Raw genomic sequence first — 144,179 nt, 5'->3', positions numbered from 1 at the left:
TGTTGTCGGGAGCAAGGTTTTTCACTAAGCCCATCTTCGTTCCGCTCACTGGCAACTCGAAATGGGAAAATATGACAGTGAGAAGACAGCCTTCTCTGTAGGTTATCTTGGACATTGAAAATTCCGCAGAATGTCCTTTGTTCTTTGCATTGCTGGGGCTAGCTTTCAGAGATTAGCTGAGCTCTGTATGTCTGACCTAAACTTAAACGATTGTCTTGTGTTTTAGATGACATCTTGATGTTTTCTAGAACATTCGACGAATTTTCTGACAAGTTATGTGCGGTGTTTAGACCCCTAGTGGAGCATGGTTTTAAGCCTAAATAATCCAAATGTGAGCTACCTGGGACAAAGGTAGAGTACCTAGGTCATATCAGTTCTGCCGATGGCAAGTATCGTCTTAGACTGGCTTGTCCCCTCCAATGTGAAGGAGTTGAAGTCCTTTTGGGTTGTTTGCGGGCTTTGTGTCGGATTATTCAAAAAGCGTCCAGCCTTTAAATGAGCGGCTGGAAGGCCATTACACGAATAAGAAGTATCGCAAGTCGAAAAAGAAGGCCAAGTCTCCTGCATCATGGAAGTGGGAACAGAACCAGCTGTCAACTATTGACTTGGTTGGGCTCTGATTCAAAGACAAAAAATAAACAAAAGTGCCAACACCCTCATTCTGTGAGAATTCAGCTTTAAATTTAAGTGGCATTAACTCTTTTGTGGCACTTTAAATAGTTGATGTGAAAATCTTATTCCTGTTATTTCTGTTGTGTTGTATTTTATGTATTCTATTTTAGGCACTGACATGTACCCAAAAACGTCGTTAAATAACCTTAGAAATAAACTTTCTTCACCGTTTTCTTTGTATTTTAGTAATGATTAAGAGTAAAGATGACAACTGTGAATATAATAAATACTTTGCACAGAGATGACTTTTATTTGGACTAAAACATATATTACTCCATCTAGACAATAGCTAGGCCGATAGTACACACATTGGACTCTAAACCTGCTTCAAACCTGCTACAAACTTGGACATACATTGTACTGTTTCAAATTCGCACGTTGTTCTCTATTCAGCAACAAAAGTTGGACAATCACTAAGCTCTGTAAAGATACAAAGTTGGACAAATATTGGACTCTATACAGCTACAAAATTGGACATACATTGGAATCCATACGACTACCAAATTGACTGGCATTGGTTTTTTGACAGCTAAGAATTTGGACAAACATTGGACTCTATGCTGTTCCAAATTCGACAGACAATGGAATCTATATTGGGCCACATTGGACAGAAATTCGATTCTATACAGCTTCCAATTTGGACAAACATTGGACAATATACTGTTTCAAAATCGACAGACATTAGACTCTATACAGCTACAAATTTTGATAAACTTTTGACTCCATACAGCTTCCAATTTGGACAAACATTGAACTATATACTGTTTGAAATTCAACAGACATTGGACTCTGTACAGCTACAAAATTGGACATACATTGAACTCCATACGGCTACCGAATTAACTGACATTGGACTCTATACAACTAGCTACAAAGTGGGACAAACATTATACAGCTACAAATTTTGAAATACATTGGACTCTATACTGTTACAAATTGGACAAACATTAGACTCCATATACAGCTTCTAATTGGGACATAATAATTATTATATTCAGTTGAAAACCAGACACTATCAACTGCCAATAAGACCGACATTTGGCTACATACAGCTACGAATAAGACGCTTTATCAAAGGCCTATAGGGCGGACATTGGAATCTACTGTCATGAACTATACGCTTTACAGACTACCCATTGTAATTTTTACGGCTATTTATTGAAAACTATCAACGACCAACAGGACATACATTGGAATGTATAGGGTATACATTTGACTATATATGGTTATTTATTGAACAATGTCAATGACCAATATGACATACATTCGAGAATATAGTCTCTATCTATAGACGACCAATATATCATAAAATTGACTCTAAACATTTATAAACTGGAGTATTTACAAACGAGAAATCTTATCTATAGTTATGTACTGGATTCTGTTTGATAAACTCGAATACATACAAACGACCCATATAAAATTAAAACATTTGACTCTTTACAATAATGACTTGCACTCTGAAATAAAAGGCTAAACATCCTGATGAACACTTTAAATACATACATTTGACTATTTACAGACATTGCAAGAACATACATTGGTCAATTCAAACACTTTACACAAACATGTCTTAGACTCTGTACCAACAATATAGACCTCCCTTGGACTGCATTAAATAGTTCATTGAAGAACCGTGAAAGACATGCCTTGGTCTCTTTAAAAACAGATACCACTACCATTTGGGACACGCCTTTGGCTCTTAACATGCGGTACACGTGTAAGGCAGACGTAAAATAATTACCACAGACCTCACATAATACATTATTATTTTTAGTCTTCAATGGATTATCCGTCAATGTAAAGTGCTACATAAACTGTTACCTTAATATTAAACTTTAACTCCGCTCTCGACACATACATATATTCCAATTACATACATACAATGATATATACTTTTTTATTGATGTATAACAGTTATAACACAAAATATGTACAGCGTGCATATGCTGATTGTCAAAAAAGCTTAAATATTAAATCTCAATAGGACTAATTGAATTAATGACACAACAAATTTGCTATGTATTATATGCTATATAAATAAAACATTCGTAAACACAGTCTTTAAAGTGAGAATAATGCATGAACAAATATATCTCTTTGAGCCCTTTCATCAAATGTTTGTTTGATGTTTCAATTATAGCCTTCTTCGAATCTCTAAATGTACATGTTCTCAGCTGAATCGTTTAAATTTGAGAGGATAAAGGAATACAGCCAGACGCATATTCTTCCATAGTTTCCTTCAGTATATAATAATATTATACAAAATAACATTCACATAGAATATAATGTACTGTTTCATTCACAATGGCAATGATTCCGTGCACAAAGTACATTTGTAAGTCAGCTGTTGTTATACTCTACAAAGTCCTGAAAGTAAAAAAAAACAGATTTATTTAATGATTTTTATAAATATAATAATAACATAATGAATTTGGTTTGATATAAGCAAATCAAGGACCATACCTCTGACGTGACTGGGTGCGACATGACTGGTTAAGAAGCATGGCCTAGATAATATGCCCATGATATACATGTTGTCTAAGTTTGCACCGCCTGTAGCAAATGTATCCAAAATATGTCCAATATTAAGCCGGTATATAAAACTTAAAATGGGGGGGGGGGAGAGAGAGAGGGCACATCCAAATTTGTTTTTCACAAAGGTTGCACCGCTGCCAATTGGTGTAAACGCTAATTACATACTTCAACAGTAAACAAAGCCTGTTTTGTTTAAATAGGTAGCACAGTCTTTAAGACAATCTCATATGATAATATACAATTGACATACTATGCTTAATTAATATGCTCAGTATAATTTCAAATATACCAAAAAATATATCACCTTTTGGAACGTTTGTGCTACTGACATTCAATTACTTTGAATTTGAGAGAGCATGATTAGAAAACTCTGTCCAGTTGTTTGCAGTTCATGTCAGGATAATTACTCATTTTGGGTGCATTATCTGTAAGTGCACGTCATTTATGCCATGTGCGCGATTAATTGTATAAACAATTATAAAATACATTACCTTTAAACATAATTGTTATCTTTATTTACATGCAACATTGTTCTATGTCCAAAATGGAGTAGACAACTGGCCGCAGGAAACAGCTCCAAGTTTAAACTTTCTGGCAGTATAGATTCCAATGGTCAGTGTGTGAGGTTGTATAGAACTGAACGTCGACGCCATTCACCGCAATCGGAGTACTTCGGTCATTTTTCATCGTTGTTGGTCAGATATCACGAAAGGTAATTTTCGAATATATTCAATAGTCAATTGACCAATTTGCATGCAAGATAACACTGATTTCTAGTGTTTCACGACCCCCGACACCATGAATGAGGAGAAAGCTCCACTTTTGTACTAAACACCAAACAACGAAATTAAAACGTTTCTCCTGAGAAAAATATAATTGTTTGAACGTTCCACTGTGTATTCGGAAAAATGACAATATCCGGCGTACGAGGACAAACAATGCGGTAAAAATATAAACATTAAAAATAGATCAGGTATACCAGCATGTTAAGCATGTTTTTAAAACACAAACCATTCAGCTTCCAAGCCTATAAAAATGGGAGGTAGCTGTAGTATCTAGCAAGGGATATAATTCATGGCACTATAGATTTGAGGTAAAACTGTTGTCTGCATCATTATGGATGTATGTATGTTGTCTGGAACCTAAAATATGTAGTTGATTAAAAAGTTAAACTGTTTTCGAATTGTACTTCAACGCACCATAACCCAACGCAACAACTGGCGACGAGGAGCAGAACCAATGTTTAAATACGGCCAAACCTATGTTTAAATACAGAACAGGAAAATGGCGACGGTTGATGTTCTAGGAGTGGACAAATTTGATCCAAATGTAAACCCCACCCACTTAGGTCAAGCTTGGGTTAGATGGGAGCGTGCTTTCGATTTATTTGCAACGGGGAAAGGGATAACTGATGCAAAGCAGAAAAGAGCCTTATTGTTGCATAGTGCAGGACTAGCTGTTCATGACATTTATTTTACTCTAACCGATGTAGATGGGGACGATGAGTATGATAAATGTGTGAAAACTTTGCGGAAACATTTTACCCCAAAGAAAAACATTGCGTATGAACGTTATGAATTTAGGAACACTAGTCAGGAAAGTACAGAAACGGTTGATCAGTATATAACTAGACTAAGGAGCAAAGCTGTACATTGTAGTCTTAACAATGCTGACGAAGCAATTCGGGATCAGGTAATTGAGAAATGCAATTCGCACAGGCTTAGGGCAAAATTACTTGAAAAGGGGGATGAATTAACACTCGATCAAGTAAGGTTATTGGCAAGTACCATGGAACTCAGTGATATCCGGAGTAAAAATATTGAAAATATTGACAGTTCAGTCAATAGGGTCTATGCCGAGACAAGTAAACACAAGGGTTCAAAAGCTAATGGAGTAGCGCCATTTGCGAGCAAACGTCTAAACGGTCCATCATGTTATAGATGCGGATCTATTGGACACTTTGGTAAAGATCCAGCCTGTCCAGCAAAGTCGCGATAAAGTCACAAATGTCACAACATAGGTCATTTTCAGAAATGTTGTAAGTCTAAGGCAAAACACAAGTTTAAGAAGGAAGGGTATGTGAGAAATGTTGAAGACGATGATTCAGAGAGACAGTATGCATTTACGATTCCAGATAGTAAGCTCACAAGATACAAGATCAAGATCGGACAGATCCCAATTAACATTATCGTTGACAGTGGGAGTTCTGCCAATATTATTGACGAACACGCATGGGAACATTTAAAAGAACAGAAAATCTTGAGTCACTCTAACAAAAGAACTAAGAAGAAATTGTATGCATATGGGAGCAACACACCCTTAAATTTGTTGGGAGAATTTGAAGCTGATGTGTCGCTAAACGACAATTCTAGCAATTTAACCAATGTGACTTTCTATGTTATAAAGGGGAAAGCTCCAGCTCTGCTCAGTAGGGAAACTGCCGAGAAGCTAGGCATTCTGAAAATAGGGACAGTGTATAATGTTGAAGACATAAGGACTGAGTATGGTGACTGTTTTCAGGGTATCGGCAAGCTCAAGGACTTTGAGTTGAAGCTTCACATTAATGAAGATGTAGAGCCTGTTGCTCAGAAAGCTTATTCTGTGCATATATCACTAAGAGAGAAGGTGGCTGAAAAGCTTGAAGAACTTGAAGAAGAAGATATTATAGAAAAGGCCGAGGGTCCGACGCCGTGGGTGAGTCCGGTGGTGGTGGTGCCAAAGCCATCAGGGGACATACGAATTTGCGTTGACATGAGACAAGCATGAGACAAATATGGCATTCTTCCAAATTCCATTGGCCGAAGAATCACGTTTCATAACTACTTTTGTCACGCATAAGGGCCTATACCGCTACAAGAGGTTAAGTTTTGGAGTAAACGCAGCACCGGAAATGTTCCAGCACATAATAACTCAGGTGTTACAGTCATGTGACGGAGTTGCAAACATTGCAGATGACATTATAGTACATGGTCAAAGTCAGAAAGATCACGATGCAAATCTCAAAACCTGTATGGAAACACTGAAAGCTAAAGGTCTCACGGTGAACCTTGAAAAGTCACAGTTCAACATGAATAAGATTACTTTCATGGGACATGTTGTGTCTGATAAAGGCATAGGGCCTACAGAAGAGCGTGTTAAAGACCTTATCAATGCATCAGAACCTAAGAACGCTTCAGAAGTCAGAAGTTTCCTTGGATTGGTGAACTTTAGTGCGCGATATATACCTGATCTTGCTACAGTAACTGAACCATTGAGAAAACTCTCAAAGAAGAATGCACAGTTTCAGTGGAAAAGTGAAGAGAAGAAGTCATTTAATGAGATTAAGAGAAGAATGGCAAACACAGAAACATTGGCATACTTTAAGCCAGGATGTAAGACTAAATTAGTGACAGATGCTGGTAATGTTGGTCTCGGAGCAGTGTTAGTACAAGAACAACACGGAAAAGAGAGAGTTATCAGTTACGCTAGCCGTACACTTAGTGACAGTGATAAGCGATACTCGACGACAGAGAAAGAAGCTCTAGCTATTGTATGGGCGTGCGAACGATATCATGTATACTTGTATGGTGTTGATTTTGAACTTGTTACGGACCACAAACCGCTTGAAGTCATTTACTCTGCAAAGTCCAAACTATCTGCAAGAATCCAGAGATGGATGTTAAGATTGCTGCCATATAGTTTCGTTGTCAGATATGCACCAGGCAAAGTAAACATTGCAGACTTCTTATCTAGGATTAAAGTTGACAAGGATCGACTTGTACACAAGAGCGAAGACGAGAGTGAAACAGAGGGATTTATTCGGTTTGTTGCAACCAATGCAAATCCAAGTGCGTTGTCTACACGGGAAGTCGAGAGAATTTCAGCTACAGATCAAGAGCTGTGTGACTTGTATGAGTCAATTCATACTGATCAGTGGCAAAACTCGATATATATGCCGGTGAGATTCGAACTTAGCACTCTAGGAAAGTTAGTGTTGAGGGGAACGCGTATAGTGGTACCAAAGAAACTGAGAACTAAGTGCATAGAATTGGCACATGAGGGACACTTAGGAATTGTAGGGACTAAACAAAATCTTAGGACTAAAGTGTAGTGGCCTAAGATGGATCAAGACGTTGAACGTTTCGTCAAAACGTGCCACGGATGCCAACTAGTCTGTGGATCAAGTAATCCAGAGCCAATGACGCCAACTCCATTGCCAGCTGGGCCTTGGCAGGATGTTGCGATAGATCTGATGGGTCCATTACCTTCAGGAGAATTCATACTTGTGTGTGTGGACTATTATAGTCGATACTATGAAATAGACATTATCAAGACTATTACGTCTGAGAAGATAATTGACTGTTTAGAGAAAATGTTTATCATTCATGGACTGCCAGTGACCATAACTAGTGACAATGGTAGACAATTTGTGTCAGATGAGTTTGAGAAGTATTTGTTCGAGAACAATATTGAGCATAGACGAACAACGCCACTTCATCCTAGTGCCAACGGTGAAGTAGAACGGCAAAACCGAACTCTGCTGAAACGTATCAAGATTGCGAATGCCGAAGGGAAGAATTGGAAGATTGAAATCCGAAAGTTTCTCCTAGCTTACCGCACAACACCACACAGTATGACAGGTGTACCACCATCGGAATTGATGTTCAACCGAAAGATCCGAACTAAGTTACCTGAAATTCAGTTTTCGTTGAATGATGGGGAAGTACGAGATAGAGACATGTTCAGGAAGGAGAAAAGTAGGGTATATACAGATACTAAGAGAAGTGCTGAACAGAGAAATATTCAACAAGGACAGAAAATGTTGTTGAGACAAGACAAAACGAACAAATTGAGCACTAATTATGAACCAGAACCGTATAGAGTTGTGGAGAAGTACGGAAATCAAGTAACACTTGAATCGCCATCTGGAGTAACGCGAGTCAGAAACTCCACACATGTGAAGGAATTCCGCGAACCAGAAGTTGAGACGTCAGAGGTAACCAATGATGATCCACCTGCGTTAAGTCTACCACATGGAGACGCTGATGCTTTCACGGATGTTCCATCTACGCTGTCGGATACTTTACCAACTAGACCACAGCGGGATCGACGTGTACCGGTTAAATTCAAAGACTATGACATGGGCTGATAAAGTTAATTGGTTATTGTGCAAGACATAGAGACTGTTCATTGTTATAATTGTTTAAATTGCCTTAAGTAAGGGCCATTGAAAAATTTGTTTGAAATTCTTGTGCTATTCATAATTGTTTTATGAGATTATGTATGATTTTGTCTCATTCTGAATATTATAGTTACATTTAATTGTTTAAAGATGTTTAAGATAAATTTTGCAGACATTTGCTATAAGAGTTTATTATTGCATTAGTGAGATCGTTAATGATTGTTAAAGAATTATAATCATCGTCAATTGTTAACGTAAACATTTGATTTTAAGGATTACTAGAACTTCATGAGTTGTAATACAAGTTTGTATTAGTCTAAAGAAGGGAGGAGTTGTAGTATCTAGCAAGGGATATAATTCATGGCACTATAGATTTGAGGTAAAACTGTTGTCTGCATCATTATGGATGAATGTATGTTGTCTGGAACCTAAAATATGTAGTTGATTAAAAAGTTAAACTGTTTTCGAATTGTACTTCAACGCACCATAACCCAACGCAACAGTAGCCAATGGTCTAAGGTGGTATAAACATGCTTTGATTCAAATTAAAAAGCATGCAAGAATGAATAAGCACTTCCTTCCGAATTGGTGTGATTTGCTCTTTTTCGAGGAAAAATGGCCAAGATATTCTGATTGCTTTCGTCGGCTACATTCAATTCGCATTCGTAACACCTTACCCATATTGCCATTAAAAACAACGTATAGTTCACAGACCACTAAATATATTTATTATGCATTATAAAGTCAATTGACTAATTAGAAAGCAAGATAACACTGATTTCTAGAGCTCCACGACCCCAACACCTTCTCAAATGGGAAGAAAGTTCCACTTGTGTACTAAACATTAATCAATGTTAAAAATGTTATGTTTTTCCTTAGAAAAACAAATTGGTTGAACTTAGAATAACAATATCCGGTGTACGAGGGCTAACAATGCGTGACCAATGTAAACAATAAAACGTAGATCAATTAGATCCAGCATGTTCAGCCTGTTTATGAAATCACCAACCATTCAGCTTCAAAACCTATATAGAACGTATCCAATGGTCTGAGATGGTAAAACCATGTTTTTATCATGTAACAATGAGTCGACACTTCCGAATAAGTGTAAATTGCCCTTAAAGATAACCTTTTAGTTTTCGTTTTAATAAAACGTCATAATTTACATGTGAAAATCATTTCCAAGAAAAGCAATGTTTGATTTGAAGTTTAATGCAAAAACTAAAGATTTAAGAGATCTTTGAAATAGCCAACCCACAGTCAAAATCGTGTTTTAGTGAAAAAAGAAGATATTTTTACATATCTGCACTCGAGATGACTTTTAGTTGTCCGTCTTAACCGAAATGAGCTTTCTTATGATTGAACTTGAAATAAGTCATCAAAACACACTATTTTACATTGAATCATACAGGATGTACTTTTGTCCACGATGACCCTTCCATAATGTTGGTATATTTAAAACTTTCATAATCCACCTTTTTTATATTATATGAATAACGGATTTATTTCTCAATATTAGCAAAGTCATATTAAATTCTGAGTATTAAGTCATTCCATACATTGTATGTTTTCTTTAAATTTTGTCAATTGAATCTTTTTGATACTCATTTGTTCCAATCATGTTAGAATCTGAAACATTATGCTATTATATGTTCCTTTTGCAGTTGATAAAAGTTGTATAAAACATATGTCTCTACATTTTTATGTACATGCATGTTTAAATAGCTGTTGATGTTTGTTTTCACAAAATTCATTATTTATTTTCACTCTTTTGTACTCAAATTAAACTTCTCATTCGTAAGACTGGGTTACCATGAAGGGTTATCTTTCTAACAACATAATTTCCTGTTATCATTAATTGTAATCATTTGTTAAATTGACATAATTTTGACTATTTCATGATGAAAAAGAAAAGAAAAAGAAGTTTACAAGTATTATTTTATGGTCATACTGGAATGGTGTTGGTGCATATGCATGGGACCTGGACGATATGTTAGTCCCTTATTCCTATTTCAAATAAGGAATATGGAACTAACTTATTGTCCATGAATTGGACTTGCATTGAAACTATAGTCATCAGCTATTGTACGTGGAGATGTATTCAATATTTGGCCAAGTACAAGTTTTTTCTTCAAAAATAAGGCTTACAATCTGAGTCAAATTTGGAGTTATATGAATACTTATGTGAAAAACTACAGAAACAATTTCGGTAGCTAAAAGTTTAAACATAAACCCGGTTTAATGGCACTGGTTAAACGCCAAAGACATAGAACACAAAACAAAAAATCACAAACAAGAAACATGGAAGAACAGCACAAAACTCCACAAACAGCACAGTGCATACATACTATATATAGTCAAAGCGATTAAAGCGTTGAATGGCTTTCGGCCTACAGGGTTTTGTGAGTATAGTCATGCAATTGTAAAACATAGTTATTAACATAAACATCTGAAGATAGTACATGCTCGCTCATAATTTCCTTCGCGAAAACTTTTAAAGTTTAATGTTGATTCTCAATGAAATCACGAAGTATAAGTCACTTGAAATTTGAAATGCGCCAAATAGTTACTTATAAGGTATGGAGTAATTCTCAATATCATATAAAACCTTATCTGGAGCTTTGGTTTCATAAACAATGCACTGCCACGTATAAATCATTAAGGATTTTTAGTAAAATCTACTCTACACTTCAAACTGGACTTATGCGTACTTAATTTACTACCATGGTATGCCAGCTAAACCAAATGCATCCCAACAAAATGCATTGGACATATTAATTAGGTTTATGTTTAAGGCCTTTTTTCTACAAAGCCAAATAACTCTGGATCGAATCACCCACATACAATATTTATTCCCTGTATATTTGATGTACATGTATCTTAATAATGCCCTCAACATATGTCACTCGTGGACAAAATGAACAGATTTAAACCAGTTGTGTTTTAAATATGAATATGCATTATGCTACATGCTCAAGTAATTGGACTGAAATTATTGAGACAAACTGAGAAATATTCACATACTTTCCGTTTCATTTATTACATGACTATGACAAAAATTGTACCACGTCGATAGCCTGTCAACGCTTTACGCGATTTGATTTGAATGGTAAAAGTGTATACTATTCATTTAGTAATGGTTAAAAGGTTGTTAGCATGTACTTACACAAGAAAATGGTTTTATGCGACACACATTATACAAACACAATAAAAAACTAACAATCTAAATAAAAAATGTCAAGTTATAGCCGATATAGGCAATTTAAAACATATATAAATATACTTATGAATGAACTACAATCACCAAAAAAAAACTGATTGTAGGATAAAATGAAGTATCATAATTTCATTTAAAACATTATGAATTGATATTTTACGCCAAATTAGCATTTAATTGCATCACAAAAGGATCGATATTTTTCCAGGTTTTAACGACTTCTCAGAGTTTATTTCAGGGGAATAAACCTGTCCGAATGCGATGACCCACATTATATTCTTAACTACAATTTACATGTAGATATGATCGGTCCTCGGCCGAAGCAAAATCTAAACACAGATATATAATACATGCATTTATTTCATACAGTGCGCATTCATTTTGAAACTAATTGTGGATTCTATTTTTTATATTGCGTTCTGAAACCCGCCGATATTAAAATAATTACTTTTTGTACATTTTCAATTGCGTTATATTACGCAAAACGCAACTAATTCGAACTATATTAACCGCATAACATAGATTGAAAACTCATTACAGCGCTATTTATAGCAAGCTTATTAATATACAGAACGCAGTCTGTAGCTATTAGATCAGATTGCTTACTAGGTATATTCGATGTTAATGTTAATGTAAATTAGGTCGGTGACCACCGCAGATCTAACTGCGCTGGGCTTGATACGCCCGTGTGCGCATTAATTCGCCAAAATTTAAAAGTGTTATGTCGATCTGCCGATGTGATTTCCGAGATATAAAAGTCGCAGGCCTTGCGGCCTATAGCCTAAAAAACTAGGTATGCTTATCAAGGATTGTTAGGTACGGTCAGTAAAATGTAAATTTACTGGGGGTTTAAACCAGTGTAAGTCCACATACCTCACTTTTATCCCAACAATCCTAAATAAAAAAAACAACTTAACAGGTAAATTTTATGAAAGTATGCATTAACTTAAGTAAACTTAATAATAAAACAAATAATAATAATAAACTATAAAAACTCTGCAAAGTTTTCATAAAATCAAAGGACTGACAGCTTGGTGTAAGGATGGCGTATCTTATATCTAACCCTTTATTTTGTTTCAGGAATTCATCTTCAAAAACTTGAAGTCAAGCACTCTTCAAAGTATTGCCTTTATATCCACGAGTTAAATAAAATCAAAGTAATTCATTGAGTTTATCTGTCCAACTACCTGCTGAAAACATTTTAATTTTGCGAATTTTCCTTGAAACATCACCATAAAAATCTGGATGAGCAATACTATAAGCAATCAGCGATTTAAGACTACTATTGTACTTTGATATAAGATTATAATGAACATTAACAAATTTTAAGAAAGTTTTCCTTAATTTTTAATATCTGAAACCCTGTTTTAGAAGTTTTTCCGTCATAAGTTCACTGCGAGAGCTGAAGTTTTTGACATCTGTACATATTCTAGCGAATCTAATCAACTGTACAATAAAAACATGATATGATGGTGAATTAGGAGCATCCCCATATAAAGAATGGTAATTATTTTAAAATCAAAATCAGATATTTTTAACCATAGACAGGCTTCAGTGATTTCACACAGTTTGCATCTGGATGAGACTGGTCTAGTAGTTATTATGTACCGATCTTTACAAAATTTACATGGATGAAATTGTTTTTCTGAATAAGTCAAGTTGTGAATAAAAACTAGAATGTCCAATTTCCGAAAAAATATTCAATATTTTATGAGCAGTCACACTTCTGTTATAATTTTTGAAGTGTTTTAAATTGTCCACTATCTCGGTGAACATTAGTTACTGTGTGCGAAACCATGCTCTTGTTGACAGCAAAGGAAGAAGTCGTTGTTAGGGAAGTCATTTGTTGATATCGTCTGTACATTGCAGGAAGGAAGTGTATGCCCTCTGAAAAATAGAGTTGACTTTTAGTTGGACTTTATCATTGAATATATAAATGGCTTCTCTTACCCTTTTTGACATTTATTAACATAAAGTTTAATAAAAAAAATAATATCATTTAATATCGTTTATATTGTTTATATATCACAAACATGCCACAAAACCCAAAATATTATCTAAATTTCGCGCGCAAAACGTCATTACGAATTTGCATGTCGACTAACTTTATTCATGCCTCATCTATGTTGCTTTATTAACTAATGATTTCAATTTTTTAACTTAGAAGATATTGGTTTAAATACATTTTTAAACAAATACAATCATACCTACACTGTTATTTTCATTAAAGATTTTAATTGAAAGCCAAATTATATTTTTACTAAAAAGTGAGATAATAAGACAATTAGTATTAGGGGAGGGCCGTAATCTAATGTTGTAAAAAACTTGTGGCCCAACCCTTTTGCTTTTGACAAAGTAAAATGTCATGCTTTTCATGTTACTTAAATTTATTTTTTGTCTGTTTTCTTTTGCATGCATTGTCAAAAAGTGTACAATTATGAAGCAATAAAATACGATTAAATTAAATTTTTCACTAAACAACATTTTCACTCGAGAATGCTTTCAAACAAAAGCTTAATTTTCTTCATGTGGAATTTCAATTTAAAATGTTCTTTTTCTTTTCAGTATCTCTTTAGCTACTTGCCAGACTTAAACCTCAAAAAGCGTCCGGCAAATGCTCAAGTAGTGTTTGCAACGCGCTATGCCCCCCACCCCACACTACCTCATTATCATTTAGTTTAAACATATTTATTTTACAACGATTGTGAAACAAGTTATTACAACATTATATTAATCACTCTCGTTGGCACGATTTTAGGCGAGAGTGTGGTCTTGTGTTGTGGGGGAAACCGGAGAACCCGGAGGAAACCCACTTGTCCGGCTTGGTGACCACAAACCAAACTCATTATCATTTAGTGAGTCAGTGGTCGAGTAAGTGATTTCCTTGGTATATCCTTTCAATATCTTATTAATAAAGCATCCTGAGAACCTCGAGGTTTAATCAATACATTAGCTGGACTTTTCCATAGTAATATATGCACTTTAAAATTTTCTCTAAATATATAACGCAGAGCGATAGTAGGCCTTTAAAAAAGATAGAAGTGGCTTGTAAAAATTCAATGAAATTTGATTAATTATGCAATGTGCATTATCATAGCTATTTTAGTTTCAGAAACATTCTTCAAGGGGTTTAGTAGATACGGAGCAGACAAGAAATCTATGGCTTGAACATTTGACCTTGAACTCTGAACTTGACCTTGAGCCGGTGCACCTGGAGTTCTGCATATTGTTTTGATATACATTTGACTCGAATTTCATGAAAGTCCTTCACCGGGTTTAAGAGATACAGCGCGGACGGCAGACGTTAATACAATAAGTATCCCCCTGAATAGCATAATTATCGCTATTTTTATGATATTCGGCCACAATTTTCTGGTAAAGGAATGTTCTGTTCTGTTATGTCCATAATTATTTCGATTGAACTCGTAGTGAACTTTGTATGATTTCAAAAAATCAAGTAAAAGCATGTTATTTGGCCATATAATATGGTCTATAAAATTGCTAGGCTTAAGATATTTTGTGAAATTAGGACGAATACTTTTGTGCATGTACAGTTACATTATTCAATTCCAATTCTGGGGTAAATAAGTATAAGTGTATGTAGAACCAAACTTACAGATAAAGGTAGTGCTAGTATACTTCAGAATTGATTCCCCCCCAGATTGTCCTGAAAGTGTAAATAGAAAATATGTATATTTTCGTTGGCAAAGGGTACAACTCACCTGAGAGCAAATGGTAACTTGTCATTGACAGGTAAATGATGAAATTACGACAGCTTTTGAGCTCTGGTCGGGTTGAGGTTTCCATATAAGCATCATGAAAATGCCGATTACACAAAAAACAAACATATGATGCAATCCATTATGGCCGCAATTTGAATGTACTGAAATGTTTCGCATATGATGATACATATAAAAGGTTTGCTGACGTCAATATGATTTTCTTAAATTATGGCAACACAATAACAACTATTATGCATGAAGGTAAAACACATTCAATTTAAGAACGAAACATACACTTAATTAAAAAAGGAAATAAGGTAACTTTTTTTATTTTTCATAATTACCTAGTATTACAATATCAATGATATCACAAATGTCATGATTATTTGGGCTTCTGGAAGGTTTCTAAAATAAGTTGCACAGTAGCAAAATATACAAATGAAGTGCTAATATACCTTTGTCTTGAATCCCTGAAAGTGAAAAGCCTGAAAGTGTAAAATGAGAAATATAATGTTTGTTTATTTCGTTGGCAAAGAGCAAATGGTAACTTGTCATTGACAGTTAAATGATGAAATTACGACAGTTTTTGAGCTATGGTCTGGTTGAAGTGTTTATATAAGCATCATGATAATGCCGATTACACTAAAATCAAGGCTATGCTAATTCCTTAAAAAAATGAAAAAGAAAAGTACTGAAATTTCAATTAAATTCTAAATATGTTTTGAATAAATAAAAATAGTGTGTAACAATGCAATCACTATCATAGGCGTACCTGTAATCGTATTCATCCGTATTCTCAAGAAATGCCTGCCCTGAAAAAGCGTGGGTTAGTCATTTAATGAGAAAAGTGTGACTTTAATATAGTCATCCTGAAACACAATTAAGTTAAAGCCTTAAAACTGAAATACATGTATGGGTTTTTGAAACAACAAGAGCGATGCGGAGCAAACGCCAAAATTTATCTGATATTTTTCCTAATCATATAAAGGGAATAACTATAATACTAATAATTTAGAGTCAGAGTTAAAGGTTTTGTTGCTTAAAAGTGTTTATAGGAATTGACAAGGCTAAAGTTTTTGAAATACAATGAAGCCTCTGAAAAAGATAAAAAGCCAAAAAGGGAGATGTAAGGTTAAGAAAGCTCTCACCAGAGGCTCTTAACATGAACTTAATGTTTCAGTTTGTCAAAGTTGTTTTTGGATCTTTTTCACTACTAGCGGTTACTGCATTTAAGAAGAAATACAAAGTTGAATCACCATTATTATTATTTTAGAAAAAAATTAATTTCCTCATTTTGTATTAATTTTAACAGATTCTTCACAGTTCTAAAAATTTTAATAAGTAAAACTGCGTCATTTTCTACAAACCAAATTTCACATCCATTCAAACTATACCGAACACCTACCTTCGTATAATAACCTCACCCCCCATATTGTTTCTCGTGCGGTTAAGCCAAACCCTCCGTTTTCAACTACAGTAGTACTTTTTTTCACAAATATCTTAATAAAACTCTAAATTTCTTAATTTTCCCTGGTAATCTTGGATCATTTACAATACCACAAACTTACAACTATACATACTTATGTAAGAAACTTCACGGCTAAACGTGTCCAGATTCTGCATCAGCCGGTTTGTTACGGATTCGGGTTTATCCAGTATGTCTCGAAGGCTTGATGTCTGATAATGAATAAAGTACATTTGTTCAAACAAGTAAATGTTTGCTTGAAGGTGAACTCAGTCACAAGCCGATACAGTCATTTATAACTCTTAAGTCATAATGCTTATCATAGTATAATGCATTTGATGGGATTAAAGCTTTTTAAATATTTTGGTGGTAACATTTCAGGTAAAACTAGATAAAATGAGAACAAAAAAGTCTGTGTAAAAATTAGAAGAACCCATTGCATTTCAAAAACGGATCAGACAATAAAAACATTAACGTTTGAATTGTTATAAATATTTCATAACTCTTTTACTGGCCAAGTGTGAAGTTCTTTCAGCGATTTTTCATCCCTTTGTGTCTGATTGACGATAACTGATTTCCTCATTACTTATTCTTTTTTCGAATAGGGAACTAATTCAATTTTTAGTCAACCTTTTTGTCGACCACTTCTGAATACTTCTGCACTTTAAGCATTAAAATTCTCTTGAATAGACAACGCATTTCTGTAATCGTTTCATAAATACCACATTTGCATTGGTATTTCGGCAAAATGTGTTCAAAGTGGTGAGTTTAAGCTTAGAACTTTTCATGATTTATGTGTCAAAGTGTTTACGATTTCTGTTCATTTTTTTCTGAATTTGGTTTTTAAAGCACTAATAGAACTAAAATGATCTTGGATAGACAATTTTTTCTGCATGGTTTTTAAGAAGACCACTTCTGCATAGCTATTTAAATGTATTGGTTTTGTATAAGTTTGAATAAGGAATAAGGAACTAGTGCCTTATACCTTGTTTGATTATAATGCGTTAAAAAGTATTCTAGGCACTGAATCCCGTTGAAATTGGTAATGCATTTATGCAAAGTTTTTATATAGGCCAATGTTGCATGGATATTTCGTCTAGAAAGGAATGAAATAAAACAGATTTTTGTCAATATTTCCGATCCTTATTCGGATTTTGGTGCGTTTTATAAGCACCTTAGGCACTACAAACCCCTTAAATCCTAAAATAAAGAATGCATTTCTGCAAGCTTTCCATGAAGACTTCTTTGTACTAGCAAAACAAATGATCGTTTATGTTCCTTATTAGAGTTCGAACAAGGAATAAGGACTGAGAAACCAGTTACTTATTCCTTATTTGACTTATAGCTCGTTAAAAGTATTTGAAGCACTCCTGTCCGCGAGAATACACACATGCATTTACTTTTTGTTTAGACCAATGCTGCGTTGTTATTTCGTCAAAAACTGAAGAAATAATACACCTTGAAATCGATATATTTAAAATTCTATTCCTAATTAGGATAAAACACTTTAAGCACTTAAACCCACTCGAATGAACAATGCATTCTTTTACACTGTCGAGACCACTTTTGCATAGATTCTGTTTCTTATTCGACTTTGAATAAGGCGTAAGGAACCAGTTTCTTATTCCTTATTCGAAGTTATGTGTATCATAAATCACTTATGCCCAAATACCGTATAAAAGACAACGCTAGACCATATGTAGACCAATGTTGCATAGACAATCGATGAATACATGAAGAAATGATCATTTTAAATCTCAAATATTTTGCTCTTATTTCGGTTTGAATAAGGAATAAGGCACCAGTTCCGTATTCGAGTTTAAATATAAAACCAGGATTCCATTTTCCTTTTCTGTCACTAAGTGCATATCATAAATGGGCACAAGAAATGGAAAATTTGGATGTATTTTGTAGCTACTTTTTTGTCAATAACTGGTGCCAAAAATGAAGGACATACGCAAATTGCGAAGAAGTTGAATAAGGAACAAGGAACTGGTTTCATATTCCTTATTCGATTTTTTTGCATTGTTTCTTTCCACCTAATTGTTAAATTCTTATTTTATGATAAAACACATTACAAAGATATCAGTTTATGCATATCTACAATAGAAATAAACTTGAATGAAGGAACAACTTCACATTCACTCTTGACATTCTTACCTGTAAAGAGTGAAGCTGTTTAAAGAATGTTTCCACTAGTTGTGCCTATGCTTTGTAATGTCACAATGTCTCAGTCTGTCTGGTATCTGTTCACATTTTTACCTGTGAAGAGTGCAGCTCTTTCTGCAGTGTTTCCACAAGCTCTGCCTTGGCCTCGCAATGTCTCAGTCTGTCTTGTATCTGTTCATGTTTTACCTGTGAAGAGTGCAGCTCTTTCTGCAGTGTTTCCTCAAGCTCTGCCTTGGCCTCGCAATGTCTCAGTATGCCTTGTATCTGTTCACATTTTACCTGTGAGGAGTGCAGCTCTTACTTCAGTGTTTCCACTAGTTGTGCCGGGGCTTTGTAATGTCTCAGTATGTCTTGTATCTGTTCACATTCTAACTTTTGAGGAGTGCAGCTCCTTCTGCAGTGTTTCCACTAGTTGTGCCTGGGCCTCGTAATGTCTCAGTCTGTCTTGTATCTGTTCACATTCTTACCTTTGCAGAGAGCAGCTCTTTCTGCAGTGTTTCCACCATTTGTGCCTGGGCCTCGCAATGTCTCAGTATGTCTTGCATCTGTTAACATTCTTACCTGTGAGGAGTGTACCTCTTTCTGCAGTGTTTCTACTAGTTGTACCGGGGCCTCGTAGTGTCTCAGTATGTATGCATCTGTTCACATTTTTACCTGTGATGAGTGTACCTTTTTCTGCAGTGTTTCCACTAGTTAGTTTAAACATATTTATTCAGTTCAATATACACAAGAAATATATATTGTATAGAATGTGTCTAAATGTAGTGGGAGACAAGCATTTCGAATTCATTTATAAGTTCCTTTCCATGTTGGGGTTTACCAGTTCTAGATTGTAATGAAGTTCGGTAATATAGCTGATAAGGATATGGACTAGAATGTGTCGCAAAATTACTGAATACTTAGTAGCAAAAACGTGATGATGAATAAAAATAAGAATTGTATTTGAGTGTGCATTGTAAATGAGCTGATTTAGTATGCTTAACTTTGAAGAATGCATAGTGGTGTTTCGGATAGATTACGGCGATAGAGCTCAAACTACATCCAAGACGAAGGTTTGTGTGATATATCTGCATACTTCTAGTCCCGCACTTATAAAGATGTGCTGACCATAGTATTGTTCTGCTTTGAAGTTTTGTTTTGAATGGTGGAAGTGTTGGCGCTGAGCGGACACTGAAAGGAAGTGCGTTCCATCACCTGATGGTTAGGGGCAAGAAGGAGGAACCGTACGATTGTGTTAGAGTGTGTATTATTGGAACGTCTTTGGCAGAGCGAAGGAAGTCGACTTCGCTGGTGTGAGCAGGAATGCGATTTGATAAATATGATGGGCAAAGGTAGATTTTCATTTTGTAAAAACTAGTCTATTAGTTGTAACTGGGCTTCATAATGTCTCTGCCTGTCTTGTATGTGTTCGTTTTTCCCCTGTGAAGAGTAAAGCTTTCTCTGTGTGAAGTATCCATGAGTTGTGCCTCGTTATGTCTCAGTCTGTCTTGTAACGTAATAAGCTAAAGTTTTGCCAAATCACTTTAACATGTATTTTTATGACATAAAACCTATTTAATCGTGACATAAAGATAAAGAATAAACATTATTGAGAACTTCCATGGCTTTATTTAAAAACATTACCATCTCCTCGAGTTTATTCTCCATCTTAGTCAATCGTTGATCCGTCTCACTCTGTGTCGTCTCCAAGAGTCCAATTTCAACGTCACTCTTTTCCTCTCTCTGTTCTGGCAACCTAGAATATAATGCAATCATTTAATTACTTAAAGGCCAAAGTTATATATATTTTTAGGCGTTTTATAACAAAATATTTTCATTCACACACATGGAAAGAGATATTTCAGTTATTTTTATGCTTAAATATTGTCAAATATACGTTGAATTATATCCGTTCGCTAGTCCCGCCCGTTTCACTGATGCCGTTACTAGTACTAAGCAGTCTGATAGGCCGATATACGGCTACTATATACAATCATGTTTTTCAGGGGTGAACGCGAAATTCGAATAGCAATTTCGCGGGGAAAGTTTATCTGGTCGTTGTTGCGAAGTTGATTTAAAGATTCGTAAAAGGTCGGCTTTTCGTTTACTGCAACACTCAATCATGTCATTTAATTTTTGATGCGTTGTTGTTTAATAATAAATGAGCATGGACGTAACTTTTAAAATCTAATTCTCACTATACACCACGATATTAGCATAACGCCCATCGCGTTCATTTCTATACGCGGCGTTGCGAAGAGTTATTTAACGGTAATTAAGTTAGTGTCAACTTTCTGAAGGCTATACCTTTTTCCCTGTCCTATGAATATAAATCTAGTCAGTTTTATTGAACGCTTTCGACCCGTAATCTACAAATCACTTTGATCGTACTCAAAACGTAGTTTGATCTCTTAAAATTATGCTTAAAAATTTGCTTCTGTTAAATTTTCAGACGCTATTTTTACCTTATTCGCGCTAGTCTAAATTTCGAATGCCCTCGTTAAAATTGTTTGCATGAGAATGAATACAATATTAAATAAAATAGCAATGTTTACCTTTTAATAAAATAAATAAATTCATTTTGTTTGAGTTATTTTGACTCTTCCAAAACGTACAATAATCGCTGTTCTTCGAACAAAGACGCGTGAAAATCGAACGGAGCTACTGGTAGAAACTCGTCCTAAAGCGTGAAAGCCCCTTCACAGGTATATTTTAGTATCAATTTACAATTAGTATCAGCGACCTAATTATCAAGTTTTGGGGATGAGATTGTTTACCCTCGCAATCGGGTGAAGCCATTCTGCGAGCACGATTCAATTTAGAATATATTTTGTACCAACGGTACCTCCTAAAATGCCTGTATAGTTTAGTAAGCCGCATAACGACGATTTTCCGCGTTCATGTCTTCAGAAGTCGTACGCGGTAGCAGATGAACGCGGTGATAACGCGCACCACCGTAGCTATTGTAGAATATGTCCCTGCGATTTACTGCGATGACGCAATCTCCGCGGCGCCCACGCTTTTTTTTTTGCAAAAATCACGTTGGTGGTAGTGTAGGTAACGAAAGTTAAACTTAAGTATTCACTAGTTTAAGATTGAATGGAATATGGTGTTTCATGGCCCATTTATTAACAAAAAATATGCTATATCTATCCTCAAACTTCAAAACTAGATTATTTAATATTATTTACTGCTGCCGTATTATTGTCTCAAAGAATTGCAAGGTCAAAACAGGAATTTTCTTCCATCTTAGTGTAACAGTACGAATGCATATTTTTACAAATTACTCAGATGACTTTGATTTAGATCAGAATTAACATACTAGCAGATGATTGCAAAATTGCAAAAATAAAAGTTTTTTTTTCCATTTGTGGTGGATATATCCTACACTTTTTACAGGGGCTGTGTGCAATTAATTGCATATAATCATGTTTATGAATCAGTCTTTAAAAGATTGATATTAGCTTTGCAAGCAAGAATTTGAATACTGTGCAATGGTCTATAGGTCAATGCAAACGTCTGATTATTTAATACATTCAATCAATGTTATTCAACAAACTTTATAATTTAGATAATTACTTTAACCTATAAATTAATAAAAATAACAATAATTACAATAAAAAATGATTTATTTGAAGAATTAAATTCATAAAATTCAAAACGTATAAAATATATTCCCTTGTTCTAAATATGAACAAAAAATCATCAATGACCTAGATTTGCTCTACTATAAACTGTCAGATCTTAACAATATATACAATGTTCACTTTGCTTGAATCTTTTTATTTTACAATTCAACCATAAATATCTAGTGTAAAAGTTTTTCAGATACTGGTATAAACATCATGGCTTCATCTTCTATAGCTGGAGAAAACTCCCACAATATTTCAGACAATGGAAAGTCGGCCATTATTTGTTGTTGCTATTGGTCAATCGAGACGCCTTGTTGTACTTTTGTAGATATTTACCCTGCAAAGCTTCCTGTGAATTTTAAATAAATTTGACTCAACAGTTTCAGAGGAGATATGCCATTTTGATGTTGCTGTTGTTGTAGGTCAATTAAGACGTGTAGTTTTAATTTTGCAGAAGGCCACCATAGAAAGCTTTCTGTGAAATGTCATCACATTTGACCTGATTGTTTCAGAGAAGATGCCTATCAAGCAATTGTTCACGGACGTAAGGCAGACGAAGACCGATCCTAATAGCTCACTTTGTGCTCAAGTGAGCTAACAAGAGAGTGAATAGACGTGAATATCGTTATTGATTTTGGCTGATTATTGATGGCAATTGGTAGTTATAAATTGTTGAACGAATTTTGTTTTTTACTTCTTTCAAATATTGTGTAAGGTTTTAATAAGCATAATTTAAATGAACATTTAGTTCTTATGGAAACAATTGTTCAGTTCTAATAAAAAGGACATATTTATGGTGTGTAATAACCAGCATGTTTTGATATCATAGATTTTAACCGGACCGCCGCATGGAAATGAGATTACATATTTCAATATCTTGTTTCGTTATTTGATTTAACGTTTTAGATGTCAGTAGACTTTAATATTATGATAGATATACATGCATGTATATTTTTGCTGTCAATAATGACAGAAATTTATGTATATTTATTCCTCTTTCACGTTTGTTGCATCGACTGAATGCGTGTTAGGCCATATCACATAACATTGCAACATAATTATAACATAATACAAACAGAGGAATTTGTAAAGAAAAAAGTGATAAAAGTGTTTTTTTTCTTCTATCACCAAGGGATATATGATAAACGTAGAACTTGATGGGGAATTTGCCATACCACTTTCAAAACTTGTCTAGACCCACTTATAAAGGGATATTTTCACAAAAGCTCATGTTGGCTTTGTTGAAGAAAACTTAAAGCCAAATTAAGCTTTCAAAAACCTATCCCGTTAATACGTACCTAATAGTAATGCTGATGTACACATGTAAGTACACATTGTTATGGCGTATAACATATGTAAACAAAATCTAATCCTCAAAAAAGAACACGGCTTGTCAGTGCTTTGGCTTTTTGACCCCTGTGTGTATGTTGTGTTGTGCCCCATAATTATACTTATAGATAGTATTAAATACATAACATAAAATACTACAATAGCTACTGCTATGCGAAACAACATGCTTGTAAAACATGTGTACCAAACATTATGCGTTAAACCTTTATTGAGTTAATGTCCGGACACCATTTTTTTTTAAATTCTAAGTTGTAAAGGAGCCATTACTCATCAAAACTGTATGGTTTTTAACTTACGAAATTGACCCTTTTTATGGTGTTAAACATCTGAACCTAAAAACATTTAAATCTGTCAATCCTTTCATAAGTTCGGACCTCGTATTCTTGGCAAATTTTCAGTTAAAAAGAGGCTATCTTTGTTCGGTTGGTGTATAATAATGATTTGATGGTAATTATTGTAGGTAAAATACATGGATGCACCTTACAAAACAGACTGCATAATAATGTAAAATTATCATAACTCTGGTGTTACAATAGAGAAAAGTGTTGGATAAATTGTTCACATGTTATTTTTTTATATTGTTTATAAATGATATAATTATTATATGAAAACTATGTTTCAACTCACTCTTTACTAAAGACATTGAACTGCTATATATGTATTTGATTCTATTTGCTGATGATATTGTGCGTTTTACTACTGATGCAACCAGTCTCCAAGCTCAGATCAACTATATTTATCATTACTCTATCTAATAGGGTTTGAAAATTAATGTTAACAAAACAAAAGTTTGTATATTTGAAAAGAGGAAGCAAATTAGAAATATTGAGTTCTTTATAAATAATGAGATAATTGAAGCTGTTGATAATTTTACATACTTGGCTTTTAACTTTATGTATTCAGGCACTATGTCTAGTGCTGTTAAGATGTTACATGATCAAGGCCTTAGGGCATATAATAGTCTCCTGATGTTGTTCGATCGAGCCAAATTAGATGTTAAGACCAAGTTATCGTTGTTCAATACTATGATTGTGCCTATTCTTGTATACGGGTCAGAAGTCTGGGGAGTTTATAATTCTAAAGAAGTTGATAAACTGCAAATTCAATTTTAAAGCATTGACTTTGTGTCAAAAAACAAACTCCTAAATATGCTGTTTACGGTGAATATGGAGAAATACCATTATCTATCGTTTGCAAGGAAAGGGCAAACAAATTCTGGTTAAAGATTATAAGAAACGGTAACTCTCCAATGAATTATATGTATCTCGGTCAGTGTAATAATATTAATCGCCCTTGCTGGGCGACTAAGATGAAATCTATTATAAACCATTTAGGATTAAATTTTCTTACTGATACTTTTGATGTAAATGCCGAATACTTTTCAAAAGCTTGACTCCATGACCAGTTTATCAAAGATTGGCGCGGATCGATAAATTGCATGACTTAATTAAATATACGAAGTATCGTATATTGTTCATTGAAAACAAATTTTGAAAACGAAGATTATCTTGATAAATTAAAAATGATAATTTATGCATTTTTCTTCCATGAGGTTGTCTGCTCACAAGTTATAAATCGAAGTCGGTAGATATACCGGTATTGCAAGAGAAAGTAGACTTTGGAAATGCTGTAACGCTAATGTTATGGAAAAAATGAATACCATTTTTTATTATGCTGTAATAAATTTAGACTCTTACGCTTAAAATACATAGGTAAAATAGCATGGCCAAATTTAGATATGTATAAACGACTAATGTTAAGCAAACGAACAACTAAGATAGCAATCTACATTACAGTAGCCATGAATTTAAGAAATACTTTCCTTAAAAATAGGAATGCTCCTTATGTAAAGCTTTGTTTATTTTTTATATATAGTTGGCTTATGTTTTTGCCATATTTATGTTGTTAATGGCCAAAAAGGTATTTTACGCCGATCTGCCAATAAACTTGAAACTTTGTTCACAGGTTATCAATTAGCTTGTAGTAATTATACGATATTATTTGACCAAACCAATGAACTAAATTACATTGGCTACTGACAAATTAAACTTTACTTGAATGCTCACAGACATCAACGCTGCCAAAAGTTAAGCACAAGACCTCGCCAAAAAGGTTACAACTATTAGCTCTTGAACTAGATGTTGCAACAGTTAACATTCGTTGCACAAATATTTTTATTGCTTTGGGTAAAAAACATTTACATAATTTGAGCACTATGTATATTTTTATCTATATTTTACATAATATCGATATAAATGATATCTCATTTAACATACAAGTTAGTTACTTACTTGCAGAACAAGGAATTATACCAATTCAAACATCTCGACCCAGTCAATTTCAGATCAATACTGAAAAAGAACAACAAAGACTTTTAAAAATTATAAATAAGAGCGTATGGAGCGAACACCAACGTTCGTCTATTTGATTTTTTCTGTCGTGTCAATGGGCATAACTCAATAGTTATTAAAAAGCATTGCATAACATGAGCGTACTGTATCGCACATCATGTCACCTTTGTAAGTTTTTTAGTATCTCGAACGTTTTTTAATTAGTTATGGCCAGTGTTAAAGTTTTTGTAATGACAACGCCACCGCCGACGGCACTAAGACCATCACAATACCACGAACTTTTTCTTTAAAAAATGGACAAGCTTGTAAAGATAAAATATAAAAATAGCTTTCACACATTTACTTCAGACCATTTTACTTTTTTCTTCGAGGTAATTTGACAACTTCAACTTCAGACACGAGAAATAGCAAGAATTTTTTATTGTTTTTTTCATTTTGTCTTAATAATTCCAAACCAACTAAAAGTATTGAAAGTTGATTTAAATTATCGCAAAACATAATACAAGTAGGATTTAAATGGAAACATCGTTTGTCAGTCTTTAAAAACAGGAATTTCAATATATTTGAACCACGGTGGGTTTAAGATGTTGTGTATCGATTAAACTGTTGTGATTCTTCATACATACATGTACGCAACTTACAGTTTTAGAACGTCTTTGCCCACAGTAGCTACTAGCATGGCAATTACGGCAATGATTGAGCTAAAGCCAACGTAGCGACCATCAGAAAAATGTTCGGAAGCGGTCAGGTGGACTGGCGTTGTGGTTTGGTACGCAGGTATTGTGGAATAGTGTGCTGATGATGTTGTTCTTGGGTATGAAGGTGTTGTGGTCTGGTACTCAGTCGTTGTCACAGTATCTGCAGGCTCTGTAATTACATGCTTGGAGATGGACACTACCGGTAATGAAGACATCTCACTTCCTGCAATGAACAGTACAATAAACATATTGAAATATTGCTTTTTCGAAATGATGTAAGCCATTTTTAGTTATTCAAGTTGATAAAATTTTGCTGTTTTCTCTGCTTTGTTCATTCATTGCAATACATGCGAACTTGATTTGAGTCAAGAAGTATATCATATAGAGAAATATTTTGTTTTCTTATTGTTTGGATCTACCATAATCCTTTTTGATTTTTTTTCGGTAAAATCTTTGGTAATGGTGATTTGTTGTTTAGAGAATATTTAAATGTCTTTTTTCTGGGTTTTGAAATTGGAACCGGACACTTATATTCTGTATGACTTAAGCTTCATTAAATTAGCTTAAAACCTGACTTTTCTACAATCGTAACAATAGTTTCTCGTGAAATACCTGGTCCCCTTCCATTCATGTTAAAATACTCACTCTTCGTTGGAATCGATGGTCTGAGATCATCCGTTACCATGGACGGTGTACTCTTGTTGTCTACAAATGGAATAAATTAGATCAATTAAAATAATCATCTCCAAATATTTTGACACTATTTCATGAAGTAAATAAATTGAATACACATTTCAACACATGCATCTTCAATGTTTGATGATGATCGGATAAAAGTTTCTCACGTTTCAATGCGTACAATGCCACCTGTTGCATTTGAATCTTTAAAACGTCCCATTTTATAACACGGGAGTATCAATATGTGTAATCTGTGAATTGTTTGTAAGTCAACATTGTCTCTTTAGAATTATATATATCATTTACTTCAAATTGAAGAAATGTAGTCCTACATCGGTCAACAAGTCCAAGAATAAGTTGAAAATTTTGAACAAGTTAAACTATAACTAATTTATTCCTAATCATTACCACTGTGGTAAAGAAATCATATATAACAAATGTAGGCTTGTGAAGAAAAGTAGAGGACATGTAACTCTTGCACTTGCAGAGTGATTAATGTCTTCAAAATATATTATTACTATTTTGTTATGGAAAGCAAGTAACCTCAGTTTAAAGGTAACAAGTCATAAGAAACTTTTTTTAAATTAGGTGATATTTCTTTACATGTATGAGCCAGATCTTTGCATTCCGATGATTTAAGCTGGTCATAGTATAGCTTTGGAATGCACTGTTGTCCAAACACCTCCCTTTGTACATCCTCAATACACATGTCCTCCGAGCAACGGCTAGAAAATATAAGGGCCTTAATTCATGAAGCTATTTCATATATAAGAACTGTTCAATTTAGAGTAACTTGTGATACATATTTCGAATGCATATTTATTTTTCGCTATACAGTTGTTTGCAGTATTTTAAGATATCCGACACACAAATAAAATGGTTCGACGAAAGATCCAATAATTAATGTTAAACTTTGATCTCTAGTGACCACATAATGTTGGCATCATTTGTAAGATACGTTATACAGATATAACAGTTGTTACATCTACTCTCTATTTCAACTGAAAACGGACAATAATAATACCTATTTTGTATTCTTTGAATGGCAAAATAAATAAAAATGTTTGATTATGTTTGGCATTGTTTAACAGTATCTTTTCTACGCAGAAAACCCTGTTAAATGATATTACAATAATATGGGGTCACCAGGTATCCAAATGCACATATTTGTGGGTGACATTCTTATGTTTATGACTATGTTTCCTCATATGCATTGTGTTATACATGTTGTGGAAAGCACCATTCGTATTGACACAGTGTACGTAACAATACTTTTTTTTCTAAATAAAACAAAGGTAGATTTCGAAAGAACTCTTACAGTACATTACAAATATAACAATTAATATGAAAACTTACAGACATTGTTCACATGTCCCTATAATTTCGTTTGGAGGGCATAATCGGGCAGGTCCTTTCGTGTCATGGTCAAACCGAGTTAAATTCGTAGAACTCGCTGTAAAACAAAACGTCAAAAATAATGTATAACATATGTGATCAAGAAATGATAAATTACAATCGAAGCTCCCCTATATCTAATGACAGATAGTGTATTCATAGCTGTCATTGGCATAGACACACAATACTTCCGGTCAGTTGTACATCATGTGCAGACAGGCAACAAGGGCAGCTATAAGTCTCCCAATTTTGTAGGAGCATTTAAAGTTTCTAATTTCGTGAAATAAACAGACTACTCTGAATTAAATAAGAAAGAAGTTATAAACGTCTACGATTGCTATTTTTAATATTCGTGGACTGGGTTGGTATTTCTAAAATTGTATAACCTAGAAAACAACTTACAGTTTTCACACAGTCTAATGCATTCTTCTAATTGCTGAGCGACGTCCGAGGCGCAGCACATCGATTTGAACAAATCCCTTTTGCCGTCCCTCCTACAGTCAAATCCAACACACTCTCTGTGAACAAAAAATACAAAAACTTATCTCATTTTATCACATGCTATACCTTATTTCCGGTTAAATATAGCCACCACATATTTTTCTGTACAAAACATGTTTAATATCACATTGCTCTATTTGTATTGGTCAGAAAATATATCACTCCGCATGTCTGTTAAAAAAATGCAAAAATAATTGCTAAATTTGCAAAAGTCAAGCAAGTCATACGTTCATTTCTTATTTTATATTTATGATGAAGATCTTGTTGAATAAAGTAGTATACGTTCCATCTAAATCTGAAGAGAAAATCGTGGTATTTCGTCTTGATTTCGTTAAAAAATGTCGAAGCGATGAAGAACCAATGACAGATAGATGAATAAAGTTATATCGGCCCGATATATGCCCGACAAGATATCGGTCCGACTTTGAGCCGATGTGCAAAGTCGATATTGGATCCATATAATTTACGAAGTCTTTTTGATATATAGAATACGTCGGTCCAATATATATCTGATATAAGATTACTAGCTGGGTAATAAATAAAGCTATCAGATGCATTTGTGTTTTATATTATTTTAGGTTCTAAATATTTGAAATGCATGTTGCGCGAGAAATGGCATTGCTTTGTGGTATTCGGCTCATCACTAGAGAAGATAAAACAGGTAGGTTGTTTTTGCTAATTTTCACTGGAAAACACGTGATTTTTTTAAATTAATACTTAAAGATGTATAACAAACATGAATTTGATAAATCTTAAACAACTATTAAATGATGCATTTATGGAAATATTAATTACTGATAACAACATCGTTACCGTGTATTTTATAGCTGAAAACGCATAAATATTAAATGACTGGTGGGTCCTAAAATATTTACAGTGATTAACTATTGTCTCAAAAGGTAGAAATATCGTGTTCTCTGCACCTTTCATTAATATTAAACACGGTATTATTCATAAGAACCATAGGTTTTGATATTTAATAATCATTTTCGGTAAATTAAAACAACTGTATTAGTTGTGGTACTGCTTATTTGGGAGTAAGAGTGCATCATATACAATTCATGATTGTATTCAACCCCGTCAAGGAAATAAGTAAGTAAGCTCGCCAAAGGTTCTCTTATTTCCTGAACTCGTAGAATGAAATAGGTAAAGAATTTCTTCCAACCTTCATTCCTTAAAAGTATTATCATCGGCACACCATTTTCATGATGATTTATGACGGATACTTTACTGATGTTTCCATAGCAGCCACTGGTTTTGTCAGTACTTGTTTGGAATACATTCACATACATTTAAAACGGCCAGATTGTTTTTAATCACAACATTGAATCATCTGTTTCTTTATTTATGTTCCATAAAGATTCCATGTTAGGATAAGAAGTAAAATTATAAGAAGTTGGAATATTCATACGGTAATAATGCGTGCCATTTCAATAGTGTACTTTCTTACTTGCGTCATGAGGTTGATGTTAAATTCATTTCTAAAAAGCAATAGACGGAAAATTTGTCTGATGATGAATTTTTCAACATTACTTCAGTTGAAATCAGTAATTAAAATTCAAAGGCCCAACATGCACGGTGTGGCTCATATATGACAGACATTCAGAATAACAGACATACAGACAAAAGACAGACAGGAGACCCATGGGGACTGTGATCTACTGACATAGGTTATATAGGTAATATATGGGTAATAAGCAACATGCTTATAGTTCACTTGGAACATTTTGGGTTTGGGTTTGTTGAAAACCTTGCATGTTCAGCATATGAGGAGAAAAAGGTAATAAGCTGATTAGTTGTATGAACTATTTTGATTGGGTCAGTGACAATAGTTTATATCAAAAGCATTGATCAGATTTAAAAAAAAATATCATTTATATATCTATGTAACACTGGTTAAACTCGAGTAGGGCCAATTTTGAACTCATGGGCATAATTTGAACAATCTTGGTAGAAAACTATTAGACAATGCTACACCCAATATCTTAGCTTGATATTTGTTCTCAAAACTGTACAAATATTCTTGCTGTAGCTTCAAAAATAAGAAAGTAGGTCAAATTGTCATCCAAGCACAATATTGATTTTCTTTTTAAAACCTGGTCCAAATGTTATTGCTGTAGCTTCAAAAGTAAGAAAGTAGGTCAAAAAGTCAAAGTCAATGTCATCCAAGCACAACATTGATATTCCCTTTCAAAGGAGTACACATGATCAAATTTGCTTTACTGTAGCTTCAACAACAAGAAAGAAGGTAAAAAATCGTATTCAATTTAATCCAAGGACAACATTGATAGTTGTATTAAAAACTGTACATATGGTCCAAATTTCATTGCTGTAACGCATAAATAAAAATGTAGGTCTAAGCTTTAACCCCAAGAGCATACATTGAACATACTTGGTAATATAGATATGTTCCAAATGTTATTGCTGTACTTTCAAAAATAAGAAAGAATGCCAAAAGGGGGCCAGCTTTAACCCCATGGGCACGATTTGAACAGATGGATTTTCAAAGATGTTTCATATATGTACATAAAAACCTGTGAGGCCTGGGACAGGGCCACCTTTGACCACAGAGGCTTAATTTGAAAAATCTTAGTAGATGAAATATATATAATGTTACATACAAAATATCAAGGATATTGGCCTTGTGGTTTCAAACAAGAAGGTTCTCAAAGCCTTTACTATAAGTTTATAGCAAACTTGTGACACTTTGGCCCCCACTTCTGACCAAAGGACATAATCTGAACAATCTCCGTAAGGGACAACGACGATGTCATACACTTTTCTGGCCTTTGGCCAGTGGAGCTTAAAATCAGTGAACCATATGTTTCACAATGAGCAAGAATTATATAACAATAATACACTACTCTCTTTACAAAGTAGTTGTCTCCCTTAGAATTTGCAAGGCAGCAATTTGAGCAAAGGGAAAGAACTACTAATAAAAAGTCTATAGAAATACACAACTGTCTATGCAAATTTGTCCTCCTTGGGATCTTATTCTGTATTTCAAGGGCCAAAATTTAGCCATGAATATGCGAATTTGGCTGGTTTAGGAAAGGTTACGAGCTCTCATGGATATCTAACTATTGTTTTATTAATCAGTTTTATTGATATAAAATCAAAACTGAAGACTGTTTAGCGCTCACAAGCAAATCTTTACACACGAACGGATGCATATGTTATCGCATAAGTTCTTCTGGCCTTCTTAAAATCAGAAAAACAGACAGATTTCTAGACCGAAAAACAAAAACAATCAGACAGACAGATATTCCGAATAAAAAACATACAAATATCCAGAAAAAGAGTAAGAGGGACAATCAAAATAACAGTAAGACAGACATCAAGAAAAATATAGAGATATCCAGAATAATAGAGAGATATCCAGAATAATAGAGATACATCTAGAATAACAGATATAAACAAATTCAGTCCTACAGACAGATATAAATAATAACAGTCACAGACATCCAGAATACACACAGACATCCAGAATAACAGACGACAGCAAACATCCAGTATGCATACAGACAGACATCCAGAATAAAAGTAACATGAATCCAGAATGCATACAGGCAGGCGTCAAGAATAATAGACAGACATACATTAAGGATAAAAGACATACATAAAATAGACAAACATACATCAAGAATAACAGACAGACATACAGAAAACAGTCAGGCATCCAGACATTCACAGGCAGAGAGAATAACAGACAGACAGATATCTCTAGATAACCAGACGGACTGAAAAAAAGACAGAAATCATCAATTACATACCAAAATCTAGATTTACAGACATCTTCAATAACAGACCATATACATTCAGAAAATGGAAAAACATCCACCACAAAAACAGACAGACGAACATGCTGAATAACAGACGGACAAGCATCCAGGAAAGAGAAAGACAACCAGGAGAAAACAGAGGGATAGACATCCGTCATAATAGTCGTACAGACTTCCAAAATAACAAACATACAGATATCTAGAATAACAGACAGACAAACATCAAGAATGACACACAGCAGACAAACAGAATGACAGACTGGCATACACCAAGAATAAAAGTCTGATAGAAAGCCAGAATACTAAACAGACATTTAGAATAACAGACAGACATCAAGAATGAAAGACATGTTGATATCCAGAATAACAGACAGACATACATCTAGAATAACAAACATACACCAGACAAACAGACATCCAACCATCAAGAATAAAATACAGACAGACAGACATACAGAAAACAGACAAACATCAAGATATATAGACATATAGAATAAACGACCGACAGCGATCAAGAATACATATGTCACCGTGTGACTTTCTCTTTCAAATTCTGTTAGAAAATATATTGTTCTTTTTGTTAGGTTACATCTTATTTTTCTATAATACATGTGTACTTACTTTCATAATTTCATACAAATACTTTTGTCAGTCTGGCATTCTAATTGCAATTGAGAGTTTTGACATTTCTGATAAAATTTTGACTGCTTCCTCTTCTTTAATTATTATCAGTTAATTATCTCAGACCATTATCATAAACCTTACTTTTTGGGACTTTGACACTTCTCAATTATCTCAGACTTAATCTAATTGTAAATTTTATTTTTGACAATAATTATTTTTGAGTGACACTCTCTAAAATCTTCGATCATTATCTTTTTATCACTTAATTCTGATTGGTAACTTCTACTCTTTAAGTTAGTATATAAGTATGTACATTTTTCATTTAGGGAGACGGAAAGATATACTTAAGAAATACATATAGAGTGAGAGATAGAAAGAAAACTTAACTAGGAACTTTGTACTTCTTCTTTTACTAAGGAAATATCTTTGAACTTCTTTTTTGTGACTATATAATTAATTTACTTACTTTCATAACTTAATATATCACATGGACTATTGAATGTTTCTTGTTAAATAAGTCTTTGGATTTATCTTTGTTAACTATTCAACTTAGATGTGGAATTAATAAAGAACCAACTTTTAAACATCTTAATTGGACTTGAGTTGTAAATCAAAGTGAACCATTAAACGTGATCTGAACTTAAACGGTAACTCGCAGTTGTGCCAACTAATTCCCCAAATAAATGGCCACATGCATTTCTTCTAATTCAATATATCTTAACACTGCTGCATAAAAACATCTCAGACTTGAACAATTGAAATGAGAAATCAAATAAATGACACCCTTCAATAAGTTTAAACGGCATTTTTTTTCTCCAAAGCATCAAGCACAAGTATCAGAAAAAAATTCTAGCGCGCCTGCTCCGAACAAAGTTAATGTTAATTCTCCAAAGCCAAAGTTGAATGATGAATTAATATTGTATGATACTTCTGTGGATTTCTGTTATTATCCAACGATTAGGCTTGAATCCCCGACATGTTGACAACTTCACGACAAGTTCACGACTCTTAGCACTTACAAGCAGAAATTATGAAGAGAAAGTGAAAAAATCATTTTACAAGTATAATTATCTATTTTAAAATTAAAAGCCTATAAAGAAAAACTGAAAGACATCCAGAATAAAAAACAGAATAATACTCAGACAGACATCAAGAAAATAGACATAGAGCTCGACACACAGCCAACCAGAACAACAATCAGACAGACATGAAGACATTCACAGTAATAGACATTCAGAAATAAAGAAAGCAAGACAAACAATCAGAATAACAAACATCAAGAAAAACAGACAGACGTACATGTACATCCAGTGAAACAGTCAGAAATCCAGAATAAAAGGCAGACATATAGTGACAGACAAATAGACGAACACACAGACGGATATCCAGAAAAACAGTAAGAAATCAAGGACAAAAAGGCCAATAAGATGTTGATGTTGATTACCTGGAAAACCTTGCAAACTTATTTAAGCTATACTGATCTTTATTTTGACCGAAAGAGCCAACATACAACTGTACGCTATATCTCGATGTTTTTGTTATGTTGTTATTAAGTATTTGACATCAGCTCAGTCATCCATGAACCCATAGACAGACACCAATCTATAAAGTATAGATATTTATTAAACATACGTGCAGTTTGCGTAAGCACAGTATCTTGGTCCATCATCATCTTTGCAGGGGAACTGGGAATGTCCCGTGACACGCACAACACTCAGCAAACATAGCAGCACTAGATAAATGTGCATGGTTCTCTGAAATGTAGTGTGCAACTGTGTTAAATGAGAACAAAATGAAACTGATGGATGTTTTACGTACTAAAGTTCGATATAAAAGCTAAACGTTGACCTACAATTTACAAAATAACACAATGCTAAAAACAAACTTTAGTTTTAGCCATTTTTATGCAAACAACTATGACATATCATATGGGTTAAAAAAAACTACATTCTAGTTACTAATAAAATACATCTGCACAATAAATATTCGTAGGGCATTAATTTTCGTCGATTCATTGGGTTGGCTTATTCACGAATTCAAAATCCCAACGAAAATTTAACCTTTCATTCTGAAATCATACTGTCTGTCTTTGTAAACGGGTATATACATATGTTCAAACATGGTCGTGGTATACAACTTGTAAGTACCTAAAGCATTGTTTATTTCACTATTAATATGTTTTATATTAAATGTTATTCAACCTCAAAGATAATAAATTAATTTCAATTATAAAAACTTGCATTCAGCTTTTTGTATGACATTGGCGGTTCATTAAATTATTTATTGATTATCAAACTCCGGTTGGTTCCTATTTTCCCAACCGCTTATTTTCACACTTACAAATGAACACCAATCATATCTTCCCACCTGTAACTTACTTGTATTTTCTATACTGTTCAACTAAAAATGAACAAAAACTTGTACTTGCTGTTTATTTTTTCACTGTTTTTTATTACGGATATCTTGTTTCACTCTATTTTAAATTTATACTTATTGTAGAATATAACTTAAAGTCTGTCCTTTTTTGCAATGCATATCTATAAAAACAAAAACAAAAAATTTATTAATAGATAAATAATAATTTTGACAAAAAAATAAATTCAGAACTGATTGCAAACCATTCTAAAAACATCACTGATGAGTCCTTATTAATGCAATTAACATTCCTGATAATCAACAGTTTTTAACTAAGAACTGATATGCTGACAGACACAATATCTCTGGAATGGGATGATTTCCACTCAAGAGGTTGTGGCCAAAACGCCAACATTCTACGAAGCCAAATCGAGTCTATACAGACAGCGGTCGAATACAAGACCAGTTCTGCCAAAGACTAGAGCGGATGTCAACTTTGAATGAAAATAGACAGAGACGCTAGCCGGGGACCTATTCCTCATCGCAAACGACGGTAATGTTGAGTGAAGTTTGAAATCCACCACCGCTTAACCTGACCCAACTGTCTACAGCCATGAACGACGGGTATATGTGCCCCTTAGATTCTGGATTACTTCCAAAAAACAACGACAATGTACACCAGATTCTTCACCCTTATCCAGAAATTCGCCTGTGAAGACAGCATTTCCCTGTCCCAAGCAACGATCATGATGGGCTATGGAATAGCAGCGTGGCGTGTTGTCAGTGGTGTGTTTGATGGTGTACAAATCCATGAATGTTTCTTTCATTTCACAGAGTGTATGTGGAGGAAAGTGAAGTCCTTTGGTCTTGTTCCTGACTTCAAAGACAACGAAGGAGTTAAGAAGTACGTCAATTCAGAAGCGTCTACAAATTGTGACATGCCTTATTTCTCTTAGTGGTTCCATGACTGTGAATCAAATCATGGGTAAACTATCATAAACCATTGGCTACTTTCCATATTTATAGGTTTTGAAGCTCAATGATTTGTGATTTTAAAACAAAGGCTGAACATGCTGGATCTTCTAGATCGTTTTTGTTTACATTTTGTTTGTACACCTACACAGGATTAGGGCCCCTAACGCATACACAGTGGTTACGTTGAACTATTTTGCATACGTTGCATTTTCTTATAAGAAACGTAACCTTTTTTTCTAACGTTGCTTAATGTTAAGTACAGATGATGGACTTTTCCCCCATATAGGATCTTAGTGGTCGTGAAGTGAAAAAAAAATAAGTGTTATTTCGCTTGCAAATTGGTCAAATGTCTATAGAATATATATAGGGAATATATTAAGTAGTCTGTGACCAAAATGGGTCAACGCCGGGTTATCCCAAACTACCGAATATATGATGTTTTACCAACTTTGCCTCCCAACAACAAGTCTGTGATATTTAAAAACTTTTTCAGCATTTGAATATTATTACGTATCGTGGATTTTGAAACTTGCCGGTAAACGCTTTGGAAGGGCGTGGGGATCACCATGGACTAGAGAATTTTTTGCATGATTTAATGTTAAATTGTGTGTTTTGAAGACATATTTTTTATTTTCATGTGTAACTAAAATCATTTTATAGCTTAATTAATTAGTTAAGACAGTCAAGTGAAAGTGATTTCGAGTACAAATATGTAAGAAAAACTTTTTTCTTACGAAAATATGACTTGAACTTTGGGGTGGCTATTCAAAGAGCATTAAAATCCTCAGTTTTCGCAATAGAACATCAAATCAAATTTGCTTTACACGAAAATGGTTTACGTATGTAAATAATGTTTTCTAAAAACAAAACAAAACAAAAAATTAAACGGCAAATTACATCAATTCGGAAGCGTCAACTCATTGTTTCAATAAAAAACATAATCTTTTTTCTTATGTTGCTAAATATTTAGTACACATAAGGAATTTTCCCCCAAATATGTTGTTGGGGGCCGTTAAGCATTAGAAATCAATTCTATTTCGCTTGCAAGTTGGTCAATTGTCAATAGAATATATAGGAAAATTATTTAGTAGTCTGTGACATTGAGTGTTTCATAAACGGTAAAACTAATTTCACTTTTCTTTATCGATTTCTTTAAAGTCTAGTTTGCCTATCCATTGATCATATTTGCATTCGTGATTGTGACGTCAGTGGTACACGGGCTCGTCTTTCATAATCGTCATTAAGTGCCATGATAATCAAACCAATTTCTATTATTCTAATAATATTATATTGTAACATAAAGCAACATCGAACGTCTATTATTTAAGACTACAGTCATCACCTGCTCATATCCACAATCAAGACACATATTGGTATGTTTAAATCTTTACAAGAAATATGGTTGTGCAACAAACCAATCGGGATGTATAAACATGGATTTGAACGAGGGAGTTACATTTTTGTGTAATAATTACTAAATTGGGATAAACATTATCATATACTGTAGACACCAAAACAAACTCACAATAATTGAATGCTACTTAGTTTAACATATTTTTCTGTATTTATAGTTAATATCAGCTCTGTTCAGTGTATTAGCAATATGGCGGCCTCATTACTTCCTCTGCCTGGGTCAAGATTTATTTTTTGGAATCTTGTTTTGGCGTACTTCCAAAAAATAAAACACGGCCATTAACGCTCCTAACAAGAAATTTTCAGTATAGAAAGGATACGGAATAACTTGTAAATACTAACTTAAACCAATTGAAATTTTCAATACTAAAATGACATTATTTTCTATTTATAGCATATTACAAACAAGTTAAATATTCGTTTGTGCATTAATACCGTCATTGCCAACTTTGAAGCTTATCAGGGTCTCTATCGATTTCTCCTCTCAGTGCAATAGTAGCGTTAAGATACGCTAGTTTAGCACTTATTTATCAACTGGACGCAGTGTTAGATTAAGGCAGATAAGAAATACAGAATTTATGATGGTCATAAAGTTGACCCGTTCTTTTATTATAAGTTCTTTTATTATTTAAGTTGCGATAGAAAATTTCAGTTTTGGAGGATTTTAGATTTAGCCATTATTAGGTGGGGTTGTTCTATAGGGGAAACGTTAGTTGATTAAGTACTGAAATATCAAATCATCTCTGATAAACTTACTTCTTTTACATATTTTATTCCGTGTCTTTTTGTTTAAGTCTATAATTGATCGTTTATCAAGACATTTAATTGGGGCCATTTCCTCACCTTTTTTTACAGTTTGGTAATTTTTCTAACAGTGTAACACAAAATTGGGTGTCAAATATCGGAAAGGAACAGCTAAAATGAAATTTTAACTGCAGTTGCTATCATTTAGTACCAGTCTTTAACGATACAAGTTAAAATGTCATTAATGTTGTATTGACAATAAGACAGGCATACCACCCTCTTATACCATAACAACACGTTGATTTATTGGCATTTCGACACGTTATGAAAACCAAGTGCACTCGTTACTAACAAAATGCTGACAAAAATCCATGTTACACATTTTTTGCCTAATCAAAATAATTATATTTATCCTTAATTTATAAACATGTTTGGTTGAGTGCAAATGGTGGACCAAAATATGTATTTCCGAAATTGCCAATGAAACTTGAAACATTAATATTTTTTACGTTTTAACTGTGTGTAATAGTGATTGCGGTTAAAAATGGGAATCTTTTTTTTTTGCTAAATATATTACTTTCTATTTTTAAACAAAAATATGACATTTCTTTACTACATATAGATGAATAATCGAGTGTCATATATTATTTAAATAATATGATAATAATAAAAGAAAAAAAAATCCGAAATAGTTATGAAATAATTTTATTGCTATAAATGACAACTTCGTTGCACATGTCATACCCAGTGTCATAACCTTGCCGATGGATTATTTCTATCCTGCTGTGAATACGCCGCGGGGTGGGCCATAAAACCATTACCGTCGTTTGAATACACAATTTTTGGGCATCGATTTTCTACAAATTTTACAAAAATGTTCAAAAAGGACCAAAAGATATTTAAAAATCCATTATTTCGAAAAGTGCATTTGAAAGAGAAAAAAAATCTGCATCCTAATCCGTTGGAAGCTAAGCAATCGGATGTCTATAATAACTTTAGCTAAAGAACTTCAGCGAACACGTTATATATTACCTTTTTGGATGTGTTCGCTGAAGAGAACGCCATATCCAAACCCTACCAGAATTCGTGACATTTTTATGTCACGCTGTCATTTCACTTGTATGCATTGTACAGACAAAATAACTGTATCCTCAGGTAAATGAAGTAAAATGTAGTTCATAAACACATTTTCATAACCAAAAAACGCTTTAAAGATAGTTGATTTAGCCTTTAAATAAATCCTATTACAAGCATTCCTTAACTAGGTCATAGTTGTGTTCAAATTTAATCACGTGACACCAAGATTTTCAGAAAATACCCATGTGAGCTACATTTGACCTCACAAAGGTAGTGTTTATTTTGCTGTTATTTTTTTTCTATTTCGAATAATTAGTAAATGACCAATAACAAATTTGGAATAAATAAATTGTTTTTACTATCAAAAGGTATTTTCAGCCTTACTGAAATTGTTTTCAACTAAATGAACTGTAACTGTCGGTGTAAAATTTTAGTAATATTTTCCTACTAAGTTGTTTGTGTAGTTCTTAGTCAACAATTGTTAAGTTTTAGTTAGTTCCTTTCCGTTTTGATTATTGCGACGCTAGTATTTGTACATGGTTTAGTCCGCGATTTAGTCAGAACCTGCTACTTTTGTTGCGCATGCGCACTTTGTATTTTCACTTTCTAGTCGAACGAAGAACAAACGAACGTCAATAAAACTTCAACGAATAACTAATTTTTCAAGTTAACGATACATATTTAGCAGCTTGGTCGGAGCAGCAAGGTAATTAAACATTTTGTAACGTACTTGTCACAGTTTAAGTGAAAACGATTTGATATCTAGAACGTAAACATGCATTTTCTGTGAGCATGCTCTGCGAACGGCTCCGTGAAATGGCATGGTCTGAGACCGCATGAGGCTATAAATAGCACTCGGTATTAATCAAAGATTGATACCTTTAGATGGATCTATAGTTTGCATTGATAGCATAATTTATGCATTGAGGGTATATTTTATTTGCATTATTAAATGATTCCGGCAATGCCAGAGTCATTTTTGGTATTCCTCAAATTGCGTCTAGAAAGAGTTGTCGTTCGTAATTTACAGTGCGGGTCAGACATAAGTTGTCTCTCTTTGCCCATTAACAACACGTGTTTGCAAATCTAGTCATTCAATTGATATGCTGTTTGGTTTAATTGCTATATATGTTTAATATTCTAGGGTCCAGGGTATGATAAATACTCTGTACTTTGTAAAACCATGTAATAGAAATATGCTAGATCTATACTTTGTGAATTATGGTTTTTCTGTTGACAAATTCACCCTCTGCTACAATCAAGATTGTGTGATTGTGTGAACAGTTAAATATTACTTGGCTGTAGTGTTCTAGAGTTTGTTTGTTATACACAGCACACAATGTAGATCTGGACATGCTTCTATTACAGTTAATTTGTTTAAGGTCATATACAGCCATATACAGTCATATGCAGTCATATATATAGTCATACTTGAAATAATAGTCATGTGTAATACTAGTCTCAGTCGTGAAAGGTTTGTTATTGTCATAACTTTAATGATTATGAGTCATTTTATTATAATTTCAGTTTTTACGGTTTACGGTACACATCTACGGTTTATGGAGATGAAACGAAACGAACAAATAAACTATAGAAAATCGAAACCCGTTGTTGAACACTAATTTGACCAAGCCAGCTACATGATCAATGTGAATCCGATGCTATAAATAGAACCCATCGACGTCATCATGGTCATGTGATTGCATTGCATCATCACACTCTGATTCTGGTTGACTTTACTATGGGGGTTACGCCATAACTTTAATGTGTTGTAAACATCAAAAAAATAAATATCAACATTAAAGTTATGGAAGCCAGAACTATAATAACTTTAAATAGCAAAACAATTTTTAACTCCTTCTTATTTCAATGTAACTTTTAATGACCAACAAGACCCTTAAAAAGGACCAAAATGTAAAAATCATACAATTAATACAAAACCATCATTTTAAAGGGCAAGAATTATCCTAACATATATGTAGGAAGTAAGTTGATCTGTTGAAAGACTAAGTCGTGAGAACTGTTTAACCATATTTTCCCTATATAACTCTATACGCACTTTCGCTTCAGCAGATTTCTCCAAAGTTGGCAATAATAATGTATACAGTAAACAATGTTAATTGCCACCTTGTCCCGTTTAAATGCAGCTTCTTGTCCTTTATGAAACGAAGATTTAAACCCTACCTTGACACTTTTGCCAATATCCTTTTAATTTTCCATCATAAACGCACTTATTCTTCTTGATTTGATTAAAACGTAATACACCCGTGTCTGGGTATTCCCAGTCAAACCAATCACCCATAACTGGAAATAAATTATCTGCCGGGGCCCGGGACCGCCGCATCCGGCACCCAAATTTTAATATTGGATTTTTCTTTGGGTTGGTAAAAAGTTTTCAAAATAGTATTTGCCAGAAAGCAAATATTTTTAACACAAAACTGATTTCACTGTATATATTAATTTCATTTGTTAAGATTTATACGTTTTATTCAAAATAACAAATATTTATAAAATTATGTAAATTACGGTAACTTGTAGAGAAACGATCAAGGAACTCTGATATTGAGCGTATAAATTTACTTCCAACAAAGTGGAAAATATGTCTGGTTACATCAATTTAATGAATTTACTTGTATTCTTAATACTAATATTGTGTTTATGTACGGCTTTAAAATTTGACAATTGCCGGAACCTTTCGGTATCTGCCGGGGCCCGGGACCGCCGCATCCGGCACCCAAATTTTAATATTGGATTTTTCTTTGGGTTGGTAAAAAGTTTTCAAAATAGTATTTGCCAGAAAGCAAATATTTTTAACACAAAACTGATTTCACTGTATATATTAATTTCATTTGTTACGATTTATACGTTTTATTCAAAATAACAAATATTTATAAAATTATGTAAATTACGGTAACTTGTAGAGAAACGATCAAGGAACTCTGATATTGAGCGTATAAATTTACTTCCAACAAAGTGGAAAATATGTCTGGTTACATCAATTTAATGAATTTACTTGTATTCTTAATACTAATATTGTGTTTATGTACGGCTTTAAAATTTGACAATTGCCGGAACCTTTCGGTCTGGATTTATTACCTCATAGATGCTGGGATCGCTTAAGGATTTATGCAATATGGTGAAAATATATTTGAAATACCTTTGGCAGAAAACAGAGTATCACCCTGGATTTTACACGTGTTCCACAGCTGCAGTGATCTCCCAGAGCAGTGTAAGAAATTTGAACAACAAGTTAATATTTTTCCGGTCCATTAAAAGACAAATATGAAAAAACTCAAAAAAGTTATATTCTCTTATGGATAGGATCAATCGGACGTTATGTTTATAGCACATGTATATTGTCAGGCTGACTGTTCAACACATTCAACCAAAGCTCAGCCCTGCTTTTGCTAGAATTAAATTAAACAACGACACACAGGGAAAACATTCAATGCTACAGCAATTCGTGACATGATTTTGGCCAAAGACTGTAGTTTTACAGACGCCAAGGAATTGATTCAGGATTGAATCAATCCCCTTTGGAACTACAACTCCAAATATTATATATAAAATAATGAGGAACAATTGAAGTCAATTTCAGCTACTGCACGAGTCGAACATAAGGGATCCCAGCGAATGGGATCCTGGGAGCAAACCCGCATGGATATCGATCTAAGTGAAAAAGGCCTTATTTTGAACATATCCGTTGTAACATTTTATTTTAACACCAACAATATTTAAAACCAACCCAACTGCTTTTGGGTAAATTTTACCCAAATTGTAGCACGCACATTACTTGTGACCATGCGGTACAAAGTTCAGTCGCTTAGCATGTCAAAGCAGCATCTCTTGAGATTGATTGGGTTATATCTTATTACTTATTTTTTGGTTGGACATTAAGTGCAAGCAAGTAACTTATTTCGTTAAATTACAAAACATATAATGGATCTGTTGATATATTGAAATCACTCCTGCGTAAAAAATAGTTTGTTTTCTTATGTTTTAAAGTAACATGGTTACGTCTTTGGTATCAAAAGAGTTTGACCAACTCTATTATCTTATAAACCCAACATGACTCTCAAGACCAACTCCAAAATGATATTGTATTGAAAGAGTTCGTGAATAATCTGGATTTGGCGGAAAGATCAGACCCTAGAAAAGGTTTCTCGGGGGACGTTCCAACGCCAGTCAGCTCTACTATAAAGCGGAGGGCAGTGAAAAGATCAAGTACGTGGACTTGGCTATAGCTTGTACCCTTGAGTCAACAAATACTGCCAGTATCCCGTGGACAACTCCACCATCATCACCAAAGACTTGACCGTTATTTCGGCTTCGCCAAAGTCAAAATATTACCATCCAGAGAACTGTATTAACACGTGTTGCCTTTGTGATCCAAAGACACTAACTCAAATTTTCACTGTGTAAGACATGTGTGAACGAGGGAAATCAAAGCCCTTGTACGTTTTCAGACAAAGACATGATGATGACGGGAACCTAGTGTACCCCTGAACTACAACCCGTGGTACTACTTAGATACAAAATCGTCCAAATCTACGCAGTGTTCCATTGGTAGAAAACGACACAATACGACCACGGTACTCACCAAGGGGGTCTTTTCACCAAATCCATAAATACATTTCTAAATTTGATTTTGATTTCTAAAACCAAAATGGATCAAAACAGAAACTGCCCTCAACATATATGTACAGCAATACTTCGCAAGACGCGGATCTCTTTGGACTGGCCGAAGATTGAAAAGAACTCGGGATTAACAGCTCTGACCAAGGAATGCCTCAACAGTTTTCGGGGTAAATTTGGTCAACGACTCAACATGACACAGAACATTTTTTTTTCACGAAGGAGAGGCAAACGAGTTCTTTCAGCTTTCATCCGATCCGATGAAACTCCCTCAAAATTTCCGAATTTTCACCGACAACATATTTCAGATGAAATGGTTTAAAATCAAAGTGCTGAAAGCACTGATGGACTAGGGCTTCATTCAGTGGAATGTTGACAACCATGTTCTAAGCATTGAAAAAAATCGGCTCACATCACAAGGGGACACTGTTTAATGGACTAGCTTAAACTTTAGACTAAATCGCTTGCAAGCTGCAAAGGAAATTTGAAAAATCTAGTTAAGTGTGTGTAGAGTGAGGGGGGGGGGGGGCTAAAGCGTTGAATCAGATAAAGTCATAGTTCTTTTGGATTTCTCAAAGTCGTTTAATCAGACTTGTACAAATTAATTTACGTGGTTGGCACACATACTTCTTTAATTTGATCAATTCCTTTTATATCAAAGGACTGTTATTTGCAGTTTCAGAGAAGATTTTCAATGATGTAATTATATACTATATAGAAAACCTGTCACCTCTTTTTCAGGGGAGCTTTAAACCACAGGGACATACTTTGAACAATCTTTATAAAAGAAATCTACATTGTACACCTATGTCAGACTGCATACACAATGCTATTAGGAAGTAGTTTTTATTTAAAAAGTGAAGAATTATTTTCTCCCTCTTAATTTGTGCTTGGTATTCAATTCATATAATATGTTACCATGTTAACTTGGTGCTGTTGATAAATATTAGGCACTGCCTTCTGTTTAATGCTATTCATATTACTGCTGCAGACTTTTGTACATAGCAAAGCAAGTTGAGAAGACTAAGATGAGATGCATATCGTTTTTAAAGTATGAAATATTGAAATGTCTTTTAAATACCTTGACCATCAAATTTCATAACATGGTGACAGCAGTTCATCACACTGCTAGTGAGAATGGAATACCAAACATAATTTTATTCTTTATTTTATACCCATCATCAATCCACATGCAATACATATCACAAAATACTTTAACCCATATTTCGCTCCAGTGCAATACGGCCATATACCACTCTTGTGACGTCACGTCATAACAAGTATGTTGCGCAATATTAAATTGACGTCATTAAACCAATGAGAGCATCCTTAAAATGAAATTTATTATGCAAAGATGTGGCTTCTAAGTCATCTAATCAGTAATGTATATAATAAAAGGGTTATTAGTACTGCGTTTTGGTCCGGATATGGCGGAATGTCATATTTGATTCTGGTAGTTTTTTTTGTAGATTTTGATTTTACTCGGCTTGTGCCTTGTGGTGTCCGAATCTGCAAAAATCTACTTGAGTCGAATACCACCTCCTGGATCAAAACGCATTACTTATAACCCTATTATGAACAAAACCTGTTACCCCGTGGACAGAGCATCTTTAACCCATAGGGCCATTGTAACTTTGAAAAATCATTGTAAAAGACAACTACATACATGTACAAGATGCTTAAGGAAGTACATTTAGTTTGGAAAAAAATAGAATTATTTTCTCCGTCTTAATTTGTATGCATTAGATAACTCAATAAATGCAGCAGCTGGCCATTCTTATATTGTCCTCTGTCACTGTCCTGATAGGGACATTAGGTTAAGCCCCATCCACACTGTATTTTCCGGGAAGACCTGGCACTGCGGGGCCACCTGAAAGGTAAAAACATGGCCCATTTCGGCGGCTATCCCCGGTATACCCCCGGATATGGGAGCCGTGGTTACAATTGACTGGTGCATAATGATACATAGTGATCCAATCTCATGCAAAGATGATTTCTGGTCTGACATCGCGAGGTAAGATATTCTTAAGCATAAAAAAGCATTGACAGCATTTGAGAAAGACTGTTGTGAGATTAAATCTTCATTACTTTACTATTCCACAACATTGGGTGATAAGGGATCTTTATTGAATATTTTGATTTTGTTCCCTATTAAAACGCCACAAGTCAACTGATTAATTAATACAAATTCAATTCTATCTCCACAATATTCGGCACTGCATTGTTAAATAAAACTCAAAAGTTACACTTGTAAATTTTTTAACCAAATTCCTTTCCCTCAAATATTTCACAAATTTATATTGATCTATCAACAACAATGCATCACCATACTGTATCTCTGACTGATTTTTGATTTTCATTTATGGCTAGAAAACAAAAAGTGAGCACAAAGCGTCTTCATAAAAAGAACTTGTAAAGTATGCAGCAGTCAATTGTAACCCCCCCCCCCCCCCCCCCCCCCAGGATTTCCATCCAGCCAATCCTCGGTAAAATCCCTGTCCTGCGAGAACGAACTGGTGGTAAAATCCCGTGAATAACCCCACACCCAGGGATCTAAGGTAAGAGCAATTTCCTGATATATTTTGAGGGAAGACAAAACCACCGCAATCACCCGACATTGCGAGGACACTAGTTCTGGCTTCCATAACTGTAATGTTGATATTTATTTTTTTGATGTTGTTTACAACACGTCCAAAAAGGTAATATTTAATGTGTTCGCTGAAGTTCTACGAGGACACCTTAAAGGTAAAAACACAGCCCTTTTCCCTGGTATATCCCAGAGGGGGCCGTGGTAACAATTGACTGGCGCATTATATAAGAGAGGAAATCAAAATTGAGCATGCAAGATTGTTTTATCAATGGCGATGGTTTATCACAATGTCATGTACTTACACTGAGAGTAGCTCCAAGATTTTTCTATGCACATAGGTAAACAATCATCTTATTCATAGATGCTGTGCACATATTCATACATTTGGCTTCATTTAGAATGAAACTTCATAAATAAGTATGCGCATATTTGATATTTTTTTATCTCCATTTCGCAAAATTGAAATCACATGATTTTTTCAAACGAACTTGTATTGCTTGAAAATTACCGTGTCAAATTAAAAATGCTACCCACGGTAAGATGAAAATAAATCCGTTTGATGGTGGTAATCATTCAATATGGCTTGATAAATTTCCTCAATAAAACGCTATGAAATTCACATCATCAGCATCCGGAAGTAGTGATAACATTCATGTCTGAATCATTCGGCCGCTCTGATCAGAGTAAATTTTGAGGTCAATAAGTAGACTGGTACCCTGATTTACTTTTCCTAAAAAATATAAAGTTATATAGGTACGCGGCATATGGTTTTTAGTTAACATTAATAGTATTTGAAAAATAAATACCAAAAATAATGTTGTATTTAAAAAAAGTGCTAAGTGCAATGCGATGATTAGTTAAAAAAAACTTTATAGCGAAAAGAAAATATCACGGAAACATGCAAATTATGTCGAAAAAAAGATCAGGGACCGACTTCGGAATACCAACATTGTATACAAAGGATAACAATACTTTTTTTAAACCAACTTTCCTGGTTGTTTTCTACTTAGACCGCACGCTTTATTCGCTTTTAATACGTATGAATTCACAAGACATTTCGAATGCGCGACGGGCACCGCGGTTAGCTGATACTGGTTTCTTTTCGGATAAAAGAGAAAGAGGGTACCAGTCTATCAATACAGAGCATTGACGGAAAAATTTCGAAGCGTACTTTTCCAATATGTTTATATTCTTATTGCATATAATCTGACCGTACTGGTATGCAAGAACATTTATGTAGTTAACCCGATTAACTCACTCGCTACGTATGCATTTCTTGTGCTTCATTAAAAGAACATACAGTTAGCTTGAATTATTAGGAAAACTATTTTTATTGGATGTTTTCATTGTAATCAGTTCTGGTACTACTTTGATTATTCAAATTCGCTAACGGCAATCCAATCAAAATACAGCGTATGAATACATTACGTCAGTGAACCCTCAGATGCGGCTTGAGAATGCAGATAGCGCGTTTACGGCAATGAACTAGGCCACAAGTGCCCTAGTCCAAAAACGGAATGCCAACTAGAATCAACAAAACCAATATCCACCTTGTGATGTTTACAACATGCTGGGCCAGACTCAATCTCTAAAGTCGGTTACAACAATAAGTCAGGCGCGCGTTATACTTCGACACTGATAGCGTCAACATGAAGAGTAAACAGGCGAGCGAATGAAGATAAACATATATCCTATCATATGGTGTACACAAATCGTCGAAGGTATGACAATTTTGATATTGTACCTTATGGTAACAGAAAGTAATAAACCATGTTTTGACCTTTGATTCACATTAGTAATAGTTATATTCAATTTAAATAAGTTATGTACGTGAAAGGTTTTTTATATGACTTTGTCATGTATTGTACTGATACTGAATAAGCGTTGGTTAACCTGTTTGCAAATATCATATTTGACATTGTTGTATTGTTGCATGTGTTGTTGTAAATTAAAGAACAATTATAATCTGGTTTATTAGGTTATTCAATGACCATAAACTATTATAAGGGTCAGTTACCAAGTACTTAAGTATCACAACACAATTAAACATTGTCGAGTATACATCTTAACTTGAATTACTTGACGTCCCTTCGAGATGCGAGGGGGCGAAGCCAGATGTTTCAAACTATAACCTCTGTTATGCTATATGTGAGATAGCAAAACGTATTGTGGTCAGTAAATTCATTCCTTTGAGGCGAGATGTACACATCTTTTGATAGAAATAGATTGGTTCTAAGGAGTTTTGCCTCAGCTAGAGACTAGAATGAAACAAGTACTGAAGAGACATGATACGTTGATGCCTATCCTATTACTGAATGTGTACGTCAAACAGACAATCGTTGATGACGATTTCCACTTAACCCAGAACAATGGAAAGTTTATAAGAGAGAGCACATAGTCATGTATGATTTATCATGAGTCAGTGTCCAGATTGTCACCGTCATTTCTCTAGGAAAGTCAACATGTTACGTCATAGAGAAAACATACATGAAAAAATTATTGAAGCGTATCAGCTGCCGGCGCCGTCCAATCACACCACATTATAGCCGTCGCCGCCGCAGCCGCCGCCCAATAATACCACATTGTCGCCTCCGCCACCAAGTAACAGCAATATACAACCTCACTCACTGACCAATGAAACACCTTTACTTTTGTTCCAATCGTGTTCTAGTATGACTGTAGCGGAGCCAACCGGATGTGGTAAAGGCTTGTTGGTGTATCGATTAATACCGTATTTCGATACAATGTATGGGAGAGAACCATTCAGAAAGAGTATGTAGTTTTACTGGATGTGGCAGACTCTCTGCGATGAGGTTTTGAACTTCATCAATGACTTTCGACACAAGATGAGTTGGAATAGTTTAGGAGCGGCAAAAATTGTTTTATAATAATAGACGACCACATATATCAGGTGGTAGAGATTTAAGAAATACAGATGTTATTTACACGAGGGTGTCACCATCGACGCCTAAGTATCATCTAACTGTCTCAGAATCTGTTTAAAAGGGAAAACCAGCAAGATCAATTGCTTTATATAGTTGGTACGCTTCAAAAAAACATTCAGAGCATTCACAGATCATGACGCTGGGGCGTCAATTGTTTCCCGGTAATGCCAATGCGTTAGTGAACGTTTATTAAGACGCTTCAAATAACAGCTATGGTCATATAGTTTTGGATTTATCGCCAAAGGTTGAGGACATGTACAGAAAGAGAACAAACGTGTAACCACACGAGAACCCCATTTTACACGGGGTTATAAGGGGAAGAGGTCATTAAAGATGAGTTTTCTCGTCAAAAGATATAGTAGCGACTTAATGAATACCATATCAATATTAATATGAAAAACTACAGAAACAAGCACAGTAGTCAAAACATAAACTCCGTTTAATGCCACAAGATCAACGCTAAAGACATAGAACACAAACAACAATCACAAACCAGGTATATGAAACAAGAGCATAAAACTCCACAAACAACCCATCACATATATACTATAAAAAAAACTAGGGGTGTTTATCAAACAAGGGGTGTTTATCAAAACGACACAGAAAAGAATTGCTGGATGTCATTAGCAACAACCAGCTGAGACCGTTGACCCTAATAGTGGTGAAATTGCTCCAAAGTATACTCCCTATAACACCATCTTATAAAGCGTAGCTCAAGAAACACAGAAACATTATTCAACATATTGGCAATATGAAGATCAGTAGTAAGAAAATGAAAGAATATAAAATACATGAAAAAACTGTAGAAAAAATCTCAGTAGCCGAAAGTTTAAAACATGAACCCCATTTAATGACACAGGGTAATAATCACAAACCAGAAACATGGAACAACAACTCAAAACTCCATTAACAACACAGTACATATATACAAGTTGTGTGTGTTTAACAATTGCACACCTTTTGGAGTCACACAATTTAACGAGGGACTGAAAAAACTACATTTACTATCCACTTTGATTGTTCATCGAGTATCTATAGCAAGACCTCCGGGTTTACCAATAGAAAGAAAAGACAACAAAGAAAAATAGATAAGTGTATGAACTGGAAAGACTATCTAGCACAGCATCTACTTCAATCCCAACCATCCTGCCAGTTTTGCGGGACCAGGCAAGCTTTATGAAGTCGTGAAATCGGAAGCAAAATTTAAATTAGGGCGATAAATAATCAGGAAATGGATATAAGAACAGGAAGCGTATTCCCTCACAAGAGGGGCGAGAAGTTGTCAAAACTCGAAACTAAAACGGGTGTGGAAGTGATTAGGGCGTTAGAGGATACATTAAAAGGGGCGTAGGCAGAAAATACAGTTGTCCAAGAATTTCAAGGACTTAATATACACAATATTGTTAAACAAAATGAAAACAAACCCACCTACGCGAAACGGGTCATCAAAATCATTTAACACAAACTGTTAAGGCGCATGTTGAAAACGGTAACCGAAGAATACATTGATTACTATGAATATTAATAAAAATAGAAGTAGTAATAAAAATAATAATACTAGTAATAATAATTAACAGAATTAAATGTAGATGTTTGTCGAATAAAACCTGGAATATTACTCCATGCATCATTTGATAAGTACGAAAATGATTTCTTACCATAATCAACTACATCGTATCTTTGATTTTTTTTGCATTAGGTGCTCTGAATTGTATTCATCCGTCTGCAGATAGAGTTGGGATCTCTAATCACAGAAGTACTTGGGGTTTACCTATAATTTTATTATGTTTTGTTTTATTGTTAAGCTCCCTCAAGTTAATACATACTTTGATAAGATTTACCTTTTGCGTTTTATCTTTATTTAGTATTGTTGGGATAAGAGTGAGGTTTGTGCACTTAAACTTAAACATACCTAGTTTTTTATATATATTGTATATATGCACTGTGCTGCTTGTGGAGTTTTGTGCTGTTCTTCTATGTTTCTTGTTTTTGATTTTATGTTCTATGTCTTTGGCGTTTACCCAGTGCCATTAAACTGGATTTATGTTTAAACTGTTTGCTACTGAGCTTGTTTCTGTAGCTTTTCGCATAAATATTGACTGACATGAATGATTGATGAATGTAATTTATGCTTGTCTTGAAAACTTCTTAATAGATTTGTAATTGGTTTTCAAACGCCTTGGAAACTGAAAGAAGAATTGATATAGGTCTATAATTTTTAAGATCATGTCTAAGCCTTTGTGTATTGGAATATTACAATTATCTTTTAGTTGATCTGGAAATACTCCACTCGAAATACTGTTGTTAATAATAAATAGAAGTTACAGGTCTAATTATAACATCTCCAGAGTATATGAGAATCTTTGGTCCTATTTTGTCAAGCCCAGATGCCCTTGTATCATCTGATGATTTGCTGATAACTTTGCGAACTTCAAGGGTAGAAATGAAGTCCAAACAGTACGTTTTTTCCACGTCGGAGGCGTGTTTGATCGAAAATATTCCCTAAAGTGTACGGGAGAACTTTTTAAACGGCTACTATCGAGGCTTCGGATTGTGGGACAATATATGTGATCTTTTATATACCCGCGTGACAAGCGGTAAAAATCGATGAAAAGGTCGAATTTCATATTGAAAAAGAACTAAATCAACGAACACGTCAGAACCAAAAGGAGGTACTAGTCCGTTGGATTCATTGGCAGATGAAATACAATTGGTGGATTTCAGAAAAAAATGTAAAATACTTAAGACTATAAGGAGGGACTGATGTACATATCAAAGCATTTACCATGAACACCGAAGCTCTTATTCTGGGATGTTTAGAGGATGGGGGGAAATGGTTAAACATACCTTAAATGTAATGAAAGGGATGGGTGTTGCTTTCAGTCTGTATCGTACAAGGTATTGCTATGATCAGTGACACATATCAGGAATTAACTTGAATTACATCAATGTATCACTTTGAAACAATTAACACCACTAGATGAACCCATTTCTTAAGCACGTACCGACTGGATAACGTTAAAATCGTATAAGGGACAGACAGTCATGAACATTATGGAAAACGCTTTCTGTTCCTATTCCTGGTCCAGTAGAGACTCTCAAGAACAACATCCTGACAATATTTCTACAGACTTAAGATAGAAATACCGAAGGTTTTTACGTTAGATGGACAGTGCGAATGCGCCTTAGTATAAATAGAACCTAATTTAGATGCGGACACACTGTACGTGTGTGGCGACCTATGGAAAGAATGGTATGTAGAAAACACGAAAAACAAAAGCGGCAAAGTCTGACCTCAAAGAAGAAAAATATTATAAGTGCAAGCCTGTGACAAGAAAGATCATGACTTGAACTAAGCGTGCTACAAAATTGAAAAGAAAGACTATTAAACGTACTTATCCTTGAAAGATCAACCCTTATAATGGAAGACAAAACAATTTGGTTGTATTTCAAGAACATGAATCCAAGGTTGGTTCTCATAAAACGAAATTGCTTTCCTTAAGACCTATACATCTTCTGACCAAAGGTGCTGCTATTGAATTCAACGTACTGTGTACATCATCGTCCTTTATCGATCTGGCTAATACGTTACTCCACATCCAATTCAACATAGTGAAGGCCGATGGGACAAGTTGAGAAAAAGAAGAAAGAGAAGGTATTGACAAATATAATTTTACACCAGAAGGGGGAGGTCACTCTATGTTCAGGTCAGACCCAGTATGTCCCTATTTGTGTCTACTAAGGCGACAAGCAAAAGACGGGGTCTGTATATGCTCAGCTCAGGCCACGTGTGTCCCTATAAATGTCTATTCTAAGGCGACAAACAGTAGACGGGGTCAATGAATGTTCAGCTCAGGACCATGCCCCTTTTAGTGCCTACAAGGGTGACAGCCTGTAGACGGAGGTCACTATATGTTCAGGACAAATATATTCCTGTAAGTGTCTACCAGTGCGACAACCAGTAGACAATGGTTCAGTTCTATGTACAGTAAAGGCCTAGTATGTCCCCTAGTGTATTGATAAGGCGACAGCCAGTAGGCGGAGGTCACTAGTATAAGTTTAGCTCAGTTCAAGTATGTCCCTATGGTGTGCCTACTTGGGCAATAGCCACTCGAGGGGGGGGGGGGGGTCATTTAATGTGCATCACAGGCCCAGTTCGTCCCTTTAAGTGTCTACGAAGTGGCCAAGCAGTAAACAGAGGTCTCTATGTATTCAGCTCAGACCCAGTATGCCCCTATTAGTGTTAATCAGGAGGAGAATCAGAAGACTTAGTTCACTGAAATTCAGCGATGTGAATGACATGGTGACAGAAGGGCTGAACTCATTTTGGGCTTTTATAGGATCTCAATTTGGGTTTAGAGGGGCAACACCCTTTCTCCGAAGCAAAACAGGATTTTATTCGCCTTTTGGGGGGGTTGTCCTAGCTTCAATTACAAACAAACTGTGGAGGGTTATCATTTACAACAAATGACGAAACAACCAAATTTATTTGCAGAGCAACAGCTCAATATATCATATAAAACTTTGCATACAATCACATATTAATCACAGCATGGATGCCATGATTGTTATCAATATCCATCTTTTCTTCCATTGATTGATGTTGATTTTATTTTCATGTATATGTTCTTTTTGCTAGTTTTGTATGTTCAACAGAGGAACATTGTTCAACATGGGCTATTTTATCGCGCGATCCGTTTGTGAATTAGCGAGCACAAACCACTCTCTTTGCATTTTCGTGCGGATGTTACACGTAACAACCTTTTTTCGACCGCATAAGGATATTTTCATTTGCAAAATATCAAAGAGAGAAATAAAAATCATTTATTTACATAAAAAATCCTTACTTATCGTCTGTTTTTACAATTTAAATCCAAAATTATTATATGATACAAAACTATAATTCGGATATGAATTTAAAACTTGAAAAAGTACTCTTTGGCATATGTTCGGCCATATTTTACAGAGATTCTGTACTTGAAAAATGAACACCAATATACTCAAAACCCTTTGCAAGATCTAGTTTTTACATAATATTAATTCTCATGCCTTGATAATTGTCAACCATTCTTAAAGACCATAACTTTCGTTTTGTCTTTATTGACAACAAGCTTGCACTCATTGCGAGTGTCCTGTAGAATATTTAACTGCCCTTGCAGGACTACAACAGTGTCAGATATACATGCAATATCGTTGCAAACATAATCAAAAACATTTTCAGTAATATCAGAGAAAAGTTGTATACCTCTAACATTGTTGTTTAAAAAGATACTTCATAAGTCATTTACAATCTAGGCACACAATTGTAACGTCCGCTGTAAGGCGGCGGATGTGCGTTCAAGTATAACATTCCGTTACAGATGGAAGTACGTTCATAGTACGTATGTTTACTTGGTTGGTAATATGCAAATTAGCAAAGCCCGGGTTCTGAGTGGATAGAGAATTCAGTCTATATGAAGACCAGTGGAACCCTTCTGGGTCGACCATGCTTTTCTCTGATGGGATCTGCTAGCCTTGTTAGGCTCGCACGTTACAAATGGTAGCAGCGATGGGATAATGACAACTGCCGGACCGGAGTTCCCTTACCCATGTGTTTCCCAGTCCAAGACTCGGGTCGAGTCTTCTCGGTAGGGAAAGTAATGTAACGGGCCGATGTGCGATATAATAATGAAACGGTCCGCTGTAGGCGGCGGATGTGCGTTCAACGTATAACATTCCGTTATAGACGGAAGTACGTTCATAGTACGTTTGTTTAAATGGTTGGTTATATGCAAAGTAGCAAAGCCCGGGTTCTGTGTGGATTGAGAATTTACTGTTTATAAAGACCAGCGGACCCCTTCAGGGGCGAGTATGCTTTTCCCTGAAGGGATCTGTTGGTGTTTGTTGACGTCGCACGTTACAGTATATTCCTTGTTATTGTTTTGAGATACAATTGTACCAATATGAAGATGCATACATCTGTATATATCTTTACATATTGAATATTTCCAGTTAATCCCACTTAAATTTGTTTCTACTGTCTAAATCAACAATGAAGATTTCCGCGGTGTTAAATGATCGATTCAATTTGCCATTCTGCTACAAAAGTTTATTCACTTTTTGTTTACGTTCTTCGTATTCTTTCTGCAAGACGCCATTGTTCAGTTAATTAATGATATAATTCAAAACTTTACGAACTACTTCTACTGATGTACCGGCATACATACATCCGAAGTTGTTTTCGATAAAAATGGCCGAGAAATTCCGAATGGCCATTGTTGTGGCTTTGCATTCGGAACTCCTCGGCCATTTTTATCTAAAACAAGCTCGGATGTATGCCGGGACATCAGTTGAAGTAGTTCGTATTTTTTTAAATTATATCATTAATTAAAAGTAGCAGTTTAGCTTATATTTGTTGATCTAAGTTAAAACTGATTGCTAATAAAGTATTTTATTTTATCGCAAACTTATTAAGATTACCAAGAGTTAAGTCATAAACTTTAACTTTAAAATTAAATAACTACGCGATCTACTTGCAGAGGACACACCAATTTCTGAGTATGTAAATCGTCCATATACATGCGATGTTGTTGTCGATAAAAATGGCCGAGGAGCTCCGAATGGTGGCTTCGCAGTGTAACAGTGATTTGATTGAACTAGATGGAATGATTCCACCAATGAGAAGATATGAATGAATGACGATTAGTCTAGTTGTATATCTCGGTTCTAAAAAGAACCCGTGCACTAACCGGTAAATATACGGGATCTCAGGGACTCGGAAGTCAACCCATCGCCCCAATTCTTCGGATTTACGCGATTAAAAGAAATGGTCACTGAAGCCAACGGATCCGCGTAAATTCGCGAATCCGCGGACAGCTCACATCCCTGCAGTAAGTCTATATGTACAGCTCAGATCAAGTATGTCCCTATTGTGTGCATATAAGTGCGACAGCCAGTAGACAGAGGACACCATATGTTCAGCTCAGGCAAGGCCCCTGTTTTGTTTGCCTACTAGGGCGACAGCCAGTAGACGGAGGTCACTATATGTTCAGCTCAAGCCATGTCCCTATTTCTGTCTACTTAGGCGAAACCCAGTCGACTGGTGTCGTGATATGTTCAGCTCAGGCCCTGTATGTCCCTATAATGGTGTCTACTAAGGACAAACCAGTAGACTGGGGCAACTATGTATTCAGCTCAGACCCAGTATGTCTCTATTACTGTTTACTAAAGCGACTACCAGTAGACGAACGGTCACTGTATGTTCAGCTCAGGCTCAGTATGTCACTGTTTGTTCAGCTAAGCCCCAGCATGTCCCTATAAGTGTCTACTTAGACGAAATCCAGTATACGGGGGTCACTATATGTTCACCTCAGACCAAGTATGTCCTTTGAATGTCCAGCTTAAGCCCAGTATGTCCCTCTTACTTTCCACTTGGGCGACAACCAATAGAGGAGTGGTCACTGTTTGTTCAGCTCTGGCCCTATATGTCACTACAACTCTCTACTAAAGCCACAGCCAGTAGATGGCTGGTCACTGTAGGTTCAGCTCTGGCCCTGTATGACCTTATTAGTGTCTACTAAGGCCACAACCAGTAGACAAGGGTCACTGTATGTCTGAGCTCAGGCCCTGACGACGTCATTATTACTATCTACTAAAGCTGCAACCAGTAGACTGCGGTCAGTGTATGTTCAGGTCTTGCCCTGTATGACCCCTTTTAGTGTTTACTGAGGCCACAACTAGTAGATGGGTGGTCACTGTATGTTCAGCTCAGGCCCAGTTTGTTCCATTTACTGTCTTCTCATGCTACAACCAGCAGACAGGGATAATTATGTTCAACCCCGGTCCAGTATGTCCCTATTACTGTCCTCTTAAGGCCACAACCAGTATACGGGTTGTCACTGCATGTTTAGTTCAGGTTTAGTATGTCCATATTTCTGTCTTCTAAGTTGACAACCAGTAAATGGTGGTCAGTATTTGTTCAGCTCTGGCCCAGTATGTCCCTATTACTGTCTACTAGGACGACAGCAAGTAGACAGGGGTCACTGTATGTTAAGCTCATGCCAAGCATGTCCCTATTAGTGTTAACCTATGCGGCAGCCATTAGACGAGGGTCAGTGTATGTTAAAGTCAGGCCGAGTATGTCCCTATTGTGTGCCTACTAGGGCGACAACCAGTAGATGCGGGTCGCATTGTGTTTAGATCAGGCCCCAATTTCTCGAAACTTATTAAGCTTAACAGGCTTAAGTCCCTTATTTCAATTAGGCAAAAAACATACTGAAAATGGATTTTGATAAATAAATAATGGTTTATTCTGATAATAATTCAGATTATTTCCTCATAATTTTCAAAATTTCTTGTAGAAGTAAATTTAACACATTTTATAGAACAACAAAAATAGTGAGATTAACTTAATCCTGTTATAAGGGACTTAAGAAGTTTCGAGAAATTGGGGCCCGACCTTTTATGTCTTTCTTGAGAACCTACTAGGGCAACAACCAGTAGACGGGGTAACTGTATGTTCAGCTCTAGCACTGTATGTCCCTATTACTGTCTTCTAAGGGTACAACCAGTAGAGGGGAGGTCACTGTATGTTCAGTTCAGGCCCAGTGTGTCTCTATTGCTGTCTATGAAGGCCTCAACCAGTAGACGTGGGTCACTGTATGTTCAGCTCAGGGCAAGCATGTCCCTTTGGTGTGCCTACTAAGGTAGAAACCAGTATAGTGGGACTCACAACAACAACCTATTTGAACTTCTACACATTAGACCAGCTGCAAACTGTATGAAATCACTGAAGTCCGTCTAAGGATAAGAATTTCTGATAACATAACAGGATTTTCCACTCAGATTGTAAGCCTCCATTTTTCAATTTCTTTAAAGGTTTTTTTTGAATTATTTGAACAATAATTATTGGCAAATCAATTGGGCCAAATATTGAATAGAGCTCCTGACCAAATTACTTTCTTTGGCAAATATAAGTTCCAATGGACGTCCAGTTTATATGTTTTAACACCGTTGCAGCATGGCCATAAAATAAGACTTGTAAACTTCTTTTTTCTTGTATTTTTCATCATGAAGTAGTCAGAATTATATTGATATTACAAATGTTTACAACTACTAAACGAGAACAGTAATATATGTTATTACAATGAAACCCACCATAAATACCCAATTGCTTCTTAGAAAGGAGAAGTTTGTGTACAAAATAGTTAAAATAAATAATGATTTTAGTTACAATTTTGTTTTCAAAAACAACATGCTATTGTAACTGAAACAGTTATAGTTAAACCATTTTTACCATTTATTCCAACAATGATTTTTGTACTTAAGTACCTAGCATTTACAAACAAAATTCGTAAAATGGACATGTAGTAAATACACATGTACATGAACATACATTGTGTCAGTAATTTTATTACTTCCTACATTTACTGCAGAAAGAAATATAATAACTTAATGGTTTAGATATTAACATGATCTGAACTTATGTCTATCAATTTAACAAATAGATTCATAAGATTAATGAAAAATGCATTTTATGGAATGAGTGGTGACTCATGATTTGCCCAATATATTAAAAACTAGATGTATAATTAATCTATTAAACCTTATAACTGACTAATAGTTTTCAGGTCCAGTAAAACTATAAACTGCTACTCAAACATGATACATCAAATCCCAGGGCATATACATTTTATGTGGTTTCATTGACAATCTAAAATATATATTGTTTTCTTTTCATTTACAAAAATTATTCGTTTTTATAGCATACTACAGTAAAGCTAATTTGGCTTTTATCAACTAATGACTTTCTTTAAGAATGAAAGACCATTTACACCCTCAAAGCTATCACCCTTTAATTTTAAGACATGTTTGTGAAAACACTCAACAATAGCATGATTTTTAATGAAAATCAAGCTAAGCTTTAATATCCACCATGTAAAGTTATACGTTTTTTGTAGGAAATAAATATTTATTCATGATTAAATATACAATTTTTTAACGATCATACATACTATAGGTTACAATATCTGCAACCGACCTTTACAATATTTACAAGGATGAAATTGTTTTTCTAAAAATGTCATATTGTCCACAAAACTAGAATGTCCAATTTCTGATAAAAGATTCAATATTTTATGAGCAGTCATATCTTCCTTTACTTCATTTTTGGAATGTTTTAAATTGTCCACTCTCTCACTGAAATTGTGAGCATGATTATTAACGTCATTCACTGTGTGTGAAACCATGCTCTCCTGGGAAACATTCATATTTTCAGTGGGTGTGGCATCAGTGTGTGACCGTTCATTTGTCTCTTCGTGAGACATCGGTACATCATCTTTCCCTCCAACAATTGTCTCCACTTCACTTTCTGTGTCGGATTCTGAGCTTGTGTAGTCAGGCCAGTCTGGCAATGAAGGAAAACATTTTATTTATTTTTCTCAAACTTTCAGCCGTGTGCTCAGCTGATTCTCAACTGATCTGGGTTCAAATATGTAACGGTTAGCACATCTAAGAGTTATCAGGAGTTAAGTTCACAGACCATATTAATATAACTTTTATATAGTGTTCCTGTTCCTGTATATAATTTGACCAATGATTCTTCAAACCTCAAGAGGTTTGAAGGGCATATGTGTCCCCATCTTACCCAAAAGACAATTATGAATGTACTGATTTCTACCAAGGGAAATTCCAGAGTGTGATTCATATACTATCAGAGTAACTTGACATTTTTGTCTTAAAAGATCAGAAGACATTATTTGATTACCTGATGTTTCATCTCATTGAGTAAACACAGAATTTAAACCTCCTCTTTACAAAGAACATTTTACAGAATTACATCAAAATTGAAAATCCTCTTTTTATGAGGCAATATTTTGCGTTATTTAAGAAACAGGCCACAATTTCTCACACAATCTTAAATCCTGGATTATAACAGGATCAAGCTAAGCTCACTATTTTTTTGTGTTTGCTATAACACAAAACAGTTTGTGAACGTTATATGGTTATATGGTTTATTAAATCTAATTGAAGCAAGTAATATGTCTATATAAAGTTCAGTACTTAAGCCTCTTACACTTAAGATATTCTGGGAAATTGGACCAAAACTTGTGTGCATGTACAGTAACTTTATTTACAAAAGTTTCTGGGCAAATACAATTTGTGTTTGGAAAACTAACAGACAAAAGTAGTCCTGAAATACCTGTATGCTGATGCCTTTTTACTGGTGGGTGAATGTTTGGTGAGACAGGACGCTCAGACTCCTGCTGGTAACTGTGTAACATGTGTTTCTCTCCCATTAACTGCATGACCAGGGTCTGTAATTCTCCAAGCTTGTCCTGAAAGTGCAAAATTAGAAATATAAAGGTATTCCACCTTTTGTTTGTTTATCTTCATTAGTAATGGGGCATAACTCTGTTGTGCCGATTGTTCAGAACTCTGTTTAAGTTAACAATGAGATCTTTGTTAACTTTAAAACATGAAATATTTTATTATGTGTTCATCTATCTAAATAAAATCAGTAAAGCTGAAAAAGTTGTCTCCTATCCTGTTAGAAATACTGCAGATCACAAGAGTATCCATGGATTCCAAAGCATATGGATTTGAAAGTAAGCAACAATGATGACGTTATCAACATTGTTAACTTCTGAACAATCGGGCCAATGTTAATGTTTAATGTCAATGTAAATTTTAACAGTTTATGAGCTATGGTAGTGATAAAGCTTTAACACAAGGATAACAACAATGCAGCTGTTGCCGATAACAACATAATCAAGACTATGACAGTACCTTCACTGATTTTCTGTGAAAAAGAAACAAACTGAAAGAAAATTAATATTTTATTTAAACATTATTTGTCTCCTAAGGTTATATAGATACAGTCGAAACTCGATGGCTCGATATTCAAGGGACTGGCCAAAATACTTCCAGCCTCAAGAATATCGAGCCAAGCAGGATTGCATTCAGAATGTTATTTTTTTATTTGTTACAAAAAGTATTGTTTACGTCATTTGTTATTGGCTACGCCATCTCCGCAAGAGAATCGAACAGAATTTATTGGACATAATTACAATCGTGAAGTTCGTAGCATGACTTATTCGATACTTATAAAATATATTATGATTTTTTTTAATTATTATAAAAATACATTTATGCGAAAACAACAAACAAGCAATTTTAAACAGTGGGTAACACAACTATAGCTCATACGGTATATCAAAATGCATAGAAATGTATAGATGGATAACAATAAGAGACAGAACTTAAAGTGATGGCATGTTAAATTAACCTGTTTAACCATTTAAATTTGATAATAATTATAATACCAGTCAAGCAATTTTAATTGATTAGCGCCTTGTGCTAAATGAAGCCAAGCAAACAAATTAAGGTGTGAGATTCTTAACTGAACCCGCGAAAATGACATCGACCCAAGCATACAAAACAAAGTGTGAAATTCTAACTTGGGACCGCGAAAATGACTTCGAGCGTGGAGAAATATCGACCCTCAAGATATCGAGCCATCCGATCGAATTTTATATGAACAAAGAGTAAAAAAAAATCGGTCCTTTTAATCTGGTTTGAGCCAACGAGGATATCGAGCCAACGAGTTTCGACTGTGTTGTGAAATGCAAGCATCATACAATTAACATACCTGAAGCTCTTCTCTATCAAGAGCCAGTTGTTTGATGTAATCATTCTTCTGTAACTCTCGTTGCTGCAGTAATGCCCTCTGGTGGTGATACAAGGATATATACTCCCCTGAAAAAGCATTTGTAAGTCGTTAAAATAAAAAAGCAATGAGTCTTCAACAATAGTCATCATGAAACATAATATGGTTACAGCCATAAATATATAATACATGAAGGTATATCTTTGCAATAACAAGAGCGCTGCAGAGCAAACCAATGCTTTCCTGATTATTTTTTTCATTCAAACAAGGGGAATAACTCAATAGTTATCTATAGCCAGAGTTATGGAACTTGTTATACATGTGTGTATAATCTCTTGTATCATGTGAACTAGGATTCATTTAAATTTCTAGGATGGTTTTTGAGCAATGTCCAAAGTTAAACCTTTTTACTACCATGACTCTCATCCATGGGACAGATTACGTAAACTCTAGTCACAGGCTCTTTACATGAACTAAATTTAACTAAAACCACAGTGTCTGCCCACAGCTTTAAACTTGCTGATATTGCCCATTGAAACCACCTCATTTACAACACATTTATTTTCTGTTCAGTGTGGTGGATTTAGATTATGTAGTTAGGGCTATTCCATTTTAACATATAACCCCCGGGGGGGAAGGCACTTTTTAATTTTGCCACCCCCCTACTGAAGCAAATTAACCCTTGTTGGGTCCAAATTAGGGAAAAAAGATACCCACCTGTATACTAATTAAATAATTGCCTTCCCCCCGTGGGTTATATGTTTTACTGGAAAAGCCCTTAACAATTTTGTACATTTTATGTATGAAATTGTTAACAACATAATTAAATCCACCACAAGTCTATAAGCATACAATGATGTACCTATAGTTTCTGTCTCCCCCTGCAGTTGTAGCACCATATGTTCCAACTCATCTGCCTTGTCTGACAGATCCGCTTTATCTCGCATAACTCGGTTGTACTTGTCCTGAATATACATGTGAGTTATTTTTCACGTTGACAATGTATTTTTCAAAGAAAATATAAGGCCCCACTACAGGGGCAGGATTATCACAATAAAATATACAAGATAAATAGAAATATACATTACTAATAGTTTGACAGGCTACCATATCCACATCCAAAATATCTCTTGTTTGTTATTCCTTGCCAACACCTGTCCCATACATAAACACTCCATATTGTAATATATGACAAGCATGTTTAATATACACCTGTACAAACTTAAACCCCAATAAAAGTTACATCTCATCCGTCATGTCTAATAATAAATTATCAATCTCTCATTTGTACTGCTGTTAGAAATATCAACCCTATGGCAAATGCCAATAACCTGTGAAACTTTTTTGTGAAAAATGCTTTCAAAGCATCATAAATAGTATGAAGTAACATTCATTTTTTCCTTTTTTATAATTCTTGTGGAGATCTGGTTGATGATCATTGATAAAAGAAAAACTATTAAGCTCACCTGTATCATTTCCATGGCATGTTTCAGTTTGTCAAAGTCATTTCTTGACACTCTGTCACTGTCAGGGTTTGACGCATCTAAAAATAGATTTAAAGAAACAAAAGGTTTTATTTCATTTTTACTTTACAATGTTGTATAGACCTGGCTTTTTTCAGTTTTTTAAACATTTTCTGCAACCAGTATGTATTACTCCCTTAACTTTTAACTTCACAAATTTATGTACTATTTTGAACAATTTTAAGTCGTAAACAGTCACAGACCATGATGTTTGGCTAAACTCTAAATTATCTGGTATATTTTCCTCTCACCTATTACCCAAAACCCTTAGACTCTTCATTGAATTTGCATCACTTTCTAAACCCCAAACTTCAGAGCCATACATACTTTTTTGTAAAACATTCTCAAAGTAGGAAACTAACTCAGATCACACTGTTTGGCAGATATCTCCATTAACTAGTATATTTTATTCCTAGTATTTTTACAATCAACATTTTTTGGGTAAATTTCACCATTAGCTTTGCATCTTTACAATACCCCAAATTTCACACCCATACATACTATTCTGTACAACTTCCTCCTCGAGGTCAGAAACTTTCACCCCCAGATGGTCTGTGAGGTCGCGCTGTTTGGCTAAACTCTCCATCAGCCGGTTTCTCTCAGATTCTAGCTGCTGGATCGTGGATTGCAGGGAAGATATCTGTAAATGAAGATTTGCACATTACTTATTTTTGCTTGACTATGAAGACAACAGATACATTGATTCATCACTCTTTCAAACCTGTTTCTAGAAATAAACTTATAATGGTGTCTGGTTTGAAGGTCAGAGAATATTTCCTTTGTAGGGCTTGAAACCCAACACCTTTACCATTCGACCACTCTCAACCATAATAAAAATAATTGACCATGTATCTTTAAGGAAATAGATGCATAAAAGAAACATCTACAATGAGGAAAGTATACATACTAATTTGTTGATGTGCTGAATGAAATACTGTATATTTTTTAAATAATTTCTAAATATGCCAGAGTTATCGGCCTTGCTATATATGATCTTATTGTCTCTGGCAACAAGTGTACTAAGTTTCATTTCAATATCAGAAACATTTTTAAAATATGTTCAAGTTTTTGCATGATGCAGCCAACACAGACTGTTTATTAATGTTACAGGGTGAGTTTAATGTGCTGCCTGACCGGGGCAGGGTGAGTGCTCTACCAACCGAGCAACCAGACTCAACCAAACCATCTCACATGCTGAATGGGTATCAGTTCCAAGACATACTTCCCCGCAAACTGAAAATATGTCCTCAAATTGACGAACACCAGTACTAAGAGATACACATAATGAACTCTGAACAGTGCTGCCACCGTTCCTCGTTGGGCGCCAAATGTCACAGGGTGAGAAAAATGTGCAGCCGTACCAGGACTCAAACTTGGCACCCATCGCATACAGGGCATGTGCCACTGAGAGAGCAATTAGACACCTTACAAACCTTCTCACAATCTGTATAGGTATCAGTACCGTGACATTAAAAAAACAAATACAAGCTTAAGACTTGATCACTGAGCTCTTTCTAAAGCTCCAAACCCATGTTAAACTTACCACTGAATCTCTCTGTGCATTTTCCACGTCCATGTCCGGGTTGAGGACCTTTGTTTCTGTGGCTCGAATCAGCATCGTTCTAAGTTCACTGTTTTGAGTGGTCAGGGCATCAACAATGTCCTACAAAAAATATTTTTACAATACTAAAATTCGATAAAATCTGATGCGTCACCTGTCAGGAGCATCCGAAGTTTATACAGTAAAGGTCATTATGATGTTGACCTTTGACCTACTTACCCAAAATAGATAAGGGTCATGTTCTGAGCATGACTTATGTGCATACCAAGTTGATGACTCTACAACCAGTTATACAAAAGTGATTGATTTGAAGCAAAAATTTGATTCATTTGGTGCCAGCAACACTGAAACCAGTGAAGGTTGGGTATAAAAGATTGGCCGGACTGGACCTAATCCGGACCAACTGAAATCTCCAAACTGTTACAGAAATCGTTCGGAAGTTTACCTAATTTCCGGACCAAATTAAAATACACATTGCTATGTTTCATAGATATTTTATTTATTAATTAATATATTTTATTATGTCAAGTTACAATAATAATAATAATAATAATAAAATTATAAATAATTATAATAAAAACAAAAATTAACAGCTTTATTTCATAGTATTTTTAAATACATACATAAGTTAATTAAATCTTAGAAAATGATTCCGTGTGAACAATATACTCACATACATACATACAAACGCACATACAGCAGTACATACAGACACACAGATATACATACAGACGCACAGACAGCAGCACAGACAGACATGCATACAGACAGACATATATACAGACAGACATACATACGGACGCACAGACAGACATACATACAGACGCATGTACAGCTGCACATACAGATGCTCGTACAGGCACACAGACAGACATAATAAAATATAATTTTAATAAATAAAATATCTATAAAACATAGCAATGCGTATTTTAATTTTGACCGGTCCGGCCAGTCTTTTATACCAACACAAAATTAGGAAAATTCAGTAACAGTTCGAAGATTTCTGTTGGTCCGGATTTGGTGCGGTCATCCCCAGTGAAACCATCCTATATGGCTATTATGCTTCACAAGAGAAATAAATAGTTTATCAACGTGTACATTTTTTTTTCCTATTTACTTTTAAAAATCTGAATGTCTGAAGCATAAAACACCATGGCCAGGATTGTTTAAGATTGGCTGCAATTTTGACTTCCTTTCAATCGGTGTGATGCAGAATATATCTTTATATCAGTTAGTGGTAAGAACATATCACAGGTAAAAGGGTATCACACAATGGTAAGTGAAAGTCTCACATTGTCGTTAGAAATTGTGTGACAAGTAGAGTATAATCCTATGGTAGTTTCCTACAGATCACTAAAGACTTAATGGCAAATGCAATGCAAAAGAAGCTTTTTATATGTGGTAATTTTAACACTGCTACATATGCACAACAACCATGATCATGTTACAACATTTAATCACATTCTAACCTGTGAGGAGTGCAGCTCTTTCTGCAGAGTTTCCACTAGTTGTGCCTGGGCCTCGTAATGTCTTAGCCTGTCTTGTATCTGTTCATGTAGCAGCTTAACCTTGTTAGCCTCAACAGAATTCTCAATGGCTTTTACCAGCTCTGTGTCTTTGTTTGAAAGCTGCAATGAAGAGATAATGGTTAAGGTAAGTGTTCGTTATATATCACTCCCATATTTCTACAATGTCTTCGTATATCCTGTATCTTTTTATGAATCAGCATTATCATGTCAGCCTCTTCTCAATCCTAAATTGTTTTTTTTTACTTTCAAGACTCTATGAAAAGCTGAAAACAAGAAATATATGCACATAATGCATAAAGCATAAAGCACTGAAATTATGTGATAAAGGTAAAAATAACAGGTTTAGCTTAATTGAAACCAACACTTTGAACAGATTTGAATCAGACTCTGAAAAGACTGTCTCCTCTGGAAATCTGTGGCCATATTCACTTATGTCTGAGGGTCCCAAAACTTAATACTTAAATTTTCAAAATAAATATATTACAAATAATTTGACAAATGATGTGTGCCTGATAGTAGGGCAAATTATGTGTAACACAAATACATATTTTTTTTCCATTTTTGTTCGTACAATAACAATTTTACAACAATATTAACATTTAGCTTTTAATCTGAGTCTTAAATTCAGACTCAGGATGTTGGTTAACACGGTCCCAGGACTGGTATCAATTTGGAAAAGTCTAAAGATGAAGCCAATGATGTACAAGAGAACAGTAGATGCAAACACTCATCTATTTTTTTCTCTATCTATTACTGAGCATAACAGGACAAATACTTTAGCTTGAGAAACAGTATATGTATATTGCAAATGTTAACGTGTGTATAAGGTTTCATATTGATATTGAATTCAGTTTGTTAAAATTCAAAGTTTACACATGACATAACAACACCAAGGTTAGAACAATACTGCAACTGTTTTCTTAAAATAAAACGGAAGAGTTAAAACCATAACACATCTAGGTCACCTACCTCTTGTTGGAGAGAAGTGAGCGTGTCTTCCTGTGTATTCAGCCTGACCTGCAGGTCACGCAGAGTATGTTGCTCCGACTGTAACTGGTTTAATAGCTCCATGTTGTCGTTACTCTGGAAATACATTCGATAATGTGTCATTGTGGAAACATATACTCATATTATATTGGAAAAATGTCAGCATATCCCCGCATATGACCTGGCTGTGATTGAAGACATTTTGTTCCAACTGTAACTGGTTCAGTGTTAACTAACGTTTTTTCTTTGTTTTGTAGGAATCAATGTTAAATTTGTTATATATCATAAATCAACTTCTGTAGGACACTCTGACTGTAACTGGTTTAACAACTCCATGGTATAGTTTTGTGTTGCTTTGAAAACAAACACTAACTTTGAATCCTACTTAGAAAATAAATGGGTTTTTTTAAGTTTAAGTTTGGATTATAACTCAAAACATTAATGTGTAATCAGTCAGAAGTTTGGTAAACTTTAAGACTCTAAGCTAGGCTGGGATTCAGTCCGTTGTCTATTTTAAACTATATTTTCAAATGTTACTGTAAAGCTATAGAGGCTGCTCACTCTGGGATAAGATTTTCTCTAGTAAATGTAATTACACCCTGATCATTGCATCTTAAAACCAGGTCAATAATATAAAAAAAATTTACTACGTGGCTTCTCCATGTAGTTTTTTACACAGTATCAAAATAACAAAAATAATATTCATTACCAATTTTACGTAGCCTTTCTGCAGTCTTATGTGATATTATATTCTCCACAAGTCTTATCTTTTATCATACTTAATAGCAGTCAGAGGTTGGGCAACCCTCACACCTACAAGCCAATTTAATATGGAAAAAGAACATATAGCATTGAAGTCTTTCTTGATGTCTGACAGTTATTTAAAACCATTACCATTTTCACAAAGCCATTCTGTAACTCTGCCAGCTGTTGCTTAAGGTCCTTATTCTGTGTCAGCGCTCGACTGAGTGCGGTCTTATCACTCTGAATATTCTCCAAAAGTTCCGCTTTGTCACCTGCGACTTCGCCCATTTCTTCAAGTCTAGCTTCCAACTCATCAATCTTGGCTTCTCTTTCTTCAAGATACCTGAATAATGATTTAATAAGCTTACGTTTAATGTTTAATGAAAATGAATTTAGTAAATGAAGTTGATAAGAAAAGATAATTTTTTCAGTTAAACACAAAATTCACTATCATTCAGTGTTAGAACAAAGTTTTGATCATTCTACAGTCAAACCTGGTTGAACGGTCACCTGCTTTAAAGGGTCACCTGCCTTATCGGGCCACTCAAAATTCCCCCCCCCCCCCTACGTTTTTACTATATAAAATACTTGCATTAAGTGGCCAACTGTCTAACGTGGCCGCAGCCACTAATATTTGTCCCCGTGAAGCCATAAAAACACTAATTAGCGGCCATTAATCCCTTGTCACTGACACTTCCGCAAGTAGTGTTTGCCAATACCCCAAATACACTTCTGCACTATGCTTTCTTGTGTTTCATGGGCAATTTGGCGACGAAAATCTCCTCATCATGAATAATTAATGAGACCTTTGATTCATTCCGCAAGGAACCAATGTGGAAATATGAACAGTCATTGTAAAAATATTCTTGTAATAGCTGAAATTAAACTCAACCTGCAAGCTCACTACAAATTTTCAAAGAGCTACATGAACCTTTGGAGACATGGAGACAATTGACAATACAGTATAATTGGAGAGTATTTAATACCAACATTGATTTCATTGGAATTTTTTTGTCTTCCCTGCCTCATGCATATTCATTAAAAAGGGATTTCGTCCCACGGAATATCATTGAGTGTAATGGCAAAAAGTACTGTGGTAGCCAATGATGACAAGTCATGGACTCATGATAAGAGCAAGGCAACAAAACTCCTTCCATGTTAACATAAGAGATATGATGAGCTTGCGAGGAAGCTTCCATTATTTATACACATATTTATGTTTATAAACTGACCCTGCAACTGGTGAATACATTAAGGAGGTATTGTAGATAGTGTATCTGAAAAAAATTCAACATGCAGAAACATTAAAAACGTGACCCCAGACTTAACAGTAACTGCATTAATTTTAAATGTGCTATACACAATATACAGATTTCCCATCCCAAACTTATCAAATACCTTGTTTTACACACCTGTTTACCGTAAGCTTTTATTCAATAAATACAATTTCAACATACCTGCTTAGCTGTGCATTATCTCTGATTTGAGCTTCATGTCTTGCACTTAAATCAGCCTGCTCACTGTGTAATGTATCAAGTTCCTTCAGCAAATCTGCGTGGGCTGCGTCATCCACACCAGAGCTGGCATTGCTTATATCCTCTGTAAAACAATGCATGTAAGTACACTACTCAGTTTCATCATCTTATTTTAGAAGGTTATATTCATATACCATTTTCCAAAAACTGCTCATCATATATATTTATACTGTCTGGTATAAAAATCTTTTCGTAAATGATAAAATCTACATAAGCAAGCATTGTATTTTGTTATTAAGGTATAAATATCAGACGGCACAGAAGATATCAAAAAGCCACAGAGGGCATCAGGAGTGCACAGAAGATGTCAGGAGGCCAGAGAGGGTATCAGAAGGCCTGAGGCCAGAGAAAATTTGGAAGCCACAGAGGATAATAGGAGGCCACAGACTATATCAGGAGGCCACAGAGGATCTCAGGAGGCCACAGAGTGTATCAGGAGGCCACAGAGTATATCAGGAGGCCACAGAGTGTATCAGGAAGCCACAGACTACATCAGGAGGCCATAGAGTGTATCAGGAGAACACAGAGTATATCAGGACGCCACAGAGTATAACAGGACACCACAGAGTATATCAGAAGGCCACAGAGTGCATCAGGAATCCACTGAGTATATCAGGAGGTCAGAGAGTACATCAGGAGGCAACATGGGATATTAGAAAGCCAAAGAGGATATCAGGAGGCCAAAGAGAATATCATGGGGTCACAGGTGGTATTATGAGGCCACAGTTGATATCAGGGGCCACAGAGGTTTAAGTCTATTCAGTTCTAGCTTTTTAATAAAAACATAAAGTATGATCAAATATCATTCAGCTTTGTTTCATTTCATCTTTAATCATTTACCTCTGGTTAACCAAACAATCACCGGCATTCTTACCCAGTTTTCTCTGTAATTCAATAACTGCTCCTTCCATATCATGATTCTGGTTGACCAGCTTCTCTCTTTCCTCTGTCAGAGATGTCACCTGAATCACACAAGAATACAGTGCCTGTGTTTTCTTCATTCATAGTTCAAGGGCCAATACTTATAATACACAGTGGTTGAATTTTGCTTTTTCATCCAAGAGTCTCATTTCCATGACGGCATACATGTGCATATTTAAGCTAGTTTGCTTGAACTTACAACACATACTCTTCCGAGTAGTCATTGTACCGTAAATGAAAGGTTATTAGACACACTTTTTCCCCTCAGATTTCGATGTAAAAAAATGCCTGTGTCTTACAACCAGTAACAAGCTCTTGACAAAAAAAAGTGAAAAAACTAGTTTGTTTAGATTTATGTAGAAAGGGATGTCACTCGCGTCATCTCGATCAAGTTTATACAGGTTAAAACGGCAGTAGAAGATCGAAATACAGTGTATCGTAAAATGTCTATTATTTTAAATTTACATTATTATATTAGAAGTTTCAAACACAACAAAAGAAATACTTGACAGTCTTATGCATTTCATACTATGAAGGCAGAAAGGTGCCCATACTGGTCTGCTAAAGGACAGAAAGGTGCTACCAAAAAAGGACAGGGTGCAGCACCCTTCCATAAATCTAAAACCCTAGTAGATAATATACAGTTTCAAACTGCCCTACAAACCTGTCCAGTAAGTTGTGAAATCTGGTTGCTGTACTGCTCCATGTACTGTTTGTACTGATCAGATTGTTGGTCTTTTTCTACTGTAAGTTGGCGCACAGCTTCGGAGTACTGTAATATGACCCATAATTGTAAATTCGCATAAATCTGGTACAACTGTCATTTATATACATTTGACCTAACAAACATATATTGTAAATTGAGGGGATGGAATAAGTTTCATCCACTTTTTAATATGGCATACAATTTGATTTAAAATTGTCAAACAATCTGATTTAAAATTACGACTTACAATATACTTTGACACATATTTTAACAGCTTATTCGCCCAAATAATCATAAAATTGTTGTTAATTAAGAATTGGTCACATTTTTTCCTGTGTTAATGCTGAATGAACGCAGTAGGGCATGCAAGCAAATTGCGCGTCATAACTCCTTGTATGTTATACAATATGAACGTCAAGTTTTATCTACATGTATACAAAGGACTAGGCAAACGTAAATATATAAATTTAGAACTTGCTCTTTAGCACTGGGAGGTGTCACATTTCAAACTACTCTACTTGTTTTACTGACAGATCTATTAAAAGCTGATATATGATACCTGATTCACTTGAGAAGTGAGGTTATCCCTCTCCTGTTGTAATTGATGCAGAAGATTCATGGTTTCCGTGCCTGACTGATTTTCATTGGACAGTTGATGGTTGTATAGTTCTGCCAACTCCAGTTTCTGGGTCACCTCGGACAGTCTCTGTTGTAAACTGTTATATTCTGAGGTCTGGAACAGAACAATAGAAGAAAATATAAGGTCCATACACTCTGTGCCTATTTTTTTTTTACATTTGGTGGTTGTAAATCTTCACTAACTCCAGTTAATCATTTCTAATGCTTTTTGTTCTAAATTCATGCATTCTGGAAGGATTAGATTTACAAGATTAGTCTAAGTGCACATGTACTTACTAACATCATATTCCTTATCATCACGACAGTGAATGTTTACTATCATGCATGGTCGTTTGTATATGGCAGTCACCATTGTAAAATGTTAATTTTAAAGCATGCAGTTATAAAGACTCAACAATACTCTGTGAGAACTAGTGTATACATTTTATTTTATGTACTATGTGTAGTTTTACATTACCACAGACATCTGTTGTTAACTGATTATCTTCTGTTTCACTTCAATTATTCAACAAATTAACAAAATTCTGATACAGGGGGACAATTCCTTATGAAATGGAACATTTTTTCAGACTTAAATTAACCTTAAAAGTTGTCTTTCTTGAAGTTTTTGAAGAAGCTATATGTTTTTGCATGCAAAGTGACTTCATTTCATGAGTAGTAGTTAACACCACATTATGCTCACAATGTTACACTTCAATTAATATGACTGTTCACAACAGAATCACTGATTTAGATTCGTGACACATAATATAACACCATACATGTATTATGTACACTGTTCAAAAGCTTCTTTGCATGACAGTTTCTTTAATAATTTTGTTTGATTTTAAATTTCTCATTAAGAAATATTCAAATGCTAGGCAACAACATACATGCCATATTTCTCAGTGTGTGTATACCACGTGATAAATTACGTCATATATGCTACGTCGGAAGGCAATATTTTGCTTAAAATAAAGACTTAAATCAAAGATAACTTTTCTTTTACTACACCATTTTAAATGAAACAACGGGCAGTCTATGCCGCTTAAAGAGCCCCACCTTTGTTTTACAACCGAAGTTTGATAAGGTAATTAGTTTCATCAAACACTTCACCCTGTTTTCAAAACAATATTTTGACAGTACTCCGTCAGACGGCCGTATTGTGAAAAGATTTGTCGATGTGTTATAAGAAACTTAACTCTCAATCAAATTTGGTAAAAGACCGAAGGCGGGGCTCTGTAAGCGGCATAGACTGCGCTATGTTTCATTTAAAATGGTAAAGAAAATGAAAAGTAATCATTGTTTAAAGTCTTCAATCGAAGCAAAAAATTGCCTTCCGACGTAGCATTAATGACGCAATGTATCACGTGGTATACACACACTGTTTCTGGAAGGCTTCAATGTGGGTTTTGCTCAGGAAAACAGGGTGTTTAGACCTTGACCAGGGGATTTCGACCTTGACCAGGGGATTTTGACCAAGACCAGGGGATTTTGACCTTGAATAGGGGATTTTGACCCTGACCAGGGGATTTTGACCCTTAACATAAAAGCATTGTTCAGAGTATATATGTTGAAAGAAAATTTACTGAACAAAGGAATACAGTCTACTGTTTTCAAATCACACAAAAATAAGTGGACAAAACGTCATTTTTTAAATTCCATGGGTTGTTTATTCCCCACCATGGTATGGAGAGCAATTCCCGGGGATTTATTCAAAACAGGAAGGGAAATGGCAGGTGTGCAACAAATGCTTACCTTTGACTTAAACTTTCCCCGTGTTTCTGATATTGTCTGTTTGGCTTCCTCATGAGACTTGCTGGAAAAAATGAAAATCTTTAATCACTGGCAAAACTTCAACTTGAATACAATAGTTGCCAAAGTGTCCATCAAATAGGTTTGTATAGTGATCAAAATTCCAATACATTCGACATGAATATAAAAATGTAATGAAACATTTTTGCGTTAGTTGAACATTTAATTTTCCTATGATTTATATATTTATATATGAGTTTGAGTTTAGCTGGTTCATTTTCACAAAATGTAAAACTGGTTGAATAATGCTATGAATAAAAGATTAAAACTGCATAAGAATAATACATTCCTCTTTGTAATTCATGCATTCATGTTAACATGGAATGTAGTCTTACAACTTTGTAAATTGTGATTGTTGTGAAATATAGCCGAGGGGAAACAACGAACATGTAACATATTCTTTATGGCCAAAGGCAAATTCAATGATTCTATAATATATTCTGACTTATTAAACAAAAAAACAAAATAATACAAATGAATACTTTTGGTACACACTTACTTTAATTTGAATAATTCCAGTTTCAATCTATCTATTTCTTTGGCACTCTCTTTACTTGTCTGAAACATAAGAAAGTGGTGAAATGATAACCTACAGTTGTAATCTGGGAAGTTTGTGTTAGTTTTATCCTACTACTACAAGTATGTATAGTCGTTGTATTTAAACTAGAACAAATTATAACATTACAAGTTTATCTGACATACACAGATCTTCAGATAAGGTTTTGGGTCACAGGATTTTTTACCCCAAGATGTTATTTTCCCAAATAGTAATTATTCAAATGTAGAGGCCATTTTCCAATTAAAAACAGTATTAAAAGAAAGGAAGTCTTGTTTAGGTAACATTAAGGTTTCAAAAACAGATGCTGGACTGGTTGTTATAAATAGGACAATCTCCGATGCAGTGACCTCCCTTTAAAAATTGAAACAGGATTTGTTGTTGAAAAGTCAGTTAATGCTGCCATGAATCAGCTTTGCCCCACTCTTCAAAATGTAAACATTTAACATTATACTCACTTATACACAAGCCAATTGTTAACATAGCTGTTTTGACTAAATCCAGTATGCTTGATAATTGTTTATGCATTCCAATGGAATGCCACACCTTATATGGAGCTAACATCATTGAAATAGCTAGCAGCAGATGTTGGCTAGATCATTCAATTAAAATTCAGGAGGTCAGATCAATAACAACCATTTGTTTTTTCACCATGGCTCGAATAAGATTGAATATGAAATGACAGTACTTGAAAGTATATGTACCACTTTAGGCTACAACTTTCAGGGGAAAAAATCTTTCTAAATATAACAGAAGAATTCAAACTTAGAATTATATCAATCCTGTAAGTCAGTACATGTAATTTCAATGTTTTTATATGATTGCTTTAACATTCAAAGTATGTCTTTAATCAAAGGAAAAATTGCTTTAAGTCAATTTTATTTGCAACAAGAGCACTGCCGAACCATCATCAGAGCTTGTTGGGTGATTTTCTGTCAACAAGGGGGATTACTCAATAATTAATGAGGAGTTACAGGTCTTGCATTGCACATGTGTATTGTAACTGGCAACCTGTTTAGAAAGTTTCATTTGAATATCTTAAACAGTTTTCTAGCATTTCCATGCTTAAAGTATTGGAATGCATCAAGGCTAACACAAACATTTTACTGTTCTCTTTATAAGACAGACAAGCTTAACTGATGGTTCTTTCCATGTATTGGGCTAAAAATCCTGGGTCACGTTTCTTCAAAAGATCTTGAAGTTATACCTACAAGATCTTAAACATGTAGAGATGAAACAGATGGAAACATTTTGATTTTGTTTTACAATGGTTCTCGCTTGAATAGCAGTCATTTTACACAAATCTACAGCAAATGACCCCATCTATGACACCTGAGATAATTTCATTACATGACTAAGATCTAAATTAAAATAGAATCCTGTGATGAATCACATAGTAATATGGTTTGTAATGAAGTGTGTACCATTTCCAGTTTTTGACTAGAGGAACTGGTGTTAGCTAAAGTCCTTTCAAGATCGGCAACTCGCTGTTTTGATGTCTTCAATCTTCCGGTTAAATCCTCAAGATCACCTGAGAAGTAAATGCATAAAAGGTCAGAACATTCATTGCTCTTCTTTAACATAATACTTGTACAGGGTGCAGTTACATTACAATTTATTTTGTTACTTGATTCTAGAGGCATTCAAGGCTTAAACTAAACATGAAGTCAGTTTAAATTAAATAGTATCTGAACCTATTATTGCCATACATGGATTCAGATCACCTTGACTTAAGTTATACCATGAAATGTGAAACCAAACTGCAGTAATCATCAATATTGATAGCATGCAATTCTTTTATGACTCCATATATAGTGTTACCAACTATTTCTGTAAGTACCTTGTCTCTGTTCTCCAATCTTTTGGGCCTGTGCCAGTTGAGACTGTAGCTCTGTCTTTTCTGCTACCAGTATTCCGATTGTCTGAATATGCACCTGCAGTAAACATAGACAAACAATATTTGGACAACTGTACCAGTAATCCTTGAAATGTCATTGTCGGCACCCATGACATACTTTATGTTTAGCATCAATGTATATGTTAACACTTCACAAGTACCAGAAGATATTTGACTTTATCATATCAAAAATATTTGTTTTAAAAAATAGTATGTACCGTTAATTAAGTAGACACAATTATGAGGCTTCTGAGGTGCTCAAATCTAAATAACAACAATACTTTTGTTTGTGTATATGATTTAGCACTACCAACTGTGCTATTTGGAATTACATAAATCAGTTTTAAGAATACCGGTAGCTGTTAAATTCTAAAATTTTCATGACCTTTTTACCTAGACTGAAAAAAGACGTGTATTTTTTCAACAAAATTATTCATATGACTCTATTTTTTTTATCTTTTTCATGCTGTCTTTTAAATTTTTAGTGGAAAAACACTGTTAGTTTTCTTTTAATTCAACTGAGAAAAACACATTATTTAACTATGTTGAAAATGTTCACTGAGATGCTTTATGAACAGAACAGAAAGTTTATAGAACAGTCTTTATGAGTATGACACCTGGTGATTTTTTTTCCTAGAAACAAAATTTCTCTTTGGATTCCTGATGAAAATGCCCCAAGAATCTAATCAAAGAACTCTACAAACTGTTTCAATGTCTGTTACCTGAAGCTGTTCTTTAACTGGGCCAACCTCCAGCTGATACCTCTGTTGATGTTCAGTTCTCTCTCTTTCCAGCTGTGTTTGCAGCATCATCGCATGTTGTCTCTACAATTAAACATCCAATCAATAATTTATAGATTCACCATTATATAACAGAATAACGGTACACAAGCAGGTTCCACTGCTGATTTTTTTTTCTTTACGTTTAAGCACAAACTTTATTCATTTTACAACAATTTTGAAGGAAATTATATTAATGACAAGTCACTCTCATTGGTGCGAAAGTATTTTTGTGTTTTGGGGTGAAACCAGAGTACCTTCAGAAAACCCGCATGTTCAGCTTAGTCATCATAAACCTAACACACATATGCCCAATCTAGAAATCAAACCCTTCACATCGGCATCATCAGTCATCGAAATTAGACTTTTGGATGAACAAGCCTGAATTATTATACCTTTGCATGGCATCAAATTTTTTAACAAGCTATATAAAATTTAGAATTTGAGCAAGCCTGTAAGACATTTTACCAGTGCAGGGCTTGCAGGCTTGTGTAAATTTCGACCACTGCATCATGGTAAGAAGCTATATCACTAACCAGACAACCATTTCTAAGTGTTCAGATAAGTAAAATCCTCGGTAAAAAAATTCTGGGCTTGCTCAAATTCTGAAAAGTAAACGCATATCACTTGAACCGGACTTGGGGGCTTTAACTTAATTTTGACATTAAACCATGTCTTACAATCTGTTGGTTCTGGGACACAAGCTGTTCATTCGTCTGTACGTGCTGAGCAAGCAGGGAGGCTAATTCTCGATTCCTCGTCTCCAGCTCTATAATCTCTGCATGGCCTCCCTCAACTTGAAACCCTACTGGCGACTACAAAGGGAAATTCACATTTTAATGTTCAAGGTTTAAAACAACACTCCTATAACAAACATCATGAATGAGTGACAGGTTATATCATAATGAAAACATGTTTTAAAATTCCTAAAACATAATCTATAAATGTATATTTATACCTAATATAAATAAATAAAATATCAAATAATTTTTATATGTATGCTTTGGATGGCTACTGATCCAATATTACTTTGGTATCATTTGAAAGGATTTCATGTTCTGATTAAGACAGAATAACGCTTTTTCGGCTTTTTAAATTGAACAATAGGTCATATCACATCTAATTGCAGTTGTTATACAGAGCAAAAATGCATGCTTATAATTAATGAAATTTAGGTCACTAGTTTAACATATTAATTAGTAATCGCAAGCTATATCCCTTCAAATTATACAGAAATAAGATAGGGTCATCGGGCATCAACATCATGGTTGAATGAAAACCTAGCTTATTTGTGGGTTGAATTATTTCTGATTCTTTTCCTATGCAAAGTTATCAAAGGCCTCTAACACATCCATATTCAGTATACTTGAATATATTTCAATCAATTCTGACTTTACCTTATGGATGAAAATATAAGCTAAACTGCCTGTCAACAAAAAAGTTATAGATGCATTAAATCATAGTGAATAGTACATTGCACCTTGCTTATAATCATTCATATTTCAACTTAATTAATGAGGCCATATATTCTTATACTAGTATAAAAATAATGTGACAAGCACAATGATGCAACATAATCCATACCTCTGCTAATATGCCATTAATCTGTCTTGATAACTGGTGTAGGCTCTCGGTGGACGATGAAGGCCGGTCTCGAACATGGTCAAAAACTGGACTCTGGGGCGGAAAACTTTGGCTCTGTAAGCAAAATAATACATGTATAATGCCAATATGATAAATTAGTATTATGTTATGATCATGAGCCTTGCATATATATGTAACTGAACCTGTCCTTTGGTGAAATAGTCTATGAACATTCAATGGTGTAAAAGAATTGGACCATTATCACAGGTCTTGCCCTTGTAAAAAGTTTTTGTTTAATTTAAATAATCATTTATTCATCAACAGTAAAAGTACTTAAGCTCCTCAATAGGAATTGAAGCACTTTTTCTGAACCAAACTAGAAATCTAGGGACCCTGAGAAAACCCGATAAAAAAGGGCGCCTTGCAGACAGATTTCAAATGATCCTTCCACCTTTAAGCTACAAACCTGAACATTTGGTGAAGTGCCATCCATGTTACTCGGAGCATCTGCCACTGTCTCACCATGGTTTTGCATATCTTGATCAATACTTGTCATTTCTTGTAAAGGCACACTGTGATTTTCTCCAGATGTATTTTGTTCAGATATATCACCTGCCCCATCATTTACTAAAGAACTAGCTAAAGATGCGTTTTCAATTTTCTCAGTTTGTGTAAGGTCATTGTTGATTTTGTCTTTTTTGTTTTCTTCCTTGCCCTTGGCTGCTCCTGTGTTGTTACTTTTGCCTTTGGTACCTTTGCTGGATTTTTGGAAACTTTTAAGCTGCAAAAGTCAAACATTATAAAACTCATTAAAAAAACATGTCTTGAAATACCTTAAACAAAATATGCGATTTAGCTCTGTGTACAATGTAATAAATGCATTTTACATAAATTAGGTTTATTTCATCAGCTTAATTAAATGCGAATCACTAGCATGTCAAACTGCCAAATGAAGATGTCAGAGATTTTATCCCAAACTTATGCACATTTGAGAAGTTCTGAACAAATGTAACATATCTTCTTTTAGAAATCAAATTGTTTTTTCTAAATATTTTTTTTTTCAATAATCGAAATCACTACCGATAATTGCCAATGTTGACCTTTTTGTTTGCCTTTCCTTTAAAATCAATCAGAACTGAACACTAAAAACATTTTAAAACCTTTAAATTAAATGTTAATTTTTTTTACATTTTTTAGCTTTGACCAAATGTATAAAATTATGATTAATAAGTATGCTATCTTAATTTGACATTTAGCATCTAGCTGCCAAGTTATATTTTGTTTTCGCTATTTTCAAAACACAATATTTGCAAATGTAAAGAGGGATATGTAATTATAAATATCTTTAATTTAGGTCAACATAACTGTGAGGCCTCAAAGATGCGCACACTTACTATACTTTGTTTTGAACTTGTAGCAAGTGTTGCTAAGGCAAGCCTTTGTATTGATCTAGATCATTAAATTATCGATCATCTTAAACAAATGCACTTTTAAACTGATGTTCGTCAAGCAGTAGCTTTTTACACACACCGTATTTCCCCTATAAGGTGATCCACTTATGAGACGACCCCCTAACTTTCCCAAATCCAGCACTTAAATTTCTCCAAGTGTGTGATAATGTTCAAGCTAAACAGTAAATTATCAACTAAAATTGTTCATGGGCTTCAAGAAAATCACCGATTTTTCTTGTCAACTGTGAGCTCACTAATGTGGAGTTAGGTTAGTAAGGTAATGCGTTTAAGGATTTATTTTACGTGTCTTATTTTTGTACACCAAAAGGTTCATTCATATTTGTAGTAAAATCAAATGTTACTGATTCTAACTCTATTCTGTCAGAATTGTCATAGCTTCGCTTATATGATGGGCCCCCTACTTTCAGGTTAAAATCGGAACCAAATTTCGCCGTCTTATAGTCTGGGAAATTTGGTAGACAAGTAACATTTTTGCACAATAAATAGTGTTTTAAAAATGGGTCTATATAACCACTTTTTTACAATTCAGAGGACCTATATAAAGGGGTGTTATTTAACAATTTAAGTCATAGCCAAGAAAACATGTGAAAATCACTAATCACAATTGATAACGTTTAAGATATAGTGGTGTGTAACCCAATAATACTTAAACTCAAATCAAAATTCAATTACCAATAACTAGTAAGAAGTGATATAATTATGATTTTTATAATTATGAAGTAAGAAATTGTCCTTTATTATAAAACAATTTACCACATATCGGATATGTCAACTTCCAACATGTCATGTTTATACCGGCAATAGTTTACTGTCTCGAGGGATAACAAATCTTCTTTTTTTCTCAAATTTACCTTTTTCCTAGCGGCAGCGATCTTTTCTCGCTTGGCGCTGTCCGCCATAATGTTTAAATGTCATTTGTTTAGTTGTCAAAACCCAGAAAAATTCATGACACGACAGCCGGAAGTTTACATGTGTGACAAAAAACGCTACCACATAGAGAAATGGTTAAAGTATACTATGTTATACTGATATCTCTAAGGTCGCGGTTATGGTACAGGAGATATGTCGATATGACATTGAGTAGGCTGAGATAGTATGAGGTACATGTAGTTTGAGATGGTATGAGATTCCAGTAGTGTTGGAGTTGTGAGTGTAGGTTGAGGTGGTAAAGATTCCAGTAGTGTTGGAGTTGTGACGGTAGGTTGAGATGGTATGGGATTCCGGTAGTGCTGGTGTTGTGAGGATAGGTTGAGATGGTATGGGATTCCGGTAGTGCTGGAGTTGTGAGGGTAGATTGAGATGGTATGGGATTCCGGTAGTGCTGGTGTTGTGATGGTAGGTTGAGGTGGTATGGGATTCCGGTAGTGCTGGTGTTGTGAGGATAGGTTGAGATGGTATGGGATTCCGGTAGTGCTGGAGTTGTGAGGGTAGGTTGAGGTGGTATGAGATTCCAGTAGTGTTGGAGTTGTGACGGTAGGTTGAGATGGTATGGGATTCCGGTTTGGTGTTGTGAGGGTAGGTTGAGATGGTATGGGATTCCGGTAGTGCTGGTGTTGTGAGGATAGGTTGAGATGGTATGGGATTCCGGTAGTGTTGGAGTTGTGAGGGTAGGTTGAGATGGTATGGGATTCCGGTAGTGCTGGAGTTGTGAGGGTAGGTTGAGATGGTATGGGATTCCGGTAGTGCTGGAGTTGTGAGGGTAGGTTGAGATGGTATGGGATTCCGGTAGTGCTGGTGTTGTGAGGGTAGGTTGAGATGGTATGGGATTCCGGTAGTGCTGGTGTTGTGAGGGTAGGTTGAGATGGTATGGGATTCCGGTAGTGCTGGAGTTGTGAGGGTAGGTTGAAATGGTATGGGATTCCAGTAGTGCTGGTGTTGTGAGGGTAGGTTGAGATGGTATGGGATTCCGGTAGTGCTGGTGTTGTGAGGGTAGGTTGAGGTGGTATGAGATTCCGGCAGTGCTGGTGTTGTGAGGGTAGGTTGAGATGGTATGGGATTCCGGTAGTGCTGGTGTTGTGAGGGTAGGTTGAGGTGGTATGGGATTCCGGTAGTGCTGGTGTTGTGAGGGTAGGTTGAGGTGGTATGAGATTCCGGCAGTGCTGGTGTTGTGAGGGTAGGTTGAGGTGGTATGGGATTCCGGTAGTAGCGTTGGAGTTGTGAGGGTAGGTTGAGATGGTATGGGATTCCGGTAGTGCTGGTGTTGTGAGGGTAGGTTGAGATGGTATGGGATTCCGGTAGTGCTGGTGTTGTGAGGGTAGGTTGAGATGGTATGGGATTCCGGTAGTGCTGGTGTTGTGAGGGTAGGTTGAGATGGTATGGGATTCCGGTAGTGCTGGAGTTGTGAGGGTAGGTTGAGATGGTATGGGATTCCGGTAGTGCTGGAGTTGTGAGGGTAGGTTGAGATGGTATGGGATTCCGGTAGTGTTGGAGTTGTGAGGATAGGTTGAGGTGGTATGAGATTCCGGTAGTGCTGGTGTTGTGAGGGTAGGTTGAGATGGTATGGGATTCCGGTAGTGCTGGAGTTGTGAGGATAGGTTGAGGTGGTATGGGATTCCGGTAGTGTTGGAGTTGTGAGGGTAGGTTGAGGTGGTATGAGATTCCAGTAGTGTTGGTGTTGTGAGGGTAGGTTGAGGTGGTATGAGATTCCGGTAGTGCTGGTGTTGTGAGGGTAGGTTGAGATGGTATGGGATTCCAGTAGCGTTGGACTTGTGAGGGTAGGTTGAGATGGTATGGGATTCCAGTAGTGCTGGTGTTGTGAGGGTAGGTTGAGATGGTATGGGATTCCAGTAGCGTTGGACTTGTGAGGGTAGGTTGAGATGGTATGGGATTCCGGTAGTGTTGGAGTTGTGAGGGTAGGTTGAGGTGGTAAAGATTCCAGTAGTGTTGGAGTTGTGAGGGTAGGTTGAGGTGGTATGGGATTCCGGTAGTGCTGGAGTTGTGAGGGTAGGTTGAGATGGTATGGGATTCCGGTAGTGTTGGTGTTGTGAGGGTAGGTTGAGATGGTATGGGATTCCGGTAGTGCTGGAGTTGTGAGGGTAGGTTGAGATGGTATGGGATTACGGTAGTGTTGGAGTTGTGAGGGTAGGTTGAGATGGTATGGGATTACGGTAGTGTTGGAGTTGTGAGGGTAGGTTGAGATGGTATGGGATTCCGGTAGTGCTGGAGTTGTGAGGGTAGGTTGAGATGGTATGGGATTACGGTAGTGTTGGAGTTGTGAGGGTAGGTTGAGATGGTATGGGATTCCGGTAGTGCTGGAGTTGTGAGGATAGGTTGAGATGATATGGGATTCCGGTAGTGCTGGAGTTGTGAGGGTAGGTTGAGATGGTATGGGATTCCGGTAGTGTTGGAGCTGTGAGGGTAGGTTGAGATGGTATGGGATTCCAGTAGTGCTGGTGTTGTGAGGGTAGGTTGAGATGGTATGGGATTCCAGTAGCGTTGGACTTGTGAGGGTAGGTTGAGATGGTATGGGATTCCGGTAGTGTTGGAGTTGTGAGGGTAGGTTGAGGTGGTAAAGATTCCAGTAGTGTTGGAGTTGTGAGGGTAGGTTGAGGTGGTATGGGATTCCGGTAGTGCTGGAGTTGTGAGGGTAGGTTGAGATGGTATGGGATTCCGGTAGTGTTGGTGTTGTGAGGGTAGGTTGAGATGGTATGGGATTCCGGTAGTGCTGGAGTTGTGAGGGTAGGTTGAGATGGTATGGGATTACGGTAGTGTTGGAGTTGTGAGGGTAGGTTGAGATGGTATGGGATTACGGTAGTGTTGGAGTTGTAAGGGTAGGTTGAGATGGTATGGGATTCCGGTAGTGCTGGAGTTGTGAGGGTAGGTTGAGATGGTATGGGATTACGGTAGTGTTGGAGTTGTGAGGGTAGGTTGAGATGGTATGGGATTCCGGTAGTGCTGGAGTTGTGAGGATAGGTTGAGATGGTATGGGATTCCGGTAGTGCTGGAGTTGTGAGGGTAGGTTGAGATGGTATGGGATTCCGGTAGTGTTGGTGTTGTGAGAGTAGGTTGAGATGATATGGGATTCCGGTAGTGTTGGTGTTGTGAGAGTAGGTTGAGATGATATGGGATTCCGGTAGTGTTGGTGTTGTGAGAGTAGGTTGAGATGGTATGGGATTCCGGTAGTGTTGGTGTTGTGAGAGTAGGTTGAGATGATATGGGATTCCGGTAGTGTTGGTGTTGTGAGGATAGGTTGAGGTGGTATGGGATTCCAGTAGCGTTGGAGTTGTGAGGGTAGGTTGAGATGGTATGGGATTCCAGTAGCGTTGGAGTTGTGAGGGTAGGTTGAGATGGTATGGGATTCCGGTAGTGCTGGAGTTGTGAGGGTAGGTTGAGATGGTATGGGATTCCGGTAGTGCTGGTGTTGTGAGGATAGGTTGAGGTGGTATGAGATTCCGGTAGTGTTGGAGTTGTGAGGGTAGGTTGAGATGGTATGGGATTCCGGTAGTGCTGGTGTTGTGAGGGTAGGTTGAGATGGTATGGGATTCCAGTAGTGTTGGTGTTGTGAGGGTAGGTTGAGGTGGTATGAGATTCAGGTAGTGTTGGTGTTGTGAGGGTAGGTTGAGATGGTATGGGATTCCGATAGTGCTGGAGTTGTGAGGATAGGTTGAGGTGGTATGAGATTCCGGTAGTGCTGGTGTTGTGAGGGTAGGTTGAGATGGTATGGGATTCCGGTAGTGTTGGTGTTGTGAGGGTAGGTTGAGATGGTATGGGATTCCGGTAGTGTTGGAGTTGTGAGGGTAGGTTGAGATGGTATGGGATTCCGGTAGTGCTGGAGTTGTGAGGGTAGGTTGAGGTGGTATGAGATTCAGGTAGTGTTGGAGTTGTGAGGGTAGGTTGAGATGGTATGGGATTCCGGTAGTGCTGGAGTTGTGAGGGTAGGTTGAGGTGGTATGGGATTCCGGTAGTGTTGGAGTTGTGAGGGTAGGTTGAGGTGGTATGGGATTCCGGTAGTGTTGGTGTTGTGAGGGTAGGTTGAGGTGGTATGAGATTCCGGTAGTGTTGGAGTTGTGAGGGTAGGTTGAGGTGGTATGAGATTCCGGTAGTGCTGGAGTTGTGAGGGTAGGTTGAGATGGTATGGGATTCCAGTAGTGTTGGAGTTGTGAGGGTAGGTTGAGGTGGTATGGGATTCAGGTAGTGTTGGAGCTGTGAGGATAGGTTGAGATGGTATGGGATACCGGTAGTGTTGGAGTTGTGAGGGTAGGTTGAGGTGGTATGAGATTCCAGAGGTGTTTTGGGGAAGGTTAATTTGAAGATGGTATTAAATCAACAAGTGTGTAGTGAGGTAAATGCAAGATGGTGGATATATGGTACATCTATGAGGTAGACTGAGATGTAGTAGTCCACGCACAGACAGCGGAGGGCCTTAGGACCGCCCTTCATTTGGACTAAACGCCCCCCCCTGTACTACGTCGTAACAGGCTCTGAACCGTATCCAACCAGAAGCAGGAGAGATGATATGAGGTAGGTCAATGTTGTATGAGATAGGCTAAAGTGGTAGGTTTATATCGTATGAGCTTGGAATTTGATGAGATTAATGATTGTTACCAGGTATGAGGTTTGTCAACGTGTTATGAGGTAGATTTAAGTTGTCAGGTTTTGGGGTACAAGTTTAATAGGTTGGGTGCTATAAGGTAAGTTGAGTAGGAGTGATATAGACTGAGGTGGTGCTGGGTAGATTGCTTTGGTTTCGGGTATGTTGCGATGGTATGTGTGAGGTTGAGTTGATATAGGTAGGTTGAGGTGGTATGGAGTTGGTTGATCATGGAGTGGTTGCAATTTTTACAACAGGTTTAAAGCTGCACTCTCACAGATTGGCCATTTTAACACCTCTTTTATTTTTCGTCTCGGAAAGAGCAAATTTTTGCGTAAATATCTGCAAACCAATGATATAAGATTGCTGACAAAAAATCAGATCGTAGATTTTCATATTTCCATTCGAAAATTAATGTTTTATGGCTTAAACCGTTACTTATGGTAGAAGAAAAATGCATAAAACATTTTTTTTTTTAACTTAAATATAAAATTCTGCGATCTGATTTTTTGTCAGCAGTCTTATATAACTGGTTTACATGGATTTTCGCAAAAAAAATGGCTCGTTCCAAGACAAAAAATAAAAAAGTTGTCAAAACGTTCAATCTGTGAGAGTGCAGCTTTAAGAGAAATAAGTTATGATCAAGTTGTTTGGAGTAAGTTTTGATGGTTTGTGAACCAGTATATTTAAGAGATCTGGAGATGAGGTGTATAACATTAGGTTGAGACACTTTGGCAAAGGTCGAGTGCATTTGTGTATGTTTACATGTATAACTTTGTGAGGATATTTGGGATTGATACGTTGAACCTTTCGTTTGTTGGGATGATTTGTGGTCCTTTATTGAACAGGTGACATCCGTCATCCTGACACTATTTTAGAACTCATTGTATATGGACAGAAATATATAATTTATCGATTGTAAATCCATGAGCATGGCAACCATACTATCTATTGTTGTGATTGTAGGTTTCATTTAAGAACTGATCTGTTGTCCTAAAATGTTTACATGTATAATAGCCATTTTTTCGTAACAAATGGCTCAAGTTCTCTGTTTCAAGAAACAACTTATTGAATACTTAAAAATGTTTATGAAGGATTTGGATTTTTGACTTACAAAGAATGTATACAATAGAGTGGCGGAAGTTTTTCAATGTGAATAAAAATGTAATTATCAAGTTTCCTACATAATGGTTCATTATTTTTTTTAATTTTAGATGGTGCTCAACTAAAAAAGCAACACAAGGTTTATGTCATCATATTTATTTCTTCATACTTATATACATATTAATATAAATTAAGATTGACAAATGATTGAAATGCACAAGGCATTTACAACTTCAACATCTCACCATAAAGCATTCATAATCAGCTGACTATCAAAGAAAACTGCTCTGAATGACTTTGCTTTTCATTCCACTTTCTGTCATCAAATCTACTAAAATTATCACTTAACAGTCTGAGGAAAATGATTTGGGAAGCAGAGGCCATTCAGGCCTGTTGAGTAATCCAATTCATAGGCACGAACAAAACTCTAAATGCCAATACAGCTTTGTACTGAACAATGCCAAAAACAAGTAAAAGCCGATCAGGCCTATATTACTTAAGCTTCTAAATGCCCTTAAAATATTTTACCTTTTGGCCGTTTTTGCACAGACTGAGTTACACATTTACAATTTCAGAACATTATCACAAAGCATTTACAGTCATTTGACTTAGTGATGGATACTGCACATCCAGCTGCCGAAACTGGCGGGCACATTTATTTCTCTCTGAAGGGAGATCAAGTTCATGATACAGTCTGGTTTGTAGATAGACTGTGTCTTTAAGATGAAGGAAAGCTTCTGCAGACTGGTACAGTTCTATTGCCGTGTTCAGGGTATTTATACATGACAAGAGTCCTGGAAAAAAGAAAAGAGCATGATATGTTGGGCATTGTGGAAAGAAACTAATTCATTTTAGTGATTAAATAAAGTCAGCTATCTATGGGCTTGAGATTTGTTTTCGAATTTCTGAAGAGAAACAATAACTGGTGTCCATTTTGAGAGGCACAGAGAACATGGCTCAATCCTACCAAGACTTGATTGACAGGCCAACAACTTTTACATGGCAAGGCACAAGCTACAGGGACGTTAGGGGGAAGAAGTTTTGGGAAATTGTAAAGTCAAACTTCTCCAGATTTTAAGCTAAAGGTAGCAGACAACAGTTTTAGTTAGGTAGTTTTGAATTGGGGATGTCGAGATTTTGCACAGACAACACTGGGGAACAATTTGGGTATTATCTGTATCTAAATATTTTACATGTATGTAAAGTTTCAATTGAAATGCCTCTTTTCTGCTCCCTGACATGTTGCATGGCGTGTAATAAGTCCAGTCTTGTTAGATACAGGTACTGGCATGTGGTAATAACAACATAAAATCTAGTTACCTTGACATTTCTAAGTATCAGATTGCTATGGCAACCTGACACATGGTATGGGCATGTTAAATGTCTAACATGATCAGTAAATGTTCCATGAGTTTACAAGGGTCATATGATCTTAAAAAAGAACATACTAACCTTGCCGTTTCTGCTCATCAGGTTTTCTGGTTGCTATGGCAACCTGACATTTGGTATGACAGGTTAGAAGTCTGGCTCGATCAGTAACAGTCCCATGTGACAATATTGCCAGCATGTGCTGAGAAAGGAGGGATAAGGCTTGTTCCGGAAGTTGCATTTGAAGCTGGAATTGAATCATTCACAGTTGTTTTAATATTGTTTTAAACTTATGAACCTGAACAAAACATTTGGTTGACTGCCTGATAATCATATTTTTGAAGACCTATTTTTGCAATTTATGTGTTTTGACTATTAGTCTGGTTAAGAGTTCTCTGTGCAATTGTTCATCATCTATTTATGAATAATAAAGTGCTTCACCCATTATTCACCTTTTTTGCAATGTAATCACAAATATTGGCGTAATTTCTGACCTGAATATGTGCTAACTGTATTGACCCTAAGGCTGCAAGGTATTCTAGGTGGTGGGATTTAGCCAAGGTCATACACTCTAGAATATAGGAGGTGCCACTGGTCGGATTGCTTGTCTGTCTGTAGAGTTCACCCAACTCTAATAACACCCTGCACAATTAAAAAAGACAACATAAGACTTTCAGAATGATAAATTCCATAGATTTAAAGAAGTATGATACTTATTTTTTTCTATTAATACTGCAGTTTTATAACTAGACCTATCATAGACATGAAACCCCCTCCTAGACATAGGAATTGGTAAAGGTAGTGTTGGACTTGACAACATGCACATGTGCATTGTAAAACAGACAGTTTATCTTATGAAGTTTCAGGAGTGCAGATGCATTACTCATGGAGTTACATATGACGCAAACAATTTCATACCCAAAGGCCCTTAGTATTGTTTGACTGAATGAAATATCAAACAACTGCGTTTAGGTGCAATACTTTACACCCAATCTTTTTGACCGAGTTAATTAAGAGAGTAAGTAAAGGGTCATAACTGTAATTAGAGCAAAAAAAATCAGGGACATGACACAACTCATATTGTTCAATAAATAGTAGCCAGTGCAACTAACTGACTATTCACTACCCTTAATATTAACCTGTATTTAAAATCTGCTGTGACAGAGTTATTTCCCTTGTCAACACTTCAATTGTTAAGTAACATGTGTAACTAATTGAGTATATTCTCCCTTTAATATGCACTTGTATTTAAAAATCATGCACATGTATTTAAAAATCAGCTATGGCAGTTATTTCCCTTGTTTACACCACACTTGTAAAGGTACAGGTGCAACTAATTCAGTATTACCTCCCCTAAATTCTCACCTGCATTTGAAATCAGCTGTGACAGAGTTATTTCCCTTGTCAGCACCACAATTGTCAAGTAAAAGGTGCAACTGGTTGAGTGATTCTGTTACTTCACCTTTTTCTTTGTTCAGTATGGCCTCTCTGAAATGGCAGGGGGATATGGGTGAAATAAAATCTAACACCGAATTAAAGGTAAGGGTGGTAACATGTGTAAATACACTCTAAAATGGGCCAGTTATGAAACAAAACAAAACATCGGTTCATATTGGTACGACTTAACATTTATATAAGGAAGTACCATTACGAGGTTCTCCGTAACAACCCATTTGACCAAAATGAAGATGGTCACTTTATCAACAAAGTATGAATTCAACTCATATTCAATGAACTCCCTTGATGAACATAGTGTTTTATAATGCAAAGGTTAATAAACGCTGTGTATTGTTTTCAATCCATTAGGTTCTGGGTCTAGGATTAAGTTTGTTGTGTATCTATGTAAAATGTCTGTATATTTGCAATTCAATGTGCCAGTACGTTATAACAATCACCATTTCACTTTATTTTATGAATTTACACTTTTCAAAATAACATAAGGGTGTACAATACACTTTTAAGTAAAAAGTTTCTAAAGATCTGGAAACAAAGTTGAGTTTCACATTTAGTTGTTTCTCTCTTACAATCATAAAAATCAGCAAATGTCAAAGCTTTTTACTGGTTGTAAGACGCAATGTAATCTGAGGGAAAAAAGTGCGTCTAATAACCAGTTATTCACGGTACCTTAAATTTGAACATTAACAAGAACACAGAAAATGAATGTCTTTAATAGTCTTCTTTTTTTAATAAAGAGGCATTTTCACTCAATATTTATTATGCTTGATTAATAAGCCTAGTTGCACATTGTTTATGCATGACTGAAAAATGATTTATGCAATAGTTGCGAAACTTATTGCACTTGCTACAAATGTGTGTAAAGTCATTGGTAACATAAGTACTAAGTTTCATAAGAATATTCTTGGAGTGCTTAAGTTACCGCCAAGGTAAATGTATTTGCATGCTAACTCTGACAGTACCAAGGCTTTGACAACTGTTCAGCTACAAATGAAAAGAATAAATCACAATCTCTTTACAACAGACAAGCAGGTTTATTATTACCTTAACTGAGATTCAAGTGGATTTAAAGCCTTGAGATTCAACACCGCCAGCTCCGTAACCCCAAATTTCCGGTTCAGTATTGTCCGGTCAAACAAGATTTGTTGCTCAGTTTCCATCCAGATTTCTGATGATTGTATCTGGTTCTTCGGAAAGCGTTTCTTAGCACAGTTAATTATGTCCAAGGCAAGTCCATATTGACCCTGTAAAAGTAAAGTTAAGAATTTTTACAAAGTTTATCATGGTTATAAGGCAAGCCCATATTGATCCTATAAAAGTGAAATATGTAATAAAATTTGTCTTCGAAAAAAAGATGCAAATAAATAATAATCAAATAATAACGTACCATTTGAGCATGAAATCTGGCAAGGTTGCACATGGCCACACAGATGGACTCCCCGTTGTAAAACACGCTGTGTTCTGAGGTGTCTAAGTGTAGAATGAGCTGGCTCAGCATGGACATACACTCCCTAAAGAAATAAAGTGTTAATTATGATTGAGTTGGTTGGTAAAACCCTCCATTGTAAAACACACTGTTTTCTTATATGTCCAAGTGTAGAAGATTGAGCTGGATCAGCATGGACATACACTCTCTGTAGAGGAAAAGGTTGAATCAGGCCAAAGAAAATAATTTTTTATATCCTTATGATTTGACTTCATTGAAATAAAGGTGTAGGCTAGCTGGTCTAATCTAGCTTTAACTGAGCAATGTTAGGACTAGGAAACTTATGAAAATATATTGTATTAAGCTCAACATTCTTGAAAAACAAAGATGTAAAGGTCATATGAACAACTCATTTCCCAACCGTTTGATAGACATCTAGGACTGCCTTCTTCACAAATCCAGTTCATATGAATCATTAAGTACTGGATTAAACAGAAATTATGAGAGTTATCAACAATGATCTTTACCTTTTTCCATACATCTGCCAAAGGGCTGACTTGTTAGTGAAGATGGTTCATAAGAATCATTTTGTTCTGGATTAAACAGAAATTATGAGAGTTATCAACAATGATCCTTACATTTTTCCATACATCTGCCAGAGGGCTGCCTTGTTAGCGAAACTCGTGCACATGAATCCAGACTGAGAATGCTGACAATTCAACACATCGCTCTTCTGTAGGTATTCAAATACCCTGGCATGGATAGAAACAGTATTAAAATGAATTTGTTGTATACTGTACGTATTTGAATTTTATGAGGAAACATGTTATTTTTATAACTGATATCAACTGTCAGATTATTTTCGAACAAACAAAAGTGAAGCAAATCTGCAAAACTCTGTAGAATAATTTGAAAAAAAAGTAGAATGGGAATACTGAAATTCATTTTTTTTAATTCAATCAATGGAATAGTGAATAAATCACATGGTACACGAAAAGTTGTATTTGAGTAATTAAAGGGCAATAACTCTTGTTTTACTGACCCAATAACTGAATAAAGACTATTCATGCACCACCACACTATTGTACTACACACATCAAGCAAGTTTCATTCAGTTGTTACATAGCAATGGCTCTGGACGGACAAATTTAATGTATTTCATTGCTAAAAGGGGTAATAACTCTTGCGTTATTTTCCCAATCCAGATAAATCTTGCAAATACAGCAGTGCACTATGGTTTTACACACTTGGCATAAGATTCATAGTTTTTTGTCCTGTTGTCACATAGAAGAGGCTTTGGAAAGATGGACCGACAACACCAACTATATATCCCTCATCCAAAACCTTTTGGTAGGGGATAATAAAAACAGAAGCAGGATTGACAAATTGACCACTATCAATTTGTTTAAAATAAGTTAATACAAGCATTTTATAACTGTGGTCTAAATTAAAATGTAGTTTTTAGGTCATATTTTCTAGAAAACATGTACAAAACTTACTGGGCAGGTTTAGCAGCTGCGAAGGCATTGTGACGTGCAAAGGCTTGAATCCCAATAGATGTCAGATTCTGAAAGAATTAGCAAGGATAAAGCATTGTCAATGTCTGTTAGGCCTACCTGGAGGAGGGTGAGGCAGACATATATGGACATACATGTATATATTAATCATAGATATATTCTGTAAGTCTGGATTTTGACTGACACACTGAGATGCCCTATCGTGAAATATAACTAGTGCCAAGTTTGATTTTATGAGATAACAAAGTTGGTAATAAAGCTATCGTCATGTCAGATTGGAATTCAACAGACCCACTGAGACTTCCAAGGGTAATGTACCTATCGTCGTGTCACATTGGGTGTTGCTAGACCAGCTGAGACCCCTAAGCAGAAAATATACTTATTCTCATGTCAAATTGGGTGTTGCTAGGCTTGCAAAACCCCCATGCAGAGTTTTTCCTTACTGGGTTCTGAACCCATCTGGGTATACATTTTTTCCCCATAAACTACAGGTAAGCATAATGATGAACAAACAAATCCATAATAATGTAATATAAAGAATTCTGAATGTACCTTCTAAAATCATAAACTTCTTGTATAACATTACTTAGTACATGACATTACTTACTGGGAGGTTTAGTTCGGAACTTTTTGTGACGGCCCTCTCAAGGAGGTTTTCTGTGCTGGCCGTGCCTTGCTCACTCAATCTTTGTAACCATCCCTGTAAAAGAGGTCAATGGTTACCGTCAGTTGAAAATAAATGGCCTATATATGCCTTTCTTAAAATTTAACTATGAAAGTTTAGGAAATCGCCTAAGTTAAGAAATGCTTAAGAGGTTTTATGAATACTGGACCAGAACTTTTCTGAATGACCCACACTTGAAGGTTTGATGAGTCAGTTAGTCTCTGTGACCAAAGCTATATAAAGAAAATAATCTAACTAGTGTTCATTGACCACTTTGTTCCTACATGCATAAAATACTTAATAATCAAATTTATTGTTTGACTGATAATAAAAATTAAATTTGAATTTTATTCAACTGTTTCCCTGACACCACACATATTGACTGGTCTTAGCCTATAATGTTCATACATGTCTCTTAAGTAACTCACCAATGCATGTTGCAGGCAGACATTATCATTCGCGTCCTGCGCCATTCCAATAGCTTCCTGGAGCGGCGCAAGGGCTTCTTCCCTGGAAAAAGGCAAATCAATAACATAATGACATAACGAGACAAAACACATCAAGCTCAAGCTAAGTTTGAGGTTCGGGCTGCTTCTCGGGTCAATGTCACTTCACTTTCACCACCTCACAAAATGCTCCACCATTTTTCTCCATCTATCAGGGTTTTAAAAAGGCAGGGTGCTGCAGAAAAGGGACAGGATGCTAAGGGACAAAAGGGCGCATTGTGGCAGGCTGTGAATAATTAGAACATTATGAATTTCACTGAAAATGTTTGGAATTCTCTTTAATTGAAGCTAAATCTTTGAAGTTGGAACTGTCGAATATGTAAATTTCATGAAGTTTTTGTAATTTTATAAACATATTTTAAGTTTCAATAAATCAAAAGAAATATTTCATTACATACCATAACCATTTATAACTCTTTAGCTAAAATATTAAGGTACATAACCCAACAAGCAATAAAGCCAAAGTTATAAGTCTTGCAACATGTAATAGTAATATGTATATAAGTCTGATCATTTACCCCATTCTGGTATAAAGTCTGGATGAAAACATTTCCGCTGGTTTATATATTGTATTCTACAAATAACTACAGTCAAACCTCATTGCCTTGACTCCAGGGGACAAGCCTAAAAAAATTAAAGCCAAGTGGGAGTGCTTACCTTCAGTGTAAAGAAATCGGTCCTTAGAATTCAGTTCGAGCCAAAGAGGATTTCGAGCAAAGTAAGTTCGAGCCAACAGAGTTTGACTATATACTATTTACTCTGGCAAATCTGGCAAATAAATTAAGATAATTAAACCGGTAATAGTTTTAGATTTTCTTTAAAAAAATGGGGCCTAATTTTCATAGAATCACTCTTACTTATGACCGAATCTGTAATGTAGTGACGCCAAGTTTAACGCTGCGTAACGCCTATGAACCTCCTCTGCGGGCTGATGTTTTCCATGACCTTGACCTTTGTTAAAGGTCGCGATGGTTTTGCGGTCAAAGAAGTGGAAAAGGTTGTGAAGAGCTGTGCAGTATTCTTTCACCCTTAAACTGTTCAGGAAACTGAGAAAGTGCTGAAAACAATAGATTATATGGAATGTCTCAATATTTTAATAGTTTAATTTTGCATTTACAGTTTAACATTTTGTTTAATTTCAGCATGGTAAGTGTGATCTTCAAACTTTCCCCCAAAAAATACTTATTTCACAAAAATTGGATCCAAAATTTGTCAACTAGTAAAATTATATTTAAATGCAATCTTATTCTCTAAATGTCTTCAAAACCATGGCCCTGTTACAATAAGATATCTAAGTCTTACTCAGCATAAGAGTGCTTAGTTTCAACTGTATAGTTATGGGCATAATCTATGCAATAAATGTCCTCATGATATGTAAAGGAAGCGCAGCTCAAGCCATAAAACAGAGTTGTGCCTGGAAAGTTATGATTTTAAGCCTTACAATCTTTTTTGACACGGGGCCCAGGATCCTAAAGCAGGCTTTGCCTTGTTTCTTTGTTGGAAATATAATTATAATTATAATTAACAATTTATGTTATTTTGTCACGTTTTTCTTTATTCTTAGTTTGTTTTTGTTTTCTAAGTCAAGCAAGCAGAATAAGTTAACAAGAAATAAAAAGGGTCATGAGCCTTGCTATACATGTGTATTGCCTAAACAGGTGGTTCATTTGAACATGTTGAAAGGTTTTTGAGCTATGGGCCTTGGTTGAAGTTTTTGCACAACACTGCCAACGACAATGACAAAAACAAGCTAAAAATGTTTCTAAAATAAATTTGAGTAAAACATATCATCTCACAGCTTCTGCAATATCAGGGTTCATTTCCAGCATGTCCATGATTTTGTCCTGAAGGTCAGACGGTGAGAGAGCCTCCTTCTGGTTGTGTTGTAACAGAAATGCCTGTAACACAATATATGAGGTTGAGAAGGTGATTTATAGTTTATTTATTTCATAGATTATTATTACTATATATTTTATGACTTTGTCATGAAGATTGCACAGTGATAGAGCCCCATTCTGGCTGAAGCACAAAACTGGTACATGTGTGTACATGTATGAAATGGTGAGTTTGTCCCATGTTACATGTATCTGTTGTGGTCCTATGCTTGATCACGGGGCAAAATTATAGCAATTTGAAAACTTCCATTACAGTTCTTCAAATACATTCAAAAGTACCCTTTAAACAGAAACTTTTTTTGAAATGACATATTTGATAGCATGATAAACAGAGTAGTAGCTTAGAGCTGTGGATGGTTAAAGTTTTTCTGGCTCAGTCCTGGGATCTTTTGGGATGGCCTATGGCTCACCCTTATAAATTCCTGCACCTTGCCAGATAATCATCCCCCATCCACGGCACTAACCAATAATTCTCTACATCTTTTCTGTGTTCCGGATAAAAATCACTCAAACACAAGAACTCAGTACAATAGGACATAACTCACCCATCGCTGAATAAAATACTCAGTTTGTCTGAGGGAGATAACCTGCCAGTTGCAGAATAAAGTACTCTGTGTGTCTAAGGGAGATAATCACATGTCTTTATAAGGGAGGTAAATAACCTGTTGCGTAATAAAGTATAGAGCCTGTCTAAGGGAGATAACTCATCTGCTGCAGAATAAAGATAAAGTACTCTGCTTGACTAAGGGGGATTACTCACAAGTTGCAGAATAAAGTAATCAGTCCGTCTAAGGGGGAAAACTCACCTATTGCAGAATAAATTAATCAGCCTGTCTAGAAGAGAAAACTAAAAAGTATAGTCAATCTAAGGGAGATAACTAACCTGTTGCAGAATAAATTACTCAGCCTGTCTAAGAGGGATAACTCACCTGTTGTAGAATAAAGTACTCAGTCTGTCTAAGGGGGATAACTCACCTGTTGCAGAATAAAGTACTCAGTCTGTCTAAGGGGGATAACTCACCTGTTGCAGAATAAAGTACTCAGCCAGACTAAGGGGGGTTACTCACCTGTTGAAGAATAAAGTACTCAGTCTGTCTTAGGGGGATTTCTCACCTGTTGCAGAATAAAGTACTCAGTCTGTCTTAGGGGGATTTCTCACCTGTTGCAGAATAAAGTACTCAGTCTGTCTTAGGGGGATTTCTCACCTGTTGCAGAATAAAGTACTCAGTCTGTCTAAGGGGGATTTCTCACCTGTTGCAGAATAAAGTACTCAGTCTGTCTAAGGGGGATTTCTCACCTGTTGCAGAATAAAGTACTCAGTCTGTCTAAGGGGGATTTCTCACCTGTTGCAGAATAAAGTACTCAGTCTGTCTAAGGGAGACAGCAGTTACTCACCTGTTGCAGAATTTAGTAATCAGTCTGTCTACGGTAGATAACTCACCTGTTGCAGAATAAAGTACTCTGCTTGCCTAAAGGAGTTCACTGCTCTACCTTCATCTCCAAGTTTTCTACAACAGAACACACATAACAATCTTAAATGTGCAGTTGAGATATCAATATAAGTGAACTTTTGTTTAATCTATTTTAAAGAATGTAACTTTGTATCGAAAAATACATTTTAAAGTGAATGCAATAGGAATAACTGTGAATTACTTTATTTTTGAGGGATATTTTTCGCACCTTTCCCCCCTCCCCAAATTTCATGAGGTTTAAAAATTAGCAACACCATTTTTTAATTATAAAAAAAGTAGTTGTAATATTTAATATTTTGCTAAGTCTATATTCACAATTGAACTTTGAAAAATGGAGAAAATTTAACATCCATAAAAGTTGAAACAATCTACAATATAACCTTTCATTGGTGAGCTGAAATGGATCTAAGGACAGTCCCCGGCTAAAACGTACGCCAGACAAACTCATAGCTGAGTCTGTCAGCGATCCACCAAAGTCTTGACTTTCCTCGTAACTTCCGACCCCTGCCTCGTAATAGCGCTCAAATTTTCTGTACATGTCCGTCACTTGGGTGAAGGAGAGCTTCTCAAAGGCGAGGGTAATACGCCTGATAAATAAACCTGTAAAATAACGTTAAAGAATTTGCAGCTGGTTGCTATAGCATACATCACAAGAAAGGACGAGATCGTGATGTGCATGCGTGAGATTCGTGCTTGGTTTGAAACAACCGAAGAATACTGAACTGCTAAGCTACCGCAGCGTCCTTAGCAGCACGCGGCTACCTGCTATTTCAAATAATTATTTAATATTTATAATATGCTTTCTGATAGTTTAATATACAGATTTAAAAATGAAATAAAATGATATTTCACTGTTTTACACAACAGTCAATTTCATAGTCTTTCATAGACTTTTATTCAAACATTTATATCTTCATTTTATATGCTTATTACAAGCTTATTACAAGGTTACAAAGACATTTTTTTCAAGAAGGGCATCTGAGAAATTTGGTCAGGCCACTACTTTTTGTACTTAATATGCCAAACCTTTCCAATTTCACCCTTAAAAGAAATTGTTACCAATGTGTTTTCCATACCAAGAACACTGGACCTTTCCACGCCTTTCCCACTCAGAAAATATTCTTTCGTCACATTTTGAAAGTAGTCCTTTAATGCACCCACACCATCCTCTATGAACTCTTGTAATCTGAAATATATTGTTGTAAGCACATTTACAATCATAGCTGAAACATGATGGATGTAGCATAACATAGAAAAGTTAAAAGAATTGGTATAACATCATGGAGGCATTGTAAAACAAGGCCTGCAAAAAGTTTCCAGTGATTATTTTGTGTCAAAAATATCAATGGCAATTTAAAGAACATCGGCAATAAAACTGGATTTTTACATGGTCTTTTTCCCACAAAATTTGCAAGGTTTGAAATTTGTCGCATCATTGTTTATCCACAGGAAAACAACTTTAATTTAAACATTTTGCTAGGTTTTAAATAAATTGCATTCTAAGAAATTTAGTCTGGTCACTACAAAAACTATAACGCAAGAATGGAAACATAATGCTCTAAATTTGATATACAGTAGAAACAAGAGCACCGCCTGTCAAAAAATCTGCTCGTCCTAATTTTACGACACCAAGTTTAGTAATAAGTGGTTGTACATGAAGTCAGTTCTAGCCAATTCAAGGGTTATAAATCTGGAGTGACTGAGACAACATGGCTGGTTATCAAACTTATACAAGATAATATGCCCATACAAATTCTGACCAAATATGATGATTAGGCAAAGGATTCTAATGATGCTTTATCAGACAACATACTCCATGCAGTTGGAGAGTCCACCCGCTCATATGCCCCAGGTAAAACTATAATATGTCCCTTTTTTAAAAACAGGTGTATCAAGGTAAAAAGCTTAATGTTTTAAATCAAAATTGGTAAAGCATCAAAGATCATGAAATTTCAATGCTCCCAAAATTAAAATATCCTACAGTAAAAACAAATCAATGTATCGGAGCTGATACCTAAAATCAATAATAAACATACCCCAACCTGATACATACCTTTTTAAAAACAGAGTATACAGCTCTATCTTGGTTTTGTCACGAATTTTCATGAATAGCTCTTTCAAGGTCAAGTCTGAGGACTGAAATTCAGAAGTAATAGACATATTAACTAACAACGAAAATAGACAAACAAGAGCACCAACTTTCACAAAATACACCAGTCCTGATTTTAGGACACCAAGATTGGTGATATTGGTGTATATTTGTCAGAGTGAGCAGACACTGTCAGTTTTTTTTGTATTTCTTTTGTCAATTTAAAGGTAAAGAGTTTGGAATAATTGAAAATGTCCAGACAGTTATCTCATTTTTGTCCTAAGTGGTAATAAAGCTTGCCACTTGTGCCCACAAGTCAGAAATTCTGATCTGCTCGCATAAACATAAAAGATCATTTTAAGAAAACAAAAGGAAAATTGAATATTTTCAGTGGGCCATGCTACATCAGGAAGCTATTCTTAATTTCAACTGCTGTTGTCCATTCAGGATAACCCTGGCAAAGAAAGTAACTGTTAACCCCTCTTTATTATATGTTATTAATATCTTCTACACATAATATCTCACTCCTTTGACCAGTTAGTTTGAGGTTGATTTGGCGAAAAAAAAATTCATGGTGTTCTATGATTCTGTGAATTTGATCAAAATCCAATTAAAAGGGATAATGCTACAACAGAGAGACACAAATTTATTTCCCATCAGGCTCAATTGAAGTGTAACCTTGACCTTTGCAATTATGTTTTGCACGGCAACTCTTCCTATGTCGATGTGCAATTCTAAGATGTTTGATTGAACTCCGATCGAAAACAACAAAGAAACAGCTGATCGTGAGACATGAATTATTCCTTTAAAATCACCATCAGACTTCAATGATCATAAGGGGTGACATTGACCTTATTAGGTGGGAGGTTGATTGCTATGCATGACACAATATCCCAGGATGCCTATCAAGGGAGTTCTTAATGCTGATGAAAGTCTTTAATATTTGCAGAAAATCATTCAAAATTATTAGACCACTTGAAAAGTATGTAAATTGATAAAGGGCATGGTAATTTTTTATTAGCAAGGCACTCAGTCACTGTTCAAATTTCCTTAACAAGTACTCTGGAACATCTGGCATGTCATCTTCTACATGCTTACACTAGTATGTGACCCTGGCATGTGTTAGTAATGCATACAGACTTCTCAAACTCACCTGTGGGGGCTTAAAATATGTAAAAATCTTTTTCATTTGGGGGGGGGGGGGCAACTGACCTTTTCCTTTATAACAAATGACTAAAAACTGTTTCAACAACAAGACTGCATATGTTTTTAGAATCTTTTTTAAGAAATTCTTATTGGGAACCTTAGATTGGAAAGCATGGCGCAATGCTGTGGTCAAAAGGTCTAGAAGAAATACTAATGTGTATGTAAGAGAAAGATCTCACCTGCAGCAATTGAAGAATCATGACCATGAAGTTTCTTTTCTCCCTTTCCGTCAGATTTATGTCACTGTCACTATCTTCCGAGAAAACAGAATGTACGGTGCTGGGTCGTCGAATGGTGCAGTATTCGTGGATCAACACAATCAGTGATATCTTGTGTGGCGTTACCTTCAAAAAAAGATAGAGAGATTGAATTTCAAAAGAGTATATATAATGATAAAACAAACAGTTTGTGTGTTTCACAATTCATTTCTGGCCTCAAATCAATCAAAGCATAACTTAAGCAAGACTAACATAGATGTCAAACACCAATTTAATCCGTGCATCTTACTAGCTTCAAAGAATTGGCCAAATTCCTTTTATGGTGATTCAGTTAGAAAATTGAGCCTTGTTTTATGTACCATTCTAGTCAGTAAGCAGCAGAACATATTAAAAAATGTGGATTTACATTGTACCATTATATTTAAATCAGGGCTCCCGCAAAGATGTGACTTGGTTGAAGAGATAGCCTAAAATTTCAAGACTATTGACTTTGCCAACAATTTTTAGCAAATTGTAAATATGCTGTCAATCAGCGAGTAAGCATTCTGAATGCATTAAACAATCAGGAAAACTATATGAAACTGTAATGTAAAAGGTTGCAAGTATACACCCTTAGCGTTGGATTTTTATTTAAAATGTCGAGATTTCAGCAATTGCCATTTTGAGTGGATCAAAATTTATATGTATGTCTGGACATACTGGAGTAGGTAAGCCGCTGACTGGATAAAGGATATGTTAACTGTTAAATTAGCCTTGCATACCTGTTCTTCTTTGGACATTCTCTGCTTTGAAGAGCCAGGTATCATCAACATATCGAGGGTACTTTCCATAGTGAATAATTATAAATGTACACTCAAAACTTAAACCTCTGAGAAAAAAGAAGAAGAAAACATTGTTGCTATGTAACATGTAAATGTAACTGTTTATATGTTTGCATTTGGATGTCAAGCATAATTAGCAATAAGATTTGTCATGAAGAATTAACAAAAGCTGTCACAGTATGTGACGAATGCCCCCGAATGTGACATTGACCTACGAACAAGGTCAGTACATGAAAAGTTGATCTTGCCTTTACGTGTCAAATAAATATGGCAAGTTATTTTAAATTGCCTCTGAACATAAAAAAATACCACCCATACTTGACAACCTACACTGTTATGTCCTTATATTCAGAATTCCCTTGTGAATAAACACTTAGTGTATCTTTCACCTCAGAGGTAGGGACATGGGTCTTGCACGCAACACGTCGTCTTCATATGTGGAACACATGTAGCAAGTGATTTTAAAATCTGTCCATACAAGGGAAAGTTACAGCCCTGACACGACAACCTATACTCTATGTCCTTATATGCAGCACTCCATTGTGAATAAACACTAAGTGTGACCTTGACCTTTGAGGCAGGGACACGGGTCTTGCACGCGACACGTCGTCTTGGTATGTGGAACACATGTGGCAAGTTATTTTAAAATCTGTCCATACAAGGGAAAGTTACAGCCCGGACAAGACAACCTATACTCTATGTCCTTATATGCAGCACTCCATTGTGAATAAACACTATGTGTGACCTTGACCTTTGAGGCAGGGACACGGGTCTTGCACGCGACACGTCGTCTTGGTATGTGGAACACATGTGGCAAGTTATTTTAAAATCTGTCCATACAAGGGAAAGTTACAGCTCGGACATAACAGCCTATACTCTATTCCCTTATATGCAGCACTCCATTGTGAATAAACACTATGTGTGACCTCGACCTTTGAGGCAGGGACACGGGTCTTGCACGCGACACGTCGTCTTGGTATGTGGAACAAATGTGGCAAGTTATTTTAAAATCTGTCCACACAAGAGAAAGTTACAGCCCTGACACGACAACCTATACTCTATGTCCTAATATGCAGCACTCCATTGTAAATAAACACTAAGTGTGACCTTGACCTTTGAGGTAGGGACACGGGTCTTGCACACGACACGTCGTCTTGGTATGTGGAACACATGTGGCAAATTATTTTAAAATCTGTCCATACAAGAGAACGTTACAGCCCGGACACGACAACCTATACTCTATGTCCTTATATGCAGCACTCCATTGTGAATAAACACTAAGTTTGACCTTGATCTTTGAGGTAGGGACATGGGTTTTGCACGCGACACGTCGTCTTGGTATGTGGAACACATTTGGCAAGTTATTTTAAAATCTGTCCATACAAGGGAAAGTTACAGCTCGGACATAACAGCCTATACTCTATTCCCTTATATGCAGCACTCCATAGTGAATAAACACTATGTGTGACCTTGACCTTTGAGGCAGGGACACGGGTCTTGCACGCGACACGTCGTCTTGGTATGTGGAACACATGTGGCAAGTTATTTTAAAATCTGTCCATACAAGAGAAAGTTACAGCCCGGACACGACAACCTATACTCTATGTCCTAATATGCAGCACTCCATTGTAAATAAACACTAAGTGTGACCTTGACCTTTGAGGTAGGGACACAGGTCTTGCACACGACACGTCGTCTTGGTATGTGGAACACATGTGGCAAATTATTTTAAAATCTGTCCATACAAGGGAAAGTTACAGCCCGGACACGACAACCCATACTCTATGTCCTAATATGCAGCACTCCATTGTAAATAAACACTAAGTGTGACCTTGACCTTTGAGGTAGGGACACGGGTCTTGCACGCGACACGTTGTCTTGGTATGTGGAACACATGTGGCAAGTTATTTTAAGATCTTTCCATACAAGAGAAAGAAACAGCCCGGACACGACAACCTATACTCTATGTCCTTATATGCAGCACTCCATTGTAAATAAACACTAAGTGTGACCTTGACCTTTGAGGTAGGGACACGGGTCTTGCACACGACACGTCGTCTTGGTATGTGGAACACATGTGGCAAATTATTTTAAAATCTGTCCATACAAGGGAAAGTTACAGCCCGGACACGACAACCTATACTCTATGTCCTTATATGCAGCACTCCATTGTGAATAAACACTAAGTGTGACCTTAACCTTTGAGGCAGGGACACGGGTCTTGCACGCGACACCTCGTCTTGGTATGTGGAACACATGTGGCAAGTTATTTTAAAATCTGTCCATACAAGGAGAAGTTACAGCCGGGACACGACAACCCATACTCTATGTCCTAATATGCAGCACTCCATTGTAAATAAACACTAAGTGTGACCTTGACCTTTGAGGTAGGGACACGGGTCTTGCACGCGACACGTTGTCTTGGTATGTGGAACACATGTGGCAAGTTATTTTAAGATCTTTCCATACAAGAGAAAGAAACAGCCCGGACACGACAATCTATACTCTATGTCCTTATATGCAGCACTCCATTGTGAATAAACACTAAGTGTGACCTTGATCTTTGAGGTAGGGACACGGGTTTTGCACGTGACACGTCGTCTTGGTATGTGGAACATATTTGGCAACTTATTTTAAAATCTGTCCATACAAGGGAAAGTTACAGCCCTGACACGACATCCTATACTCTATGTCCTTATATGCAGCACTCCATTGTGAATAAACACTAAGTGTGACCTTGACCTTTGAGGCAGGGACACGGGTCTTGCACGCGACACGTCGTCTTGGTATGTGGAACACATGTGGCAAGTTATTTTAAAATCTGTCCATACAAGAGAACGTTACAGCCCGGACACGACAACCTATACTCTATGTCCTTATATGCAGCACTCCATTGTGAATAAACACTAAGTTTGACCTTGATCTTTGAGGTAGGGACATGGGTTTTGCACGCGACACGTCGTCTTGGTATGTGGAACACATGTGGCAAGTGATTTTAAAATCTGTCCATACAAGGGAACGTTACAGCCCGGACACGACAACCTATACTCTATGTACTTATATGCAGCACTCCATTGTGAATAAACACTATGTGTGACCTTGACCTTGGAGGTAAGGAAACGGGTCTTGCAGGCGACACGTCGTCTTGGTATGTGGAACACATGTGGCAACTTATTTTAAAATCTGTCCATACAAGAGAAAGTTACAGCCCGGACACGACAACCCATACTCTATGTCCTTATATGCAGCACTCCATTGTGAAAAACACTAAGTTTGACCTTGACCTTTGAGGTAGGGACACGGGTCTTGCACGCAACACGTCATCTTGGTATGTGGAACACATGTGGCAAGTTATTTTAAAATCTGTCCATACAAGGGAAATTTACAGCCCGGACACGACAACCTATACTCTATGTACTTATATGCAGCACTCCATTGTGAATAAACACTAAGTGTGACCTTGACCTTTGAGGTAGGGACACGGGTTTTGCACGCGACACATCGTCTTGGTATGTGGTACACATGTGGCAAGTTATTTTAAAATCTGTCCATACAAGAGAAAGTTACAGCCCGGACACGACAACCTTTACTCTATGTCCTTATATGCAGCACTCCATTGTGAATAAACACTAAGTGTGACCTTGACCTTTGAGGTAGGGACACGAGTCTTGCACGCCACACGTCGTCTTGGTATGTGGAACACATGTGGCAAGTTATTTTAAAATCTGTCCATACAAGGGAAAGTTACAGAGCCGGACGGACGGACGGACGGACGGACAGTGCGATTTTAATATGCCCACCTTCGGGGGCATAAAAAGTGTGAGCTGCCTGTCAAAACAGAAAAAAATTATATCAAAAAAGAAATACAACATTTTGAATAACATAAAAAGGGCTTAATATGGAAAATGCATGAAAGATGGATATTTCATGTTGACACGTGATTTTGCAGCCAGGTGTATGTTAACTGAGACAAAACAAAATGCTGTGAGTGTTGACCCATATTCTCACTGTTCAGACCTAGTATTTTACCCAAGATGACCCATATTCATCTGGTCAGAACTAGTATTTCACCCAAAATGACCAATATTCACACTGATCAGAACAAGTAGTTGACCAAAGATGACCCATATCCACACTGGTCAAAACTAGTAGTTAACCAAAGATGACCCATATTCACACTGGTTAAAACTAGTAGTTAACCAAAGACGACCCATATTCACACTGGTTAAAACTAGTAGTTAACCAAAGATGACCCACATTCACACTGGTCAGAAAGAGCAATCCCCTGGAATTTGATCTAAAAAAAATTGTTTAGTTAAGGGTTAAATCCTTTTCAAAAATAGGTAGGGTTGGTAGGCTTTTTTCAGGCTTTATATAAGAATGTCATTTTCATCATTGGATATTGGTGTTTAAGTTCTATTCTGAATAAGCATTTAAGGTTTTCAACTACTAAGTGAAACGCAATTAGAAAAAAAAAGTTTCAAGTTTTCCTCTTTTTTTACACCGACTATAAAAATGGTAGGGTCAGCACCTATTTTGTAGGTAGGGTCGGGTAACCCGAACCAAATGTTTTTTTTAAGGCCTTGAAAAAAAAATATCCATCAAAGACCATGTTGACTAAGTCCAAAAATTGTTGGAATTTAAGTGTGTTTCTGTATTAAGACTTATATTATAAGTGTAGATGTTGCGCTAAATTTCAATGTGTAAAAATCCCCTGGTGTAATATCCTAATACCCTGGGGTTCAGAACAAAATCCCCTGGGAAGCCTCACAGAAATACGGCATATATGGTATTGTCATTTAATTTTGAGTATAATAGTATATCATATGGGCCTGTTTAGTCTACATTCTTGATGGCTTCAGTGTAGGGATTTGAGCCATAACGCAGCTAAATTGATCATTTGATGGCAAAGTAGATATTAATTAACAGGGTAAACAATTCAACTTGGCTGAAGCTTGCTTATTTTCAACATAATTTGGAAAGCAAACATTTAAAATTTATTTTGTGTTAGATCAATATCTTAAATTCCAAAATGATCATTTGATAATAAAATAACTGTTAAATGTAATCTTGACTTAAGGGCTTGACTTCTCCTCATTTTTTTAAATAGTAAGTATAAAGAAGCTGGAATGTTGTTAATATCATATATTCATGTAAGTTTTCAAAGTGTAGTAGTCCAACTTTCTGGAATTCAAAGGACAAAAAAGGTGTAACTATTTTATTGAAGCGACGACTAAACTTTCAAACATCCGAAGAAGCTGCTCATCCGAAATTTATCATGCAATGAATTATGTCAATGGATATTCAAGCCAGCAACTATCTTATCAAGCAAAAATAAACCTGTTCATATAAAATGGTATTTTCTATCAATGTTAGTAAAAAAGACATGATTTTCTGTCGTTATTTACATCGAAATTCATTTATTTGGAACTCCGAGTACCGCTGCAACAGACGACAGTTTGTAATAAATGTGTAAAGCAGACAACAGTTTAAATTGGTGTGTTTTTAGATTTAATCTGTAAGATTACATTTTATTGGTCCTAGATTTGATTGACGTTACAAGCGTACAAAACTTCTTTATCAAAAATAGTCGGTACATTAAAAAAGGGATTCCATATATTTATAATGAAATATGTGTTGCCAAATATGAACTGCAAACATTTATATAATATTTTAGATGACATATGTATACAAATCTAATATATTGTTTAGATTTGAAATTGCCATTATCATGAACCTATAAACCATAAGTCTGTGATTAATGTTAACTGTAAAAGTGTGTGTTTAGACATATAAACATTGAGGCGGTATAATATTTGTATTTCTTGTGTATTACATGCAACAAAAAACATGCAATATGTGCATTTTTTAAATATATTTTATATAAGGTGTAAACCAAATAATCAATCTTAAAGGGAAACCACATAACTAAAAAAGTGACAAGCAATCTAATATAACAAATATTCAAACCATAAAACCATACAGAGAGACAAACCATATAACCAACTAAGGAGACAAACCATATAACCCCAAAAAGGAGACATACTATATAACCAAACAAGGCGGCATACTATAAACCAAACACAGAGATATGCCATATAACAAATCAAGGCGACATACTACCATATAACAAAACAAGGCGACATACTATAAACCAAACACAGAGACAAACCATATAACAAAACACTGAGACATGCCATATTACTAAACACAGAGACATACCATATAACCCAACAAGGGGACGTGCTATATAACCAAACACAGAGACATACCATATTACCAAAATTTAATAAGGAGACAAACAATATAACCCCCAAAAGGAGACATACTATATAACCAAACACAGAGACATCCCATATAACCAAACAAGGAGACATACTATAAAACCAAACCCAGAGACATGTCATATTACCAAAATTTAATAAGGAGACAAACAATATAACCCCCAAAAGGAGACATACTATATAACCAAACACAGAGACATCCCATATAACCAAACAAGGAGACATACTATAAAACCAAACCCAGAGACATGTCATATTACAAAACACAGAGACATACCATATTACCAAACAAAAAGACGTACTATAAACCAAACACAGAGACATACCTTATAACAAAACACCGAGACATGACATACAACCAAACACAGAGAAATAGCATATAACCTAACAAAAAAATACGTACTTTATAACCAAACAAGGAGACATACTGTACAACCAAACACAAAGACATACCATATAACAAAATGCCGCGACATGCCATACAACCAAACACAGAGACATACCATATAACAAAATGCCGCGACATGCCATACAACCAAACACAGAGACATACCATATAACCAAACAAGGGGACAAACTTTATAACTAAACAAGGAGATACCCTATATAACTAAACAAGGAGACATACTGTACAACCAAACACAACGACAAACCATATAACGAAACGCTGCGACATGCGATATAACCAAACACAGAGACATACCATATAACCAAACAGGGGGCCAAACTTTATTACTAAACAAGGAGATACCCTATATAACTAATAAAGGTGACATACTATATAACTAAACAAGGAGACTAACCATATAACCAAACAGGGGGCCAAACTTTATTACTAAACAAGGAGACACACTATATAACTAAACAAGGAGACACACTATATAACTAAACAAGGAGACATACTATATAACTAAACAAGGAGACATACTATATAACTAAACAAGGAGACATACTATATAACTAAACAAGGAGACATACTATATAACTAAACAAGGAGACATACTATATAACTAAACAAGGAGACACACTATATAACTAAACAAGGAGACATACTATATAACTAAACAAGGAGACATACTATATAACTAAACAAGGAGACACACTATATAACTAAACAAGGAGACATACTATATAACTAAACAAGGAGACACACTATATAACTAAACAAGGAGACATACTATATAACTAAACAAGGAGACACACTATATAACTAAACAAGGAGACACACTATATAACTAAACAAGGAGACATACTATATAACTAAACAAGGAGACATACTGTATAACTAAACAAGGAGACATACTATATAACTAAACAAGGAGACACACTATATAACTAAACAAGGAGACACACTATATAACTAAACAAGGAGACATACTATATAACTAAACATGGAGACACACTATATAACTAAACAAGGAGACACACTATATAACTAAACAAGGAGACATACTATATAACTAAACATGGAGACACACTATATAACTAAACAAGGAGACACACTATATAACTAAACAAGGAGATACACTATATAACTAAACAAGGAGACATACGATATAACTAAACAAGGAGACACACTATATAACTAAACATGGAGACACACTATATAACTAAACAAGGAGACGTACTATATAACTAAACAAGGAGACATACTATATAACTAAACAAGGAAATATACTATATAAATTAACAAGGAGGTATACCATATGACTGAACAAGGAGATTAACCATATAACCAAACAAGCAGACATACCATTCAACCAAACACAGAGACAACCATTTAACCAAACAAGGAGACACACTTGATATAAATCAATTGACCTAAGAAAGGGACAACTCAGTGAAGATAAAAAGCAATTTAGTCAAATGAAAAGAAATGCACAAGGGTCATAGTTTATGCACTGTGCATTGGTTCACATTGCCTTGTTTCAAATTACATTTACAAAGGATATAAAGCAGGATGAGAGTAGTATAGTGGTACCTGTGTCCCTCTTTTATCTAATAGATTGTAGGTTCAGTTCCCACACAGGAGTGTGCCATCAGCCTCTCAAAGAGGCCATCTATACAGGTGTCTACACAGGAAACAGAGTCAACAGCTGGGGAAGTTTTCACTTCAACTAAAATAAAGTAGTTACAGCTATTCACTAGAAGACATAAATAGTATTGTTTGTTTTTTTTCCACCATCACCAAGTTTTCCATTACCATAAACTTTACAACGATCATCAAAGTTTCCACTTTCAATTATTGATCAATTACAATAAATATCAGCACATTATTTAATATAGGGAATTGATTATGTCATAGTCAAATGAAATAAATACATTTCCTGTACGTAGAACAAAACAACTCTTTTAATGAATTGAATAATTTTATTTTGAAACTAATTGAACAAGTATATGTTTCGTCGAGATACACTTATACCCATACATGTATACATCGTAGTGTTAACATAATGGTAAACCTAACATACATGTTCATCTATATGGTAGCTACATGACAGTGTACATATCAAGCAGAAATATTTCACCACAATCTTGAGCATTCATAGTTGCATTTCAAAAGAAATATTCTATAACTCTTTTCAAGGAGAAAATAAATGGTATTATATATATATGTATATATTATCACGCCTCCAACATAAATGATGCAACGCCATTGATCACCGATTGGTCACACCATGACCCCATATTTTTCAATATTGGGTCACCAAATTTATATTGTACCAAATTGGCGCCTATTTTCAGATTTACCTGCATAAATGAAACATTTAAACATGGAAACAGGTTGTCGACGTGATATATACATTACGGGGTTAGTAGGTGACCCGATATGGGATATACGGGGCACAGGAAACCATATTTAGGCTCTCACCTATCTTTTGCCCTGTATAACCATATCGGGTCACATACCTACCCCTTAACTTATAATATCATATTTAATAGCATGAACTTCATTATTATTAAGTTAGTGTATATCTTAAGAGTTTACATTTGCTTACAATTGTTTAATTATTCCTATACAGAGTATTAACATTAATAGAAATTTTGCATATTAACTGACTATGTGGGAGGAAAAGCTTATTTTTTAATGATATTATTTTAAACTATGTCTTATGTTCTGATTAATAACAAGAATGCTGGATTGTCTTACTCGAAGAGCAAGATTTGAAATTCTACACAGTTCAAAATAACAACAAAAATAGATAATTAACAAATTCAACAAAATGATATGACATGTATAAAATTCTTACAAAATCCACATTCACAAAATCAAGAATTTCAATCCAAAACAACAAAGGTTTATTTATCAACAAATAAGTATTAAACATTGAACTTTAGAACACAATACACTAACAATGTATTGTCTAAAATGCAAAATTAAACTTTTCTATTGCACTTACAACAAAAACACAAAATTTCGTATATACATGATCATAATGATGACTATGATGAGAAGAATGACGTCATAGGGACAATTATGACTGTGATGATGACGAAATCAACTATAATGACAATAATGATGATGATAATTATGGCGATGATGATGAAGACAACAACAATGATGACGATGACAATGATGACGATGACAACAATTACCGCAATAATGATGATGACGATGATGACAACAACGATGGTAATAATGATGATGATGACGATGACAATGATGACGATGACGACAATTACCGCAATAATGATGATGACGAATAGTGACTAATGATGGTGTTATATGATGGTAATAATGATGATGATGATGATGATGATGATGATGATGGTGACAATTATACTGATGTCAATGATTATTATATGGATGGTGATGGTGAGGATGATATTGATGCAGCAATCAATATACATTGATGATGTCTTTGCTTGTAGAAGGTAACAATACATTTATATAATTCTATCTACCGTATATACACGACTGTGCTTCCATGAAAATATATAGGAAAAAGAAAGTGATTAAATTCCTAATTTTTCACAAAAAAGTGCTATGCATAGGTACAGTTCATGAGTTACAAATAAAACAAATGGAACAACAGCGACTGTAGGAAAGTTTGTTTAATTTGTAATTACATGAATTATGACAAATGTACAGTTTATCATTGGAATTTCAGGATTAAAGTAGATCATTAGTATGATATCACAACCCATATCATTTTTTAATGAACCAACTCTGTCATGTTAGCTAACAAAAAACCCAACAGAAAACAGAAAAATGATCATTTATAAGTATTGATAGCAGCTCAATAATGCCTTACTTAAAGTAAAAAAACAAAGGTGTATTTTACAAAACACACATATATGTATTGTAGAACACACAATTTGTGTTTTATAAAACACAAAAATGTGTATTGTTCCAAACACTGTATGTGTATCATAGAACACACAAATTATGTTTCACTTAAATTAATACACCAAATTGTGTATCATAGAATACAAAAAACTGTATCATAGAATACACAGACATTTTGTACAACACACCCTGTTTAACACAGAAAACACACAAAGTGTATTGTAGAACACACCAATCATGTTTCAATAACATCAGTGTGCAATTCCCTGACAAAAGAAATAATAATATGGAATAAATGAAAAGCAAGTCAGGAAATGTGGAACAAACTTGATTAAACATATATCACATCTAACAACATCAACTAGGGCATTCCCAAGTGCACCAAAACCACTTTTGTATTTACATGGTACTGAATAAATGCTGTACGGATACAATTATGAAAGATACAAAGGAAGAACATGGCATGAACAATTGTGTATTTCAGGCTAAACAAATGTATGTGTTGTTTCTCACATGGCTAATTATGAATGAGGGGACCAAATGTTTCCAATGATTAGACTTATCTAAGTACTGTCACAATGGGACGATTTTTCAGAACTTTGTTAAAGTTAACAACGTTGTTAACATAATCCTTGTTACCTTGACAATCCATACTTCACTAAGAGTTAAATGGATATACACTTGTGATCTGCAGTATTTCTAATAAGTGATCTGCAGTATATCTTTGAAATCTCCAGTATTTCTAATAAGTGAACTGCAGTATATTTTATAAGTGAACTGCAGTATTTCTAATAAGTGAACTGCAGTATATTTTATAAGTGAACTGCAGTATTTCTAATCAGATTTGAGACAACTGTTTCAGTTGTACTTGTTTTATGCAAAAATATAAGCACAACATAAAATACTTCACCTTTTAAAGTTAGCAAACATGCCTAACTTATACAAAGAACAATCGGCCCATTGTTGCAAAATTCATACTCATTAGTTATGGGACTTCCTACAAACAAATAAGTGCATTTTCTAGTGAACATGAATACCAAACCATATGTGAATACAAATATATTTAATGCTTTTTTAGTTAAGGACAAAATTAAGTTTGTGCAGGATAACAGCATCAATGCTTTCCATACAAAACTTTCTTTTCTCAAAAGATGCACTTAGAACCAGTGTAGCCGGTTCATGAAAACTTAAGGAGAGAAAAACGTATTCCTGTAACAAACAGTGTATTGCAGAACACACATATGTATCTTCGTAACACACAAAGTGTGTATTGCGGAACCCACAGAATGTGTATCAAACAAGACAAAATGTGTACCATACAATACACAAATATGTAATATAGACTACTCAAAATGTGTAACATAAAACACACAAAATGTGGATTGTAGAATATACACTATGTACCTTGTAAAACAAACAAAATGTACAATGTACAATACTTAAAATGTGTGTACATGTACAATTGAATAAAGAACGTGTATCAGCAGAAATGTCCCTGGAGGTTGGCACATCAATGTTCATCGTGAGGGTGGTGTGTTTTATGTTCTGATTGTCTCAAATTTTTCACAGTTTTTTCAAACACCGGTTTATCTTTTCTAAGTCCGTACTTTTTTTCTTGAAACTCTCTGGAATGTGGATCTACTTTCTCATCCGTTTTATCCAACACTTGTTTTAGCCCCACTGCTAATTCAGGATTAACACTTCTTTCAAGATCATTTATATCTCCATTGAATTCTTTATTGCTATTGACTGTATCAGTATTAATGCCAACAACAGTTTCTTCTCTTCTGCCAGACCCTTCTTTTACAACAGTATTTTTACCTAAGTCATTACTAGATTCAGTATTTACACCCTGTATACTCTCAGTTGCAGTGTCTATACTTTGAGTGGAAGAGTCTTTTTCCTCTTCTAATGAAGCACTATTTTTAATTTGACTAAATTTTCCGGTATCTAGTTTATTATTGCTTGCACTTACTGGCTCAAAGTCTTCTTCAGTTGCATAAGACTCTTTTCCCATATCACTATTGGGTAAATTATGTTCACTCACTGGTTTAACAACTCTTCTAGTTACTTTAACCCCTATACCTGGATTATTTATAACCTTAACTGTTTCGTCCATCTCATCAAATTTATACTGGACCGTAAAGGTTTTTTTATTTTCAAGTTTCACTTTCAATAATTGATCATTAAAAGCGTCAGACACTTTGTCTGATTGGATTTCATCTTTAGGTAAACTAGAATCATCAATATCTGATTCTTCTAATTCGTCTTCAACAATGTCTACAAGTTCCAGTTCATTAGCTAAATCTTTAAACAGTACACTAGTTCTTTCATCAATTTTACCATTCCCGAAATAGGCTGACTGTAACAATCTTACAATTGCATTTAAATAAGCACTCTGATTCTCCAGCAGTCTAAAATTCGTCTTCTTAAAGAGTGTAGTCCTTAACTCTTCATAGATGTCTTCAAGAATTGGACTACCATCAGTACCGGCTCTAAGTTTATCAAATCTAAAATATATTTCATTTACTCCTTCCTCATTTGTTTCGATTTTAATAACATCATCCGAATCATCTGTTTCCTTCACACTTTCATCTGCATCAATTCTTACTGCCATCTTCAAACTATCAACACCAATGTTGTATTCTTTCAATGGTCCTAGATTCATTTGAGAATGGAATGTTTTGGATGTTGGAGTTTCTTTTTCATCTGATTGGCTGGATTTCTGATCATGTGCCTTCATATTGATGGTGAATTGGTCGGCTGTTTTTGGTGGAAATTTGGCAGGCAAATCTGGTATTTCTGGGCCTAAAGGTAAAAATGAAATCAAAATCAAAGTACTGATGTCATATATTCCATACTGATGAAGCTCAGCAGACATAACATTTGTTCCTACTCAGAAAAAGATGTTTGATAAAAAAGGTATGCTCTTTTCATAGCAAATAAAAAATATGGTCAGGGTTTTTAAAAACATTTTGTCAGACAACCAGACACAAATCTTGGCCTAAGTATGTAAAAATCAACATCATGAATGATATACTAATAGAGATATTCTTATTTTGCGAGTCTTCAATTAGTAAGAATGCTCAGGCTAGATTTCATCAATAGTTTTGCATGAATTTACAAAAGCTATGAAACAATCCTTTTATTGACATTTCTCTCTTTGTTTCATTTGTTTTAGTATGAGATATAAACTATTTTTTATCAGGTAAAACAAAGGGGAGAAATCTGTTAGGAGTATTGAATGTCCACTAAATAGAACCGTGGTAATTCGTTGTGTACCATCATAGAACAGCAATCAAATGAACAATGCTAAGCGGTTCCTGAAAAAGAACGCCAGCTTTTCTTTATATAAAAGACTACAGCGATGTAAACATATTTTATTTGAAATACCCTTACCAGCAGCTTCAAGTTTTGCAGCCATTATAATTTCCACATCAGGGTCAGATTGTAATATGCGGAGTAAGTGTTGTCCCTCATTGTTATACACGAAGACAACCGGAATGTAGACGTCATCTTTCCCATCCCCAGACATCGCGAACAGGGGCTGACTGTTGACAGAAGTGCCCTCTGTTTGATCTGTAAGATTGAATGGCTTTGAAATTTGGTAGTAACAAAATTATTCTGTGACATGTGAGTATTGGACTGTCTCATATACAATGCATTAATAAAGTAATGGAACCTTTCAGTCTATTAAAAATCTAACTATGAGTTTTTATTTTGTGTAAAATCTTGCACTTTGTGTAAAGAGCATGATGACACTTTGAGGTCATTTAGTATGACTTTATGATCCATGAATGTAGAATACTGGTCAGTCCAGTGCAAGAGGACGTTGGTTGGGAGGAAAGCATGATGACACTTTGGTATCATTTAGTGTGACTTGATGATCCTTGAATGTAGAATGCTGGTCAGTCCAGTGCTAGGGGACATAGGTTGTGAGGAAAGCATGATAAAACTTTGGGATCATTTAGTGTAACTTGATGATCAAATGATAAACACTTTCAAATTAAGTTTGAGATTAGAAACTAAGTAGTCTGTATTTTTAGCTGACCAAAAGGCTGAATGGAATCACTAAGGCATGTCCAAGGATAAAATTTATATTGAATACTGACCCAGGACATATAAATTCAAGTTTAAGCAAGTACTTATGCTAAATAGAATAAGATACTTAAGCATGTTACACTTCAGATTTTCAGAGAAATTGCTATATAAAATTTGCTTCAATTTTCTTTACCGGGGTATATTGGTTTTGACCACTTTTGCAAGAACCAGTAGACATACTTTATGACACAATAAAGGTGTATTTTAAACACATATTCAAAATCCCTACCCATGACTATCCCTCCTAAGGCCCCAGCACTCTGTAACTGCCTTGCCTGAAAGACAGTAGAAATATGATATAAAATTACAAATCAACGAATTACGTTGCACACAAAAACAGTTATTTTTCTGTTGCATAAGGGGAATAACTCACCAATAAATGAAACCAGAGTTATGGACCATGTTTATTATTGTTATATATGTGCCTATTGTTTCTGGCAACATGTGTACAAAGTTTCATTTGAATATCGTCAACATTTTTTTTGTAATGACAAGGTTCAAAGTTTTTGCAAACCACAACTGCCATCGCCATATGGCAGATTGACAGACAGACAGGCAAACTTATAGACAGATTGACAACATGCAAAGGCAATGATTTATTTGTCAATTTGTAGCATTTGAAAGTGTTCTGTAATTTGTTGACAAGGCAAGTTTTTTTGTTAAAAACAAATAGCAAATACTAACTTTATCAATAAACATGCAATTTCCTCGCTCGATGATGACGATTTTGCCCTTCAGCTCTGCTGTATTATCAATTGAACTGCTACACATCTAAAAAAAACATCAACATATTTGAAAAATATAAGGTAACTCAAAATAATGTAATGCTAGAACACATCATTATAAACACATCTTCCCTTTGGCAAGCATTGTTGAATACCACTGATACACAGTTGCCTTATGCTTTGATGTGTTCAGGTTTTGTTGATGACTGTTTGAAAAGTCCTTTCTACATGTGTTCAGGTATTTTTCAATATGAAAGATAAGTAGTAAATGTTGTCCAATATGACAAAGTCCACTTTATCATATATGGACTTATAATGGCCATAACATTGAGGTTGTAGATAATTTTAATTATTTAGGTACTGTTATTAACTATACTGGTACTTTTGTATTGAACCAACAACATTTAGTTGGAAAATCCCTCAAGGCAATGAACACATTGTTATATAAATGCAAGCAATTTGATCTTAAACCTAAAATATTTTGTCAATTATTTGTTGGTTCTATACTTAATTATGCATCCGAAGTATGGGGTTTTAGTAAATCCAAAGAAATAGAACGCATCCATTTGAAATTTTGTAAACGATTGTTACAAGTGAAATTTAATACATGTAATGCTGCTGTATATGGCGAACTAGGAAGATATCCTCTATATATTAATAGATATGTACGCATTATAAAGTACTGGTTTAAAATTGTTAATAGCAATAATATTATTCTGAAGTCTATGTATAATCATGCACTTGATGATTACAATAATAAGGGTTATACCAACTGGGTTTCAAATGTGAAAACTTTGTTAAATAATTATGGTTTTGCATATGTGTTTGATAATCCCAATGCGATACATGTAAATACATTCATTAGTGAATTTAAAAGTAGAATCGTAAATACATTCAACCAAGAATGGTGTGTAACTGCTAGTAATAGTCCAGTTTTAGATATGTATAGAGTGTTTAAACCCACTTTAGAATATGAACAGTATCTAGATATTGTACCTAGAACTCTACGATTGTATTTTGTTAGATTAAGGGTTTCTGTACACCCTTTAAGAATTCAGACAGGAAGGTATGTCGTATTAATTTACCTCGCAATGAGCGTTATTGCTTATGTTGTAATACTAACGATATAGAAGATGAATACCACTTTATTTGCATTTGTCGTTGTTATACGCAATTACGAAAAAAGTACAAACGTTTGTATTACGTTAATCCATCTGTATATAAGTTCCATAATATGCTTACTTCAACTGATTGAGGTTGGAGGTTATAAATGTTTGTAAATATATGAAAGAGGCATTTGTTATTAGAAATACATTAATTAACATTGTGACTTAACTTTATGCAGTTTTTTTTTTTTCCTCACTGCCTATGTTAAAAATTAATCTATATACTATTTATTACTCATACATATTAGGTTTGATTGAATGAATTTATTTAATTAGTTCTTTTGATCTATAGTCTGTTTATTATTCATAAATATTAGTTTTACTGTTTGAAGTCATGAAATTATTTCTTTTGAAAATTATAATGTTTAGACACGTGGCATTGATTTGTGTATACTTTTATGTATTAAGACGATATACTATTGTATAAGTCTAATAAACTGTCTGTTCTGTTCTGTTCATATAAACATCATTCTTATACTTGTAAGGGAGCCCCTTTTGCCCAGAAAATGGAAGTTTGTCTTGAAAAACTTGAGAAATACTGAAAATTTATAGGTGAAATTTCACAGGGACTGTCAGAAAGTTGATATTTCTTTTGGTTATGGTAATCTATGAACTTTATAATTACAATAGATAATATTCTTTTTTATGTCTACACTAAAGCTTACTCATCATTTGGCCTTCTTGACCCATAAACTGTTGGTTTGCAGTTACATGACTAAGACTTGGAAGTACTCGAATATTTTACATTTTTGTTAACAAGAGTATTGTAAAAAAAACAACGCCGCAATGCGATGAAACCAGGTTTTTAATGATTGACAGAAGAACTTCAGCCTGTGCCTGTTTTTCTAATTTTAGTAACAGTGACCTTGACCCTAGGGACCCCAAATGCAATGCCATGAAAGGTACCCTTAAACTCTTTCTATAGACCAAGTTTGGTCAAGATATGTCAACCCTTACTAAAGTTATTCAGTTTCATAGGTGAGTTTGACGCCGCCCGCCCGCCTGAACAACGATGTTCGTCATTCTAATAACCAGGTTTCACTTTGTGAAAACCTGGTTAAAAATGAAGAACATTCTGCTCTTAAACACACATCATTTAAATAGTGAACGCAGTTGAGTATGAACTATTTGGGCCGGATTCTTAAAGAACGTTTACTAACACACATTAAAAACTTACCTTGATTGGTTTGCCAACCGCAAGTTTTCCCCGTACGCCTGGCCTCGTGTTGAGATCATACCCAAACTGGGCGGGTCCTGCCCGGTACACCATGTTGTCATGGGGCGAGCTCATGATCTTGATAAACATGGGCTCACTCTGTACACCTATCAGAGACGGGATAAAAACAAAACTACTGAAGTCTTAGTTTAACATTATCATCCTCGTCAGAATAAATTTCCAGCTCTCCAAATGTTGCTATCATGGAAGGGGCAGTTTCAATAAAGGATTTAAGTCTTAACTTCAATAATCTTACATCTGTATAAATGTCACAGATGGCATTACACTGTGTTTTTTCTTCATTTTTTCATTTTTAATACTGGCTAAAATTAAAATCACACAAATATGTAGCAAAATAATGCAACAATGACACCAAGATGATTTCTATTTACAACGAAGATATTCAATGAAACGGCCCATAGGATCTTAATACTAAATTGCTTCCAATATTGGGAGGGTTAAATTTCCGGGTTTCTGTTGTCATTGTTTAAATTGACAATAATACCAATGTACATTCTTCACAAAGCACTTTGATTGTAAAATTGAAAAACCTAGTAAAATATCCAGTTTCCGATAATTTTAGAATTCTAAACCTCTTCAAAATTGTCAAAATAGAACAAACAAAGGACCATAGGAAATTAAAACTATCTACAGTTAAGATGGATCTATACACCTATGCATAATGATAACCTATGGCATAAATCACCAACTATCGGTAATAAATAGTTTCTGTACATAGCTATCTGCTCTTATAATTCAATGAAAACTATGGCAGTAAAACAAGTTATGATGACCTTGTTTAAAGGCATAAGGTCAAAGCCTTACAAATACTAAACCAGAGATAGAGAACATACCACACAAAACAGATATATATACATACCCAACACCACAGGCATACCACATATGCATCAAAATACATTTATTAGCAAAATGTTGAGGTTACTGACATGGACCTGTCAGCTAAACAAGAGTTCACAGTGGTTAAACTAGTGAGAAATTCTCAACCTCAACATACTGCTATTAATCTCTGACTGTTTGTAGCCATCATTTCATTTGCTTGTGCCAGTCTATTTTTGTCTCATTTGATGCAACACGAGTACACAACAAAATATTGCCACAACAGATTGAAGCTTACAACAGACAGAATCCCACACATGTCCTTTTGGTTGGTTAAAGGAAAAAAACTCCCAAGATTATATGGCCAAAATTGTGGTTTTTTTTGTTTTTTGAGTTTATAATATTCATTACAAAAACAGAGAAGCTAAATAATAGAGCTAGATAGAGAAACTAAATACAGACCCTTACTTTCTTTTGGCTGATTTTTGGCCAATTCGATCATCTCCTGCATGAACAAAAGCCCTTGCTCAGCATGGGCAGGTGACAGCGCATCAGATGCTGTGTGTAATAGTTGAATACGGCCGTCAGCCATTGTCAGCAGCTTTATACCCATGTCCTGTTAAAGAGAAGGATTGACATCTTTTATTCTAATTGTCACTTAAATGTTTTAATATTTCATGTTAAGTGTTTATATTGTCTGTTATTTGTCATAGCAAGATAATTTTCATATTTGTATAAAATAGCAAATAATAAAAAGATTTTTGTTTATTTCAGTGTAAGATCCCAATATATTTCACCTTGTGAACACCAAAGGTAAATATTTCACTCGTGGCTATGCCATTCGTGTATTTTAGCTTTTGATGCTCACCAGGTGAATATATTATAATCTTACACTGTTACAATTATTATATTATTATATATCAGTGTTATTTTACATCTAAAATCTCCACTTCTTACGCTGAAATTATTACCAATGTCAGCAATATCCAGACATAAAACTAGTGGTATACAACCTGTAATTATAATTATAGTGGTGAGTAACCAATAGCTGTAAAAGTAGTGATGTTTAACCTGTAATTGTTCCAGCTGGTCCTGGTTCCCAGCCACAAAGTCAGTAGCTCTGAACCGGGACATTGCCTTTAAAGGGACATTGGAACACTGCTGTGGACTGCTTCTAAAAGTTTAGTTTTTGTGAAGACATTAATAATTCCAGTCTACAGATTTTATGAGACTTGGCATTTCAGGAGTATGTGAACATTATCTCTTGCAACATGTACTATTCATCAAAATTTATGTAAAAATCTTTAAATGCTTTTTTGTGTTATCATGTTGAAAAGATTTTAACACACAAAGTTCATAAAATCAGCATCTTTAACTTACACTGTAGAGCTTTTATCGACCAAATCTTTTAACCCCGCACGCAGGTTGTGGGCATAGTCAAGTGTGTAGCGTATTTGAGGGTTGGGGCATGTGTTGTGGTTGCTGTCTCCAAATTCATCTTCCTCCCTGGCTTCATCATCTAGTCTCTGCAGATTGCTGTACAACTCACGGCTCAGTCTCTGAAATGAAAATCAAAGTGTGAAAATATTTGTGTGTGAGAAAATACCAATATTTGCTGTATGAAAACATCTCTGTCTGTATATGTCTGGAAGTGTGTAGTTCAAAAAGGGAGAACAAACAATGCTTGTATTGAGGTGTCAACATTCATCTCCCTCCTTTGTTACATCTTTACAGACAACTGTACAACTCATGGCTCAATCTCTGCAGTGTGAATATCATAAAGTGAGAACAATTGGTTTTATTTAGGTAAAAATGCTTCATTTCCACGATGCTTCACATTTCATCTTCCAGTCTGTGAAGTTCACTAGACTCAAGATTGTTTTAAGAAATAACATTTTATCAATGTTATAACATAGAGTATAGAGTCGTTCTCTCTTTTGTGTTGCTGAACTGAAATGAAATATACAAATAATTCATGCATATTCTTCTGATACATATTACTTTGTTAAGCACTGTGTTATTTGTTCCTTTCTTTTTATTTTCGAGTCTAGAAACTCTTCAAGTATACGGCAGAGATAAAAGTATTGTATTGTATTGCATTATATTGTATTGCATTGTAATGTATCGCATTGCAGTGCATTGCATTGTGTTGTATTGTATTGTAGTGCATTGTATTGTATTGTATTGATTTCACGAGGTTATTGCTGCCATCACAATCAAGAATGAATTCATTATGCATATAACAATATTGCATTTTACAAAACTGAAATTTGATTTAGATGACTAACATTTGCAATTCTAGTACTGTATTAATTGAATATATAAACATTAACTAACCAACTCTGCTGGCTTTGAGCTATTACATCTAGACAGGGACAGTGGCAGTAGATGGGCCTCTGTGGTGAATATGTAGTCATCTACGTCAATAATGAGCTCACTTTTCTCTGCGTACAACAGATACAGGTATTTAAACGTCTCAGCTAACACAAAGGAGTCCATTCTGAAATGTGGGAAAACAAAGTTTTTTTCATGCTTTCTGGTGGTTTATTGAAATAATCAGTTTAAGATATGCAACATATTTCACTTCATGCACACAATGAGTAAATATTTCACCCGTGGCAACGCTGCAAGAGAAATATTACTTTCGGTGCTCACTTTGTGAAATATAATGCATAACTTAAACTGAAACAAACATTTATCCCCTATATCATACCTAGAATAATTCCAATTATAGCTCTTTCACTATTTAGAACTTACTTGACGCATCTCAGAAGAGTATTTGGTTCGAAGGACGTGCTGTGCCAATGACAATTCAACAAGCAATATAATTAGCCAAGGATGCAGCTGTGCTTCACCAATGCTATCGAGATAACAAATTTTCTTCTATGTTCCAATGGCTTAACTTCTGCTGATCAGAGATAATGCTATTTTGTTTCAGGTTGTAAAATAGAAAACGTGCATTGTAAATAAACTGTAAAAACTAATTGGACTTCAGGAGGCCATGCTTGACCTTTTCCTATAAACTAATTGGTCAACTTACTCTGTTTTTAACAATAAGCATTTTTTTAAATCAGTTGTCATCGTTAAGAGAAAAAGGATTTTACTATACTTTCGAATAGCAGTCTTCTAACACAACATGCCCCAAACTTACTGGTCCTCATGAGTCCCTTTCGTGACATCTTTGATGGCTGCAAATCCACAGGGCACTCTGGCAAGCTCGTCCAGATTCTCGATGACTTTCTGTCCAACATCTAGGTAATGGGAGTCCCCTGTAGCCTGGAAAACATTTCAAGAAATATCTGTAACACTTAAACTTAATGAGAGGGCTGATCTTAGTTATTGAAAATGTTTAACCTTTTTTAACTGAAAATCATTTTCAGCTTTGAAAAATATGCTGTTTAAGCAGCAGTCCACAAAACTTGTGTAAGTTAATTTAGCATAATTATGGATAGAAAACATCATTTCAATGGTAATTTGGTATGGATGCTGTCGTAAAAGACCTGAGTTTATTTGTTAACAGTCTTGCGATCATGCTAACAGAGACAATTCTGTGTCAACAGAAAACCTACCCAACTACCACAGTTCAATTGTAATGTGAGTGTAGGTCTTGTAGCTCCCATCACTTTAAAAAAAAAAATGGCAGAGAAGTTCATCAAATAAATTCTAGCCTTACCTTATATAAGAAGTATGTTGACTCAACAAATTCTGGTCTTAGAGGGTGGTGACCCCAATGGATATGGAAATCTGATGTGAACGCTTCAGGAAGGAAGTTGTGACGCTGAATGACTTGGTACAGCATTTCATGGACCTCGATTGCAGGCTGAATGTCACCTTTTAATACCTGTAAGGTGTAAAAGCAAGGTATTGCACAATCCTTTATTAAGCATACCCTCATTGTTTATGGCCGCCTCTCATCGAAGCAGTTGTGGGCAGGTCCCATCATAGGCATATTCTCTGTGCTTTAAAATAGGACCCCATTACTAGTTTCTATTAAGGATACACAATTGAGAGGTTTTCGTATCAGCTGTTATATATATATTTATATTCTTTGACAGATAAGCTTATTTGGTAAAAAGTGTTAAAGAGATCAAGCTTGACATAGACTTACGAGTAGAAACTTTAAAGTTTTCTCCCTATTTTGAGCTAAGGCAGAAGTTCTTTTCTCTATTTACATGAAAGAAACTTCTCTCTACTTTGTTTGTACACTTCTCAAAGCCTGGCTTGATCCCTGAGCTCAAAGAGAAAGAAAACAATACCTGTAGACCCGGCCAGAAAGCCAGTAGCGCGTCCATGAAGTTTCGAGAGGCTGACATAGGCCTGTGCATGTGAACATCAATAAATCGGGGACCCTGGCTGATGTACTTCTTGACTGCATCATAGTGCTGAAGAATGAAACACAAGATATCAAATGATACAATACAAAATATGATAGGATAATACACAGGGGAAATTGTGTGAAAAATAAGATAAAAACTTTAATTAACAAGTTTGCAAAGTGGTAAAGTGATGCTTATAGTCAGATTTAATTTATCCAGAGACTGTTCATGCTGTAAAAAAAGTAAAATTCATTTGTTGAATTTTACAAAGGGCAATATAAATCTAACAATATTCATCCCCAGGGAAACTAAAAATGATATAATTGAATATTCATTATTATACTGACCACCCATGAAACTGCCCTGTTTTGTCAACACATGAGGTCCCTGGACCTTATTACTGGAATATTCCTATGAATAAAACCAGTTTTCTTCGTACCTTGTTAAATCTTGTGAGATAGGTGTCATCCCCCAGCAGGATGTAGGCCTTCAAAACATACTCGTAATATGAGTCTATCCCTGCTCCAACTCCACTTTCTGTAAAGTAAATGTACAATGTATCAGTCAAAGAACATGCTTGAGTGATTGTTAAATCTTGTAAGATACATGTATGGGTTATTCCCCAGCAGAATGACTCTATCCCTACTCCAACACCATTTTCTGGAAAGGAAAAGTATCACAAAGTCACATGGTCATTCATTACTCCAATAACAAAAGCTTACTTATTTTTTATTGAAATTTAAGGTATTCCATAGAAAAATAAGTGAATTTTAAGATGTCTGGTTGTTGCAATATCATTTTGGTATCATTTGAAAAGGATTATATGCATAAATCATGGCAGTATCAGTCATAGATGCTGTTTTTACAAGCAGTATATAACCTACAATATAACTAGAATTTAGGTTTTGTCCACACCTTTTTTACAATAGGTATCAATGACAGATTGACCAGCCTCCATTTCGTCAGTCTATGTAATAATGATCTACATTGAGCCAACGAAATTTCAAGAATCCTCATTTTGTCCATGCCTTTATAACCATAGGTGTCACTGACTGATATCACAATTTGACCTACCTCCATTAATCCTATTTCCATTACCAGGCCTACCAGAACAGTTGAATCTTTACTTTGTCCATGCCTTTATGACCATAGGTTTAATTGACAAATTTTAAAATTTGACCTGCCTCCTGTTATCCAGTCTTCATTCAGTTATCTATCATCGTGCCTGATCAGATCACTTGACTTTTAGTTTTGTCCAATGACCATAGGTGTAGCGGTTACATTTTGACCTGCATCCTTTTATCTCGTCTCTATAACATATATCTATCACTGAGTCTACAAGATCACTAGAGTCTTAGTTTTGCCCATGACTTTATGACCATAGGTGTAGCTGTTACATTTTGACCTACATATTCATGTTTATCTATCACTGTGCCTACCAGGTCACTAGACTCTTAGATTTGTCCATGACTTTATGACCATAGGTGTAGCTGTTACATTTTGACCTACATATTCATATTTATCTATCACTGTGCCTACCAGGTCACTAGACTCTTAGATTTGTCCATGACTTTATGACCATAGGTGTAGCTGTTACATTTTGACCTACATATTCATGTTTATCTATCACTGTGCCTACCAGGTCACTAGACTCTTAGTTTTGCCCATGACTTTATGACCATAGGTGTAGCTGTTACATTTTGACCTACATATTCATGTTTATCTATCACTGTGCCTACCAGGTCACTAGACTCTTAGATTTGTCCATGACTTTATGACCATAGGTGTGGCTGTTACATTTTGACCCACCTCTTCTAATCCAGTCTCCATTATGTATATTGATCACAGTTCCTACGAGATCACTGCTTCTGTGCCGCTGGTTCCAGAGGTAGTCCATTGCCTTGTGGGCTTTATCCTTAATAGAAACGAATGACTTAATAATTACATCTTATAATAACTTATATTTATCAGGTATTTTAATTCATGAAAACGAGATTCATAAACACATACACTATATAAATTGAATAATTCCAAACCCACAATGTTCATCACTGTCTGTAGCAGTCAAAAACTAGAATTTCACAGTTTTGTTGTTTGTACCTAAAAAAGCTATTTTGCATACTTATATATTTCCAAAATTTCTATCAGGATTCAGGCACATGTTGTGGAATATGATGCCATAAAAATTAACTCTGTGTATTGGTTTTAAAAAATGTTGCCTTTGGGCACCAGGGGAACTCAGTCACTGATGAATCAGTGAGTAAAAATAACGAAACTCATGTCATACTCTTAACATCTTTACAATTCATTTATACATATGTTACTATATATAGTAACACATTTGTACAGGGATTCTATGATTATTTGCATGACTTGGCAATTATTATGAGTCACATAGGCCATTTATCACTCAATGGCCTGGCTACCCCGTGTATTAACCTCTAAATTATTACCGTTGCTCACATTGATAACTTACTTCAAACACAGGATCACCCGTTAACCTGCTAAGTGCGGCAAATTCTAGGATCATGGTTCCTGCACAGGCGGTGCACGTATCTTTGCAGTTCTGAGCTATATCCTTCCCTATACCATACTTAAGATTTATCTGAAATTAAGATATATAGATCAGTTAAAACCAATGAAGGTTGGCAAATTCTAGAACCATGGTCCCACCCCCACACACTGTTAACATGTATAACATTTATCACTGTATTCCTAAGCAACATTGTTTTTGTTTGTCTCAGTTCGAAAGTATATGCAATGAAATAGAGTGATCAATTACATCAAACTCAGGACGGCAAATTCTAGAACCATTGTTTCCCCAACAGACTGTAAACATCTATCACTGTACACTGTATACCTAAGCATTATTATTTTCTTTACTATACTTTAACCTTATCTGCAATTAAGTAGTATTGATCAATCAACTTTGTGCTCTAAGTTCTAGAATCAAGGAGTTGGTGTACCCTTATCTCTACAATTTGAGCTAAATTATTTTCTATACCATACATCAGTTAAATACATGAGATGAAAAATATGTAAGGCCCAATAATTCAATAAGCTGTTTCCCAACTCCGGAAATGCCTACAACCTGTTCTACCAATGACCTGGTTTACCAACAATCCATAACTCGTTTTACCTATGACTCATTTTACCTACAGACAACCCATTTCCCCCAAGACCCATTGTACCCACCAGTAATTCTACCCATGACCAGTTTTACCAACAACCCACAGACCCATTTTTCCAACGACCTGTTTTTCCCTATGACCCGTTCTACCCATGAAAACCTATTTTACTCATGACCCATTGACCGATTTTCCCATGACCTGCTTTACCCTTGACCTATTTCACCAACGACTCGTTTTACCCATGACCCATTTAACAAAACCCCCTTTTACTCAGGACCAAAATTTTAGCCTCGCCTGTCATCATAAAAAAATGTTGTTTTGTCTTCATAATAAAATAAAGAAGTAAGGAAGTAAAAAATACATCTCAAAGAAACATACATAAACCTAAATATGTATGTAGGGAAAGGCCTTTTTAACTATTTAGTATTTATTAATTGTAGCATAAAGATTTATTTGTTGATGAACATTTTTACTTCGTAATTATAACATACCGGTACATGTATTTCATTGTCTTATACTGCATGAAAGTATTAAAATGGAAAGGTTTCTAGTTCGAACACATTTTGTTGTTGTGATTCAAATTGCTGTTATTCAAAATTCTGGTCATTGTTTTTGTTGAGTAGCTACTGTTGAAAAGTTGTTAATATATTGATTGAAAATTTGAGTTTAATTAAAACCAATATTACTATATAATACATGTGTAAGTCAGTAAATATTACAAAAATATATCAAATAGATTTTGCCATCGGCAATAAGATCAAGTTATTTAAGCAGGAACTACAATATGAGCAATGGATAAGAGTACATGTAGAAATGATCAATAACTTGATTGCTTTAAGGGTTTATGTATTGGAAAGAAAAACACAGTACAATGTACAATCAAGAGAATAGCAAGTGGATACCAAGCACAGTGGATACCAAGCACAGTGGATACCAAGCACAGTGGATTTGAAAACTCTATAGAGCTTAAGGAATCTGACCGAGAAATAAGATTATTGTGCCAAGTCAAATATTATATCATATTAAATATCAATTAAATTATTTTAGCTCAACCGTTTATTTCAGTAGATCAAAGGGCATAACTCCATTAATCCATAAGTTACAGTTTTGTGACTTGTTAACCATGTGCACTATTATTGGCATTTACAACATGGATACCAAGTTTCAAGTCAATAATAATCTGCAATAACTTAATAAGTTCTGGCCAACATTTAAAAAAAAAAACGATGATGACAAAGTTAATAACACTATGGCTTTGGCAAGATCAGAATTTTTTTATTAAAAAAAAAAAACAAGCTAAAAAGTAAAAACAAACCAAACTTACTCTAGGGTAAGGGATTCCAGTGCTTGTATTAAACGCGGGTAGCAATCTTGTGCCGATGTCTTTCGCCATATTTAACAGCTCATCTCTGTACCAATCCATACCGAGTTTGCGCTTCCTAAAGTAAGTAGCTAGAACATGGCCGCCAAGCAGTCCTCTGAAACAGGATCCATTAGACTTATGAGAATGTACCAACAAAGGGCCAATTTTTTAATAGCTTAAAAATGATTTCATCTCAAAAAAATGATTTCATCTCATAAGAGAAATATTGAATTTGAAGCTTCAAGACAAAGTCATCTGTTGTTAAAGTACATGGATTTAAATATTCATCTTAAAACTTGTCTATCATTTTAAGACAATTATCATGAGTATTTAACACCAGATTGACAATCAAGAGCAATGAAGAGCGAATAACAATGATTGTCTGTTGTTTTTTTCCAGATGAACAAGGGGCAAAACTTGACAATTCTTAAAGTAAGAGTTATGGTTCTTGCCATACATGTGTGTAGTGTCTCTGGCAACATCTGAACCAAGTTTTGTTTTAATTTCTAGTTTTTTGAGCCTTTTCTTTTAGCATAGGTTAAAGTTTTGCACCATGACATCGCCAACAATGCTGCTGGCAGAGTGACAACAACACCATGACAATACCTCAACTTTTGACAATACCTAAACTTTTTCTTAAAATAACAGTTTATAAAACATATAATAAGACCTGAAACACAACAATGAGCTAGGACTTTATGTTCTCAGCTCATTTTGAAGTAATAACATACCCGAGAACCCTGATGTTTGTTTCAAATACTGAAACAACAACATCGGTGTCGAACCTGGCACTATTCACCACCAGCTTAACGGCTTTGTCAAACTCCGGCACATCACCCATTATCTGTAAATAAATTTGATGGATAAAGTGTGCTTGTGGTATTGGTGCTTTGCCCTCACCCAGCAGGTTCTGAATTCAAGTCCCATCAAACTTTCTGAACAAGCTTTATACCTTCTACCCAGAAAACTGACTCAAGAGCATTAATAGTATTATACCAAACTGATTGATAGATCTTTTCAAAATCAAGTTAAAATGAATAGTTTCATGTTGGCAAAAATTTACAACAAAATGGGCTGAAATTGTGTGCTTAAATGGAGTTATTTTACTGAGAATTATAAAAAAGACAGAAAAAAAATACTTATGAGTAACTGACATACATATTTGAAGTGAAACTTGTACATATAAATTCACCCCTGAAGGCATCCAATACCCGATTAGCTTTACTTACATCTTTTGAAAAAATTGAAATATTTCCTGTCATTTTTTTTAATTATTAATAAACAAAATAATCCTTATTTGGACTCTTATTGACTGAGTACCACTGTTAGAAGCATTTTGTTCACGTTCCAATTTACATGGAGATTTACCATTTTCAATAGCTAACCCGATAAAACGTTTGAGTCACGCAATCTTTGAAACATGTCCAAATACCAGAAAAACTTACTGCAATTGTATCAAGGCTGTCAATCAGTGTCAGAGAAAAGCTGAAAAATGAAATAAAAAGATGCATTATATAAAATATGTTATAACATTACAAACATTGCATATACACGTATAAGCAAAACACACTGTCAATTACAATGGCTTTTGAACATTATTTTAATTTGGTATGAATGTGGAAAGGACAAGAACATCATGATGATTCTTCACCATTCCTTGTTTAACAGCTCATTTCATGTTTGATTCAATGGTCCATGTATTGAAACTCTTTAATATCATAATGAGTGATACTCAATACTTAGTCTACAATGGAGTGAACCATTTTTGGCGATATATTGCAATACTGACTCTGCATTCCCCGAATTCAAGAAGCAATAAAATATCTGAATACCCCAGTACAAGTTGAAATACCAGAACTGAAATTCCCCAAGTTGTTACATGGAAACATCATATTCAGGGGCTTTTATAGGAGTACTCGGGTGTTATGCAGAAACACAAAATTGGGCATTACTGGGTATACAGACTCGTAACTTATATTTTGTACACAACTGAGGGCGTTGGGCTACACCCTCATGAGTAGCTAGATTGTGTCATACTTTCCCAGAGAATCATCTATGTCCCCTCTGCTTGGCTCGGAACCACGATATCGACCTTTACAGCTTAACGGCATCAGCTCATCAGCAGGGAAGGCATGGTTCTGAAATTACACAAGAATTAGAAACTAAAACACAATCTTGTTCAATTACAAAAATAGGTTGGATAATAAAAGGAGTCAAGAAGAAATGTATAAGTCCAGACTTTTTGGCTAACGTAAAACAAAACCAAGAAGATTGAGCAGGAGGCTTAAGCTCAGGTATGTTATTGGCAAGTGCTAATTTGCCCATTGAGTCCGAGAGATAGACTGCTAGATTTCTCACAAAAAGAAGACTGAAATAATTTATTTTAATTTTATTCTACTTTGATTAAAATGTTAACCTTGTTTAAATATTCATTTTTCTCATTTCCATAGTTTTTGTTGATACACATGTAAGGCCTAATTTCTTATTTAGTCTTGATTAAACTAAGTCAAATTTAGTTAAGTCGTGATTTTATATGATAATTTTCGTTTCAGGTAAAAAAACTCCTTTGAAAAATGTAAATTTGACACAAACAATATGAATAAAAAGTTGTTAGCTTAGCTTAATTCTGCTATGATAAACTTAAGCTTCAAGAAATTAGGTTTGACTTCAAACAAATGTAATCAGGCAGTCGAAGAGACTATTTGGGAAAATAACATAAATCCTACTCCCAGAATGTATCGATAATCCTTACGAAATCGTACATGTTAACACAAAAAAACATACCATATAAGCACCAAATGCATGTTTAAACATCTCCACCACTTTGTTCCTGAAAAGTAAATTCCAAAAGATGTCTAACGGTTGTCTTACAAAATTATATCAAAGTAGTAAAAGTACAAATGTATATCATCCCCCAGCATTTGTCATTTGATGATTTAGCAATACTGTATTTTCTTGTAGATAATTTTGCCTTTTGGTGATCTCATTTATTTCTCTGCATATACATTTCCGTATCGGAAGGTTTATTTTTCATAATAGTTAAAACCTCAACTCTGTGTTTTTTCTATCAATCTAACTTCCATTAATGTCAAACCCCTACTGGGGACCTAGAGATTTGCGTGTCAAGTTGCAAGAATGTAAGTAAAGGTTATAGAAGAAACAGAACTTTTAAAACCAAAGTTAAAATTGCGTTTTTATTAATAAAAATATTATAGGCTAAAAAATTTTAAGAACATATTAATGACAATCAAGTAGAAAAAACTATCTGTGACAATAAAAAATGTTTAAAAACAGTGTTTTCAAAATCAGATAATTTTAAACATTCCTTTTTTGTTAGTGAATAAAATAGTGACTCATCAGTGAACTTTGGAGTTAATTAATTCAAACATGCAATAAACTTTGATTAACTCAAAATGTGCACTTGAACGTCATTTAAAAGCCGGTATTGGTATCTATGGTATACTCGTACAGATGCACACAGAGTGACAGATAATAACCACTGAATAATTGTGAGTTTACTGGTCCAGATTGGTAAGTGTTATATGGGAAACGAAATCGAATATATAGGGGATTCGATTTTGGTTAACGTAAATCGTTCTGAAGGGCGGTGCAAAAGCACGGTTACCGGTACCCGGTATTTGCAATCACTTTCCGATAGGACTGCTATAGTTAATATTATAATAGTACGATGGCTGTTGTGGAGTTATAATTATTAAATATGCTCTTACTTTAAACTAAATGCCTTCATTTGATAACAAAGGTTATAGTTATCCAAATTGTATCCAATTATATATTTTGGCAGATAAGGCGATAAACCGAAACTGGATCCATTTTAGTCAATTGCACACTTCAATAAAGCTAAAGTTTTTATAAAAAATAAATAAACAAAAAATGAAAATGACTTTCAACTGACCCCCGTATAGTCAACAAAACTATATGGGATTCAGTTTTGATAACTCAACAAATGTTATAAAGTCATATTACACCAGACAGTTGATTAGGGATTCAGTTTTGGTTTAATGCAATTTATGGGTATACAATTACTATATGGGAGTCAGTTTTGGTTAAATGCAATTTATGGGTATACGATTATTATAAGGGAGTCAGTTTTGGTGAACTGCAATTTATGGGTATACAATTACTATATGGGAGTCAGTTTTGGTGAACTGCAATTTATGGGTATACAATTACTATATGGGAGTCAGTTTTGGTGAACTGCAATTTATGGGTATACAATTACTATATGGGAGTCAGTTTTGGTGAACTGCAATTTATGGGTATACAATTACTATATGGGAGTCAGTTTTGGTGAACTGCAATTTATGGGTATACAATTACTATATGGGAGTCAGTTTTGGTGAACTGCAATTTATGGGTATACGGTTACTATAAGGGAGTCAGTTTTGGTGAACTGCAATTTATGGGTATACGATTACTATATGGGAGTCAGTTTTGGTGAACTGCAATTTATGGGTATACGTTTACTATAAGGGAGTCAGTTTTGGTGAACTGCAATTTATGGGTATACGATTACTATATGGGAGTCAGTTTTGGTGAACTGCAATTTATGGATATACGATTACTATAAGGGAGTCAGTTTTGGTGAACTGCAATTTATGGGTATACAATTACTATATGGGAGTCAGTTTTGGTGAACTGCAATTTATGGGTATACAATTACTATATGGGAGTCAGTTTTGGTGAACTGCAATTTATGGGTATACAATTACTATATGGGAGTCAGTTTTGGTGAACTGCAATTTATGGGTATACAATTACTATATGGGAGTCAGTTTTGGTGAACTGCAATTTATGGGTATACAATTACTATATGGGAGTCAGTTTTGGTGAACTGCAATTTATGGGTATACAATTACTATATTTGATCCAGTTTTTGCATCTCTACTGTAGGCTAGGCATTGAACGCACGTTACAATGAACAGCTATAATGATATATCTACAAAGTGCAATGAACCGAAACTGAATCCCCTTTGGTCAGTCGGAAGTCAACTGTTCATTTCAATATGCATGCAATGCCTAGAGGTATCAAAACTGGCTCCCATATAGCATTGATGCTTTACTCATGAAATGCAATTGCATTTAACCAAATCATGATCCTTATAAGTCTACTGTCCAATTTAAAATGAATATGCGTTTGTTGTGTTATCAAAACTGGATCCCATATACAGAGGAAAATGTGTTTTTACCAAAACGGGATCCCTTACCGTCAACTGTTCGTTTCATTAAAATGCTCACGGTTTAGAGATATCAAAACTGGATCCCATATAAAGTAATGCTACACACATACAATGCAATTAACCAAAACTGAATCCCTTTTAGTCAGTTAAGTCAACTGTGTATTTCAATATGTTTTCACTGCCTAAGGATATCAAGCCTGGATCCATCTAGTAGATTAATACCCATACATTTATGTTGCAAACATGCAATTAACCAAAACTAAATCCCTTACAGTCAGTTGCGTCAACTGTTCATTTCAATGTGCGTTCATTACCTAGCCTACAGTAGAGATGCCAAAACTGGATCCCATATAGTAATTGTATACCTATAAATTGCATTTAACCAAAAACTGACTCCCATATAGTAATTGTATACCTATAAATTGCATTTAACCAAAACTGACTCCCATATAGTAATCGTATACCCATAAATTGCGGTTCACCAAAACTGACTCCCATATAGTAATCGTATACCCATAACTTGCAGTTCACCAAAACTGACTCCCATATAGTAATCGTATACCCATAAATTGCAGTTCACCAAAACTGACTCCCATATAGTAATTGTATACCCATAAATTGCAGTTCACCAAAACTGACTCCCATATAGTAATTGTATACCCATAAATTGCAGTTCACCAAAACTGACTCCCATATAGTAATTGTATACCCATAAATTGCAGTTCACCAAAACTGACTCCCTTATAGTAATTGTATACCCATAAATTGCAGTTCACCAAAACTGACTCCCATATATATAGTAATTGTATACCCATAAATTGCAGTTCACCAAAACTGACTCCCATATAGTAATTGTATACCCATAAATTGCAGTTCACCAAAACTGACTCCCTTATAGTAATTGTATACCCATAAATTGCAGTTCACCAAAACTGACTCCCATATAGTAATTATATACCCATAAATTGCAGTTCACCAAAACTGACTCCCTTATAGTAATTGTATACCCATAAATTGCAGTTCACCAAAACTGACTCCCTTATAGTAATTGTATACCCATAAATTGCATTTAACAAACACTGAATCCTTTTTATTAACTGTCTTATGTTATATGATTATATATTCGTTGAGTTACCAAAACTGGTTCCCATATAGTAAGGAATTTCTTTTTTACCAAAACTGACTCCCATATAGTCAACACTTTGTTTCAATATAGTAATCATATTAGTAATCACGGCCAAGATATATCAAAACTGCTTCCCATATAGTTATCTTATACCCATAGACAGCTTTAAACCATTATGTAGCAAATAAGTCATTTTACGACATTATCCATTTTTGAATCCCCTCTATCATTGAATAATGAGAAAACGTCTCCCATATAACCTCCACCGTCCAGATTTGACAGAGAAAGGTTTAAGCATGTAAAATATTATTTACCTTCAATATACATTTCGATATATAAATGCTTGAAAAAACAATTCTGATAGAATTTCGATCAAATTAAAACAAAAAAGTTTTGAACTCACTTCAATGTTTGTTTTGTAGCAGAATCCATTGCTTGACCTGAGTCGGTTAAAAACATTAAAACTACAAAGGTTGTAATGAGCAGAATTAGTAAAGTGTTGGAAGACATGATCTATATATACTGAGGTTGATATCTTAATGATATCACCAACAACTTTCTGCTGAATTCCGTTATAAACAAAATTTTGTTGAACTGTCAAAATAATTATCTTGTTTTTCTGCCATGTTGTCAACAGCGGTACAGTAAATATAATTGTTCACATCGCTATCGACACAATCGTTATCCGCGTTACCTCAACAACGTCATCATCGTCGTAATGGTGGTGCTCCTTATCATCATCGTTATAATTATCATCATGATCACCACCATCATCATCATTATCATCATCAACAACATCGTTATCATCATCACTATCATCATTATCACCACCACGGACCTATAAATCAGTTTACTGTATAGGTCCTTGTCACCATCATCACCATCATTAACATTATAATCGTCGCAATTATCATCATCATCATTATCATCGTCGCCATCATCATCAACATCATCGTCGTCATCATCATCATCATCATCATCATCATCATCATCATCATCATCATCATCATCATCATCATCATCATCATCATCATCATCATCATCATCATCATCATCATTATCACCATCATCACCGTCATCATCATTATCATCGTCGCCATCATCATCATCATCATCATCATCATCATCATCATCATCATCATCATCATCATCATCATCGTCATCGTCATCACCACCAGCACCAGCACCATCATCATCATCATCATCATCATCATCATTATCATCATCATCATCAACATCATCATCATCATATCATCATCATCATCATCAAAGCTGATCTGTTCTTGGAATTCTTATCAAACAAAAAATAATAAACATAGAAACATTTATAAATTTATTGTGACTTGTGTACATTTCTTTTCATTTCTTTTTCTTGTTGTATGTGCTTTTATAATGTTTATATAAATAAATACAATTTGTCGCCTGAAAATGAAAATCCACAAATTTAAGAACCAACAAACTTGTCCTTTTGTGAAAAATCACAAAATTTTAAGCCCATGGATATAAATAATTCACAGTAGTTACGGAAATTTTATATTCTACTTCCCTTATCTTGTTTCATATATTTTGTATAGATGGCAACTCATGTACAATCCTATATCAACAGGATAAAATCCAACCGAGCATCTTTTCCACCTAGAGCCCTACATGTAAAACCTCCACCTACCAATTTTCCAGCATTTAATACAATCACTATAAAGACATGAGTTGTGGCAATAGGAACAATGGGTTCTGAAATATAAACATTCTGTAACACTGTTGAGAGGTTAGGTAAGTCAACTGCAAAAATGAGTGCTGTTGAACTATTCATGTTCATGACAAAAAACAAAATTAAACCAATTGATATAATTACAAAACAAAATACCGGAATGACAATTTGTAAAATTGAATAAGAGAATTTAAATAAAAAAAAAATTCAAAAAGCTTAGGGTTGCCTGTTTCTGGGGTACAATACCTTGCAGAAAATGAATATGCCATTATTAACTCATCTGAGAAATTTTTATTGACAATGTCACTAATGTGATTGCATCAGCTGCCCTCTATCTTTGAATTATACATAATGAGAACATAGGGGCAGTAATGTATAATATCATTATCGAGGGTAGTTGGTTTAGTATCAGTATTATAAATGTACATGTTGTGTTTTTTTTTTTCTGATCTGCTTATAATTGCCTTTCTAATATAAGAGTTCATGAATAAACAAAAACATTTTCTAATACACGTATGGTACAATATCAAGTTAAACATCTGAGTACTGGTATCTATTCACAAAGGTGAAGTGTTCAAAGTTATGGTTTGCCCAACAAGATGACTCACACATACCTGCCATATCAGCAGATGCCATCCAATTGGGGGAAAAATCCACTAGAATTTCAATTCAACCCCTGATCTCCCAGCACGGAATGAATATACCCCAAAATATATTAAGTATAAATACTGATATACTGGGAGATGTTGAGACTTGATTGCCTTGTTCAATACAATTTCTTACAACATGTATACCCAATACAGTGCTTTTTAGTTAAAAGAAATGCTAGATTAAAGAAATTGCTTTAAAAAGTTAGAACATACAAAAATAAATGCTTTTTGAAGCAAAAAAACTCTAGGAAATCTTCCAGAAATATGGCTTGTATGAGATATTGACAGATATTTTAGACACATTTAAAACTGCCTGGGCTAATATCAAAATCCCTCTTGGGAGGTGTCCAGAAATATGGCATGTATGCAATCAGCATTTTTAAAATGGCCCTAAAAACCCTTTGGTTAAACAGCATTTAGCTGTAACATATTTTCAACATTTTAGTGAATTTGGTTCATAAAAACAGAGGTTGGGCAAACATTGATTTTAAACACTAGAGTCTGATTATGTTTGCTATTGTACATTACACGGCTGCACATTTTATTTGTAAATAAAGAGTGTATTAAAACAAAAATGAAAACAAATATGATTCATACATAATAATAGATAAGTTGGACAGTAAACAAGTAAATAAAGAGCGTATTAAAACAAAAATGAAAACAAATATGATTCATACATTATAATAGATAAGTTGGACAGTAAACAAAATACTCCCCTGGACAAGATCCCCGACCCCCACCAGTTCTTGCATATGCACACAAAATCCTGCTCACATGATATTCAACTTTTCCTCCTATTTTGGAAGATTATATACCATATTTATACAGTGTTCAGGCTGTATTTTATTTTTATTTTCAATTATACAACTTTTCTAATCAAAACAACATTAAATAAAAAAATTGACATTTCATCTGTCTTCGTAACAACTGGTGGTGGTGGGGTGATTTTTGGCGGGATTTTGTCATACATCTGATAAATAAGTGTGAACAATAAGGTTCAAATTCAGTATTTACAACCCCAAAACAACAAGTCATACAAAATTTACCAATAAGATTCATGTTCAGTATTTACAACAAATAAAATTAGTATTACAAAATTTACATCTCTTTGTACATAATGAGATCACATCAAAATACCCTTGGTTCAACATTGACTGTATTATGACCATCACTACATATGCTTTGCCCCACTGTGAAGAGAGGGGGATGGGCAGCCACACCCAGGGGATTTAGGCAAGGAAATTGGTTGAAATCCCTGCAGTCGCAGTTGGCGTCAAGTAGTGGTAAAAAATGCATCAAAATTTCTTCTGAAATAAACCCTGGTAAAGCCTTTATCCTGTGCGGCCTTCATCCCAGGCCTGTCAAAATCCCACCTTCCATGAATCACCCAATGTCTATAATGTCTACTATATGTCGTCTGCCCCCCCCCCCCCCCTCCAGGGGCAAAACATTTATAGTTACATAATTCACCCTTTACATACTTGCAGGTGTTCATGATAAAATCTCACATTATATTTTACCTTTTTTCCTTCGTGAAGCTGATATATACATCATGAGATAACCCATATTTGTATCTTTGTATATAAACCAAGCCCGGCAAAAATAGGTCTAATGTTTAATATGACATTAGTGAAAAATACGGTGTCATAGTTTTCTATTACTGATAAAAAAATGGCAGTGGTGCTGATGTTGTGAACTGTCTTTGAGGTCAAAGGTTCTAGTGAGAAACCATGGTTCTTGAGAGATAACCTAGTTTTTGAGAGATAACCTAGTTTTTGAGAGATAACCTAGTTCTTGAGAGATAACTTGGTTCTTGAAAGATAACTTGGTTCTTGAGAGGTAACCTTATTCTTAAGAGATAACCTGGTTCTTGAGAGATAACCTAGTTTTTGAGAGATAACCTAGTTCTTGAGAGATAACTTGGTTCTTGAAAGATAACTTGGTTCTTGAGAGATAACCTGGTTCTTTAGAGGTAACCTGAATCTTGAGAAATAACTTGGTTCTTTAGAGATAACCTAATTCTTGAGAGATAACCTGGTTCTTTAGAGGTAACCTGGTTCTTGAGAGATAACCAGGTTCTTAAGTGAAAACCTGGTTCTCGAGAGGTAACCTGGTTCTTGAGAGATAACCTGGTTCTTGAGAGATAACTTGGTTGTTGAGAGATAACCTAATTCTTGAGAGATAACCTAATTCTTGAGAGATAACCAGGTTCTTGTGAGATAACCTGGTTCTTGCGAGATCACCTGGTTTTTGAGAGGTAACCTGGTTCTTGTGTAAAAACTAATGTTTATTGCTAGTTCAAATGATTCCAATATATGAACTATAGAAAAAAACTAGAATGGGCTTTTGAGAAAAGCGCATGTCTCCCCCGAAGGCTTAGTAAGACTTAGAGGTGTAAAGTACTGATACATCTGGCTGGAAAGCAGGGTGTGAGAATTCAATAGGGATTTCCACACAATAAGCCCTAGTTAATGATCTGAAAACTATTTTTCATCTTTCAAGCACTTGACCTTGACATGTGACCCCAAAATCAATAGGGATCTTCTACACCTCATGACCAACCTTCCTACCAAGTTTGGTGAACCTAGGTCAAACCGTTCTCAAGATATTGAGCGGCATTGGTTTTAACTTTGGGGGTCGCCGTGACCTTTGACCTAGTGACCCGAAAAACAATACATGTCTTCTACACCTCATGACCAACCTCCCTACCAAGTTTGGTGAACCTAGGTCAAACCGTTCTCAAGATATTGAGCGGAAATGTTTTTTACATTGGGGGTCGCCGCGACCTTGACCTTTGACCTAGTGACCCCAAAAACAATAGGGATCTTCTACACCTCATGACCAACCTCCCTACCAAGTTTGGTGAACCTAGGTCAAACCGTTCTCAAGATATTGAGCGGAAATGTTTTTTACATTGGGGGTCGCCGCGACCTTGACCTTTGACCTAGTGACCCCAAAAACAATAGGGATCGTCTACACCTCATGACCAACCTCCCTACCAAGTTTGGTGAACCTAGGTCAAACCGTTCTCAAGATATTGAGCGGAAATGTTTTTTACATTGGGGGTCGCCGCGACCTTGACCTTTGACCTAGTGACCCCAAAAACAATAGGGATCTTCTACACCTCATGACCAACCTCCCTACCAAGTTTGGTGAACCTAGGTCATGCGGTTTTCCAGTTATCGATCGGAAACGAAGTGTGACGTACGGACGGACTGACGGACTGACGGACTATCGGACTGACGGACAGGGCAAAAACAATATGTCTCCCCCAGAGAGGGGGAGACATAACTATATCACCTATTTCTGTTTGTGAAATCACAAAATAAGCAATCAACCAAATTGTAAATAAAAGTTGACATCATCTGTGAAAATGAGTCCTGTTGAGATATTCATGTTGATGACAAAAATCAAAATTAAACCTAGTGATATGGTTACAAAACGTATTATAACAATGTGTGAAATTGAAGCAGAGAATTTAACAAATAAAATATTATAAAAAGGTATCATGGTTGCCTGTTTCTGATGCAAGAGAACTTATAAAACAAGAGCTGTCACAGAGACACCGTGCTCAACTATTCTGCCCTTTAAAAATTGAGGATTGCAAAGATTTGGTGAAACATGCGTGGAAAACTGTAGAATAAGATAACATGCTAAATTTAACTGGAATTTCCAAATAAAAAATAAAAAACTTTTTTTTTTTAATTATATGAGTGTTATCATACATGATTATATTAAGTTTCATTGCAATACATGAAGTAGTTGCTGGTATATTTCTCTAAGTGTGCTTACATGCAAAACCTTACCCAGAATTTCTAAGTTTATTAATAAACGGGAATAATTTGCATTATAAGCAAAATAATTTTTTAAATTGATTAATTAGTAGTAATGTTTCAATATCGTACATGATGTAATTGCTGAGATATTGACTAATTTGTGGTTACATGCAAAACCTTTACCAGAATCTCTAAGTAGAATAATAAAGGGCCATAATTTGCATCAAATGCAAAATAGTGTTATCTCACTTTGTGATTCAAGTAGGTTGGATGGTTGAGTACCATTGTATAAAGTCTCAATGGCGAATGCAATACACCAAGTAGTTGCTGATATATCTACCAATGTGTCCTTACATTCAGAATTTCTTAGTTGAATAATAAAGGTCCATAATTGGCCAAAAAATAATTATAATTAGGGTTATCTTACTTCATTAGATAAGTAGGTTTGCTAGTTCAGAACACATATCTAGAGCACAAAGCAAGGGTTATGTATAATGTCAATAACAACAGTAACAGGTCTGATAACTGTTATGTACAGATATGTTGTGGGTTCTGATCTGATCTGCCTAAATGTTACCTTTTTGATATGAGAATTAATGCATAAACAAAACCAATCATAATAATCTCCAATACAAGAATAGTACAATATGAAGCTTAACTTTAAACAAATAAATTGAAATTCATTGAAAGACATACCTGTATCATTTGCTAACAAGGACAGTAATTTCAGTATATGATATTACATGATAATCAACAGAAAATTTTTAAGAAAATATATACACTATGGGCCGATTGTTCAGAAATTTATTAAAGCTAACAATGTGATTAACGGCATCGTTGTTAAATTTTAAACTTGAAATATTTGATTATGTGCTCACATATTTAAATATTAACAAGTTCAGCTGAAACAGTTGTCTCAAATACTGTATCCATTTAACTTCCCGATCAGTAACGATTTAAAAGTAACTACAATGACTTTAATAATGTTGTTCACTCTAACGAAGTTCTGAACACTTGGCCCAATGTCTGATAACACTTGGCCCAATGTCTGATAACACTTGGCCCAATGTCTGATAACACTTGGCCCCATGTCTGATAAAGTAATACAATAAACATTCATCTAAAAACTTTTAATGCTTACTAGATAAAATCTTTAAATGGCTCTTAAATGAGACATCAAAATATGTTCAAAGTCACTAGCCATAAATTGGAAAAAGAACATCACTTTTCCACTTAATATCATTTAAACTATTATAACTCATTTTCAACCAAACTCCTTTTATCCAAATATCATAATACATGAAACACATCAGCTTGTAAACTGGACTTAAAAACAGAAACATTACAACAATTCGCTAAATCACAACATGTTGAAATAAGTGTCCCTAAAAAATGCAAAAATAACCATTCAGAAAACTGAATTTACATTTTGATGACCAAAGTAATACAGAAACACCGGGATACCACAGCATTTGAATT

At 35.1% G+C, this 144,179-nt stretch overlaps 5 protein-coding genes across 8 annotated transcripts; all 5 read right to left on the bottom strand.

Annotated features, from left to right (window-relative positions):
• Nucleotides 1-9,076: 9,076 nt before the first annotated feature.
• LOC128224383 (uncharacterized) lies at nt 9,077-42,793 on the bottom strand. Of its 2 annotated transcripts, none has more exons than XM_052934206.1 (14): nt 42,683-42,793; nt 35,567-35,688; nt 29,430-29,545; nt 28,989-29,085; nt 28,236-28,357; nt 27,567-27,659; nt 26,898-27,177; nt 26,197-26,256; nt 20,568-20,679; nt 16,891-16,987; nt 16,083-16,122; nt 15,766-15,795; nt 15,205-15,255; nt 9,077-13,475 (listed from the first exon to the last, which is right to left on the bottom strand). In XM_052934206.1, the coding sequence occupies exons 2-13, from the start codon at nt 35,680-35,682 to the stop codon at nt 15,219-15,221; spliced, it is 1,200 nt and encodes a 399-aa protein (XP_052790166.1). In that variant the 5' UTR covers nt 35,683-35,688; nt 42,683-42,793; the 3' UTR covers nt 9,077-13,475; nt 15,205-15,218. The 2 variants fall into 2 exon arrangements, with proteins under 2 accessions (XP_052790166.1, XP_052790167.1); XM_052934207.1 differs by having other exon boundaries at nt 27,600-27,659.
• A 17,139-nt stretch (nt 42,794-59,932) lies between these two features.
• On the bottom strand, nt 59,933-82,526 carry LOC128224877 (golgin subfamily A member 2-like). The gene is made up of 23 exons (XM_052934969.1): nt 82,393-82,526; nt 80,536-80,850; nt 80,070-80,183; nt 79,166-79,300; nt 78,429-78,530; nt 77,650-77,743; nt 77,234-77,340; nt 75,753-75,811; nt 75,197-75,257; nt 73,380-73,553; nt 72,779-72,886; nt 72,068-72,155; nt 71,116-71,257; nt 69,809-70,001; nt 68,897-69,010; nt 67,868-68,026; nt 66,381-66,500; nt 65,339-65,477; nt 64,781-64,857; nt 64,177-64,279; nt 63,297-63,403; nt 61,848-61,983; nt 59,933-61,052 (listed from the first exon to the last, which is right to left on the bottom strand). Exons 1-23 carry the CDS (start codon nt 82,438-82,440, stop codon nt 60,667-60,669), a joined length of 3,081 nt encoding a protein of 1,026 aa, XP_052790929.1. The 5' UTR covers nt 82,441-82,526; the 3' UTR covers nt 59,933-60,666.
• A 30-nt stretch (nt 82,527-82,556) lies between these two features.
• Nucleotides 82,557-86,920, bottom strand: LOC128223233 (mucin-6-like). The gene is made up of 3 exons (XM_052932525.1): nt 86,852-86,920; nt 85,383-86,683; nt 82,557-85,113 (listed from the first exon to the last, which is right to left on the bottom strand). The coding sequence occupies exons 1-3, from the start codon at nt 86,918-86,920 to the stop codon at nt 82,557-82,559; spliced, it is 3,927 nt and encodes a 1,308-aa protein (XP_052788485.1).
• A 1,419-nt stretch (nt 86,921-88,339) lies between these two features.
• LOC128224146 (anaphase-promoting complex subunit 5-like) lies at nt 88,340-108,274 on the bottom strand. 2 transcript variants are annotated; one of them, XM_052933854.1, is made up of 19 exons: nt 108,221-108,274; nt 102,753-102,859; nt 101,953-102,117; nt 100,532-100,614; nt 99,555-99,664; nt 98,859-99,078; nt 98,448-98,514; nt 96,908-97,009; nt 95,969-96,168; nt 95,034-95,115; nt 94,549-94,641; nt 93,924-93,991; nt 93,063-93,176; nt 92,386-92,509; nt 92,043-92,242; nt 90,909-91,031; nt 90,038-90,185; nt 89,628-89,790; nt 88,340-88,969 (listed from the first exon to the last, which is right to left on the bottom strand). In XM_052933854.1, exons 2-19 carry the CDS (start codon nt 102,819-102,821, stop codon nt 88,758-88,760), a joined length of 2,343 nt encoding a protein of 780 aa, XP_052789814.1. In that variant the 5' UTR covers nt 102,822-102,859; nt 108,221-108,274; the 3' UTR covers nt 88,340-88,757. The 2 variants fall into 2 exon arrangements, with proteins under 2 accessions (XP_052789814.1, XP_052789815.1); XM_052933855.1 differs by lacking the exon at nt 102,753-102,859 and having other exon boundaries at nt 108,221-108,259.
• A 3,178-nt stretch (nt 108,275-111,452) lies between these two features.
• On the bottom strand, nt 111,453-137,193 carry LOC128224141 (ER degradation-enhancing alpha-mannosidase-like protein 3). 2 transcript variants are annotated; one of them, XM_052933846.1, is made up of 21 exons: nt 136,970-137,193; nt 133,027-133,072; nt 132,280-132,380; nt 131,688-131,727; nt 130,974-131,086; nt 130,204-130,357; nt 128,225-128,353; nt 127,558-127,663; nt 126,188-126,285; nt 125,689-125,814; nt 125,106-125,273; nt 124,584-124,708; nt 123,770-123,932; nt 122,813-122,991; nt 122,504-122,606; nt 121,895-122,048; nt 120,557-120,702; nt 118,173-118,259; nt 117,718-117,763; nt 116,787-116,966; nt 111,453-116,195 (listed from the first exon to the last, which is right to left on the bottom strand). In XM_052933846.1, exons 1-21 carry the CDS (start codon nt 137,074-137,076, stop codon nt 114,898-114,900), a joined length of 3,669 nt encoding a protein of 1,222 aa, XP_052789806.1. In that variant the 5' UTR covers nt 137,077-137,193; the 3' UTR covers nt 111,453-114,897. The 2 variants fall into 2 exon arrangements, with proteins under 2 accessions (XP_052789806.1, XP_052789807.1); XM_052933847.1 differs by having other exon boundaries at nt 121,901-122,048.
• Between the last annotated feature and the right edge of the window lie 6,986 nt (nt 137,194-144,179).

The sequence above is a fragment of the Mya arenaria genome, chromosome 17, assembly GCF_026914265.1.
Source record: "Mya arenaria isolate MELC-2E11 chromosome 17, ASM2691426v1".
Lineage (NCBI taxonomy): Eukaryota > Metazoa > Mollusca > Bivalvia > Myida > Myidae > Mya > Mya arenaria.
This window is presented reverse-complemented; position numbering and strand designations above follow the sequence as displayed.

Excerpts from the sequence above, each read along its gene's own strand:
- LOC128223233 (XM_052932525.1), bottom strand. The coding sequence starts at position 86,920 with ATGAAGGGCGGTCCTAAGGCCCTCCGCTGTCTGTGCGTGGACTACTAC. Across the intron at positions 86,684-86,851 it reads TCTCAGTCTACCTCATAGAT|CTCCAACACTACCTGAATCC; the intron begins GTACCATATATC and ends CTATCCTCACAG. Across the intron at positions 85,114-85,382 it reads CTCACAACTCCAACACTACC|CACTACCGGAATCCCATACC; the intron begins GTAATCCCATAC and ends TCACAACTCCAG.
- LOC128224877 (XM_052934969.1), bottom strand. The coding sequence starts at position 82,440 with ATGGCGGACAGCGCCAAGCGAGAAAAGATCGCTGCCGCTAGGAAAAAG. Across the intron at positions 77,341-77,649 it reads GATTGGAGAACAGAGACAAG|GTGATCTTGAGGATTTAACC; the intron begins GTACTTACAGAA and ends TTTACTTCTCAG. Across the intron at positions 71,258-72,067 it reads TGAATTACAGAGAAAACTGG|AGGATATAAGCAATGCCAGC; the intron begins GTAAGAATGCCG and ends ATTGTTTTACAG.
- LOC128224383 (XM_052934206.1), bottom strand. The coding sequence starts at position 35,682 with ATGCACATTTATCTAGTGCTGCTATGTTTGCTGAGTGTTGTGCGTGTC. Across the intron at positions 27,660-28,235 it reads CAAAGATCTGGCTCATACAT|ACAACAAGAGTACACCGTCC; the intron begins GTAAAGAAATAT and ends TTCCATTTGTAG. Across the intron at positions 20,680-26,196 it reads TATAATTCCTTGTTCTGCAA|GTTGCCAGAACAGAGAGAGG; the intron begins GTAAGTAACTAA and ends ATTATATTCTAG.
- LOC128224141 (XM_052933846.1), bottom strand. The coding sequence starts at position 137,076 with ATGTCTTCCAACACTTTACTAATTCTGCTCATTACAACCTTTGTAGTT. Across the intron at positions 133,073-136,969 it reads GCTACAAAACAAACATTGAA|GAACAAAGTGGTGGAGATGT; the intron begins GTGAGTTCAAAA and ends TTTACTTTTCAG. Across the intron at positions 124,709-125,105 it reads CAACATACTTCTTATATAAG|GCTACAGGGGACTCCCATTA; the intron begins GTAAGGCTAGAA and ends AATGTTTTCCAG.
- LOC128224146 (XM_052933854.1), bottom strand. The coding sequence starts at position 102,821 with ATGGAAAGTACCCTCGATATGTTGATGATACCTGGCTCTTCAAAGCAG. Across the intron at positions 96,169-96,907 it reads ACCCTGATATTGCAGAAGCT|CACTTTCTCAGTTTCCTGAA; the intron begins GTGAGATGATAT and ends TATTGTTTTCAG. Across the intron at positions 95,116-95,968 it reads CATTACAGATTCGGTCATAA|GGAAGAAGCCCTTGCGCCGC; the intron begins GTAAGAGTGATT and ends GCCTTTTTCCAG.